Genomic DNA, 144,179 nt, shown 5'->3' on the forward strand with positions numbered 1-144,179 from the left:
GACAGAATCTGTAGGCACTTTATGCTCTGTTTCTTGGCTCACAATAAAATCCAGACTGCTGTATCTTGGAGGGTAAGAAAAAATATCCATGTTTTTGAACTGTGCTCATGTAGACTTGCAAAGACGTGCACTCCAAAATGGCATAGTCATTAACCTGTAAAACTGGAACTCCAAAGAAAAATACTAAACTTTTGTCTAAGGCAAAAGACTTGAGGTAAAATCACCTCACTCAATAAAATTTTTTCTTGTAGCTGTTCCCAGAGAAGACAGAATGAAGTATTCTGTATTTTCTGCAAATAAAGAATGGAAAGGAGAAACATATTTCCTTGTTCTTTTTGAAGTCATCTGTCCCACCACAAATTCCATTTAAGCAGGCTACAAGTACCCTAGTGTAATAATCAGGGAGAAATGGAACCTTCAATCATCTCATTTCCAATCAAACATTTTAATTTAGAAGCAGAAGACTGTAGTACAGGAATATATGGAAACTCATTCTGGTCCTGTATATCAGATAATTAATTCATAAGGGTGCCACATCTGCTGTATGCAGGGGGAAGAGGGAGTGCCATAAAGGCAGAGGAAACTGCCAACGTATTAAGTAGCAAATTTCCATGAGTGTTCTCATATTTCTATCAATCTGCATACATAGACTTCCTCTGAGCACAGCTTCTGTCATTCAGATCAAAAATAATGGTCAAGAGACGTAAATGAGGCCACTTCCATTTATTTTCATCAGCAACAAGTGGTTTTAAATTATTGCAGTGTCACTGACATGCTATGAAAACATCTGAGTCAATCAGGAAGTAACATAAAGTAATAAGTAAGTTGTGGGAGTCTAAAAAGTAAAAAACAGGACATGTTTACCAGGAAGGTCCATGAAACTTGACATGAAGAACAATTCTCCCCTCTCCTGCCCTTAGTATTGGTAAAAAATACTTTATCAAAAGTTAGTTTAATCTACTTGACTACCCTTTAGAGTAGGAACGAGGCTTTCAGACATGATTAGAGTAACCATATCAAGTAGAAAACATACAAACTGAACAAAACCATACAAACTGAATAAAACCCCATCCAAAATCCACCTCACTAATTCATTAGCACTTTACTGATAAGGATTAAGAGAAACCAGTCACCCAATAAATGTCAGAAGTAATAATTTTAGCTGAAAAAAAAAATGGCAGAACTTGCGATTATTTCATCTGAGGATTGAGATTCTTAGAACTCACAGACTGAAAAAAAACCAACCCAACAACCAAAAGAAGTTGCTGACTAAAGGAATCCAAGTTAGGATGTAAGCAACTGAAGAGTACAAAAAACCATTGCATAGCCTCTTCTATTATCTTCCATTATCATGCTAGTGCACTGGCCTTGTCTGAAGATCTAATCTTTTGGATAGGCTTTCAATTCTGACTCTTTAGCTGACCAGAATTTATGAAGACCAATCATCTGGAAGGCAGGATACTAAACTAGGGATTTGAATATATCAAAAAAATAAAGGGGAAGAGCAGGAAACTTCAAAACCTGTAGCTTCCCAGCAGTTCCTCTAAACTCATTGGCACTGATACGAGGGAAGGGTAATATCAGGTAATGACAAGCTGGCCTCATGCACTCAGAGCTATTAACATCAAACAAACCTGATGCTCAATGTAAAGACAACACATTTCTAGCAGAGCACTTCTTGGTTGATATTGATTGCACTAGAAATGAGGAACAGGGAGACTAAAATGAAAAAAATATTAAGTTCAAGGGTAGTGACAGTCAATGAATAAAGAACCAGATTCACATTTGCATGCATTTGTCCTATTTCAGCTTGATAAGTACTTACCAGGCCTGCTACATCATCAGTCCGTCACAGTGCGCTATAGTCAATATTAAAATGGTGCTTTTTTTTCTTTCATCTAGTACAGCAAAGTCCTTCACCACTCCAGCTATTCACTAAAATAGATCACATAGAATTTCATGCCCTAGAACAAGTCCTCACTTGCTTAAAAACCCAAAAGTACCTGGAAATATCAGGTTAAAATACTTTTAACAGACCTTTTCCCCACCAGTTTGTCTAATTTTCCTTTGAAATAATTTGAATTCTTTATCACTTTCTAATTGGATAACTTTTCAGGACCTTCGTATCATTTTTGTAAGACAGATATAATCTAAAGAAAACAATCCATGACCCCACGACTAACCTGGGTGTTTGCTCTTTAGAAGAACAAAAATCAGGTCTGATAATTTCCCAAGGGATTTCAACCTGAATACTTATTCTCTGCTTACACAAAGTCAATGCATTTTCCTGCAGGAATTGTTATCTTACATCAAGTAAAGCAGGAGAGTAAATACAACTACAAGGAATCTGTAAAACATAAACCCCAGATTATGCTCTGGGAATGATGTTATCATTTTCTTGTCATATGGAATATGAGTTCTCCCCTCACTCACCACTCATGCTGTATTTGTCAGGAGCACAAAAACAGCTTCCAAAAAAATAGAACTGAAGATCTAAAAACTGTCTTAATTATGGTGACTGAGTTTCAATGAACAGAAGCACCTGCCTTTTGGCAAACAGCGTGCATGGGAGCTGTATGTGTGGATACAATGCATCGCATCAGAAGGGACAAGTGTCTCAATCAGCTGTTTGCTGAGACCACTGGAGCGTTTTTACAAGATGTGCTAACACTGATAGGCTGGGCTAGGGACACTGGCACAGAACGGGCCAAATCCATGACAAGCAAACTCAATTAGGGAGCATTTAATTGTCAGGCTCTTGTTTCAGCAATGAGCACTGACTGTCTATTCTGTAGGATTGCTGGTAGGGGTTCTCCAGGGAATCAAAACTGAGAGGAAGCAAACCACAGACCCCCTCTGCCCTTTGAGATATTCCTGCCTAAAGTGTCTCTTTCTTAACTCCACCAGCCAAAAGACCCATGCCCATGGGCAGCTCTGGCCCTCTGAGATGGAGGTCTCACCTGTCCCCATCCCCACATCCCAGCCCTGCCATCCTGGGGCTGTGTTGGACATCGGTTCCCCACAGCAGGGTCTCATCCAGACTCCCCACCCTGGGCAGGTCTCAGGCAGGAGCTGTCATGAGAAGCCTGGTTTTCTGTCCAGCCCCCCCCCTGCCGAGCACAGACCTGTGGGGACAGGCCATGGCACATACCCTGCTCCCCTGAGGGGCCAGCTCACGGTTGGATTCCAGAGGAGTTGCCTGATGCTCCCCAAACGCTTGGCAGCCATGAGGGGGGAGCAGGGTCTGTGTGTGGAGCTGAGAGCAGCCCCCTGCTTTGGGACTGCTGTGGGGGCCAGGCTGCATCCCTGTCCTACAGCAGGAGCAACAAAATGCCCTCTCACTGGAGTGGCCTGAAATCCCTGCTTATACAACAGCCTTTTGACTCGGGTAAACAGTTTTGTGTTGAGTTGCAAGGAGCCAAATCCCATTTTCACCACAAACCACCGGCCACACATTCCGTGCCTGGTAGCAATGCCACTTATCCTGCCCTTACACACTCCAAAAAGGTGTTTGGAAAAAACCCTGATACATTTCCTAAAGTCTGCAGGATTGTACTGTTAAGCAAGTAGACATTTTGGTCAGTGCTACCTGAAAAAAAGAATTAATCCACACACATATGATAACATTGCTGTCTTTTATTGAATAGAAAAATATCAATATCTTAATTTTTAAATAACTTACAAACCATTTCTGGGCAAGAAAATTAATGGACTGCATGTTATTTGTACTCTCATAGTTTTTTCTTTGTAGGACATAAATTTGGTGATGATACTGCTTTTATAGGGTCAGATTTTATACTTCCTTATTGCTTTCAGCACGCTGCACCAGTCTTTCTAATAGGTGGTTAATAACTTAATATCTCCCAATGAGAAAGTGTCATCAAATGAATAGGTAATTCAAGAAATAGTGGGAAAATCACTTTGAAAGACTTGAATTTCATAAAATGTGAGTTTTGAATTATATGTTATCACAGTTGCCTATCTTTGTGAAACATTAGCATAATCCTTGATGCATAGCTTATGTACCAATTCCCAATCTGTACAAAAAGCAAATAGATGTTAAAGTAGAAAAAGATGATGGAATACAACATATAAAATGCCATCTAAAAGATTCATACATCTATATATATTAGTCATACTAGTATTCGTGTCCTCACAGGTCTTTTTCATTGTAAATGTCAGGTTACACTGTAGCCCTACTACTATACTAACTGCTGCAAGAATCAGAAATGTGGGCACCCCAGATGGCTTTGGAGAGAGCAGCCCACAGCGTCAAAGGCCAAATTGTTCTTTGGTGTAAATCTGTTAGTTCACCCCCATCTCCAAAATCTGCTCGTGTAACTGCTTCACTCTTAAACAGTTCGCACCATTTACCAATGTTGGAAATGAACTTGGTAGCTTGCATCCATTTGTAACAGACTGTTGCCTTTCTGAGCATTCATCAGCAGAGTAGAAAACCTTTAAACCTATGATATGGTTGTAATATATATAAACATATATTTTGCTTTTTCAATAAATATTCTGTTATGGGATCCATATTGCTTGTTGCACAGATATGTTGCTAAAGTAAATTACTTCGCTTGTGCATTTGAGCTTTAGTAACCCAGGAAAAATGCTTGGAAGAGCTGCAGAGGTTTATTGGTTTGGGTACAAATCCTTAAGGTCAATTTTTAAAATGAAAAACTTCATATTAAAAATTATGTTTTGCAGGAGCAAGTGATTTTTTTTTTTAAACATCATCTGGCTGGAAGAATGAAATTCAGCAGTGTTATTTTAATCAGATAACACAATTATTGTTTATGCTATTATAAAAATTCTGTTGTATTTTTTATGTGATTATTGTACTCCTTTAACTAAACATAATCTTAAAAGTGCACTCCCCCCCCTTTTATTTGCTTCTTTTTGGTCTTTTTTCCCCCCCAACTTAATCCTTTTAAATGCTTTCAATGGAGATAAACAAATATTAGATATTTATCTGCTCTGTTCCTTTTATTCTACAAGAGGTAATTTGGTTATTCTGCTGGACACCCTGGGACTTAAGTGAGACACGTGAGCCTTACTTCTGTTGCACCTGCACAGGAGGGAATAGCTGCCCTCCTGAGCACCCGGCACAGCTCCTGCTGAAGGACTGGTTTTTCTCAGTCATGCCCTCTGTTCCTTGTTTTTCCTCTTCCTTCCAGCCACAGTGTAAGCAAGACTCACACTTATTTAAAGACTCAGATTTGCAAATAGTCCTATAGTTTTTCTATGCATGTACCTTGGAAGTAAGCATTTAGGGACCTCAGATTTGGATTTTTTTAATTGCTTTTCTTTTGCCTTTATTTTTTTACTTTCATGACCATTTTTTTGTCAAGCTATTAAAATAATAACTAGGATAATGAAATATATAATATCTATATAGTACAATAACACATCTTAATGCACTATAACATGTTTTTTCTTTTTTGTTTACTTTGCATCTTGAGCAGATGTCATCATTCTGCTGCCTTTGGAAATATAGACAATAGCTTTTTTACTTGCCTCTGTAAATATAATTCAGAACCTATCTCATGCAATTTAATGTTTTCCCTTTAAAACAGGATATACTCAAGTGGCTTGTAGTATTACATTTGCTAATACCAGTGTTTCTGGAGTGCCCCAGAATTTTCTCTAGTTCCATAAATGTGAAACACTATTCTTTGTTCAGATTTTCCACTGTCCCTGAAATATTCTGATATTCTACCTTGAAATACTCTGATTCTAATTAGTTTTTAGACTATCTGTCCTGGTAGTTGGACTGAGTCAGATGCAGATTCCTTTCTCCCATCACAATACCTACTTAGTATTAGAGACGTCATGGTTGCTGCCTCCTGCTTGCAATTGTTGGTGTTAATGAGCTGGGAATGCAACTGTTTGGGCTCTTTTCAAGCATTTGAACCTCTTGGTTATTTTCAAAGACATTATATGCAGAGGTAGAAATGTGAAAGGTACTAAATTTTCACAAATTTTGTGAAGATAAGTGCATAGAAGAGAAGTGTGCCTCAAGAAAGGGAAGGACCAGCTGTTCCCTGGCCTTTTAGCAGCCTGTCCAGCCACTGCCAGCTTAGGGTGCTCTGACCAGGGGGAAGGGGCAGTGCAGGAGAAGGGCATTATTAAAAATGTGGAAAACGGGATTTCACAGTGGCCTTGCTATGGTTACAGAAAGGAGTTGAGACTATCTGAATGTTGAAAATTGGTTTAGGCTGTCATTGTGAAGAAGGGGGATGGAGTACCTGCCCCTGGAACTAGCAGGGGGTCTGGGCAACCGAACTGCTGGCTGGACAGTGAAATCTCTGCAGAGACTAGGCAGACAGACCAAGGCACAGCCTTTTCTGCTACTATGGTGCATGAACTGTGGATGGCAGGGTAGGGACCTTGAGATGTGGTACCTGGAAAGCACACAGGATGCCTAGTTGGAGAGCCCACTCCCAGGGAAAATCAGAGCTGGATAACCATAAAAACAAGTCATAAGAGTGGGGAAATTCCTTGCTACTGCAAACACAGCAGCCCTCATGGGATAGGGCTGTGCATGCCTTTGAATCCTCCAGGCATGAAGGGGCCCCAGCTGCGTGTGCGGAGAGGGAAGCGTGTGGTGACTGTGTTCATGTCAAAGAAGGCATTTGGGGTGACGTGGGCACATTGCCCACTTTCTGTGGAGCTGTGGTATAAGGGGACTATTGAAGTGGGTTGGCCTTGGAAACACAGCTGCTGGTTTAAAGTGATCAGTGGAACTTGGCTGAAAATAATTCTAATTACAAATTCAGGCAGCTAAATAATCTGGATATTTTGGAAATTTTATCTAGGAGGAACATAGACTGTTTAAGATACTTAAGTACTTTTCTTCCCTTCAGAAGAATATTCCTACAATAACAACTCATACACTTTGACTATCACATATTCTCCTGCTGCAGTTTACCATGACAATAGGATTATCATGATGCTGCGTGCATTTGCTTACACATTTCTTGAAAAATCAGCCTTAAAAATTTCCACTTTACCATCCATCTGAAAGGAGGCCAGTGCTTCCCTTTTAGAAGTCCCAACCTACAGCCAGTCTTTGACATGCAGTGTCCCTTCCTAATGAGAGTAAGAAGATGAGGAGTATGTTTAGTGAATTCTCATCACTTTCCTCTCTGTGGTCCTGTTCTACATTGTCTCTGCTTCCAGAGGCCCCATTTAGCTCTGTGCTGGAAACAGCTTACTACAGTTATTACTGTTGCCAGACAGTCACGATACAACTCCTCTCATGAGCTCATTTGAAGTTTATCAAGATCAAGAGAGTGATGGCTTTACTGTATTGACCTACTTCCTACAGAGCTGATGTTGTATATTTAATGTGTAACTCTCCAGGGTTCAGAGAGAGAGCAGCATGACTTCCCTTCAGCAAACCTTAGCTCAAGCCAGCTTCCCTGCAAGAAAGATTTGCTTATGATGGGTACCTGGTGGGAACACAAAGTACATTTAATACCTTTTTTTTTTTTCTGTCAGACAAACATTTGCTTGGACCAAAAGCCAAGATGACTTAGACAAATGAATAATGCAGTCCTTCACATTCAGCATTAAATCCACAAGATTTGTTTGGGTGTTGAAGCAAGGAAATTTCTAACATCTGCTGGTCGCATGGTTCTATTCCTGCTGTCCTCAAGGAGAAGAATGTTTCAAAAAAGATAATGAACAGGCAGACACATCAAGGGAAGAATGTTCTTGAAAAACCTTTTTATCACACACAATAAAATAGTTATTCTGTGTTTGGGTACTTTTAGCTGATTAGGTTAAATATAAATTAAAATAATATGTATAGAAAAATATTCCATGATGATGTTTCACTTTTTTAAATGTATTTTAATCTGTAGAACAGAAATACATGTTGTGGAGGAAAAAAACCAGCTCAGGTTCTTCCATATATTGCCAAAGCACTTTTATATTTTTCAGACCGAATTATTCCATGTGATCTTTCTATTAGTTTCATTGACTTCTGTAGCTCTGGGTACACAATTATTTTATAATATGTAACTGTAAAAGAAGAGAGTGACGTTTTATGTTGGAGACCTGGCAATTCAAGATTTACTTTTGTCTGATTCTAAATTTTAACCATTTTTCCTCCAACTAATCAGTTGTGCAAATTCTATCAGGATCTGAAAGTTAAATCTATTCTAGCTCATATCTGAACATCAGGAATAACAATATTGCAATTGCAGCTTACTGTCATTTACACTTGATGAAATTAACACAACATGAGAGTAAAATTGATTGGGAAACAATGTTTGGACAACAGTATGTATACAGCAGTAGTTTAGTTTCAAACTGGAAGAAGGTTTTGCAAAACTTGCTCTGGGTCCATATTTTTATTACTAACTTGGATGATAGGATAGGGAACACAGTTTCAAGTCTGCAGATGACCCCAGACAGTCAGTTATGGCAAAGATGCTGAAGGACTAGGATTCAAACAAAAATGGATACGGGAAAGGGGTCTGAAAAAATAGAAACAATTCAACAACAATACATGACATGGTACATAGGCACTAACTGGAGGCACTACAGTTTGGGTAACAATTTTGCAAGAATAGAATTTGGCATTGATGGCACATGAAAAACTGAAGATGAATTTACAGTGTTTTAAAATAGCAAGCAAGCACCAACCCAGAAACTAAAGGAACGGGATGTGTAGATAAGATATGGAAAATAATCATGCTGCTCCATGCTCTATTAACAACATATTTTCTGTGTCACTGTATCTGATTTTGAGCACCATACTTGAAAGGAAAATAAAAAGTGGACCAAGGATCAAGCACAGTCTGGAGCATGGTAGAGCAACTATTGAAAGTGTCACATATGGAAGGGTATTTTTCTAGTCTGGGATAGCAAAGACTGAGATTTGCTACTGTAAAAAATTCCCTTTCAAAAAGAAAGGGAATATTCTGTTCTCCATATTCAGCATGTCTCAAATGCAAACAATGTGCCCCAGCTGTAGCAAGGGAGAATTAAATTAAGCATCTGGGAATATGTTTAAAATTAAAATGTTCTTCAATAGGTTGACTGGGACAACTGTAAAATCTCTAACACTCGAAATTCATTAAAGCTTGACAAAGTTCTCCATTTTCTTATCATCATGGGCTGTGGTTTGGGGATTACAATTCTTGTTATTGCACAGACCTATTACATGGTGTCAAAAAAGGACCAGGTCTTCCACAAATTAGGTGAAATATTTCTGTAGTTTTGGTTATTTATGCAAATTTATTAAGCCTTAGACACCCAAGAAGGTAGAAGAGCTAAGGGCAGAGATAGAGCTGTGAATAAAGAAGTTAAAATCCTGACAGAATAAAGGGATCTTTTTTTTTTAGAGGTGCTAAAATATCACAACACTTGCTGTTTACCCTTTGGATCTATGCTGCAAGTCTGAGGAGGTGTAAGCTCTGTTTGACACCTTCTCATCTGATGGAACATTCAGAACATCAGTCTCTCTGTGTGCCTCACTTTCTTTACCTCCTGACTTGCTTTGTGTGGCTTTTCTTGTATCTAACAGCTTGGGAGCCTGCCTCTCAGACCTTTTCTTAGGTGGGGTGCCAACATTTATCAAAAGGGGTAGGATGTTGATTCTGTGTGAGATGTCCTCCCTTTTGGCAATTTTTTTGGAAACTGGCCAATGTGTAAAAGAGAGCAGAGACACATGGACACATATGTGCAGTCTGAACCCTTGCACTTTTCTTCCATAAGACATAAAAAATGCTTTAAGAACATCTTATCACTGCCTCTGATATTGGTGTAAAAAATTTCACTCAAATGCCTATGAATGAATAATAATAAAACCACATCTTTATCATTCCATTTAGTAAATGAGGTATGACTGATTTTTTTGACAAAGACCGCTTCCCAGTGCAATGTTCAGCAGAGACAAACCCCATGGTATATCTTGCTAGCAGAAGGATTTGATGAACTGAGATAAAGATAAATGGAAAGAAAAAGAGGAAGGAGAAGGATATTGCAGGTGTGGACTGAGAGAAGAAAGCTGAGGGAAAGAACGAGCTGACACAGTCAGCACAGAGCAAAATCTACCCTTGTAGAACAGAATGAATTTTCATGGAAAATGTGTTATTTGTCACAGTTTTTTCAGCTGAGGAAATGAATGACTACCAAACAATTCTTAGAGACAATAATCTGGATATTTTCAATTTTAAGCAGGTCTTCATCAGAAGTAGGTTATTATTTTGTAGACCAAATAATGGTCCCGGGGCAATAACTTAGCACAGAACATGATACTGCATGAGTAGAATTAGCATTTGCACAGCTGGTGGTAAAAGCAAAGTAAAAGGCTGTATCATTTCTTTGGATTATTTTGTGAAGTGGAATTAATTCTTGTGAAAAATGCCAAATAAAGAATCCAGAAGCAAAGTCTTCATTGATTTCAGTGGATCAGAATCCACTCCTGAGTGAGAACTCTGCACATCCAATGTGCAGAGCCAAGCCACAGTGCCGTAAGTTGCTTGCTAAAAGGGTAATGACCCTGCCTAGGAGCCTAGGGCAGACAGACTGACCTTTTCAGTCCTTATCGTCTCAATTAAGAGTGCCAACAATAACGATACCTAGGGATCAAAATACCATCTGCTATGTATTAGATTGAGAAAAGCAGCTACCTGAATGCTATTTATGAAGAAATGTGTTTAACTTAGAGCTAAGTACTTGCCTAAATGCAATAGCTCAGAGAAGGGGCTGTGACTTTCTCTTGGTACAGGGTGCTGGTCAGTATTTCACATGAGAAGGGCACTTTCAGTACACTGCGAACAGATTGCTACATGCAGAAGCAGCATTGCCCAGCAAATGACAGATATTTGCATGGAGAAGGGCAGGAACTAGCTAGGCCTGCTTTGGAAAAGGGTTTGGAGACTAGATGGCACCCACAGGCTCATTGCAGCATTTAGAACAGATGAACAAATATAACTTTAGAGTTCTTGGTTTTGAACTGTGACTATTCACTAGTAAGACCAAACCTCTTTGATGAGCTGGAGAAATTAAACTCTGATGTAAACTTCAAGTTAGGATAAAGATGAGGATTTCAGCAGCTCCAAGAGATACATGTAAAGGTTATGTAAGGTTATTTTCATTTTTCTTCATGAGCATCTGTTTCTTCTAAATATATCAAAAAGCAAGGTTAAGTTTTCTCAGATAAGACTACAAAAAGTAAGCACTGACAGTGTTCTATGGCTTTAAAAGGGGAATAGCTTTGAAAGACATTTCAGAAGATAATGTTTGAAAACTAGGCCATCTTGCCTCTCTGAGAGCTTCTGCATGTACACCTAACAGGAGATCCATTTGAATCCAGAAACTGTACTCTTGTTTGGAAAGAGTTTATTCTGCCTTTCATCAAAGTTCCCCTTTATAAAAAGCTAGGTAGCCTGAGGAAAAAAGTATTTAATTTAAAACATATCTGACTATCATACCTCTCAAAATCTTTGCAGATTTATATTATTTATTGTATTATTGCAAATAATTTCAAATAATAAAAACCGCAGGCAAATATTAGAATGAAACTGTAGAAAACCAGAATATAACTTAAGGCATCTATTCCACAAGGTTGTTCTTACATTTACTAATGCCCTTAAAAGTCTGCAGTGACAGGGTTTTTCTCTGGTTTGACATGAAACAGCTCTTTAAACACAGGTCACATCAAAAAGCTTCTGACTACTTGGACCCGAAGTGCCATTCTTTGTGTTCACACTGTGTTTCTCTTACATCTAATAAAAAATAAGACTGTGTTAGTCCACATTGATGAGCAATGGCTTTAATTTTCCTAGTGAATTGTGACCTTGTAAGCAATAAGCAGAGTATTGTGTAGGCATTGTTGCTTGTAGATGTTTGGAAAATACAGAACAGGGAAGGGATTGCATTCTTATTCCCTGGATTAAGCAAAAAACTACTCTGAACATTCTCAAATAGGCACATTGTACTTGGCAGTATTTTCTACCCAGGGGAAAGAAAACACTTGGTGATTCTCCACAGCTTGTACATGAAATTGGACAAAATAACTTCACTACTTCTTGAAGAATCTAAGAAATTACTATATCAGCCAAGTGTTAGTAACATAAATCAAAACAACAAGAGATGCCAACTGTATTACTTGAAATGCTGACCCTTCTCTCAGCTAAGGCTCACTGAGCTTCTGTTCCCAGAGTGGGGACATCAGCGGGTCACACAAACAGCTCCACTTCCACAGTTGTTGGAAAGGAGTCACCCAAACAACTTAATACCCTCCATCTCCAGAGAAACTTTATTCAGATATAATGTTAATTGAGAAGCTTTTTTCCAAACCTGACCTCTTTCTCTCGATTAATTCAGTCTGAGAAATGGAGCTGGTTTGGTTTTCATGTCCAGCCCTACCTTCTCTTTGTTCTCTCATTTATAAATGTGTCAAATATAATTAAATCTGTCAAAGGCCAAGATTAAATCAAACAAACTGTAAATATTGCTTGTGTTATTTGGTTGATGCAAAGCTTTAGCCATAAAAGGCTTTTAGATAAATGAATTCAGCTATTAGAGTGCTGCAGAACTGAAACTTTGCTCCAAGTGTTTGAACTTTTCAGGGACACTGTCAGGTCAGCTTAGAGTCAAAACCTAATATATGGCTGGGATTCTGAAATTGCCTAAAGGAATTAGGTACCTGACTTCTACTGAAAGTCAATGTGTGGTGGGAAGTGAATTGACTTTCAGCAGGAATTAAATGCCTTTAAAAAGTCTGTTCATGTCCTTGCAAAAAGATATCCATGTCCTTCATGGAGATAAATGAATGTAGCTGCTCTGACATCTACACACCCTGCAAAGCATCTGATGCACAAATGTTACAAAACCTAAACTAGGCAGAAAATCCTAAGAGCCATCTTTACTTATTTGATTGTATTTTGGTTAGCAGTAGATATTTCCTTCCAATGTGTAATAATGATATTGTTCAATAATAATATTATTACGTTGTGGCATAACTAAGGCTAACTTCCAGTAGATTACTCCTTTAAGGACTTTGAGCTTCAATCTGCCAGGCTCCAACCTGCAGATTAACACACTGATTTTAGCGGTACTCTTCAAGTGCTGACCTCTTAAGTGCAGATTCAGAGGCTCAATACATCCAAGGTTTCCACCAAAGCATTTTTGCCTTAAAACTCCACACCCATATCTCATTAGCCATCATGCAAATTCATAGCAGGCAATAGGGAAACTCATTACTTGTGAAAGCAGGTTTCTGTTGTTGACTGAGATTTTAGTGTTAAACAATATGGCATTAAAATTTACACAGCTTTGAAATAAGATCTCTTTCCTTTAATTCCTCATTGCTACTTTAAAAAGTAATGCAAGAAATGCGATGTCTGTATTTTTGCTGTAACTTATTTTTCACACAGGATGGGTATTTATGACTCCTACACTAAATTCTGCTCTTTTGGCACATTTAAGTTTATATCTCCACATGTTTTATGAATTTAATAACATGATGCTACATTATGCACAGAGCTTTTCAGGATTTCTCTGTCCAATGCCTTTAGAAAAAACCACAGTAGTAGTACCATGAGACTGGAGTTGGAAATTTCCCTCTCTGATCTTAAAAGTCTTATTATTTATCCCCAAATATTCTCTAAGAATATTGGTCTCCTTGGTAAAGCTACCTCATTTAATGTATAGTGTGGCTGCTATAAGACAAACTCAACGGCAAAATCAGAGGTCTTTTAAGGACAGGATGACATCATTATACAAGATGGCACAGGGACAGAATACGCCAGTCCTTCATCTCTGGAACAGCAATTCACATCCGAATAGAGGTGATCAGCGCAGTTATTCCCTCATTATCTTCAGTGGACATGAAATCCAACCACAAAACCAGTGCAAAGATCCTTTCAGGTGGCAGGCTTGTGTCATGAGGAAGGCACTGCTTGAGAGAGCATAAGGTCAGAACTCAATGAAAGTAGAGTTAGTGTACAACAGTGATCTCAGACAGCCTTGCCAAATCTCTTTGATCAAGACTATTTATTAGTCCCTTGCTTTTGCAACCATAGATGCTTTCAGATCTGTTGAAAATAGCTGATAAGATTCCTCTGTGGTGATGAATAACCAAGGCTTGGTACCACAAAGAATGAAACAGAGCAACACAACTGTCTCATATCTTGAGAGCAGTTGAAACCACCTGAAGACCATCTTAATGATTGCTCAAGCAATGGGTCAAGTCCTAAACTATTTCTGCTAGTTGGCAGCAAGAGGAATACATCAGTAACAACGAGATCTTAGTGTTACAGGCAGTGAACAGAGGTATTGCTGGATGAATTTGAAAAGAAGGCTTCAGAGTAGTACTTTTCTCTTTTTATATCCAAGTATTTTTATTCAGTGAGGTTGAGACAAAGAACGTCTTGGGATGAAAAAAACAGCGTAACAATGTAATGGATCTTGGGTATTATAATACCATCTAAATTAACTCTGTGCCAATTTTTGCTAATACGTAACTCCACAAAAAACCAAATAAGACTGCTTTTCTCACCAAAGTTAGGGTTTGGGAGCTGGTTCAGATTTTACATGGATGCAAATATGAAGGGATACTGCTAGGGCTATTCCACTGCTGCACAGCTGAGTTGATAAATATCAGAATTTGGACTAAGGACTTCAGCTTTAAGCTTTCCTTGTAACTAAGGACAGTAGGATGTGACTTTAAATTAGGATTTTACCTCTAATAAAGTCAAAAGAGACTGCAATTCTTTTCACTGGTTAAGTACATTTGTTGGATATCTGGGGTTAGTTTATTATATGAAAGAATTCCAAGCTTTTGTTTTCAAATTCAAATATTGCTTTAAATGCGTATCAAAATGTTATTCTACAGTATTAGAAACCTAAATAAAAGAACTTTTGGCCAGAATGAAGAAATAGGATATGTTATCAATTCCCAGTAGAAATTAAACTGAAGAGGCTATTTGCATTGTTCTGTATGAGAGAAAATGAGAACTGCATATGATGTTTTAAATTCCCTAAAATTGTAGTATTCTGAAAGTCTTTCTGGCTGTGAGGCAACATTTAGTCCTGATGCATGTGCTATTCCTTTCCAGTCCTTTGTGACCAATTCTGCTTATTTACACTCTCATATACTATTTAGCTTTAATGCATTGCATGGATAAAGGAGAATCAGGAAGTCAGCCCAGTCTGCCTTAAATTCTTTCCAGACTTTAGGTTAATTTGATCCCTTATTTCTCCAGTTACCTATTAAAAAGGATGATTTCACTGTCATTAAAGATCACCTCTTTTCCTGTTTTCATGTTCTTCTCACTGTAATTACTTTTCTCATTGAAATTTCTTTTCTAGTCATAATGAACACTCAGAACATTTCATTGAGAAAAATGAGGAGTTAAACATTTTCTACCTCCCTAATCAGGACCCTGTCATTATCATTACCAAAACCCAGAGAAAGAGGGGAAGAATTACAGAATTACATGAAAGAGAAAAAGGACACTGCCAAAGTGATTCTGTGATCACAGTCATTTATAATAATACCTGGATGCTGGCATGACAATCTAATTGCATACTAAAGCCTGTTGCGTAAACTCAGTTACTAGTTGCACTACACAATGCTGATATTCAATTGCTTCAGTCACAATTGAGCCAAATATGAACAGAAAGTTGAAATGTTGAATAATTCATACCACTCATAAATACATCAGTTTTTAATTTAATTTGATATTTTTGAAACAGAAAGCCACAGTGATTCAATTCTAGAAGAAAAAGTAGCCTTGGAAAAAAATCATGTTTTGCAAATGAAGAGAAGAAAACAAAAGTAGGATAAATTTTTATTCTATCACTTTTGACAGTATCCTCTTAAAGGAAAGACTAAATTAAATTCTAAGGGCAAAATTCTCTCCTCATTCACATCACAATAACCCCAAAATATACCTACCAACTTTCATACTATTTTTCATTAAATTAGATCTGCAATATCATAGAGAAAGGCTTATTCCTCTTTTGGTCTCAGATGAACTACTTTCAGGAAACAGGTATGATGAGAATAAGACAGAAAGCTCAAAGAAAAATCTTTGAATTAAGGATGTGTTCAGTAGACACACTTGGTTTCTTCCCATCCCACATATTTCTTATCCTGAAATCTGTGTTTCACATAAATGGAAAAGAACAGGACATGGAAATTTGATCTGGAGGCTAAATTAAATTCCTTCTGCAGTGACCTGCTTGAGAAGCAGAGGGATGGGAAATAAGGAAGGCTGGGACTGGTGCAATTCAAAAACATTAAGTGACAGCCCCAAAAAAGTGTCAGAAGGTATGCCCTTCACATTCATCCCAGCCTCTGCTGGCACTCTCTCCCTAGCTACTTCCACTCGATTCACATTGTTTCAATACTTGTTGAAATGGCTCACACTGTTTCACTGTTATTACTGTTACAATTTTACCTATCCACACTTGTCTCTGCCAGTCTGTTATTCATAATTGCCAGGGCTCCAACCCCACCAGAGAATCCGTTTTGCTTTGAATTACAGCTCATTTGCCTCGGATACCCATTAGCAGTTTCTGACAGCTGTTTCTGCATGATGGCCAATGAGACTTTATTTGAGGCCAGGAAGTCTTTCATGGAGATCATCTCTCCTGACAGACGGCGTCCGTCTGTGTCACTCTCATTGACAACATCAGTCTCGATGGAGATGTTTCTCTGGCTGCGCACATTTCCAGGCATTACCACGTTCCTCCTTGAACGAAATAATCTTCTTTGGCATCTGTGGCAGCACTTGCAGGACAACTTCTTTAATATCCAGTTTATGGATTGTTTGATCACAATAGAGATCACATTGAATAAGGAATAGATGCAGCACACCCCCATGAGTATGAAGACAAAATTGCCAAAGCGGTAAAGGCCTTGGCTTTCATACTTGATGTTCTGGCTACTGACCAGGTCACCAAAACCTATGGTGCTGAAGGCCACGAAGCAGAAGTAAAGTGAGTCAAAGTAACTCCACCCTTCGATTGGTGTATACATTGCAGAGGCACAGCAGGAAATGATGAGTGATGCTACACATAAAATCAGCATGACATAGTACACAGAGGGCTTCCAGCCCACCAGGCTGTCCACCTCAGACATCCCTGAGCCCCGTCGGCCGTTGTGAGGGAGAACGCCTTTCCTCCTCAGCTGTCTTTCGTGGCAGGACTTCATGACATAAGCTATGACTGTGATCAAGCGTTCCAGGAACAGGTTAAAGAACAAAATGGTCCCTGCACATCCTATAAGGCCGTAAAATATCAGAAAAATTTTGCCTCCAACGGTGGCTGGGGTGGTCATACCAAACCCTGGAAGACAAAGCAAAACAGTTGAAAAAAAATAAACCTATAGTTACCATGTCAGGAGTTTCATCCCATGCAAGATTGACAAACTGGCAGCAAATCCCTGTAGTACAGCTCAGCTCTGCAAAAAAGTGAGGACACTCTCCCCAGATGTAACCCACTTGTGCTTGACCTTGTCCCAGCCATAAGGGGAAGGAATGCATGCCACTATTTCCTCCAGAATCAGTATGAAACAAAAAGCAGAAGAAAACATGGGAAAGAAAAGAGAGTTTAGTGGAGAGTTTTGGTTGGGTGCTAGGTTCACTCTTTCTCTCCTTGTGCCTCAGATCGCTTCCAGGCTTTGGAGTTATCACACCTGCTTTCTTCTCTCAGGTGCTGTTCTGCACCAGGGGTCTGTCCTGGGGGTGGCTCTTGACTTCCAGGGGTCTATCCCTACCAAATCTTTGTAACACAAGGTGAAATTTTTCTGAGGTTCACCTGGCTCCTGCGGTAAGTGCAAGTGGTGCACCACCCAGCACTCAGTACCCACTGTAGCCCTGCTGTGTATGCCTAGGCTGGGGGCACACAGTAGGCGTTAAAGATGCCCTGCACATGACTCTGGTGTCTGTCACCCATTATCAGCCCCTTTTTAAATCAGCTATGCTGAATTTTTCCTATTTCTCTGTGTCCCACTCCACAGCTCAAGCCTGTATGTGAGTCTTATCAGAAATCTCCCCTGGTCTGATTCCCTGTAATGGGATTTCTCAGGCCAGAGGTGCTTCAGTCTTCTCTCAAATCCTTCCCATCCTAAAACCTGAAAATTGTAATTTTGTTTCAGTTAAAGCTGTTGATAAGACAACCTTGTTTTGATAAGATATTGCTAAAGAATGAAAAGTATGTTCAGAACACCATTGAGCAAATTGGAGTAACACTCATGACAAATCTTTGCTGCTGTTTTAATAGGATTGATAAGAGATTACATAACTGAACAACTAAGACAAAACAATCTTGCTGAGAGGACAGAAAAATCATACAGGACATGAGACATTATTTGTTTCTTTCTCTTTATAACTATGAGATGCTAATTATGAAATAAAGATATAAGGCTCTTGGAAATAAAGGAAATTGTATTTAATGTGATACACTTGCGCTTGGAAGACAAGACAAATGCAGTGTGAAAAGACCATGTTTCCATCAGTGCTGAACTATTTTCCTCTTCCCTTCACTGGAGACCTGCTACCGACACAGATTCCTTTCTAACAATGGTCCTCACACTGTTAAGTGACAGCCCTCAGCTTCACCCCTCCAGCACAATCCCTGCTAATAACAGCTCCAAATGTGGGTTCCCAAGGGTCACTGCACTTTTGCCTGATCCACAATCAAACTGAAGCATCAAGTAGTCCTACTGGAGTCTCCAGCCTCCTCAATAAATTTCCGTGCTAGAGAGAGCTGGAGCGCAGCTCTGTGTGGGTGGCACATAACAAGAGACAAACCACAAAGGCAAAATGTTCTTTGTGACAAGATGATCTTTTAGCTGTTGTTCCCCTTGGCACACAAATATTTCCTCTTGCTTTCCACCTTCTCATTCTGCTTCATGATCCGATGCCTCTATAATCCTAGCTTTGATGTTTATTTTCTGTGCAGGCTGGCTTATACGCAAGTCATGACCTCCACCCTGTGGACAGAGGCGTAAAGACCAATGGACAAGAGGAATCTCTGCAGCCTGGTGGGATCTGCCCAAAGCAGCAGTGGGAAGGGCAGCGAGGGGCTGCCACATCCCGGCCCCCCCTTTTCCTTGAAGAAGAGAAACAGACGAAGGCTGGGCAGAGATGGAAAGTTGGGTAGCCTCTGGCACAGGCTTTTGGGCTGCCTCCCACAGATTCCTCTCAGGATCCTGCCACTGGCATCATGGCCAGAGTCTGAGTTCCTCATGTTTGTTTGTTTAGTTAACTGGATTTTGTTGCTGAGTTCAGTTCTGTGTGGGTAAAAACATCACTAGCAAAGGCTTTACAAAGGAACTCAACAGGCATCGGGAAATCATGGTGAACCATGAATACCAAAAGATGCAGGACATTGATCCAGAGAAGCAGTGAGTCTCAGGGTGACTGTCCCTTGTCATCTCCTCCTCTTCAGGGGAGCACTCTTTTTAACCTTCTGGATTAAATGTAAAATTTTAATTCGTTTTTCTATTTACAGACCTCTATATGATAGCAATCGATACTAACATTTCCAAAGAAGTGCTATAATAGAAAACCTGAAAGCAGTATAAAGATAACAGTTTAACAAATTTTCCTTTAAAGATAATGAGCTGTAAACTTTTAGTCCCAGAAATTATTTCATTTCCTGAAATGCCTTGTATTTCGATGTATTGGGCCACATTATGCCTGGCTAACTTTGACCATCACCATATTACAACTGGGATTAATTTGTGATGCCATATTATAGATCAGTATTTGTTTGACAGTAAATGCATTTTTCCCCAAATGGACTTCTGAGATGTCTGAAATACATATAAATCCAAGTAAATCTAGTGAATTTCTTCAGCCAAGAAAAGCAAGAGGGAAAAACTGTAAAAGGTTGACACAGCTGAAATTAAATTAAATCTATTCTTTTGGAATTTTTATGATAAAACTTTTCATTTCAAAATATCAAAACCACAAACTCCCTACTTTTCTTATAAAATGTCTTTTTTTTCTTCTGTTGTAGAAAAGAAGAATGGAGTGTGGGGTGCCACTGAAATATTGTGGAATTTAATTTTTTTTTCCAAAATGTAATGTGAGTAAATGTCTGGCAGGTTTCTGCATAGCAGCTTAGGCTCTCTCTGACATGCCAGTTGGGATGCTGAGTACCTTACAAACTGACCCAGGGAAGAACAGGCCTTCCATGTTTCATTACAGTCAGGTTTATAGTTGACTATCCTAAGGAAATGTTGTTATGTATTTATCTCTTTTCTTATATTTTTTATGACTGTTAAAATGTGCAGTTGTCAGCAAAGAACCTCAGAGACTTTGCTGTTAATCTGCCTTCATTTTGAAAACTGACTATTGATACCTAGACTTTTCTGCTATTCTTTTTAAACAATTCTTTATCAATAGTAGAACTCCACCTTTCATCCCATTAGTTTTATTTCTTTATTTCATTAGAGGCTTTGGTGAAGACATGTGTGTAAAAGCTTTTTGAAAGTCCAGATACACTGTAATTTTTGTGAGATGTGACTTCCCTCTGCAAAAGCTGCATCACCTTTTAAATGTCCTGACCTATTATATTCTTGTTTACACTTCCTTAATGTGTCTCTATCAAAGACAGACTTACTGACCCATGGTTTCCAGGAACATCTTTGCAACCTGTTCTACAAATGGTTGTCACACTTGCTACCTTTTCTTTTCTGTGCACCAGACTTGATTTTAGGCTATAAAGCACACTCTGTTATGCAGCATTTTCATGTCTGAGTTCTTTCGAAAGTCCTTCACAAAAAGCTTTGGTCCTGGCAGTTTGAAAGAGACTACTCAAGTACATGGAATAGAAGAGAAACCAACAGTCAAAGGTATCAAAGGTAAGTGACTTAGTGAACAATGTCAGTACCAGCCTGACCCATAGAGCAAAACAGTGAAAGAGAAAGAAGTTACATTGCAGACTGGGAAGCAAATACAGAACGAAATTATGAAATTGTATAAAAGAGGAAATAAAACCAGTGGCTGACACTTGGAGACAATTTGAAAATACAAAATTGCTTCTTGTGATGAAGAAATAAAACCAGGAAGCAACTCCAGGAAAAAAATGCTGATGATTTTATGGTATGAGAGAATGCTGATCAAACTTAGTGAATTTTATTTTACAAGTTGGGTGACATTTCTTGAAAGAGTTATTTCGAGTAACAATTGAGATTATAGTTAACCAAGTGGGAATCAGATCCTTCTGAGCTGGAAAAACTGAATATTTTTAAGGTACTAAAAAGTGTTTAAATCAATTTGTTAGACATGTCTGCAGACATGGCATTGTAATACCACCACTGATAGAAATGCATGACAAATCCTAACTTTACCAGCCCAGCAATGAAGGCAGCCTTCTTAGTAAAAATTTCAGGTTCCTATTTTGAAATCAGTATGATACTGATTTGCCTGTGTCCCATGACTCATTGACCACTATAAACGGTTTTATCTTTCCTAATATTCAGCTGAAGTGAGCAAGTACATTCCTTGTAGCTTCAGTTTTCTTTCAAGTTGGAAGGAATTTATACTCCAAGTAGAGTCAGTAAAAGTTTTCTAAACACACCTCCTATGCAAAATAAATTTTCAGATTTTATTTTGGCAGCGAAATTTCTATTATGAAGTCTGTTAGTGCAAACCATTATAAAATCCACCTGTGTGTTCAGTTTATATTATGTGGACATTCCAAAAGGATACACTCATACAAAAGAAAAATTAAAAAGTGAAATCACATCGATAGTATAATATAGTCATCCTTTATGATTTCCTGAAGTTCTGAGTATAAATGAAGAAAAGCAAGCAGCTCTAATTCTTACCAATAGCCAGTTCGATAAGAAGGACTGAGGTCCAACAGGAAATTCTCCTAAAGCAGAATCCTCCAACAGAGAGCAAACAGTGAAAAATGTTAAGCAGATATTAGTCTGAATCTAACAGTAAAATGATTATATTGAAACCTAACAAGAGGAAACAGGTATCAACTTTTTATAATTAATCAATTCTAAAAAAAAAAAAAAATCTGGTTTCTCTATTTTCTTTCCTCAATACCTTGATCTACCAGTCCCTGAAAATCTAGAAAAGGTGGTAAAACACCTCCCTCCTCCAACAGCCATCCCTCTGCTATGAGGCTGTGCAGTGTTCCCATCCAGCCCTTCTCACTCTGCCCAGGTTCCCCAGATCCATCACATCCCATTACCCAGACACAGCCAGGGTGCACAGCTCAGGGGACTCAAACCACCCACATCCTGGCATGTCACACACACAGCTCTCAGCCTCAGAGAATCCAACTGCTGATTTCAGGCCAATCTTAGGTCATTTCATCTTTTCTGTTCTATAAACTGTTTCAGTGCTACCAACCACTGGTATTTTTCCTGGATCATTACCCACACTTATCTCTCTCTGCCTGGTGATACATGGTTGGACATTTTGTGTTTTAATTCGGTATGTTCTGACATTCACAGGTTGCATTAACTAAAACTTGAGTTTTCATTTCCCAGTGCACTTGGTGCCATGAAAGGGTATGAGAAACAGTTCATCAAACCTAATCCCTCATGAACGAAGCTTGGAGCACCTCATATAGTGTGTGTGTGTAGGAAGACTAGGACAGACATATAGATTTCACAGTTAATTTTAGATCACGAGATTGGGCCTTTCCATTGTTCTGCAAAATATCTCTCTTTTCTGAGAGTTTTCATTTCCTTTTTGAATGTGTGCAGTTTGCTACTCCTGCCCTTCCCACAAAGAGGAAGTGGGTAGAAAGAGGGGGCAATGCTATAGCAACAATAATGAATCATTGTGAAGTCAGAAATATAAATATCATCAGAAAACAGCATTCCAGTTTAGCCTACAATCAGAGCTCTTTGTGATATTGTGTCTGTATTCCTAATGTATTTTATGTTTATTTGTTTATCAGCTCTACTTTGGAAGTGATTCACTAGGGAAATTATGAATTTCACCAGTGGAACAGAAACACAAGAAAATGATTGAGGATCATGACAGTTGTGAACAAAACTAAACAGGATCAAGACTTTCAACTGCAGTGAAAAAATCATCAAGAAAATAGTAATTAGGAAAGAGAAATATAGGAAGTCTTAGATACCTGCAAAGATACTGATCCTCCTTCCCTCAGACACATTCTGCAGTGAACTACCTACAGAAGGATGTTTTGTGCTTCTAAAACAGGGACAGAAGAAACGACTCTAACAGAAGCTATGCTTCAAAGACTTGAGAAAATGTCCTGTACTGTGCACAGTTCTGACAGTGTGCAGACACTAATAATTTGGCAAAATTCACTTCTGCCATAATAGCCTAGTCTGATGCTCTCTGAGTAGAATAAGTTGTCCTAGCAAAACTAGTTCTACTGGAGTAATTCTCATCTGCAGAGACTCTTGAAGGAACAGCTAAAGTACTCCCAAATATTGTCACATCACTGCCCTTATGACATTGCTGTATCAGCAAGCTTGTAACAGTGTCCTGTTCCAGAAAGGAATGAGGACATTAAGTCCTTCTTTCCAGGAAGAGAAGAAAGATTCATTTCTGTGAGACTTCCACTGTGTAAGAGGACACAACCATGGAAGCAGGTGGAGTGCTGTCACAAATAACAGCAGCTAAAAGCTAACTGTTTGTTGATGACAGCAACAAACCTGCACTTGGGTCCAATTTCTGATATGAAAAAAAAAATCTCATGTCATTTATTTTGCTAAATCGATGCAGAAACACACACACACACACACACACACACACATGCACACAGACACCTCTCTGATTTCCCATCAGTGGAAGATCAGCACCTGAACTGCATGGCTGGCTGGTGAGACACATCCATACATGTTGTCACAACCATTAATTTCAACACCTTGATCCTCTCTCTGATAAGGAGGGGAGGATGAGCTAGCCATGAAACTTTCCTTTAATGCAACAATTATTTGACAAAACAATATTTTCCTGGGGACAGCCTGGTGTGTGGTAGCATTTATTTAATTGGCAATGCAATTTTTTGTGCAGATGGCTACGTGGGGAAGAAAGGCTCAGCCTGTCCAGGGAGGCAGGGATACATGGCTATAACAGCACTCCTGTGTGCTGTATGCTCTTCTGTTTCCAGATCTACCCACCTGAGTGAGCTCTGCACCTCCTGCCTGGGCATCTCCAGCGCTCCAGAGCTGTAAAAGCTGGAAATGTCTCCAGGGTTATTACAGCTGAGTCATATCTGCAAACAGATTGCTATGATGAGTGCTCAGCTGCTTGGTGACCTGGGACCTCTGCTGAGTACTGTGGCTTCCATCTCTGCCAGTCTGCACCTGCAATGTCATGCACAGGCAGGATGAGAGATGTAACCTTCTGCAGAGCTCCTAGCGGGGTTCAGTCTGTTCCTAAAGGACAATACTGATGCTGAAACTAAAGGTATAAGGTATGGATGAAACAATAAATACAGTTACCCAAATACAAGTTACACTTTCTCATATGTATTGAGATCTTTTTCACTCTCTAACTTGTTTGAAGACTTGTCACAGCTGACAGACAGCAGTCTTGCCAGTTTCAATGAGGCTGAAGGACTGGAGAGAGATAATCCTTCAAGGACTGCATGAGTCGTGTGCTCAGTCTGTGCCAGTATGGGGGTAGAGGACTTGTGTAAGAGATTGTGCGTAACAGAGGAGGTTGTGCACACCCTCTGAGTACAGGCTTTTGTAAATGCAACCCTGTGACACAAATGTAGGCTAGTGTTACACCAAGTGTGAATGGAACTTCAAGGTTAGAAATAGCAAAACCTTGGGCTTTCACTGATTTGTTGTGGAAAACATCAGAAAGCTGGTTTTGTATTAGAGTGTGTGATAACGCCTGTATTTAACACAGCAAAGTTCAGCTCACAGTGTTAAAACCTGTCTGGAGAGCTGGGTACCTGTTACTGCCCTTCTTCTCTCACTTCACATATAGAAACTGTATGTTCTGCTTTGAACAGAAACCTAGCTTAGGAAAAGCTTCCAATGTTAAGAAATCTAAAAGACTTTAGTAGAAAAAATGCTAAAGGGACAACATTAAATGAAAAATATAATAAAAAATCAATTTTAATAGATGTCTTGATGGGTCTGTTGACACCACCGTTATAATGTCTGTGTGGCCCTTAATAATACATGACTCTTTGGGAGTCTGTAATTTTCATCATTGTAAGTTTTTCACGTAAGATTATTTATGAAACCTTGTCATTCTGCTTTATATGATTAAGGTTATATTTTATTTCAGGTTCACTCCAGGTCTTCTGTAAGAGATGTACACAGCCTTGTTACAGCTCCTGTGTGATAATAAATTCAATGTATAAATGTTTTACGCCTACCTTTGGGTTTCCATTTATAATTTTTATGTAGTTTTTGATGCCAAAGGTGCTATGCCTAGTGCCTTTCCATCAGCCCTAGATAGATTTGTAAGTCTGTACATCTTTTGTGTTTCTATAGGGATAGAACAGGGCTCAGTTTTGAAGTATCTTATTGCTATTTTCAATTTCCTTGTAACAGTCATTTAAAGGTTTGTGTAGTTTTTATTTAGCCTCAAAACATAGAAACATTTGTCTAATTAAATCATATACATTTTATTAACATTTCTATTTAATATTTAACCACATCTTAATTTTAATATGTTGTATGAAAAGGTACTTGTGCCTGCATGTGTCTGAAACCAAGACAACCTGAAACCCTGTGCTGAAACATCCTTAACAGCTGCTACGTCGGTAAGGGTACAGTAATACTGATGAGTGTTAGTTCTGTGGACAAGATTCATATATATGCAAAACTGGAAAATACATATAATTACATCTGAATCAAATTGATATACATGTATAGAAACCTTTTTTTTCCTGTGGAATAGTGTACCTTACTAACAAATAACAGTAACTTCAAGCCATTATTCATTGTGGCAGGATAATAATTCATCTGAATTGTGCATGTAATTAATGCTGTTCCAAGGGTTTGTTTGCAGTCAATCAGTCTGTATAAATAAATAACTCCAACTATCAAGGCAAAGGAACATAATGGTGTGTACTAATTGAGCTATAGGTTCATCTACTCTAAAATTTTCCTTTTAAATAGAACAAAGTTGGTTGTATTTTAAGAATTTTCAAAGGTCTGTTTAAATTTGCTTATTGTGAGTTTTATTGTTGGCATATACAGCTTTTCTCTAGAGTAAAGCTTTAGCATGTCTTCTCATTTAGGGGTAAAACTATGGGAAATAATGCAGGCTTTTTGGTTCCCCTCTGATGAAAAAAACCATATGGTGTCTTTTTGAATCCTCTTCCCTGGCTTTAAATACCAACAACTTTATGCAACAATGTCCTTTGTGGTTCAGCTAAAGCAAAAAGACCTCAGCTGTGAGTGTTAAGCTCAAAAAAGTAAAGGAAAAAAATCTGCAGCACTACAGGCTGTAAGGAAGCTGGACACAGATAAGAAAATTACATTTTCAGTAGGAGAAGGAATAGTAAATGTGCAGGTGTGTTTGTGTGTGATTACATTTTCCTAATCAATTTCAAGTCTTATCTTGATGGCAGAGAGGAAGGTTGGTAGCCATCGCTACCAGAACCACCATGTGCCAAGGGCCTCAGCCTTGCTACCTCCAAGGAAATGAAAACCTCACCCAGAAAATTAGATTGGCCTAATGCTTGGATACATCAAACTGAAGGATTGATCAAAGAAGCATAGCATAAAAGACAGCACAAACACTGCTTTAGTTCCTTGGAGACTGACAGAAAGCCCCAAAAAGCTAAGAATAAAGCAATAAAGGCAAAAAAATTCACAGTTTCCAAGCAGGTGCTGCAGGAACTACAAATATAAAGCAAGGCCCACGAGCTTACACCATATAGAAAAGGCTATTGGCATGGTGTATAGTAAGGATTTAGAATATTCCATATAAAAGCAGAAGTAGATATTAATATTGTGATTAAAATTACAAAAACTGGCAGACAATGATGACAGCCAACATTATCAGAGATTTCAGTGAATATTCATCACTGAATATATATCACTGAGAACTGACAATTCTGAGAGTGCTTGCAATGAGCACATGATGATGAACTTCTGTTTGATCATCTCTGAGTTTCTTACCCATTGATCTGTGTCTCAAAAGCTAGGACTTATAAAAGGGGCAAAGGCAATTTCTCACCTTTTTGACATTTTGAAAGAAAAAACTTATGCTGAGGGCACTGATGGATGGACATGGGAGTAAAATCTGAATTTGTCAAGTAATTGTAGAACGCTCTGGTTGGGAAGGACCTTCAAAGATCATCTTGTCCAATCTCCCTGTCATGTGCAGGGACTAGAGTAGGCTGCTCAACCTGAGTAATGTCAGGCTACTCCAAAGACTATATCAGCTATTATTTTTCACATTCTGCTTATGAAAATAGTGAAACTGAGAAAGATTTGACTAAAAATGTTCATCCCAAAACTGCAGTATCACCTATTTAATTAATTACATATTCTTTCAGAGGAAGAAGAAATGCACAGATAACTCCAAATATGGTAGACTTGATTCATCTTAAAACCCTTGAAAAACTGACAAAGTAAAGTCCTGGCTTTTTCTAGAAGTTTTGAAGATGCCACCTGTTTAAATGCTTCTAACCTCATCATTCACAGTACTTATTCCCCATCTGAGCAGCACATTTTGCTCTGGAAAAGAAGCACATAACTAAATAACAGGATTTCTTAGGACTGTAAGTGTCTGGTCGCTACCTGTGTGAAAAGAAATCTGAACATTTTGAAGCTATTTATCAAGTTCTTTCTGCACTAAACCGACTCTGTGACATCTTTTGTCTCTCTATAATGTTCAAAACAGTTTGCCATACATGAAAAGGCAATAGTGCTTTGATACAGCATATAATGCACATGCTGAAAAACAGGTGCAAAATCCTGTGTCACGAAGGACTCTATTTTAAAATAAAAAGCCTGTTAGTGAAGTAGCTGAAGAGACAGAGTCTATTAAACTTCCATTAGAACCTTGTTTCCTTCTGAAAACAAGGTTTGTGAACTATATAGAAAAAAAGCATAAATTCACCCATCCAGGAGCTGAAGAAATCAATGGTTTCAAAGTCACAGAAACTTTCTTAACAAGTAGAAAAATAAGTCACATTCTGCAAAAGACAGTTTTAAACACTGTGTTTTCAAAAAATTCTCAACACATATGATGCAGAATGGTGTGGACTGAGAAAAATTAACCCTGTTTCAACAGCATACACAGATCATAACTGCCAAACTCCCACAAGGGCAAAATATAGAAGAAAAAAACAAAAACCCAACCACCACCAGGTTATTGTTAGGAGTATAGTATGACTTAAACATGTACTAATATTAAAATGTTGAATGACCAAATTTGCTGGTCCAGTGCAAAAATATTTTGTGAAATAACCAGGGGAATTGTAGACCAAAAATTGTCTAGTAATTATTCCAAAGCACTTGGCTTCATCAAGATTATAAGAGTTCCTATGGTGCTGATACTTTAATGAAAAGTACGGCTGACCTGGTGATGCCATATTTCGCTGTGTCCTAAGTGTTGCTGCCTTCCAGGATTTCTGGGAACACCAGAAAAATCTGTATCACACACACTGGATTTGACAAAACTCACCACTGTCCCTTCCTCTCTCGCCTCCTATAAAGTGAAAATTGGCTAAAGTACTTATTGAGAGATATATATACATTTTTATCTTTTATATATATTTTAAAGACGGGATTTTAAAGTTTGAATAAAATTCTGTTTTTAAAATATCACAATTTATGCTTTCTTAGAAGTGGCTAAAGAAAAACTAGCAAAAAAAAATAAAAAATAAAACAAACCAGCAGTTGTCTTGCAGTCCCAAGAGTGATGTTTTGTTTACAAACATGGCAATAATATTCTTTACCAGATGTGTGTCTGGGCTTGTTAAAACATGTTTTTATATAATCATGACATGTTTATGGCTTTATGATTTATATTTTTCAAAATGGACCACTAATAATTCTCTTAACAGAAGAACTGGAATAATAAGCTTTAAGTAATTCAAATGACCACTTGAGGGGTGGGCCTGTGTGAATCTCATGAAGTTCAACAAGGCCAAATATAAGGTCCTGCACCTGGGTCAGGGCCATTCCGAACACAAATACAGGCTGGGCAGAGAATGGATCGAGATTAATCCCGAGGAGAAAGACTTGGCAGTGTTTGTGGATGAAAAGCTCAACATGACCCAGCAATGGGTGCTTGCAGTTCTGAAGGTCACCCATATCCTGTGCTACATCAAAAGAGGCACGACCAGCAGGTGAAGGGAGTTGACTTTCCCTCTCTACTCTGCTCTTGTGACATCCCACCTGGACTACTGTGTCCAGCTCTGGGGTCCCCACACAAGAAAGATGCGGACTTTGTGGAATGAGTCCAGAGGAGAGCCATTAAGTTGATCCCAGTGCTGAAGCGCCTCTCCTATGAAGACAAGATGAGAAAGTTGGGGCTGTTCAGCCTGGAGAAACGAAGCCTCCAGCAAGAATTTAGAGCACCTTCAGTACCTAAAGGGGGCTTACAAGAAAGCTGGAGAGGGACTTTTCACAACGGCATGTAGGGATAGGACAAGGGAGGATGGCCTAAAGCTGAAGGAGGGTAGATTTAGATTAGATATTAGGAAGAAATTCTTTACTATAAGGGTGGTGAGACACTGGAACTGTTTGGTGGGCTTCCCATCCCTGGAGGTGTTCAAGACCAGGCTGGATGGGGCTCTGAGTAGCCAGAGTAACCCAGCTTAGAGAACTACCTCAAGAATTGTACTGTCAGTAACCAGTCCAGCTGCTTGACCATCTGTAAGTCATTACTGCGTACCCCATGCAGTATTTGCGAGTGCAGAAGGCCTAGCAATATCTTTACCTCCTTGTTGAATCCTGGTGTGGGTGCAGTCTGCAGGTTATCATGTTTTGTTAGATCTTCACTAACTGAGCTTATTGAAAATCTATTAATTTTTGCTTCCATGTCATTAGTAAATTTGTCTTGTAAAAGACCTGGTTGTTGCTCAGGTTACTCAGAAACTCTATTTATTCACTCTGGCAATAAGTTCTACTTATTTCTTAAATCCTGTTTCCTACTGATGTTAAGCATCAGTCTTTGCATGCAAACAGTAATGGCCACAGAAAAGTTTCAGGAAAGGAATTAGAAGAAAGCTCATTGTGAGATCCCCAGGTTTGTGGATGATACTACGTTTGTTTGGGTGATCAAATGCCACTGATAGCAGGAAGGATTTCACAGAATGGAGTGAGTTTGCAGAAAGCTAGCAGGTAAATTTCAATGTAGAAATGTAGGGAAACATAGTAAGGGAAAAATAATCTAAATAATCTAAACCATGCCTATATAATGCTGAAGTCAGACCTGGCCATTTCACCATAGGAAGATCAAGAAAGAAGGAAGAAAGGAAGGACGAAAGGAGGAGAAACAAAGAAAGGAAGGAAAAAAGGAAGGAAGGAAGGAAGGAAAAGAAAGAAAGAAAGAAAAAGAAAGAAAGAAAAGAAAGAAAGAAAGAAAGAAAGACAGAAAGAAAGACAGAAAGAAAGAAAGAGAAAAAGAAGAAAGAAAGAAAAAGAAAAAAGGGCACAAAATAGAAACAAAGGCATCATTTGGCTGCTTTGTAAGCATCCTTATGAAAACATCTTGAACTGCATTCAGCTCTGGTCTCTACAGCTCACGGAGATACTGGAGTTCAAGAAGGAACAAAGAACGATGACTGAAGTGATTAAGGGAATTGAGTAGCTTTTTAGTGAGGACAGAGCTTCTCTCTTTAGAGAGTAATGAGTTAAGGCTGCAAAATCCATGCAGCAGAAAAGTTGAGTTGGGGTATGGTATTGCCCAGACTCTGAAATACAAGAACTAGAACATCATTCAATGAAACAAATAAGAAACTGGTTTAAAACTTATGGAAAGTGGTTTTTTTTGCATAAAGAGTTTTGAATGTCTAGAATTTGCTTCCAAAGAAGATCATACAGTCAGACAATAAGAGCAAACTCAAAAAAGAATTGGACACATTCTTAGACAAAGGGTCCACACAGAGTAATGAGAATAGAGTCACAAGTTACCTTCTAACATCCACAGCCAATGATTTTGGATGCTGAGGGAGAATGGACCTGTGACTTTGACCAGGCTCTCATTCCCAAATGGCATCACTTCCTGTTGCTGTTGGAACATAACAGGGGACCAAAGGATTTGCATGTTACTCCAATTCTGCTGAAAATTCTATCCTTCCTTCCTCACATCTTCTCCTTTTGTCTCAGCTTATATGTTATATTTCTGTTGTGTTCCTTTGCAAAAGTATTAATTCAAGCTCAGAAAATCCTTTTTACCTTCATTACTTAATAAAGCATATATCTAAGAAAATACCTACTATGAAAACATCTCAGAAACATCTATTTACTACGCTTCCAGCATGACACACTTACTGACACAGTAAAAAACAAAGAGATGAGGGAGGCTGGGCTGACTGACATCATCCACAGGATTGAATTTTGGGTATCTCCTCCCCCAAAAAATTTTCAAGTGAGAACCAATATGTTCTCATAAAATTATTAAGAGATATTATCAAAGCAGGATAACTTTACTTCATGTCAATTCAAATTGGAGAACAAGATTCTATGACTAAAAATATATAGTTTGAATTGCAAATTATTGTATTATCTCCATACATTATTAGGGTACATATTTCCTTTCAACACATTATAATCATGACTACATGTATTTCAGTTTTTGTTCACAACTCATTTATGAAAACACACAGTGTGTAGATAACCTTCTACATCTCTTGCCAGAGCTGAGGTCTTGGAGCCTGTGGGGAAGAGCATGTGCAGTTCTCCCACTCTTGTCTTTCTACAGAACATGCACAATTTCAGTTGAAGACTTTGCCATTTTTCCCTTGGAACAACTGAGTCTGAGGAGATCTCAGAGTCTTTATTATGGCATCCTCTGATTAATTCTATTTTAAATAGGCTGAAATGACTCTTTTTAATCTTGGCAGTGTGAGGGCAGTGATTCAGCATTATCACAACTTAAGGATGTGAGCAGGTGTGAGGAAATGACAGATTTATTCCAGTGCTGTGCGAGTAGGAAGATGCCAATGCAGCCTGCTAAAGGATCAGGTCTTCCACAACATAATGATACCCAACTGGTATAGATGTCCTTTACTGCTTTGGCTTCTAAAATGCTAGAACATAATTTAAAAACTTCTGTATTACACATTTTACAAAACCCTTTGGTGCAGCAGTGCACTCTTTGGAGTGATGCTTACACTCCAAATCACGCAGCAAACAGCACTGTCTGTACTGATCCCCCGAGAGCTGGATCAGGCATACAATTTGACAAGTTGAACAAATTTAAAACCTTAAACCATGGGTGGACTGCTTTGAGTAGGAAGGTATCTGTGACTATTCAAAATTTTCTACCCACTGTACTGGCTAAGAAAAAAATCTAGGTTCCCACTACTGTTTCCATAAGCTCCTCTTCCAAGATTTACACACCTATTATGTATTTTCCCCCATGTCTCTAAACCCCATGCTCTACATGACAAATAGATATTCAGTTTGAAAAGCTATAATATACTTCTATTTCATCATGTTTATTAGAGATCCGACACACACACTTCTTTTCTAATTTGTAATTGGACATGAGAACAGCCATAGCTGTAAGAACAGAGATAATATAACTTCCTCCTATTAAGATAAATTAAGTGTAATGCGCACCAAATGAGAAAATGAAGGCATTACTAACAATGATGAGGGGCGGGCTCAAGGACTTTGAAGCTCCAGCACCCAGTTTTGAGCTGCACCACTCTTCTGAGTTACAACATACCAACTACAGCAGTTCTTGCTCAGAGACCTCACCACATCGAGCCTTGCTAAATACTTTGCAGTTCTGCTTGGTTAAATGGAATTTGTATAATGTGATGGGTCAAAAGCTACAGATCCATGATTTCACAGAAATGGCAAGTGATGGCATATGTTGAGGATAAAGGAAGGAAAGAAAGAGGATGCAGAAGGAGCTATGCATAATGATAAATGACCTAATGTAAAAAACTGATGTAGACCTGACTCCAAAAATCCTAACATTAATGTCAGAAAACACTGGGACTTGGACCTCCAGGAACACAGACTTGACAGATGTTGGCTCCATATCAGCAATGTGCATCTTTTACCAAATCATTTATACTTTCAGGTGATAGCAAATTTGAGTGCAGGACTCCAAATTAAGTGGATTCCACCTACTAAGTTCTGCTTGAGCCCTGTTGCTGCAATTACACCAGCAATGCCACACAAACACAGAAGTTGTCAGCTATACTGACAAAAAAAATGTAGCTTTCTCAATTTCCACTGAAATATGATAAGCATTTATCTCAGTGGCAATGGCAGCAGAAGCAGCTCTTGTGCACTTAAACCCTGGCACTGGCTTTCTTGTTGTGCCAGTGCAACTGTCTGTGGCCTCACACTGATCCAGAGGAGAGATTAAAAATCACAGAATCATAGAATGACTTAGGTTGGAAAGGACCTTAAAGATCATCTAATGCCAAGCCCTGTGACATGGGCAGGGACATCTTTCAGTAGACCAAGTTAGGGTTACTCATAGCCCTTTTCAACCTGGCCTTAAACACTTTCAGAGATGGGACATCCACAACTTCTCTGGGTAACCTGTGCCAGTGTCTCACCATCCTCAGTAAAGAATTGCTTCCTAATATCTAATCTAAACCTACACTCTTTCAATTTTAAAATAACCCTTTTGTCAGACTATTTTTAACCAGGTGAGTCTCTCGATCCAGTTAATCGCACAATCCCACAAGAAGCAGGTAGGTGGGAGAGGGGGATGCTTCTAGATGTGGAACGGGTTCAGGGCTATGGGGTGCAGCACTGCCTCTGAAGAACATCAGGGATGTGGCATTTCCACCAGACTAGCTTCTAGTGGGATTGATTCACCAAATGCTTCTGGTGTTGGATATGCTGTCCTCTCGTTCCTGGAAACTGTTGTTTTCTGGAGGTACCAGAAAACAACAGTCCCAGCTCACCAGGGGAGGCTCAGAGAGCTGAGGTCTGCAAGTGCTGCCGCTGGCTCTGGCAGAGCTCCTCTCCGGAGGACTGGGGAGATGATAGCACCCGGGGCCTTTTCAAATGGGTGTTGCTATGGGCAACTGTATGTAGGAGAATGTAGGCAGAGGCTGAGAAAGCCAGGGGGATGGAGCAGAGTAGAAACAACAGCCTAGCAGGAAAGCTCTCAGAGGGGGTACAAATGCGGATAAAGCGGCATCTCAAGCAGTCTGCTAGCAATTGCAAAAAATCACAGCCAATGTGCCAGTGGAATTGTTTCGCTTCTGGAAGCAGCTGTGAGTTTTTTTTTCCTTCTTAAAATGAGGGTGCTGAGGTGCCTGTTCCTCTGAGGACAGGGAGCAGACAGAGAGGTGCAGAGACACAGTAAAGCACCTTCCTCTCCTGTCTTCTCCCCTTCTGTGAAAGATGAGGAAAAACTGACATCTGGAGAGGTAGAGTTGTCCATCATGATTAATCTAATACCTTCCTCATTTCTAGCTGGGCACAATTTTTTGGGTTTTTTTGTTTTGGGTTTTTTTTTTTTTTTTTTTTTTTTTTTTTTTTGAACCATCATTACTCAGGTTTTTTTTGGAGAAATTCAGTTTCTCTAAAGACACTTGCAGAGTGTCTGACAGGCATTTGTACAAGCCAGTTTAACCTGAGCAGGTCAGCTGTCCAGCAAAAGAGCAGGTTAACTTCTGTGCAACACTCCATTGAAGAAAAATGTTCTTTCTATTAACACAAAAAGTAGCAGAAACAGCTATTACACACGTGCATTTAAAAGCTGACTTTCCCTTCCAGTTGTTTTGCAACTGTATTTAGGAGTGCAAGATGGACAACTCCATGTGTACCACTGTGTCTCAGCTTTGGTAACTTTCCTATGACTGTATAGCATCGAGCCAGAAAGCACTGTGAAAGCGAGATATCAGCTATGCCAATGCTACTGCTGGAAACCTGTGACAGTGTTTTTCCTCTGTGTCTTCCAGTTTGCCTTTTCCTGCTGTCCTGGTCTCTCCCTTGGATACAGGCACAGGGGAACCAGGAGTTCAATACTGCTGCTCCTATCTCAAAGGCCACATGGACAATGTAGTAATTGATTTTTCTTATTTTAATATTCCATCCCATTGCTGTTTCCTTTCTCTTCCCAGATCAAGATAAAGCATTAGCTTGTTTGCCTGCCAGTCAGTTCAGGAGGAGAGGGACGAACTGGGATGTTACACAACCAGGCTCCTTTGGGACACACTTGTCCAGATTAGATTCCAGCCACCTCTGTTTTATATGATGGCAGCTCAGCTAAATCAAGCTTTTTTTCAAGTATGGTAAATTACTCACTTTTTAACACAAACCCAAGTGAGACTAAAGACTCCTGGGATCTTTTTAAGCCAAACATTATGCATGTGCAGTTTTAACTTTCCTGCTTTATGGTATTTCTTTTTAAGGCAAGAAATTGACTGCAAAAATAAACAAGAACTTATCCTGAAATTTGCAAGGCAGTCTTTAATATAATATAATTTATTTTAGTCTTCTATTTCCCAGAGAACAGAAGCAAGCTCTCTGAAGAAGTAATAGTGAAACAGTCAATGACAGTTTATATTTCATTGCCATTTTTTCAATGAAGGATGACTTTATCCAAGCCAAACTTTAATAAATTGAACTAAGTCATGTCAGGAACTGTCACATCTTCAGATCTCCAAATATTTTCTAGCATCATTAAACAGGATCAGTAAGAGTCTGCCAGCACCTCATAGAAAAATCTGAGACATCTTCTAACTAGGGGTGGTTCTACCTAAAGACAGCATTCAGCTTTCTTGCCCATTTTACTCCTTCTCGCATTTGATACAGGCATAATCTGCTAGAAATGAACAACCTCACTTTTTAAAGATTTTAAGCTTCTCTTCCCCGCTATTATGTGCATGTAAACTCACTGGAACATTGCAAGAGAGAATTATGGCTTTATATACAAAATACAGAACAGGACAAGATTTCACTTCAAAGCAGCACATGCACATCCAGAGATGAAGCACCACTTTTAGCACACTGGATAAAATGAAATTGTTCACACCAATAATTAAGAAATAATTTCTAACATTTTCCACTGTAGAACAAGTGAACAGTTCCATCAATACAAGTTGGGTCTATTTAAAGTAACAAGATGCAGGAAATTGCCATATTTGTTCTTCCTGGAAAGTTAAGTATATCTTCATGGGCTGTGGACACTTTTGAGTCCTGTTCACACAGATTAAAACTTCTCTTTTTCTGACAAAATTTTCTCCTGCCTTCCAGGATGAATCCCACTGCGTGTCAGTGAGCAATACTGAACTGCTGTGAAGAGATTCTTCCTTTTAGCTTGACAGATAGAAATTAGAGCCTTTCAATGGAATGTGCACAGATGGTGTGGGGCATATGAAAAAAGTGAAGACATGAAACGTGACCTTCAACTCTTTCAGAAAGAAAAGCAGTTGCTGATGGCATATGCAGATAAGAAGCAAGTGTGCAATGTGTACAGCAAGGCTGAGCCTCAAACACACAGCCTTCCCCTTGAGCTTCTCACCAAAACGTGAATGACTGAAAATACTGTCACAGCTTTCAAAAACTTACACATTTCCTCAGTTTATCCTATGGTGAGAAATTACCAGCCTGAAGCCATGACAAATTGCAGTGCATGGGTACATCTCTGAGAAATGAATAAATCAATGGATGGCCATTCACTCCCACAATGCTCTTTCAATTACAATAGATGGATCTGAAATTTTCTTTCAGTGACACAAAAATCTTATTTTTAATGGTTTAAACTGATGCTGATAAAGTTACAATCAGTTCTCTCAGAGAAATTTTTTTTCTCTACAATTCAAATCAAAACCAACTCAAAAGTCAAGTTAGTTTTCTTCTTCAATGTGAATTACACAGTCACAGACTAATGAAAGTGAGAAAAACAACAACCCAAAGCATTTCATTAACTGTCATCTGTGGCCCTTCTGAGGGGTTTTTCAGTGAGTTTGGAGTTAGTGAAAACAAGTTGGAGTTCTGCTATATCTGGAAAAAAGCAAGCAGTGAAGCAGGATATTAAAGAGAGTTTGTGATTAGAAATGACTATCAGTGCCCTCACATTACTTATTCTCAAACCAGGTAAGGCACAGAATTTACAAAACGTTTCCCAGTAATTTTAAACCTGTATGGGGTGACTAAACAACCCATTTCATTGGGTTAAATGTACAAAACTCCTGCATTTGGAGTAAAATCTTGACTTGGTTGAAATCAGTGGCAAAGCATCACTTGAAAAACTGCAGAAGTTAATGAAAATGATGACTCACAAGGCTTTAACACTGGTATTTGCTTGTACTTTTCATAATTCATAAACTCAAATATTATATTCCATTATATATGTGATTAAACTGAATCTCACTGCGGTTGTATTAGATAATTAAGCATTTTGCCTAATTTGGCAGATATTTAAAACTAAGACATAGGAGAAACAAAGTCTATCAGTTAGTGGTAAAATTTCAAGTAGATGCTAAAAGCTTTTTGACTCCCACTTCTTTAATCAACCTACAGCACTAATTCCTTGACTACGCAGATGTACTATGAGTATAAAATGAGTGCTAATCAGGAAAGCATATTAAAATGCTAAACACAACAAAAAGACACTGCAACTCATAGCATGTAACTACATGATTAACCATACTGGCATAAGACAATTGCATGGCTGACCCCTAACTGACTTCCCATGGACAAGCTCCTCTACATTTGAATCCATGTACACTTCCATAGCTAAAGCTTCAGTACACTGTTGCTGTGGGGGCAGAAAGGTTGTACTGCAAAAGGCCAGGAACAGCAATCGCTTCACATCCTTCTGGTCTTTCCCACATTTCCAGCCTCCCTAACAAGGCAGTATGTTAACCCTGCAGCACAGCCAAGATTTTCACCTGTCCAGGTTTGGAGGCCAGTTTCAGTGGCTGCCCTCACCCTTGTGTGCTGTTCTCCATGTCAGCATCACCTAATTACTTCTGCACTGGTAAAAGAGACCCAGGCATTGACATTCAGATACTCTGTTTGCTACACAGTACGAGGTAATAGGCTTAGCATGGGAGCCCTGCACTGGGTTGCAGGCTGGAAAACATTGTAAATGGATTGAAACAAAGGCAAAAGCATGTTTTTAAAGTTGCGTTCATTTCACCACTGTTGTGTTAGTGTTTCATTTCCCAAGCAATATAGATATAGCATTATGGTGTCTGCATGCCCAGCATGCCTCTGAAAATAACCAGATAACTAGTCTATGTAAACAGAAAGGCTGTTGCCAGTTGCCTATATGACAATCTGTCTACGTTAGTTAGAGAGCAGTTTGACCCCGAAGCATAACTACACAGTTTATAAAAAAACTGTATCTACTTATGCATATTCTCATTAGCCATGCACAGATTTTCACAAAGGAAAATGTTACACTAGCCAAAGAGTTTGGTCTACTGCTATGTTACTTCTTTCTTATGCCTTTTTAATTCCATTACAAAAAATCTTTTTACACTGAGGAAACACAGCGATGAGTCAGACACCAAGACAGCAAATTCAGTGACATATAAATGTCCTGTAAACAACAGATGTAAAACTTTGCACAAATGACTCAGTATCTAGCAAGCAAAACAAACATTATCTGATAAGGAAGAAAAAAATTGGGGGGGAAAAACATCAAAATCCCCGAATCATTTCAATAGCCTAGTTGAGTAATAAGCTATATACAATTTCAGCTACATTACTTTTAGATTACATAGAAAAAATATGAAAAGATTTAATATTCTGAAAGCTAACATTGGGCATAGCTTTTCCATTGAAATAAAGTTACATGGTATTCCTGAATTTAAAGTAGGATCCTTATTTTTTCAAGATTTCTTACTCACTGAAGTTATTAAATTGGCTAAAATACATTGTGCACTAGGGTCTGCATAACTTCTAACCAAATATCCCTCATTGAATCATAAAATAATAAAAAATCTTTTCCTGTGCAAGAATCACATCTTACTAGAAGAGCTGTTTCATAGGTGCCTCTTCTGCTTATGACTGAGCATGTCCATTCTCTCAGCATTTGCAATTGTAGTCCATCTCATGCTCAGCTTAACACAATTAAAAACTTGTAAGGAAATAATAAGAAAATATCCACAAAAATTTTAATTGACTTGAACATAACAGATAATCCACGTAGCTAGAACACTTAAGAGCAAGCATCCTCTAGACCGCTGCTGATTCAAAACCACAATCTGAGAGCTAGTGATTAATAAAATTTCCAGTTTTTTCCTGCTATTTCTCTCAAAGTTGTTCTTGTTTAATATTAGTCCATTACTATTAATCACGCTCTTTTGCATGTTAAGTAAATCCACTCCTCCCATAAGGTTACATTTTCAAATACTTGCAGATTGTTACCACTTTATTCTGTACTATCAAATATTTATAGGCTGTTACATAACTGACTCTTACCATGTGATTACTATTTGCCTTCTTTAATTCTCTGTCATCTGAAACTCTCCCTTAGGTTCCCTCTACTCAGTAACAATTTTGCTTACAATAGAAAAAAAAGAGTCGATAAAACTATGTGTGTTTACCCAAAGATGCGAGTAAGCACTTTGGGGCCCCAAAAACCTCTACCACTTTGGCCAGGTGTGTGGAGGGACTGGTTCAAGTGGGGAGCTGCCACAGCTCATTGCCTGTCCACTGGCACCATTTGCCTCTCCTCTGCCTGGGTGTGGACAAGGACAGTGGCAGGTGACCCATTTGCTCCACTGCCAAACCCTGTGCAGCCACTGATATCCAAATGAGTTTCTAGGAGGCTTCAAGATGCATCAACTTAAAGATTTTCCTAGAGAGGCTCTGTGCTAGAGAGGCAGTACAAGAGCTGGCACTACCCTGCTACCTAAATGAGGGAGGCAGAGCTCCCGACTGCAGCCTTCTGCAGAGAAGGAGGACATTTTCCTCTAGTTCCTTGTTGGCTCCACAAAACTCAGTGAACTGACTAAGCAATAACTGAGTTTTCTGGTTTCTAGAAGTTCAATAGAAATACATAATCTGACTTGCAAAAAACAATTGTATTTTCCTTGCCACTAAAGCATTTATCATGAGGACATGCTATTAGTGCTTTTAAGTGCTTGTGACTCAGAGAGGGAAGAAAACTGTTGGGTTGTTTTTTAAAGAAAATACTTTCTTAGAAAAGTGAGAGTTTATTACAAAAAGTCTGTAAAAGTCACTTTGATTCTTCAGAGTTCTTTCAAAATTAGTAGGATGTGTGATCTATTCATACTTACAACAAACACATGAAGATATATTAGGAAACTCATGCTGTCTGCAGCCTAATACTGTTACTTGCTCTAAAACTCAATTTCCACTGATGTTCATGATCTGAACAATGACATATTACAGTTAACTCAGGGCAGCTCTAATAAGCTCTTTAAGAGAAAAGCCTGTATGTAGGTCCCTGTTAAAGCTTGTGGTGACTCTGCAAAATCCAAACACAGTTTCAGTGGTAAAATGTACAGTTAGCAGTAAATGTATGATTTCAAGTATCCTGTGTTTTAGATTGAATGGCATTTTTTCAGGATTTTTTTTCTGATGGAGATAGACTGAATTAAAGCTTGTTTTCCAAGAATCAATTCACATGTATGGGCTACTACCACCACCACCAAGGGTTACTTTAATACACTGTAGCCTTTCTGATTGCATTATATATTCTGGCCTTGGGTAAAGTTAAAAAGCATACCAAGTGCTAAAATGGCAATCATACAAAGTATACAGAGGATGAGTTAATTTTATCACTAGCAATTTTGCTGTTACTATGGCAAGTGTGAAAGCATTCCTATTATTTAAGGCAGGATTTTGCAGTGCTGCAAGTCCTCACCTCAGAGGTACTTGAACCCTTTTTTCATAAATGAATTACTTCTACATTCACCCCTGACTTTTCCCTTGTGGAAAAACATTGCAAGCCCATGGCCTCACATGATGGTCACAGCTCTGAGGTTTTCAGGACAGCTTCAACACAGCATTTGAATCTTAAACCTGTCTGAAACTGCACGCATGAACTGGCTCTCGTCCTGATTTTATCCTTGGCCAGGAAGACCACAATTGGACCCTGAATTTTGCCAAGGGAGTAGTTCAGTAAAGAATCCCCCCAAGAAACAGAAAACATCATCAGATTGTGAAAAAAAAAAAAGGAAATTATATGTAGAAGAAGTATAAACTAAAATAAGTATTTTAATGAAATAAATTAATGTAATATGAACCTGTTTAATACTAGAGAAATATGTGCCTCTGGAGAGAATGACAAAAAAGGACAGAGCCTTCCACAATAAAAAGAGATGCTGATTTGCCACACCAAACTATTTTATCATTAAAAAGACACAGAGCTGAGTAACAACCAAAACAGTTAACAAATGCTAGAACAAAAATAACAGGAGAAAAGAGTCATCTGAAATATGGTGCAGGGTAAGGTACTATATATAATTTAAAGTAAGCACTTATGTAAACTGCTAGAGTTGGGGGTCAGAGTGTGCTGCGCAGTAAAGCCCTAGTCTACTGGTGTGATCCCATCACAGTTATCTTCAGCTGTGGTTTCTCAGTGTAGGCGAAAGAGGATTAGGAATAATAAAAAAAATTATGAAAAGCACCAGAAAACTCCTGAATGTAGAGAGATTGAAAAGGCTCTGGTTGTTAAATATGAAGGGAAGATATACTATGATAAAAATAAAAAAAATACTTAATAAAGAAAGTGAACCATTCTTGCTTATATTTTCTAATCCAAGAACAAGAGGGCATTTCTTTAAACACTGTACAAATACTGAGGAAGAAGAAAATATTTTCACGCTATATAAATCACCAGAGATGGGGACTGCACTTTACCACACACTTTCACAAAGCCACCCAGAAGTGGGCATGAGAACTCTACACACTCCTGAAATTTAAATATGAATAAACTACAAAGGCCATCTCATCTATTACTCCACCCAGAGCAAGGCTAAGTGAGGTTGTCTAATTGCTTAGTAAGATCCAAAAGGCACTGAAATACAATGCTGCTAACATCTAGTCCAAAACTTTCTCCGTTCCCCTGGCACATCCTGCCCTGTTCTTCAGACAGAGAGCAAACTGCTCCCTCTGCCTTTCCAGGTTTCTTTTATGTAGTGAAAGATTCTTAACCCATTTTCCCTTCCTCTTTCTCTCTTCAGCACAACATTAAGTCTTCAGTTTTTACTAACAGATGATCCTTTAAGGCTCTGATCATTCTCAGCCATCTGCTCGGGACTCTCTTCAATGTAGTTCCATTTTTTTCTTGTGCTGCAGCGCCCAGAATTGGGGAGTGCTCCAGTAATGGCAAACAGGGGCTGAACAGACAGCAATGCTTGCTTTATGTGATTTACATGAATATTCTTGCTTATACACCACAGAGGGAGACCTTCCTTTCTTTTCCTTTCTCCTCATGTTTAGTTTGCGATCCTCCATAATGCCAGGTGTTGTTGATGAAGAATTTCTATGCAACGCGTTGTTCAGCTCCTATACTTGCCTACTTGGTCATTCTCCAATGCAGGATTTTGCATTCCCATGTATTAGATCTCACCCCCTTCTTGCAGATCTTGCCTCCAATTCGAATTCTCATTCTACCATTACAAAGGCTTGCACCCCTCCCACCATTAAGGCAGCCATGAGTTCAGTAAGGAGATCATCTCCTTTTCCATTGAAAGACTTCCAACAAAAATATTGAATAATTGTACTGGGACCAGATTACCCAGCTGAGGATCACTATCTGATCTATGTACACACACTCACGGGGATGACTTCTGTGTGCACAGAGTTCTGCAACCAGATTATACTCACTTTACAGTAAGGTACTCTGTGTTTGCATGAAAAGCCATGTGAGACAGTGTCAAAATTTATGCTGAAATGATGACTGGTATATGTTCCTACTGAAAAGGCCAAGTGCCTTGTCTAGAAATAAATTAATTCATGCAGGCCATCCCTCATACACTTTCATGGTTTTGCCCATTATTTTCTTTCTACTCATGTTTTCTCATCTTATATAGTCCCTGTAAATCCAGAGATCCAAACATCAGACTTCCCTTTTCCCTGACTTAGCAATTATATTGGGGTAGAAACTGGCAACACACATCAGTAAACTTGTTTTTTTTCTTGAAATGGTATAAAAATGGAATTATCTAAAATTAAAAATAGTGAAGTGGGACCAGGCAGGAATTTCCAGTGAGGAAAAAGTTCAGAGAAGCAAGAGACAACCATTCACAGAAAGCAAACAAAATCCCCCCCAAATGGTTAACTTGATGAATTGTTACCTAGCATGCCCAACCTCACCTGTCTGATTCTCAGACCTGTTCTTTCTTCTTCCTACTTGAGATTAATTTCTTATAAAAAAACCCCTAAACAAACAAGCAACTTTTTTCAATAGAAGAAACTTATTTTTCAAAAGAATATTTTCTAATTATTTCTATGGAACATTCCCCCCTACCCCAAATCTAATACCAGCAATAAACAGTTGTAACTTTTAAATAGCTCTGACCAAACTATTTGAATGCTCCAATTTATTCCAGATATCTTCTCAATCAATAAAAAAAGTTTCAGAAAATTTGGGATTTTAAAAAAAAATATTTCTGTTGTTATTTGGAAAATGTGCTTTTTACTTAATTTGTTTCTTTTTATTACAAAGAGATAATAAAAATTTGACGATTTTTTTCAAAAAATAATCCATATCTGGCAAAATTATCAAATATATATGAATATACATTGTTACATACAAGTTATATACTATGAAATAGTATATATTACACCATAGCATAACATAGTATATAACATCTCCTGAACTAGGTATGTAATTATTTATGTTATAAAATTATCACAATTAAATTAAGAATATTTTCTTTTCATAAATAGAAGTTGGTCAATTGACAAAACTGCATTTGTCACAGCTTAATTTGTCCAGATATTGCACAATTGTTTCCAACATTTTTTTTTTTTAGGGAAGTTACTCTCTGATCTGTGACTGGTTGCTGCATTTTAGTGCTCAGATAACAGTGACTCTCTGGCTGTCTGTTACCACAGCAGTCACTGGCCCACTTCAAATCTGGTTTTGAAGCTGTTACTAATATTTTGGCATTTTCTTTCTTTATAACTCCCACTATGTATTTACCTATTGTATGTCTACTGCTTATTGCATGTCTCTTAACTAGCTAATGATTTCTTCAGCAAACTATGCCCAGCTGTTCCCTGACAATTTAAGTCAAACTCCATCCTTCCTCTTCAGGAAAGCGATCACAAAATATTTTTCCCCTAGTTTTCTGGTGCACTTCTAAACTTCTACCTGCTCATTTTCAGTGGATAACTTCACACTTTTTTATTGTCTTTCCATCTTCTTTAGGTTCCAAGTGAGTAAGTGGTTATTTCATACACAGTAAGAAGAAAAGCCATCACAAGAGGCAATAAATATTGGTAAGTCGAAAACCTCCAAATGGTCCACTTTGTCTGCCTGCCTGTCATTTAAGCTTATACTGTGAAACAAAATGCTTCATCACTGCATGGGGAGATGTGTGATGGCAACCTCATGAAGATGAACATTTTTTCCCGACTGCCTTTTACCTTGGCAGAATATCACAAATTATTTCTTTTTGGTTAGATAGCTTTTTAGGGAAGCAGGGAAAGCTAGACCATTAACCCTACTGTTGTAAAGGCCAGGGGCTCAAATCAACAGCGTTCATGCATGTTGCAAAACAACAAGAAGAACTGATGTATAACACCAATGTTTTCACCCCTCACAAATATTTCATAAACACCATATACACACATATATCTGTACATATCTAATGTATCTCTCATATTATTTCTTAAAAGCATACAAGCATTTTTTAGTTTGCACTTGCACTGTGTACTTTGTTGATTCATAAAATATATTCTCTGACAGCCTCTGACTGCTTGGAGCAACACCTCAGGTGTGCTCAGGTCTTACCCCCACATGGAGCTGGACCTGGACCCACGGTCAGGAATCACTGCCCAGCGCAGTTCAGCTCCATCCAGATGAACTAACACAATTCCTCCAGTCCAGATGGACAGTCCATTACTGTTGGGATGGCGGACCATTATCAACACCAGAAAGACAACTACTGTCTTCATTTTTAGTGGAGATACAGGGGGGAAAAAAAAACCACAGAAAAATACCCACCAAATCCAACCAAGCAAACAAACAAACCCCAAACCAAACCAATCTGTGAATGGTTCCGCTTTTTCACTTCTAGCAAATCATCCTGTTATGTCTGCCTAAATTTCTATGTCATCTCATTTTGCCAACTCATCTTTGCCTCCCACTGACACTGGACTTGGTACTTCCTTCTCCTTAGTTTACCTAACCCTTTAAGATCCTACATTTGCCAAATTTTGCATTGAAAATTTTGGTTTTGGTGGTATTAATAAAATATAATTACCGAATGCTTTGCATCTGTCATAATTTGTATTGTTGTATTATAATTGAAGTATTATTTTATTAGCAAACTCAGATTTCTTCAGCTGCATGCCAGCCCACAAAATATGAGCTGAACTTAGCCTTTTTCTTTTCAACAATATTATTGCACAGAAGGAATTCAATCTTCTTTCCTTTTCCTGCTCACATAGGTGGGGACAGATTGCATGGTGCAACATGCAAGATCTCCATGGCATGGTCAGTTGACATTATATAGTAGTAAAGACAGCGATTTCTGAGCTTGAACAATATAACAGGCTTTTTATGTGATAGAATTAACAACAATTTCCTATTGAAATAACAACAAATACATATATTATTATTAACGAGGGCATGATCTGGCAAGCTTTAACTGAAGTAGTGATGCAAAGCACAGTGTAGTAAGGTATCTGTGACAGGGAGTACATGTTTCTCTTGCAGAATTTAATTGTTCTGTTCAGCTGACATACAGGAAGAGAAAGACATTAGAAAAATCTTGGGTTTGAGTGGCATTGGCATAAACTTTCCTACATGATGCACGTATATATGGGTCTTGGTTCTTTGCCAAGAAATCTTTATACAAACAAGAGGTGTTCTTCCAGTGAAGTCAGTCTACCTCTATTTCTGTTTCTACTTTTAATTACTCCTGCAAGGAGTAATTAAGCAGTACTTATCAATTGCCAGAAGGCAATAAATGCTTCTTGTCATGCTGAGACATTAAGCCAGTGTTCCTTCTCTTCAAGCCTGGATGCTGTGGAGGTGGGATGTAAATACCCCACATAATTTAAAAGGTATGGGGAAATCCTGCAGTCCTAGCCATACTCCCCCATTCCTGCCTGCCAAGGCATTCATCACTTTAACTCTGAGAAAGGGAAGCCCCAAATATCACTGCAGTATGAGACCAAATTTGGAAAGACAGAAAGATCTGCAGGAAAACATCACTTCAGAGCTAACAAAACACTAATTTTTAGCCCCTTGCAAATCATCCCTGACTTTATACAAATGGGAACTCTGAGGTATCTGAAGCTCAGATCATAGCATAGTCCACTTCAATTTTAATGTTCAAGACCATCTGTAACAAATTGGCAGCAATGTCTTGGCTGCCACATCTGCTCAAGTGTAAAAACTAATTTCAGGGTCTAGCCCATTGCATGAAGATAATGAAGTCCATATAGTTCAAGAGGAAAATTTTATTCTAATTTTCTACTTAAAATATGTTGTCAAGGCACCTATGCAAGATGACACTCTTTGCAGCATTGTAAATACCTCAGTCAAGTCATACCTTTGAGCACTACTTGGCAAGTGTAGCTTGCTGATTTCTTGACACATTTCCCATGCTAAAGCACTGAGTCAATCTTAAGATATTTCAGGATTAAATACAAACCACTACAATTAACACAACTGGATGTATCATCATGAAAACATTAATCCATTCCTTACAGATATTTCTTTCCTTCCAGATCACATGGTAACTTTTAAGAACAAAACATCACTTCTCAAGGAATATATACAGTAATATAGAGTTCAGAATAAAGAAAAAATATGGAATCCAAAGTTGTGTAGGTGAGAAACTGCGATATCATTTCCTTTTCTCCTTCCCTATTATGAACTGACTACCAAAAACCAAAAGCGTTGCTGAGTTTCCAAATTCAGGACTTTCTAGACTTAGGAAATGCCCACCTGGCTCTGATCTAAGGCACAAGACCTGTGGCTCAAAACACATTAAGTTCCCAGCAATAATCAATGTCACTGCCTCTATCGGTGAAAAACTAAAATCACAATTAGCAGCAAGTTTCATCTCCCAGTGCGTTAAGCAAGAACATTAGCATTGTAAAACGCACAATCACCATTTTTTTTCCTAATGGTAGAGCTATTAATTTCATTGTTATATGGCTCCTGAAGTGAGGATAAAAGTCTTAGGATGACTTGCATTTCAATATGGAAATCAGGAGAACCTGAGCGCTGCAAACTCATCTTCACACACTTATATTTTCATGGGTACAGGACCACATTAGCAGTGATATTTTCCTAGCAACTAACAAAGTTATAAGAACAGCAGACTTTCTTGGCTATGCCTGAAATACTATTCTTTCTAGCTGGTACTTTATATTGGTTCTAAATGCTGGTTCCATATTTTTAAAATTATAAATACTTGTATAAATCAGTGAATTTTTTCCATTCTTTACATTTCATGGCTGATTATTTATCCTAGATTTTCCATACTGGGTACTGAAAGCTCCGATAATTTATGAGCCCCAGGATTAAAGGGGGATGGAAGACTGAAAATCTCCTCCGCAGAATTTCCCTCAACTGTCTCAAAGGCTGCTTTCTCCAGTAAGTCTTTTCTTACAATTGCTGAAAAAAATCCATTGTGTTCTTGATTTTCATTAAATATGATCATGAGCAATGTCTAATAGCCAAAGATGATTCACTGGATTTTATCGGGAACGAAAAAATGGCTGTTCCATTTTTACCCAGCAAGTTTTTTCACAGTCCCATAACAATGAGAAGAAATGACACAGGTAACAATAATGATGTCAGATTATAGTGTCTGAAAGATGAAAGTAAAGTTTCATCTCACTCATTTTCATAAAAGATTTCAGTTTTGTCTTACCCACTTTCATTTGCTGGTCAGAAGTTGATCAAGTTTTAATTCAAGTATGCATGAATATCCACAGTCTATATTCTTCCTGCTTATCCTTTGCATTCTTGTTAATTTAGATTATAATTTACAAAGTGAACCCATTTTTAGACAAAGATCACGGTTTTCCTGCCTAATTCTGTCATGAGAAGCCCTCTACACCTCTGTTGAGCCTATCAATGTACATTTACATAAAACATGTAAATGCAAAAAACTTTTCTTGCCATGCCTAGCCAGGAACTAACAACAAAGCTATTACACCCACAAATACACTTTGAAGCTCAAGGCTTTCAGAAATCTAAAGAAAAGCTTGGCAGAGGAAAGCCCTGTAGTGATAGCAACTGGGAGGGGGAAAAAAATGTATATATATTATTAGTTGGGCTTCGCAATAAAACAGAGATAGGCACAACCTGCCTATCACTCTGATTATTGCTCAGTCATATTCAGCTTGACTAATTTTTGGAACTGGTGATCAGTCTCTGTCACATCTGAAACTGGGCTAGAAGTCTCCAAGATATTTATGACCCTACAGATTTTCTGACAATAAGAGTTTGGGTAACAGACAGAGATGCTATTTCATTTTATTCTAAAACAAGAGCAGCCTGATAAAACTTCTGTATATTATGTTTGACAGAGATCAGCATATTCACATTGCCAAGCATTTAGCAATGTAGCTCTTGACAAGGTCATGTAGCTCTTAAGTCAGCATGTGCTGACTTTTGTGAAATGAAGGGGATCAGAAGATACTCAGTGTTTCCTGGAGCAAGAGTTGGCTGAGGGAATAAAAGGAATAAATTAAAGGAAATTGAGTTCAGGTAAAAAATTAAAATTAAAAAGAAATCTGATAGAATTGATAGAATCTTAATTTTCAATAAATCCTTGGAAACATCTAGGCCATTTGGGATGTGACATACCCACAGTTCAGTTGAAAACTAAGTTACAACCTCTGCTTTGTTTCCTGAGGTTATTACCAGATATGTCAGTGCACCTGGTACAACTAGAACCATCTTCAAAAACACCCCTAAAATCAGTCCCTCTACATGGACTACCCAGTCATCACTGGTCATCATGTCCCTATGACTTTAATCAGATGCACACATTTTGGTGCTCAATACAGGAGTATTACTCCTGCCTTTTGATTACCTACCAAACACAGAAGTCAGCTAAAGGATGCATATTGCTTCTACATGAAAACCTGCTATCTGGAAACAGGAAAATCCCATATCAAAAACAATGATAAATTTCAGGAAAATTTTGCAGATTTGGTTCATTTCTATTTCCTACTTCACTTGTGTGTAGGTGTGGAAATGAATGCAGGTTGTCTGTGCTGTGGTGTGTGTCAAATGCACATTCACACAGGTGTCACAACAGCCTGGGCAGCCCTCCTCTGTAACTTCTGCAAAGGAAGGAATCTGTAAGATTAGAAATCTTCATTTCTAAGTGCTTATGCACTGAAAAAAGCAATTTCTACCCAAGTCTAAGCTAATATCACAGTCCAGCACCTGCAGATTAGTACAGCCTGCAGGCGTGATGGCCCTGGCAGCACGTCAAGGAAGTCGCTGGCAGTGCAGCCCATGAGCCAAGACCTTGTGATATAAGGGCAGGAAGCCACGCAGTTTACACTTCACACTTCAGGCACACAGTTGAATAATGACCATGAAACTGTTACTGCCATGGTTCATTATGTCATATCAAAATGGACAATGATTGTTTTTTCAACAAAATACTCTTAATTTAATGAAACTAAACTGATATCCATAACAATCCAGAAAGGTTCAAAGGAGATAATAATGTCTGAAATGCTGCACGGTTGTTGTTTTTATTGCTGATCTGTGCATGTTTTGACAGTAATCACTGAACCCTTTGATGGTTCCAGAGGTTCCCATGGTGCTGCTATGGGAAGTTTTGGCAGATTTTACAGTCCTCAGATCAACAGCAGGAGGATTTACTCAACAGCAAGTATTGGGTTTATTCTTTTACTTCACACATCAGAGCTTCAAGCCTATATATTTTTGTCATAGTACTTTAAAAAGAAAATTTTAAAAGTAAAATTAAATGGACACTAAAAACTTGAAATCTAATCAATCTAAAAAATAGCTACCTTTTTCTCCTGAGGTTGTTTGTGGTTTTACAGAATATTTCACTTGTTTCACCTCACTTTAAGAAATGACACTACCAAGAAAACTAGCTATATACTTCACTCTCCTGTAAAGAAATAAATGTAGAAAAAAAAGCAACAAAGAAGTTTCAAGTACATTTATTATATGTTTTGTGTGTCATTGCAGAAGAAAAAAATTAAAACTCATTTCTGCAGAGACATGTTTATATTTTTTGCTTGACCCTAGTAAGAAAGTAAGTAATTCTGTTACTTCAGGGTCGTTACAGAGGATGTGTAAAATTAAGCACTTGCGTAAATTTGGACTGTATTTCAGATTGTATTGCATTGTTTCTCCACAAAATATCCAAAGCACCTAAATATGAGTTGCCATGAATACCCTACAGCAATTCAGCCTGACTATCCAACCCTTGTGTTCTAGAAGTCATGCAAAGAAATCCAGAGTCACAGAATATTCTGAGTTGGAAGGGATGATGCCTAAACTCTCTTTGCGTCCTTGATTTATATTTGTTGACTTTATTAGGCACTGGCAATTATGAATTCTGTTCAGAATCACTAGTAGTGGTGCCTAATTTTATTGCATGTAGCAGGCAAGGAGTGAAGTAACCAATCATCAGAAGCTTCAACTCTAAGTCCTACTTGGCTGCGGGGAGGTTTCAAGCATTGCTTTTGTTCCCCAGAGCAGTATTTAAATCACCACCTTGAATACAAGGTTGGGACCAAGCCTTTTCGGTCCCTTTTTAGGGACCTGGGCCAAAATGCTGACTATAACAGGAAGAGGAACAGAGCGTGGACATAGAGCTGCCAGGGAAGATGATTGTGTCGCCTCTACTCTTTAATTTTACCAGTATAGCAAAGTCCTGACACCAAGTGTCACCACTTATGACTGCTGTTAAAGGAATCATTTTTCATCCCTGCGCTAGGAAAATGAGGTTCTTCACATGAATCTGCTCCTGGAAAAACCACTTCTGTTAGTTCCTTAGCTTATCCCACAGGATAGCTGGCTCAGGTAAAAGCCCCAGAGAGCTTCTGCAGAGCTCTGTTCTAGAGAAGCACTCTTCAGAGAAGCCAACACAGCCCAGTCATGCCTCTGTTGCCATCAGGGGCAAGGTAATGGTCAGGAACAAATGAACAAGTAGACAATAAGGAAAGAAAAAGGGGCAGGAAAGGAAGATTGGGTGCAAAGTCTGTGGCTGTTGAAAGCGATTACATATAAAGTGCAAAAACCATTCAGAGCAGTGCCTGTTGGACTCCTGCTGACTTTAGACCCCCCAGCTTTACTGAGTCCTGAAATAAAAAACAAGACCCAGGGAGGCTCTGAGAGGGATATTCTTCTCTGCACAAACTAGTTGCAAATACTACACTCTCCATTTTAGAAGTAAACCTCTGAAATGAAAAACCCTACAGCTACTGCTTTGATTTGATCAAAACTGAATTCATTATTTTAGAAAACAAAACCTAATCAGTTCATGGTATTTCATGGTCTGACCCAGTGCTTAATTATGCATCTACCCTGCTGAGTATTTTATTCTTCTATACTGCTTAGTTTTGTGAGATCTTGCATAGGTTTACTTTTTGGAAGTCTTCTGAAAGGGCAAGTGCTAAAGACAGTACATTGCTAGAAAATTAGTAGTCGTATTGTTCAGAAGTATTTGCCATTCTTTCAAAATGGTTGTTACTCCAAGTACTTAAAAGTTGTTTTTTATGCAGTTGAGGCTTTTGCTTCTCTGTATAGGTCTTTGATCACCGCCTAATTAAAGAAGTAATGACAATCAATTCTGTTTACATCTAACACAAAGCATATTATTAAAGTTTGTCATTACCCATTTTCCTTTCTTGCATGAACACTTTTTGCATCACTGCTGCTGCTAGCATCAACCAGTATAGTTATTCCATTTAAATATTTTTATTAAGTGGCAATTATGTATGAAGAGCTGAAATGTCTGCAGAACTCATGACTCTCAGGATGCTTCATTAAAGCGAAGTTAGCAAAATACAAAATGCACCAGGATCCTGTTGTTTTGCTCTGGATAAAGTCTCATTAAAACAATGAAAGGGAACTACACACCTCTCATGGTCTACATCCATGTTTGATCACTGGTTTGAGTGATCTGTTCTCTGAGTCAGAGCCCTGCAAGAGCACAAGCCCTAGAAATGGTGAGGAGGCCAACTTCACTTTCTTATGTTCCTGTTGATCAGCACTGTTTGGTTTTTTGCCAAGGAGAATTTGAATTTAGTTCTGTGGTTAAGGCAGAGTCTTCTGACATCCTCTATGGAACAGAAAATTTGTTTTCTCTGTATTCAAGTAAGATTCTGTTGGTCACCACAGATGAACTTCACCAGGCAGAACACACTGCCTTCTTACCAAGTCCCATAATAGTTACTTGACTTGAAGAAAAGCTCTTGTTGCCAGAGGCTTGATTAGTTTCTAATTTTAAAAAAAGGGTATCTTTTAAAAGTGAAAAACAATAGTGGAACAAAGAAAGAAAATTACTTATATTCTAATTGTTTCTGTGTAGTAGAATTAACTAGGAATTTTCTAACAAAACATTTTTTCATGGAGTATAACAAAGCTTCAAACCCAAGTGATTCATGGAAACATTTTGGTTTTGACACATTTTTCCCAAAACAGAAACAGGATTTTGACAATTGAGAAGCCATATTCCTTAGTGGTCTGCTAAAACCCCCTGTTTTCTTGTGTGTGTCTCAGAGACAGCCCTGCTCTGTGCGCTGTCTGGTGACAAGTAAAAGCCCAAGCAAGAGTTTGTTGCAGAGCCAGAGGTTCATGACAGCCCAGCTGTGCTGGCAGCTCTCAGACACACAGCACTCCTTAGGCTCCTCTTGACATGGGGAGAAACTACCCTTACTCCAGGAAAAGTGTCCAACTGTCCCAATACCAGAAACTTTCCAAAACCCACTCTTTTTCAGATTCAGCAAGTGGAGTCCTTGGGGCACTTGGCAGCATGCAAAACCCCTGACACTACATATCTGCCTGCTCCATGTCACTCTGAGAAATGATGACAAAATGAAGTATTCCTGCAGATAACTTTTGTATATGATCTGTAGAAACTTTTGGACTCCCAGTGCAAATATTATCTTGAGCCTGAACAGCTCCACTAGGTCACCTGCTCCCTGTAACTCCTTTGAACATGGTGCTAATTGCAAACTGTCCTCTTGCACTCTGAGCACCAACGCTGTGCCCCGGGACAGTTGCAGAGTTAAGGGGTTTACTGGGCCAATTAGTGACTACCAGCCAGCTCCTTTCTCAAAGAATATCTGCTTTGTAAACAGTTCTGCTAAGAAACACATTCTCATTTTATACGTTAGTCTGTATTAAGCAGTAGCATTGCAGAAATGAAGTCACAGATATTCTGCAGCCTAATTTACCATTAAAGAGCAGACAAAATGATGACCAAACGTTTGGATTTACAAGAGGAATAAGAGGAATACTCATTCGTCCAGGTCAGAAGATGAAATTCAGCTGCTGTCAGGAGGAGACTTAATACCCACTTCTGTGTAGCTGGTTATCTGGACACCATAATTTTAACATTACAGCAGAATAAAGGGCCAGAGCCCACTAGGTATTGCATGGAAAATAAGACTTACAGAATAGAACTGAAGAATGAGGAAAAAAATATTTTTGTCAGAAACAAGTCCTTCCTCAGCTACAAGAGGCATAATTCCAAGGTAGTGGGGGACTAGTGGGCTGGATACTGAGAAACAGTAAGACATATCCCCCATCCCTGGTTACAGGAGACTCTTACAGTAGCCAGTATTAGCAAAGAACTTCTACATACTGCTTTGAAGAGAGTATCTTCCTTCTCACAAATCACAGGCATCAACCATGGCATGAGGGTTCAGTTTTCCCAGTTATATAGTTTGGGCACAGCTCCTTGGGCATAGCTCCAGTTAGTAGATAGGATAAGAATCAGAACAGCAGGGAGTGGGGAGAAAAAGGGACTGTATTTTTAACCAAGATGCAATTAAGATGAAAGGTTAATAAATGATGTGATTTTAATGTTTCAGCCCAACCAGACAAGTCTCCTCTGCCGTGCATACTCATCGTTTTCCTGTAAATTCATAGCCCTTTACATTTATTTCTTTCTTCCACAGCTATTTTAACTTACAGTTTAGTCACTTGACCTTTCTAATATCATAGCAAGGCAAAATGTGGCTTCTGACACCCAGAGTCTCCTTGCTGCAGACAGCTATACCTCCGACCTGCACTTGGAGCATATGTTGGGAAGTGCTTATGGAAGTTAGAGCAGCGTTTCTGTTTATCCGTATTTCTTGCTTTCATTTCTCTCTCTGCTGACCGGGTCCTAATTCTCTGTCACCTCTAAGATACCTCAAACTAACACTTTAATGTGTTTTATGCTTTTTTTTTTTTAAATTATTCATTTTATCGTAAGTTGACATGATTTTGTCAGGATTGCAAACACTAGCCAATGCTCCTCCTTTAATCTGCTGGGGAGGTAATTCTAGGTATGAGACTGTTGTATCTCACAGCTATGGAAGCAAATAAACACGTAGAAAAATGAGTCTATATTTTTGTATGCTTTTAGATACTCATTTTCCTGCTTGACTTAGGCTACTTCCTATTACTTTGTTCTTATGAAACATGCTCTGTCATGGAAAAAATAATCCATTTGCAACTGAAAGTGATGCTGATATAATGCATTTCTTTAGGAAAAGAAAAAAAAAGAGATGAAAAAACACTACTTTTGTGAATTTATTCTAACCAGCACTACCCTAGTGTGCTCAGAATTACACCCCAGATGATCAGAGATTGCTCTACTGCAAGGGAATTTTCTCCTGAGCAACTGGGTGGGGTGCGGGTATGAGTGAGTATGGGTGCGTGTGGGTGTGTGTGAATGGATCATCCCAGGGACCCCACTGAATCAGCGCAGTTTTGAATTCCAGCTAGGATTGCACAAGAGACTCTGACAAAGGATGCCCCAAAAGTATGCAGAGTCGGTGATAGTTATTGCACTTGTTGAGCCCTTTCCTCATCAACTTTGGTGGCTGCTTAAATACCAATCTGGTTGTTTCAGAGCAGAGTGACTCCTTATGCTGGAGGAGAATTTTCTGCCATCAAGATTGGTCCTGTCAGAGGAACTCATGGTGCAGCTGCAACAACATGATCTACATCTCCATGACAAGAACTGTGCAGAAATCTGCATAATTTTTTTAATCCTTGGGAAGGTTTCCAGTATGCTTGGGACAGCCTGGGAGAAGGTTCCAAGCAGGAATGCCAGGCTGAAGCTGAGACAAGACAGAAGTGATGTATATAGAGAGGCCATTTTTACCTGAAATATGTTCACATTAGTTCCTGGTTCACGAAATTCTTAAAAAGGCCATAGGATGGGTCCCATCCCTATCCATACATGTTGAAGATGAAGTTTTAAGTTCACAGCTCTTGTTTACAAAGAAATTACGTAAATTTTAAGCCTTTGCCACAGTTAAAGAAAACACTAACTGTACCTACTCCAAGTGACAATATTTTCTACATATGCTCTAAGTGATTAAAATGTTTCCCATTGAAATGGTGAGAAGAATAGCACTTCCTGTGTGAAATAAATGGAGAGACACTGTCAATGAATGGATTCTTTCATTATATTACAGGTATTTCATCTTCAGGAACTACAGATACGCCAGTTAGCAACAAAGCCTCAAGCTGTAAGTCAATCTAAAGAAATTAAATGTTGTAGGAACAAGTACCTCTGTAATGCTCTAATTGTCATGTGTAAGGGACAAAATCTATCTTAGGACTGGTTATAGAATAATGGAATTATTTTGGTTTGAAAAGACCTTTATGATCATTGAGTCCAATTGCTAACCTGACACTGCCAAGTGCACCATTTAATGGTTCAGGAACATGCAAGCCAGAAGATTTTGGAGCACAGCATCATTGTTGAAAGGCAAGTGTCTATACTGAAAACACTCTATCCAAACCCATGCCTTCAAAATACCTGAAGTACCTGCGAATGAAGGACAAAGGCATTTAGCCTGGAAAATATTCAGTGGCACTAAAAGACAGCTGGATCACTTCAGTTTGAGCAAGGCGCAGTGAGTACCTGCACTGCTGGTGAAGCTCAGCAGGTGACTCTAAGCTTGTGATCCTCATCCTAAACCCCTGCTTGCCTCCTAGCCCATTACAAGGGGCTTTTTTTCTGAAGTTGCCTTGATCACTATTGGCCATCCCCTCCTCATTTCTGCCAGCTCGCTGCCCAGGCATCTTCTTTAAAAAGTGTGGTGATACCCAGATGACTGCAGCTCTGCCTTTAAGCATGGACAGAAGGTTAAAAGTAGGATTTCTAGGACATGTTTAGGTTAATGAGCCTCAGAGATAATGGGAAAGAACTTCGGGAAGAACAAATACATAACCTGGTATTAATGGATAATATTTGATGGGTTTTATTCAATGGAAACAAAATTTGATTTTAAAAGTGCAAGTCTGTTATGAAACATAACTGTAAAATCACCTAGTAAACAAAGCAGATCTGTTCTGTGTGTATTTTGAGGCATACCAATGTTTTCCTTAGGGAGAGAAGGCTCTGCAGCAGGTTGTATGAAACATAGTATTTATTCCTTTGAATGCTGGTAAGATTAAAAAAACCCCAACTTTAAATTATTTGCAATTTCATCAGTGCAACAGCCGTCCAAGATAAGACATAAACCTGTAGACTCAATAAAATCTTATTTCCAAAACTAGTATTTTGTCTTTGATTTGGGCAGCAAAACACTTCACTATCTATACAGAAGTACAGTGCAAAAGATGGCTTTCAAACTGATTGGAAACTCACCCATCTTGTTATTTACATGCTCAATTTTAAACACATCAGAAAAACAGTTCAAAAGTTTCTTCAATAAAATCTTATCCAGTTAATTTCTTTTCCCAGTACTCTCCTGAATTAGCTCTTGAAGGAGGAGATAATTCATTCGGGGGAGGAACAGAGAAAAGCCATCACTAATAGGAGCATTTCTCCTTATAAAAGGATAATTTGAAAAGGTTTTTTTTTTTTTTAATGCAGCTTCAGCTGCATAAATTACAAAATATTTAGTACTTTGTTATGATAAGCCTGTTACATGCTACCTCCTATTGTTCTGCTTTTTTGGATTCTAGACAAACAAATTGGAAGAAACAAATGTGGGGAACCTTGAAATTGTCATTAATGGCCCTCGAGAGTAACAAAAGGCACCCATGAGTAAATGTTTTATTTCCTTTTGCAATATTTCAATATTGTAACTTCTGAAAGTTATATCCCCATAGGATATCAGAGAACAGCCAGAATAGTGTCCTACTGAAAACATGTGGAGAATTTCTTTTCTGTACCTGTACCAGGAGCATCCAAATTAAAATATAGGCAAGGATAAAGTTTTACCCTTAAAGAGGTGCCAAGACTGTTCTAATGTTACAAGGTTTTGGTTTACATCTTGTCTGAAAGGTAGATCTCCTTCAGCACAAGCATATTTAAATTTGTGGTGAAAGAGGAGGGAATGGCCAGTAAGGCTCCCTGGAGCACATAGGACAGTCTTAAGGACTTTCTCATTAATCCACAATCCAAACTTGTATCTGCTGATTCGAGGAAATAGGAATATTGCAGCCTGAGACGGACGATGTATACTCTAGTTCTTTGATGAGAATTCCTATTTAAAGCATTATACATGAAAGATGAAAGGAAGAAGGGCAGCCTGTGTAACAAAATTAACTCCTACTTAGAAAATAAGAGAAACTGGCCATTACAAAATACTTTTCTTAGAATAAACAGCAAAACGGATTCCAGTGTACAGCATACAGGGAATGAAAAGAGATATGATGTAGAAAGACTACAAAAGGAAGTTATATTAAAAAAAGGAATTAATTTGCAATATGAAAGAAAAGTTGCCTTTAAAGAGAAGATTCTACCTTAACAGCATTATTCTATTTATATTTTACAGAAATAACTTCAGGGAGAAAAAAAGTTTCTGCTTCTAACTGGATTATAACATTTTCTTATTTTCAAAACAATTCATGGAACATGGTTTCACTCTAACCAAGCTATTTAAGATTTTTAAGCTTGACTATACAAATTACTTTATCTGTGTGCATAAGGACACAAAATTCAATATCATGCCTGTTTGGCAAGCATTGTCCTCTACCAGAGAAAATGAACAAAGCTCAGCTGTCCATACAGGCAGGCATGAATGACAGAATCACAAGCACAGATGTACACAAGGAACAGTCTATTTTAGCAAGAAGGCTGGACAGCTGTTGTTGTGAAGTTCCAACTAATTACTGCAAAAGAGTGTTGCAGAAAAGTACAAAATGGATGCAAATTTATGTTCAAAATAGAAAACTTTTTTTTAGTCTGTATCTTTAGTACTTTTAAATTCAATCTTTTGCTACTACTTGGGGTTTTTTTTACAATGTTAACAGTTTTACTCTGAAGGAATATATACTTGCCACTTCTTTTGTTTTCTAATAACTGATGACTATCAGATTATCAGCAGAACCATTTTCTATTAAAAACTATCACACTTAAAATAGGTATGATTATTTTTGTGCGAATAAAATCACACAAGGTCTTATTAACATTCTCATTGTGAGAACAAAACCACCTCAAACTCAAAATTGGTTTGAGGTTGCAAAAAGCCTGGGCTATATTTGCAATCAACAGCACCTACTGATATACTGAATTTTCACAAGTCAAGAAGACTGAAACATTTTCACAAACCATATTCTGTCTTCAGGGATGGCAGTGTGAAATCAGTGGAACACTTACGTCTCACGAATGCTATAAAAATTGCAATGTTATAATCCTAAATATATCTTCTGGCAATCTAAATTACAGAATAATATTTAAAAGATATTTCACCATTCATATACAAAATTATTTTTTTAATTTTTAATATTGAAACGATTCTGTTTCAAAGTATTTTACCACGCTGAAAAAGCTTTAATATACTAACTGTTAGTGTATCAGTCACCTGAACAAATGCTTCACTTTAACAGTTGAAATAATTCCACTGAGCAAACAGTGCTATCCATAAGTAAACATAAATAGCAACAAAGCCTTTATTTCCAGTATTTTATATCTTGACCAAATTATTCTAAATCAGTTAAGACAGTTAGTTTAATGCTGGAATTCAAGTCTGTAAACCTTTCCCCAGCATTTATGATTTAATTTAGGACAAATTTCTCCTTCTTTGTATATGTGGCTTAATCCAAGTCAAAATAATTATTTTATATTAATAACTATAATATAAATCATTTCTTGAACTGACTAGTTATTAATCACTTAAGTCAACATAGTTTCTCTCTTTTTTTTTAACTATTCAGCATACCCAGACCATCTTTATTCCTAGAATTCATTCACTGGACAAACTAAGACTGCTCCTATAACCAGCCAGTAATTTCTTTAAATTAGTGTTTTTCTTTTCTTCATCCAACTTATCCCACTTCATGGTACGTCTACTGTTCTCAGCCCTGATTCCGCTTCTGCTTTCGATTAAAAGAGCAATTTTTCCTCCAGGAAATAGGAAAACTTAGCATTGCACGTGTCACTGTTCCAGTCAGAAAACCTCACTTGCTGAGTGCTGCAGTACATAAACTATCTCCAGTTCAGCCTGCAGCATATGCTCCTCAGGGAATTTCTGGCTGGGAAAATTATAGACGCCTTAGAAGTAAGTATTAGGTAGACAAAGTAGAATTTTAGCAGCGATATCAGTTCACAATGTGCATAGGCTGAGAGCAGCCTGGCTGGAGAATGGACCCATTCTCCAGTTGGCCCATCTGGAGAAATCCAGCACCTACTGGAGCTTTCCTTGGCCCAGTGTTTGTATGCTCAGTCTGCCAGGGAGCTGCAAAGGCAGCCATGAGCACGATGCTCTCCTCATCTCCTCCCCTCTCTGCAAAGGGCTGCAGTGGAATAGCCTGGGGATGGAGACTCCTTCCAATTGTCCACCTGGTGAACTGGCAACATTTCCTTCAGGTACACAGAGCTCCTACAAAGGTCCCTGCTGCGCACCAACCGAAGGACTATGTTCCATTTTCAGCAGTGCTTTGTGCAAAAAAAGGACAATAGGAGTACTTTCCTCATGCTCTTTGTCTCCAAAACATACCACTGTATGAAACACAAGCAGAGGGAGGTACAGCTAATTACATCTGCCAAAACACAGACTTCCAGCAAAGCTCCTTGCAGGACTAAGTTCTTTAAAGTAACATTCTGTTTATTTTTAGCTGCTTTTTTGATGACTATTTTTCTATCCAGTTTTTTTTTTCCTTCCAGCAGCAGTTATTGTTATATCTGATCTCATTGCTTTAATTAAGTAAGCGCTTCTCATTCCATGATCAGTTCTATTTTGGGTTGGTTTAAAGTTTATTTAATTTGAGATGTATACTAAACAGGGCAGCATAATTGAACATTGTAATTCTTTTGGGGTGCCTGATTAACCTGAGCATAAGGGACTCTGGATAAAGTCTCTATGGCACTCCTAGGGAGACTGTACAATTGCTTCACTTCACTTAGGAAACTTTTTTTCTTATACAACCTGAATCTTCTTTGTTGCAATTTAAGCCTATTCTTTGAAAATTCCTTCCTTCCATCATCCATTTTTCAAAGACTGGCAAAATGCTTGTCATTTTAAGTCACCCAGAATTTCAGCCCCTTCCATAAGTTGCCAAGGTGCTCCTTATTGTTTTAGTAATTTCTTTGAATACTGTAGAATGCAGTTGATTTGGTCTAAATGATTTGAAAAGGTCTGACAGATTTAGGGATTCTAACCTGTTCTTTTACTTTCCTCTTTCTCACAAGTGTTAATTGTACCACACATTACTTCAGAGTTGACCTTTTCAGAAGACTGATGCAGAAAAAGCCATTAAACATTTCAGCCTCCTTGGAATCATTTGTTGAGAGCTCTTCCTCTTTTCTATACAGCAAACCAATGTTTTTCTTGGTCTTTTTCACCAGTATTGTGCTGATGAATCAGTTCACATAACCCTTGACACCCCTTGCTAATACCATCATTTTGTATTTGTTCCCTGTATTTCCATATTATGCCTTTTATTTGTCTTCACTGATCTAATTTTCTACCCATTCTCTATATGCTTCCTTCTTGTGACAGAAAACAACAACTAAGTTAAAATTTAGACACGTGTGTCTTTTATTACATCTCCTGTCCTTTTACATTTCACATTTGGATCCCGTGAGCCAGCATCATTCACATCTGTTGTCCAGAAAACTGATGGCCTGCCTTCTTTAGTTTTGGTTCCTCTGAGATTCCAAATTGCAAATTTCTCTTTATTGACAGTTTTGTTCTCAAAATCCCCTGTTTTCCTGTACTTTCTCCTTTAAAGACTAATGAACTCTGCCACTCTGTGGTCACAGAAGTTGCCTTCTACACTTCTTAGGTTAAATTCAAATCCAGAAAGCTTTTTCTAAAGTTGCTTATATGTTTCAAAAACTTGGTAGAGAACTTGTGCTCCACTCCCAGCACATACACCTGTAAACAGAGAAATGCCCTATTATGATAAAATCATGCCCTGGAGAATGCCAACTCCTCACAAAAAGAACTAATTCCAATCTTTTGAGAAGGTGTAACCACTAACATTATTTCCTTTACAGAGCACAGATCTCATTTAAGAGAGTGAGAGAACCTGTGGCAGAGACGTTAGAGTTGTGTTGTCAGCAGTGGTGTGTTGATCTGGTTCTGCTACTGCCTGGGTGCCCATCTGTAGGTTGGTAAGGTGGGATTTATTTCAACTAAATTTCAACACTAGTATAAATATCAACCTTTGTACTCGGCATATCAGTTGCTTTATTCCAGTCAGGGAAGCGGAATAGGCACATTAGAACATATTAATTCATCTGACTTACTTCAGATCATCATCATCATCATGGCTGGGCTTCGTGAACGAAGGTCTGGGGAGGGCTCTACCCACATTTGTTACAAGCATGCTGGTGGCTAAAAAGGCCAACACGAGATAGACATGTTTGATTGCAAAAGGCACAGTAGAAAGACTCCTTAGGGGGTATATTCTGCAAGAGACAAATCTTTCTGCACTGTCTTTTCTCCTCGAGAGTGATCCTGCGTGCTTTCTCAAAAGCATTAGCAGCGTTATAGATGGCGTGTCTCCAGACCTACTGATTTGAGGCCAGAGTAGACCAGTTATGTCGATCAATATGGCCAAGGCTGAGATGTTGTTTCAGGGAGTCCTTGTATCTTCTCTTTGGGGCTCCTCTCATGCGGCAGCCGGTGGCAAGTTCACCACAGAGCAAGATCTTAGAGAGGTGGTGGTCCTTCATCCTGGAGACGTGTCCTGCCCAGCACAGCTGTGTTCTCAGCAACATGGCCTCAATACTTGTGATTGCTGCTTGTTCTAGAACAGATGTATTAGTCACATAATCTGACCAGTGGATGTTTAGGATTGTGCAGAGACAGCGTTGATGGAAGCGTTCTACGAGTCGCAGGCGGTGGCAGTAGATGACCCATGATTCAGATCCGTATAAGAGAGTAGACAACACAATGGCTCTGTAAACACTGATCTTTGTACTTTTCTTCAAGTGTTTATTTCGCCAGACTCTTTCATGAAGCCTTCCAAAAGCACTATATGCCTTTGCTAACCTGTTGTCTATCTCCCCGTCAATCTTACCATCCGAGGAGATGAGGCTACCGAGGTAATTAAACTGCTGGACTGATTTGAGCTCTGATTGGCCAATGGTGATGATGGAAGACTTCCTGAGGTGCAGGTTGATGGAGAACCTCTGTCTTCTTTAAACTGACTTCCAGCCCAAAGAGTTCAGCAGCGTCTGCAAAGCAGGATGTTAAACGCTGCAGGGCTGCTTCTGTGTGGGCAACAAGGGCGGCGTCATCAACATAAAGCAGCTCCCGGACAAGATGGTTTAAGGTCTTAGTGTGGGCCTTCAGTCGCCTTAGGTTGAAAAGGCTTCCATCAGTACGATATCAAATGTAGATACCGTCCTGATCATCGAGGTCTGCCATGGCCCTTTGGAGCATCATGCTGAAAAAGACTGTGAATAGGGCAGAAGCGAGAACACAGCCTTGTTTCACGCCATTCTTTATTAGAAAGGGCTCAGAAAGTGCATTGCCATATCTGACTTAGCCGTGCTGATCCTCATGGAGTGAGATGATCATTTTAAGGAACTTGAGGGGGCAACCTAAATGTTCCAAAATCTGCCATAGATCTTTTCTGCTCACAGTATCGAAAGCCTTGGTAAGGTCAACAAAGGTTACATAGAGACCTTTGTTCTGTTCCCTACACTTCTCCTGCAGTTGTCTGAGAACAAATATCATGTCTGTGGTGCTCCTGTTGGCTCTGAAACCACACTGGCTTTCAGGTAGAATTCCTTCTGCTATAGCGGGTATTAGTCTGTTCAAGAGTATTCTTGCCAGGATTTTGCCAGCAATGGTGAGCAGAGTAATACCATGGTAATTTGAATAGTCTCATTTAATTCCTTTCTTCTTATACAAGGTGATGATGACTGCATCTCGAAGGTCTGATGGTAGTTCACCTAGTTCCCAACAGCGCACCACAAACTTGTGAAATTTGGCATGGAGTGCAAGGCCCTCACGTTTCCAGACTTCAGGTGGAATTCCATCAATCCCAGCTGCCTTGTCAATTTTTACCTCCTGTATGGCCTTGAGGGTTTCTCCTAAAGTGGGGGCAGTATCCAATTTGTATTTCACCAGTTGTTGTGTGATGGACTGAATAGTTGAGTCTTGGACTACACAGCTAGTGCTGAAGAGAGTCTGAAAGTGTTCAGACCATCGATTCAGAATGGAGGTTTTATCTGTCAGAAGCGTTTGACCACCTGCGCTGAGTAGAGGGTTTTGGACTTGGTATGTAGGCTCGTATGCTGTTTCCAGGGCTTCATAGAATCCTCTGTGATCACCTGTATTTGTGCCCCTACTTCAGATACCTTCTGTAAAACTGGATGACTTAAAGACTCTGACACAAGTAGAAGTAAGAAAATTTCTGTGTGAGAACTGACCTGGCCTTTCCCCTAACCTTGTGGGTTACAACCATGTGGTTTAACTTGTATTTTAACCAGTGTCTGAGAGAGAACATGCTAGGATATCACACCTGTACCTTTTTTAGATCTTGCTTCTAAAAGCAAGATTTCCAGGTTGATTTAGTTTTATAGTTCCTTTTTATTACATGGTTTGCTTTATTTAAGATTTCTACTCTGTTCTGCATATAGCAAAGACTGGTGACAACCCTGTCATTATAACCAACGTTCTCTTTTTCACGTTTTCCGTACATCTTCGCTTTATACAGATCTGTCATATATTACAGAAAGCTTTCAGTAAATTTAAGAGTGAACCATTGAATTAAGCTTGTCTTTCAAGGGTGGGGAATGTTCTAGTTTATTAACAGATGCAGTCCTAGGTTGATGGCAATTACAATTTGAGTTGACAACTACTTGTTAGTCTCTGTAAGGAAAGTAAATGGCCTCAGTTTACCTGTAACTTCCCTAAAAAGCCTTTTGCTCTAGAGATACCTCTCCTGAGGCACCTTCCCAAGCACAGGACCATCCCCAAGAGTCGCACCATGTGCCCGAGAGTATTGTCCCAATGCTTCTTGAACTCTGTCAGGCTTGGTGCTGTGACCACTTCTCTGGGGAGCCTGTTCAGTGCCTGACCACCCTCTGGGTAAGGAACCTTTTTCTAATATCCAACCCAAACTTTCCCCGACACAACTTCAGGCCATTTCCTTGGGTCCTGTCACCATTGATATGATGAAAGTGTGCAATGACACTGAGTGGATTAAGAAAGAATGATGCAATTCATAAAACACATTGAGAAAGTGCCACCATTGATAAGACTTTAAAAAGCAATGTCAGGTAAAAAGAAGGGAAAGAGTGTAAATTGCCAAAGGCTACAGACCATACAGAGTCTGAAGGAAAAAGGAGTCTTGAGGACTTTTCTGCAGAAACACTGATGGAGCTGTAAAATGGGGGCAATGGAAATCAGCAAGCCAGAGAAATTACCAAAAAGTGTGAGTGGATAAATGGATACTTGTGTTTGTGAGCAACTACAGTTAGTAACACCACAGATACACTTCTCTCCTTACCAATCTCATTTATAGAAGACATATATTAATGTAGAACTATTAACATCAGCTAATACATGTGAGAAACAACTGCATCACTGGAAAAGGGGGTTACAACTGTGGTTTCTGAATTGAGAGAAGACTGAAGGGACACATTGACAATGGTCTTTGAGTACCTAAGAGGTCATTCTCTGGGTATGAAGGATGGCAAGACAAAAATAATGCAAGTCACTGAACTGCAGTAAGGTAGACATCAGGAAAACCTCAGAGTAATAATGGACAAGGCTGAATTCCTTGTGGAAGTTGAGGAATTTCCAGCAGTGCAGGTATGAAATGGCAGCTTGGACAACAGCTATCACAAAAAAAGAAGTCACATATAACTGACCTCTTCTAGGAACACAGCAAAACAAGGTGGACTTTTGAGATCTGATCCTGGCTCTTTATATGATTTTATGGCTGTAGCAAAGGTCAGTATAAACATTTTATTTTGATCATACAAGAAGCATGCTTTAAGGGAGATGTTACAGTGGCAAACAAATTACAGACATTCACAAAAACGGGCTTCACAATGTTATAAGTTACTCTAATTCACCAGTTCAGCAGAACAGCGAAGCATAGTTCTTGCGTCCTATAGGTCTAAAAACACAAAACACTCAATCTTGAGGCCCTGAGGAAATATTAAACCAAATCAATGACACCTTTAACAACAGAATAACCCCAGACCTAAAAAAGTCAGTATTAGGGAGGAGTGTGCTGCAGGACAGCACAAACTCTCACACATACCACAAAAAGCAAGGCATCTCTAAACTGCTCTTCAGGAAAAAACTGTTAATAGAGATTTCCTGAAGAATTGCTGTTGGGGATTAAACATTCACACTTCAGTGTGCGTTTCACTTGTGGAGGGAGTCTAATGTGAACTGGATATACCATTACTAAGATTTAGTGACCCCATTTGTCACAGTGGTAACTGCACACAGACTGCCTGTTTTAACTAAAGCGAGCTCCATTTTAACAAGGCTTTTAGCTGTCTGCAGCTGCTTGAATGAAGCCTTTCTGTTGACACCCATGGGCTCCCTGGGGTGCTTATGTCAGTTCCTGGTGCTATCCCTTTTAATCTTAATGTACACCTGTCAGACCCCTAGGAATTTCTATTCAATATCACCTTCCTCGGAAGGCTCCTTCAGTCAGAATAAACTTGGGTTTATTTATTTATTATAAATAAATAAGCTGTGCCCACTGACTTGATGGTTCTGCCTCAGAGAGCCTGAAGAGCAAAAAACCAAGTGGTTTGAAACCCAGCCTTTCCAAGTTGCACGCTTTGCAGCTGGACACCATAAAATCTGTTTCATGGTTCTTGTTAGAACCAGATAATCCTCAGAAAGGGCCCTTCTGATCTTACAGCCTATGAAACAACCTACGTCCAGATCTAAGATTTGCTATAAGATTTCCCAGAATTTAAAGACATACAGCGATCGTTTAGAGCTTTCAGCTTTGGATGTGCTGATCTCTCTCACAAAGTCTGCCACCGCATCCCGGACAAGTTGTTCCGCGCAGGCAAGTGACGGGTGAGGGGAGTAGTGTGGTGTCCGCTGCCCCGCCCGCCCGGAGCACGACCCCCAGCGCCAGCCGGTGCTGCCCGGGGCTCCGGGGGCGCTCCCAGAGGCGAGCGCTTCCCGCAAGCGTGGTGCGACCGCGGCAGCGCCTCTTTGACAGGAGAAGGCAAAAAAGGAGCAGCGAGGAGACAGAAACATGCCCGGCACCGGCAGGAGCCTGCTGTGAGCCTGGGAGCTGGGGAGGAGGAAAGGGGCTGCGCATCCCCGGCCCCCCCGCCCTGGCCTCGACACCGCCGCCCCGGTCCCCGCCCGTCCCGCCGCTGCCGCCAGCGCGTCCCGCCGCTGCCGCCAGCGCGTCCCGCCGCTCACCGATAGTGGAAACGACGGTGCCCACGAAGTAGAAAGCGCCGGTGAAATCCCATCGGGGCCGGATGTCATCGACACGGATGCCGGCCACGTTGGCCTCCTCGTACTCCCGGAGAAAGAGCCGGAGCTCGGCGCGGCTGAGGTTGTGGCGCCGGGTAAAGTTCTCCAGCCGTTCCTCCCAGCGCTCCTTGGCCTCCCGCTCCGTGGGCAGCTCGATGGCCGAGAAGACGGCGGCGCCGCACAGCATGTAGAGCAGGATCAGCACCGCCAGCAGGAGGAACCGCGCGTTGTCCGCATTCAGGCGACCCGCGCTGGAGGAGCAGCAGCAGCCGCCGCCACACGCCATCCTCCGCCCCGCGGGACCGGGCTCCCCGCCGCCACGCTACGTCGGGGCCCCGCTGCCGCCGCCGGGCATCACGGCACCGCCCGCCCGCCGTGCGCGGGGCTGTGGGGCTCCGGGCGCCGCGGAGCCCGGCGGCGGCGAGCAGCGCTCCGGGGAGCCGGCCGGCACCTTCGCCCCGGGGGCAGGGCGCGGCGGACGCGCTTCGGGCTGCAGCGCATCCTGCGGGCGAGGGAACCGCCCGTCCCCGTCCCGTCCCGTCCCGCAGAGCCTCTCAGCCCCACCGCCCGCCGCGCCGGGCTCTCGTGCCCGCCAGTTTCATATCCCCTTCCTGCCCCCGCCCCGAGCACGTCGGAGCGGGGCGCAGGGACAGGCATCGCCAGGCGCCTCCTGCCTGGTGGCGGGGGCGAGGCGGGATCCGCGCCAGGTCGCCCAGCCGCCCTCCCCCGCCGCGGGGCTTCTCCGCCCGGGTCGCGCCCCCGCCGGTGTCCTCCGCCCCCCCCCCCCCCCCCGAGGGTCGCTGCCCACGGCAGAGGCGCGGCCGCCGTCCCCGAGGGTGTCCCCGGAGCTCCAGGAGAGCAGCTGGCAGGGCGGGCCGCCCCACTGCCTCCACCTCTCACAGGGACAAGGGGCTCCCCCTTCCCTCCCGGCCTGTCCTCAGCCCCGGCCGTGGGGCCGAGGAGCGCCCCAGGCAACGGGGCCTCTTAGAGAGATCGGGAGTAAAACCCTTGGGTCGGTGATATGCCTCTAGTATCAAAGCCATAAAAATTACCGCCCTTTGCCAAAAGAGGGCACCTCCTTCTCCACAGATCTGGTTATCCATCGCCTTCCCGACAAGGTGTTACGTCTTCATCCTCCAGCGCTGGGCAGTCAAAGGGAAGTCGTGAAGGGAAGACAGAGGCAGCTCTCCAGCTGCAATGTGGTTTAAAAAGGCGTTATTTGCAGGTTCAAAGGGCTCTTGATCCAAATCTTCTGGAAATATTCTTACTACAAGAAGAAAAAGCTAAACTCAGCAATATCTGGCAGTTAGTACAGTGCTGAATTCTACTTTAAAATAACTGGAGGCTAGAATTCAGCTCTGTTAAACATATTAGTATATAAACACTTTCCAGTGAAAGACAACCTACATATATTTTTTTAAAATCAGGTTAATGAGCTATTACTGTAACATCTACTCCCCTTCACCTCTTTTCTATTTCTATTTTCTAATTATGTTGCAGTCAAAATGCAATGGCAATGAAGGTCTTAGCAATTAGAAATCTCGCACAATGGTAGATAATGGTTGTAAGAGCCATTGATGGTCTCACAGCCTGAGATATATTTGGGTATTGGTCTAAGACCCGGGGGTGCACTGTGGGCAGTTCTCTGCCAGTGTTTGGGATAGGATCACCAGCTGCGTGGCAACAGCTGCTTGGGCGGCACAGATGGGGAAAAGCCATGTCCTTTCCTCATGTTGCACAGTAAACCAACAGCCAAGGATGAATAGGATTCATGCGTCCTCATCATTTTTGCCCTAGTTGTTATACATACGTACATCAGGTTGCAAGTTTTTATTCCCTCATCATTAGTCTTCAGTATAGACTAACATATGGCAATCAAAATTAGCAGCGATGCTGGAAAACACTAAACAGTGAAAAATAGAAAAACGAGATGCCAGTCAAATTAACCAGACTCTGTGACAAGTGCTAAAGGTAACCACATGCTTCCATAAAAAGTGCTGGTATATCTTTAAAATTATTAATAGTTCCTATTAGAGTAAAAAACCTCCAACCTATACTTCCTTGCTTTGCCAGTCTTTGCCATCCAGAAAGAAGACAGAACTCAATCAGCCAGCGTAGGCAGCAGAACTGAGTGAGCACCCTCAGTCCACACTGAAATTTCCACCCATGAAAGCTGTTCTAGAGTGGCTTGGATTAGCACAGTGGGAAAAGGAGCCTTTAACTGTTTGCAACCATGACGTCAATGTGATTGCCCAAGGGAATGTGAATAACAATCACACTATCCTAAGGATTATCCAAAGAAAATTATTCAATATTATTTTGTTAGTGTGGAATAGTTAATCTTGGGCATAGAGGGAGTTATCACATTAATGCAGGTAAAACCATCTGGCACAGTTTTGAAAGACAATGAAGTTTACTACTGTCACTGGTCATCAAAAGTTGCAAGTTCCCTTAATTTGTCAAATTTGATCTTCACCAAACAAAAACACTATGAAGGATATGCAGTGATTTAATCATCTTTCAAAAAAGTGGCTTTTTAAGCAATAGACCAAGAGCGAGTTAATATTGACTGGAATCCTGAAGAAGAAAATGAGAAGAGGCTGGCAAATATCAAAGGCGTGGCACCTTTTGTTGTTTTAAGCTCCTTTTCTTCCTTTATTCCCCTGTTTTAATTAAGGTACTTACTCTAAAGAACACTTTCTTGTAACAAAGGTCACCATTTCCATTGCTCTTGGGTAGGTACCTGGAAAAACTGGAGTGTGTGGAGAGCACAAATAGTGTAATGATGCAGTCACCCATTCAGAGTGTTTAAGCAAGGCTGAATAAAGAAATGCAATGTGTTCACTGGCATAAGCTAAAAAATAAAACTAATCTTTTAGTTTCAGGTAAAAAAAGTTGTTAAATGTGTTGCTGATATTTAAATTAACCCCAAAGCTAAGTTCGCATCTTGAGAGCCTGAGCCCTGAAAGCATTGCCATTAACCTCAATACAGCCACTTGTGGCATCATTACCAGGAAACCTGCTATGTCTGTCCTACCCCTCAGCACCACAAGCTCACTGCTCCCCGGTGTCTGTGTGTGCGGGCATTTAGTGACAACAGATTGGTGGTGGTGAATCTTAGCACCATTATAAAATAATAGGAAAAAAAAATCAATGTACTTACTCATTCTGTTGATAATATTGAATGACAACCCTGTAATTAAGAAAGCTACAGTCACTAGTAATGATTACCAACAAATGTCTGGTCAGAATAGAATTATTATTAATGCATCATCAAATTATTTGGAAGACTCATGCAGGGATTTAGTTACTCTCACTCTTTCATAGGGTCAGTACTTTTTAATTAGAGATCTCCTTTGGAAGTGATTAGCTGGTACACTTAACCAAAAATCACTAATTATCTTGGGAGGAGCTATGGGAGAGCTGAAATATACTCCTGAGCAAACTTTATACATAATGAAACATTCTGCTAGAGGAGCAGGAATATGAAATAGGGAATTATGGAATTATTTAGCTTGGAGAAGACCTTGAGATCATTTAGTCCAAGCCACAATCATTAACCTAACACTACCAAGTCCACCAGTAAACCATATCCCAAGGGCTACATCTACGCATCTTTTAATACCTCCAGGGATGTTAACTCCATCACTTCCCTGAGCAGTTTGTTCCAGTGCCTGACAACCCTCTGTGAAGATTTTTTCCTAATATCCAATCTAAACCTCACCTGGTGCAACTTAAGGCCATTTCCTCTTGTCCTGTCACTTGTTACGTGGGAAAAGAGACCAACCCCTACCTTGCTACAACCTCCTTTCAGGTAGTTGCAGACAGTGATATGTTTCCCCCTGAGCCTCCTTTTCTCCAGGCTAAACACCCCCAGCTCCCTCCCCTGCTCCTCATAAGATTTGTGCTCCAGACCCTTCACCAGCTCTGTTGTCCTTCTCTGGACATACTCCAGCACCTCAAGGTCTGTCTTGCAGTGAGGGGCCCAGAACTGGACATCAGGTTCGAGGTGTGGCCTCACCAGTGCTGAGTACAGGGGGACAATCACTGCCCTGGTCCTGCTGGCCACACTATTTCTGGTACAAGCCAGAATGCCACTGGCTCTCCGGGCCACCTGGGCACACTGCTGCTCCTTGCCTTCACAAACCAGAAGGCACTTAGCAGATAAGATGGCTGAACCTGGCTATATAAAACAGATTTTCAAAAAATGAGAAATGTGAAAACTTTTTCCATCTTTTACTTCAGTTGCTGAAAAGTGGCATTCTAGCCCTCTTGGGGAAGACAATAGTTCATTTATAGTTAGGGAACACCCTATAGGGGCACTTTTATTTGAAAGTATTTACAAATTAATTTCTACAATTGGAAAAGTGAGGCAGAGATAGACAGGGCTTAGAAGCCCCTATAAAGGGCTCTTAAAGAGCTGTCCTCAAGAACAACTTCCACTTTTGGAAGTCACTTTGCACTTGCATGCTGTTTATCTTCCATCATTTCAACAGGTAAGAAAACCACTGTGGGGCTGACAGCTTAGTTTCTCAAACTGCTGACCAACCAACCACAATTCAGAGGCAATAATTTGCAGTTAAGGGAGAACTAAGACACACAAATCAACTTGTTTAAAGACAGAACAGAGTCACAAAAAAAGTTGGCAAAAGACTTCAGGAGCCTCCAAGCATTCCTCCATCCTAAACGGTGGAAAATACTTTCAACTAAATGATGAACTTTTACGTTGATTAATACAATGGAATCACAATACCTTGAAAGCACTACGAACATATTTAGAGAGCAGTAATCAGGAATTAGTTTGAGTAGTGATAAATTTTTGATAAACAGTGAAGCAGAAAAGTATATTACAAAAAGAAGATAAGCCAAGGATAGAAAAACTGGAGATTAACATGGGAACTTAGTTCTCTGAACTTACTCAGCTCCTTTCAGTCTCCAGTACTTTCCAGTTTCTTTCTTTGCCCTTCAGGATGCCAGTTACAGTTGCTCAGATTAAAAGAAACTCAGAGGTAAGAGAGAGGGAATGGTGTGACCACTGTCAGTGTTTGGCTAAAATTCTGACATCCTGGGGCACTGATTAATTCCACAGCTGTAGAATGTCAGCAACTTTATTGATGTCAGCAGAAATATCTGTGGGATTAGGCAGCATCTAGCACCATAAAGAACATTACATCTCCATTCTAGCTTTTGTCAAACACACGCATTGGGTACCCAGAGTATGAAACAAAACATTTATTAGGGTGGTATGAAATATATAATTTAAAAATACTCTGACAAGAAAAAAAATTAAAATTTGGACAATCAAGAAGTGTTTTTAAGTGTGCTCTGGTACCCGAGAGCATGCAGGTCTAGAAAATTCTTATTAAATAACATTTTCTGGCCAAAGGTTTTCTCAAGAGCCTTCTGTCCAGCTCCAGTGCGTACTGAAGTGCAGCTCAGTTTGGGTTGCATAGGACTGGCTGCAAAAGACTGTTGCCACCTTGGAGTTTTAGTTATCTTTGGACAGGTTTTTTTCAAAACAGGTTTTCCTTGTTTTTTTGGAAGAGAATTGTTTAAACAGTTGAAACAGAACTACACACATGTCATTTTCAACCAAACTCAACCTTTATTTGAACCATTAGACTCACACCACATACTGTCCAACAAAACAAACCCCTCGCCTTCACTCTTCTTTCCCCCCTCTGCCACTCAGCACTGCCTCACTTCCAGGCTTATTCCACAGCCCAAGTTGCTTTGGGTCACGGCTCTTTGTTGGAAAAATTTCCTGAGTGTTTTCCTACTGGAACTGATCACTTGGTTTATTTGTCCCCAAAGGCAGACTTTGGAATGATCTTCTGACACTTTCATTAATCTGAGCCTTGAAGAGCTGAAGTTAAATCACACCAAGTTCCTGGACACTGACAGATTCCAGCTGGAATTTACCAGGAATGCCTCAGAGGTGGTCAAACCATTCTATGACAAAACCAGAAATACTCATGTATGTAACATTAATAAATCACATCCTTCACAAATTCAGGAAAAATGCCAACCACTTGTTAGCCAACCTTCTAGAGCTCTTAAAGCTTTCCTCATGTAAAGACATCTTCCTACTTGGAGAACTTCTCTAATTCTCACAGGATGAAAATTATTAAAATAGTAACACTGTTAAAAAGAAAGTCCAACAATGAAGTTGCTATCTCAGTTTTTAGAGCACAGCACTCCATTTCCAAGTTGCCTTCCCTGATCTCTGTCTTTTCAGGCTCATCAGGGACAGAATCAAACAGCTTCTGCATGTAGCATGAACAGTAAAGAGTCTGCATACAGAAATGAGGAAAGGTGAAAGCAAAAGCAATCTTCCTATCTGTTCCATGGACATCCCAGCAGCACTCTGATCCTCACTCAACTCACATTATTTGCAAAGTTCTCAAAACCAGATAAAGCAATAAGAATGATTACTGAGCCTCTATATTGCCAACATGAGCTAAGAAATGAGCAACCTAAATACTCACATTTCTGGTATTTGCTGTAAACAATGTATAAAATTCCTCTCTGATACAGGCAAGCCTATTTCCCTATTTAGATCCATTTACCCCTTGAATATGAGACTGTACAATAATTTCCCCAACAACAAGTCAAAGCCATAACCTTTCTGAGAGAACCTGAGTGTAACTAGAGAAGGTAGAAGAACAGGGAAAGGATCTGAAAGATGGAAAAGAAGCAGTACTTCAAAGAGTTTCTCTATGGATTGGTCTGGAATGGTATAGGAAAACAAAAGACAACTTTGCCTTGCTAGGCAGACGCCACAACAGTTTCCTAAACATGCACCTTTTCTGTAGTAATTTTTGAATAAATCAGAAACAGATATTAGACAAATATTAGAAAGTAGTGCTCTCCCAGTGTACTCCAAACCATCCTGGGGATGACACTGCAAAATGAATGCAGTAGCAATGGAACAGCTAACCAGTTAGATTATTTGAGATCCAGAGAAAAAAACTGAATTAAGTACCACACTATACGACAGGATTGCCAGGCTGCAGGACCAGTTGTTCATACATCCCACAACACTGTTTAAGACTGCTCTGCAGCTCTCAAGCCCATCCAGTGTAATTTAGTGTTTGGACAGTGTCTGAGTGTCTGCAAGGGGGAAAAAAGAAGATTAGGAAATAACTGAGAAGGCACCAAATAATGCAAGAAACAAACCAGTGAATATTAGTGCTTGCATTAGAAGTGATCACCGCAAAGCAAAATTCCAATCCAATCTAAAATGCATAGACTTAGAAGATGGAACAAGGATATGTAAACAAGATTGACTTTATTTTTATTTAAATCTTACATACATACATTTATTCCAGGTAGTGGGGTCAACTGAACAGTCTCACAAAACAGTAATTTTTAAATTCCTTACAGCTAAAAATGCAGAGGGAATCTTTGAAAATGGTTCTAATCTTGAAAAGCATATTAGGAACCACAGTAAGGAAAAAATATATAAAAAGGTATTAAAAAATGCAGGTCCCTTTACAATAATATGGTTACAGATCCTCCAAGAATCTCTCCATTATCAACATTTTAATTTTTATTTCAACTACAAATTAGCCATTATGACAAACGTTATAGCTTACAGAACAGAAATAAACAATCTTGCAAGTAGCATGGCAGGCTCAGTGTCAGCAAGTGAAATATCATGAAGTACTAGAAACATTCATGACGGAACCCACATATTTCCATGTGTATCAGGGGCATCAGTGTAAGGAATATTCCAAATCCAGGGTTGATCTGTAAACCAAAACAAAAATATACTTATGAAAAATTCATTTATTAAGTGCAAAATTTCGATCTTCTTTGTCCTTTCCCTTTGGAGGAAGAAGAAGGTCAAAATTCTCACTGATTTTCAGATAACTTCATGTGCAATTTCAGTTTACTGGAAATTTTTGTTCAGCTATTTTTTAAAACTATAAGATTTAAAGTTTTCAAAAGGCTTTGCTTTTCTCCCAAAATATAATTTTTAAGTATAGTTACCATAACCCAACATGCTCTTTACCAGCTATATAAGAATTTTATTTCAGACAGTATACAATAAACTTGGTTTGGCCCAGTGGCAGCAACTGTTGTACTGCATATCTCTTAACCCATGGGATTATAAGTAAGTGTTGTAATATATTAATATTTTTCACATGGACGGTAAGAATTCAGTACCTAAGGAATGACATTGTCTGACCTTTGAAAAGTTCATGTTCACCCCTCACTTCTTCAAACATTGCATCTTTAGATGAGCAACAGTTCTCAACATACAGTTCCCTCCCTCCCACTTCTCAGAATACTGAAGCTATTCCCACTCTTGGGAGGAGAAAAGGCAACGCAGCAGGAGCCAACTGCTAGCTCTGCAACCTGTTCTAGGCTCTTCTTCCTACATGTTACAAAAATGCAGCTGCTCTACAAAGCCAAGTTATTATTCTATTTCTCTCAGGCTACTCCTACTGAAATACAGAGAAAAATCCTTCAAACCTTTCAGTAAGTTTTCTCAATTAAGAAATTTTAAGTCTAGCCTGATTATTTTCTCCATCTACAAAATGAGCCCTGAAGGAAGACAGTGACATTAATCTGTAGAATGCATAAATTAAACCGAATTGTACCAAAGATGATGGCAGTAGCTACTGATTATGATTATTGTTGTCCAGTTTTAAGTTTACAGGATCCAATGCCAGCTCTCAGAACACCAGAAGTGAGAATTACTGTAGCAAGGAATGGAGAGTAAGGAAGTGACAGAAACAGTAATGAAGGGTTGTGTAAATTACACAACAGCACACTGTGACAAATATCACACCAATTAAACATGGGGCAGGGGGAGCATTGCTACTAAGTACTCATTATTATTATTTGCTACTACAGTGTCCTTAATTCTAGTACTGTAGTTCCGTATGTTGCAGCAAAACATATCCAAGCAATGCAAATGGTTTACCAAAGTGTCTGTTTACAGCAGGGAGAGAGTGATAGGGTAACTGGTTCCTTTTGGTTACAGTGGACAGGTGATTTCCAAGCATTAAAAAAAAAAAAAAAGGTGTGAGAAACTGGAAGAAACAATAGCACTTAATTCACAGTGCATGGCCAAAAGAGCTCCCTAGGATTCTGGCTCAACTACAGGATATCTAGACTTCAAGTGATCTCTTAAAAAGATTAAAAAAAAGTAGCACCATTATTTCCCTAAGCTTCTTTTATCAGCCTCCTGCTGAAGAGCCATGTGTACTTTCTGTATTTCAGGTGAATACCCTACCACATAGTAAACATTAACAGTTATAAAAACAGGTATGCAAATGTTGGGAAAAGCACTGAGCATTTCAAATATACATTCAGATTTGAACACTGACTTCTGGCTATGACATCAGAATAAATCCAGTCCCACTCAAGCACTGGAATTTATCACTCAGAGAACATTATGTAACTTGGACCCATCGATTTTCGCTACCATCTGCAGTTACTCTGTTAATTCAGCAAAACATGCAGGTAAAGGAAGGCTTAGATGCACAGAAATAACTTCAGCCATCCCCTTAAAGCACTCTCAGAGGCCTCGGTACCCAATTTAGTTCTTTCTAATTGTGGCCATCTAAAAGTTTTCTCAACGTAGCTATTAATGTACTTGGAACTTTGTTCCATTAGTGGAATGTTGTTGCTTTTATAAGCCACCTGATAATATTTTAATAAGTCATGTGTAGAACTATTGCTCAAATAAATTATATTTCAGTTACTTTTAAAATATCATGTCAAATTTAAAATTATTTATCACTTTTAATAGGAACTATATCAGCAGGAGAAAGAGACAATGACTGTGTAAAAATACTGTATAACTCTAGCTGCTTACTGTTGCACACTAAAATGATTGCCAAACTTCTAAAAGTTAATTCCTTTGATCTTCTGGGGGAAAAAAAACCAAACTCCATTAAATAAATTTTTAAAGTATTCTCAACGTATCTACCTTCCACACATTTCAAATTCAGTGTTTTTTTTGTCTCACCCACACCTCACAGCAGTGGGCCGGTACTGCTACTTCCCTCTGGCCTCAGGTACATGCAGCAGAACTCCAGCACTGAAGTTAGCATCCAGTAAAATGACCAGGCCATTCCAACCCCACTGCTACTTTCAGGTTATCTGAAAGCTCAGGCAAAGCACTATTTCAGTTGTACTCAGGCAGACTTTTGAACATCCTTTCACAACTGAATAGACTATCATATTTTATTTAAAGATAGAGAGGCCCTGGAGTACAAGGCAAGTTTTTTTTTTTGAGCAGCACCTGATTAATCACTCAAAGAATCCATGCTGGCAGGCCATCTCAAAACTACATATTCTCATAAATGTGACAGATGGCAGTACAGTCAAAACCAGGAACACGCAGTTGCACAGTAAAGTACAGAATACAATTAAAGCACCTTCGTGATTCTCTTCCTACAGCGTAAAATACAGGTGTCTTTTGCACTGTGAGTGGAGACCTGAGTGAGAGAATTCTTGGTTCATTTCTAAACCCAGAGAATGGATTCTTATATCAACTTAATTGAAAAATATAGCTTCAAAGTAGTAAGTATTCACATATATAGAAAGGTTATTCACAAAAAACCAGAGTTCTTCAAGTCATTCTGCATATACATTCTAACACGGCAAACTCATGCCTCCTGCATGAAGCTGGAAAATTTCCCCTTTAGAATTTGCAGAAGGTGCACACTACACTTCAGTCTCTCTTTTCCCCTCCCTTTGGACGAGCATGACATTTAAAACTGAACTAATCTTGTTCCTCTCAATGCAAAAATCATACCTGTAAGATCTTATGAAGAAGGGAAGGCAGATGGGGAATTGATGTGGAATCTATAATAATATTCACAAGGCAATGATTCCTGAGGGCCAGGACAATGACCACTTGTGGGGGGAGGATAAAGCACAACCCAGTACTGAAGTTTAAACACATGATTTGTTTTGTATCTCAAATTGCTGATGTGATGAGAAAAAAAAAAGTCCTTTGCACTTTTCTGAGGCCTCTCCCAAGTTGTTATAAAAACACCTTGATATACTTATGTATTAAAGTTTCAAGTTGCCCCCATACCACAGATGATTTCCTCAGTCAGTAAACTGTGTAATATCTAAATCACAAATTAAGTGATATTCCTTGACTACACCAAGCAGCTTGTACCATTTTCCATGCAAAGTTACAAAGAAACCCTGGGGCTGTATTCCTTCGTGTAATGTAATCTGCTGTAAGAAACTTCTCAACAGGGTGAAACAAAAGTAAGAGGGGAATCAGCCTCCAAGCACTCTAAATGAAATGCTGTGCTTTCTTCCATGAGAGGAACAGGTCAACTTGTATTGGTAAGAAAGAACAGCAATATTACAACTGAGATGTGATGCTGGAGCTCAATGAGAAGATAATGTTATACAACAAAATTGCAGTATTCATCTGAGAGATTCTACAGGGAAATAAAGATCTGAGTACTATCAAAAGACACAAAATTTTACTTATAAAGATACCTTGCCAAGTAAGATAGGTTGTTGTGTTTCCCAAATATCAGATGGGATAATTTTCAGCTTTCCTTCCAAGGCACTCTACAATTATACTGCTAGTCTACAGGTTTCATTTATGTTAGTATCATTGATGCTGTCTCAGTCTGTTGGTTAACAACAGAGGCAGAGTTCATCTGTCAAGATAAAATTTAGTACTGTTAGCTACCAGATATTGTTAATTTTAAAAAATTCTTTAAATGTTTTGCCCTAATGATGCATCTGCTGCCCACAAATGATGTTCTGCTGTTCAGCTGACTTTTGGAGGTGATCAACTGGGATTGCTCAAAACAGCAATGTGCAAAGAGTTAATAACATACACGTTACACACAACAAATGTTATCTGCTAAAAATTATTGAGGTCCTTTGTCATGTCAGAGTAAGAATGATCTTAATCTTTATTTTAAAACTAGCAGATGTAAAATACCCATGTTATTCTCTGCAGCAACGAAAGATGCAAACTATGTATATCATGCATAATATAATTGTTTTGTGTTGGTAATTTAAAGCAGTTGGGAAGAAACACTCTGAAGGAAAAATGCCCAAGTCCTCTGAGCAACCTTGACTATGACCTGTCAGGACGTCATACTCTTACATGTCCTTAGACTTCACCTACAAATTTTGCACTCTACACAAGACGGCTTAAATCACATTTAAGTTCTATAACTAGGCTGGGCATCATACAGCTATCCTGAGAAAGAATAACCAAACTAAGCTGTTTTTTAAAATTCTTGAATTGGCCAACTATTGAAGCAAAATATCAACCACCTGGTGAATCTGCCATCTTGTGACAGTGCTCTGAAGAATGTTTTGGAACATCTCCATTAGGCAAACCCAAGCTTTGAGCTCAAAGACATTGGCTAGTAACACAGGCAAAACAGATCAGACAATCTAGTGGCTCCTTCTGGTCTTCAAGTCTGCAACCCTATCAAAACATTATATAGAAGTGGTCAAACTAAATGATGACCCTCTAACTCAAGTTTCCTCTCATGCAAAGTGTTAATTTCTTCACAATCATTATAAACAGCTTCCAGGTAAACAGGTTTTCCCATCTACTCAAATGTTACACTTGGACTCTGGGAGGCTATCTGAGGAATTATCTGATGTCAAGCTGCCTTAAGAGAGCTTCAGTCTCAAACTGCAGATTTACCAGTCAATAATAATGCTTTTGGTTCTGTTGAGGAAGGAAATGGATGCCAACACAGATGAGACTGGTTCAAACCCAACTCCCTGCCCCTTGCAATGAATTACAATAACAAAATATACTTGCCGCTTGAAAAATTGAAAACTAAACTTGTAAACACACTCAGATTTATGTTCCATTGCTCTGAGTGTTAAATAAGTCAAATATTCTCTATTCAATGTATTACTATCACTAGAAACAGGACTAGCTCCTAGTTGTCATCTTCTCAGAACAAAGGGTATTCTCTTAGACTTTGTACCGTATTAAGCATACAGGATGCTACTAGTCTAGTTCTTTCAAACTCTAGGAAGTACACAGGTTTCATGTAGCTATGCAATATTAATTAGAAAAAGGAGGTTATTGAAAAATATGAATGACTTTCCCAGAAGTCTTCTTTCTTAATGTCTTAAAAAAATATCTGAATTACTAAACAGAGAAAGTGAAGAATTCTAGAACTTTGGACAAGAAACAAAAGGTGGGAAAAAGGTAGAGACCACATACAGTGACGTTTTCCCAGAACTTATTTGACCTCCTGAGGATACACCAGGTCCTTGTGAGGGAGCTCAGAGTAATGAAGAATTCCTCTAACTTAGCTGGACAAAACATCCATCTCTTCTTCTAAGCACTGTGTTACTAGGACAAGGCAGGATAAATGAAAATTATACCAACTCTTAAATAACAGGATAAACATAAATACCTAAACCTACCAGAGCTGGAGGCAAATATGCCAGTAATTTCTTTTCTTTTTACCCAACACAACAGTTTATACGTAACAAATGAGATGCAGTGTTACTAGTTCACTGAAATCACTATAAATATTTACCGAATGTAATTTGCCATACTCCCAGTTCCCACTCATTGAAAACTAGACAAAATATCAAACACTGAATATCTGAAGTTACAAGGTCAATTTGGTCTTCCACGTAAGCGTGGCTATGGAACATTGAACAATGAGCAGGGCCCTTCATAAGGGAGAGAGCTGTTCCTGTGTGACATGTTACAGATCCTTTTGTGCATCCTTAAGAACGTGAAATCATGGCTGTCAGAGGTTGAAAACTTCAGTTAGAGAACTAATTAATTGTTAAGTGGGCTGTTAATTTCTCCTCAACGCTTCAGCTTGCATTAAAGCTAATTTCCATCTCATTTCCCCTCCATTCTTCCAGCCTCTCATAGCATGAGATTTTACTCACGTTTTAGTCCCTAGTTACCAAGGGTAAAATAGATTTTCCACTGGAAAATAATGAAATACATTTTAGTACATTTTTACAAGTTGTTAGAATCATTCAGGAAAAATCCTCATCACAGAGCAAAATAACCAAAGGCTAATGTAATTCATATAATTGGCATGTAGAGAGACTAATATGTAGCTTCACTCTAACTTCAGATTAATCTTGACTGAGTTGGAACCTGTCTTATTTTATTGTATACACATGTTTTCTCTATACTATTAATCAACTAAACAATCTGTTTCTTTCCTTGATTTAAATATATACACTTAAGAGAAAATTAAATGAGAAATAACTTATCAGAATGCACTTACCCCTCTATTTTATAGGATTCTCCTCCAGAGGGTTTAAGAAGTTCCAGAGCATTTTGAACTAAGAGCTCAGAAAAAGCTTATATAAATTCCTACCTTGTAACCCAGTCAACTCAATAGTTTTTGCTGATAGATCTATTTTTAGTTCATCCCCTTTTCAGCAGTGGTGTAAAGAGAGTTCTGCAACAGGTACATGAGATAAATAAATCTAAAATCTGGCAGAATGACATCACAGAGAAATGTTTCAGAAATGTATCACCTGGTGAGGTTTCCCTAAAAGAGCAGAAAACAGCCAATCAAGTAGAAATCTAATCTTACTTAAAGGTAACTAGAAAGCTAAGTGCAACTCAATAGGAAAAAAGCCCAGATGAAGTAGCCCAAAATACTGAAGGTTAATAAAACAACCGTATGTTTTACATCGATTCAGTGACTCATTGAGCTAATTAATCACATAATCATTATTTTCTGACAATTTTTTGATTTACAAATATTTTTTTCAAGTACTTTAGTGTTTGCTTGTAGCTTTGATGGGTCGGTTTATTTGGTTTTTTGGGTTTTATTTAATCATCATATATAGTTACAATGAGCTACCTGACATGAAAATATTTCTGGTATGATTCCTCTCACAGAAAAAAATGTTACCAACTCCTCATCTGAACTTGAAGCGACAATGCTGCTACCAGCTATGGTTTGAGACTCAGTTAAATTTTATTCTTTGTTCCTTTCAGGAAGGTCAAATTACTTGGGTTGGTAGCAGCAGGTAGAGTTTACCTGTCCACATATTGTCCAACATGTCTCTGTGCAAGTCTGAAACACAGCTGAAAACTTTAATGAAAGAAATAAGAAAATTTTAACTCTGTTATGTGTCACAGAGATAATATATCATAATTTCTCTACTGGTGACATCTTAAAGCACATGAATACATCCTTCTGTGGTTACAGCCTAGTCTATGATTACATTTCAGTGATGGATAATCTATCTCTCTGGGAGAGAAAAACAGGCAAAACCAAGAAATTATCTGTCTCACAATGATCTCAATTTATATTCTAGAAATCTTTGGGAGAAGCAGAGGAAGAAAATCTTCATGATTGTTTCTCCAACAGATCCTATTTTCCTGTTTTGCCTAAAATTGATTTTTAGAATGAAACCTATTGACTAATGAGGCAAACCAGGTGGGCAAGACTTCTGTATCTTTTTCCTCCTACTATATGGGTGAGAGAAAAGTAGGACAAGGACCAAATTATCTCATTATTATTGAACTTAATGGACATTAAAAGGCCATAGATCAACCTCATGAATTATTGTGGTTGAATTTAGGCAGATTATTTACATAATTTACTGATAAGTTTATTAATGTATGTACTGAGATCTATTTTATTGCTTCTCAAGATGCATTAACTTCACTGTAACAGTTTTCATGCTCAAGTCCCATCCAATATGGTACACATCAATTAGTATGACAGAAAGCCTTTGTGACAGAATGACAAAATCTCTGCAATTAAATTAGTTCCACAAAATATGAAATTGCTTTTCTTTCCCTTTGTTACACTATATAATAGAATTCTCCAAGTATATTTGATCCATGACTAGAATTTGTACAGGAAAAAACAGTGTACTTTGGAATACCTATATTCTACTTAGAACTTTACATAACAAATACAAAGCCTTCTTCCTGACCATCTCTTCATTATTTCACCCGCTTCTCCTCCCTCCTGCTCCTAATAGGAATTTTCTGATTATATGAAAGTGATGTGTACTTTGTTTTCCCATGGTTAGAGAATCTGAGTTAATGGAAAATCCCCCAGAGCCTTTTCTCCTTCAATTACAGGGATCAGTCAATATGGTTTCTTTAGGGAAAGGATAATTACTCGCATTTCTGCTTCTCAAGACTTTATTAAAATAAATCTATTTATATCACTCTCCAGAGAGTTTGTGAGTTGACAACTGTATTGTTAAGGGCAGATTATTTTATGAGTCCATCCCACAACATGGGAATTCTTTAAACATCTTTTCCACAATGAGGCCAAGGAACTGAAATAAAATATTCAGGAAAGAGATGTGGAAGGGCACCGGCAACTGACTTTGTTTCCACTGCCAAAGCCTAGACAACCTGAATTCTGATATCTGTTCATATCACCAGAGAAAGCTGGAACATAAAACCTGAACTACAGTCAAATGAGTCCTCTACAGAAGTAAGTTTTCCATGCACAATGTGAAAAAAGTTCATTGGAAAAAAAAATTTCACATTAAGTTGAAATACGCATAAAGCTCACTGACACAGTAGGTTAAATGTTAGAACTAAACAAAGAATAATATTAACTATACAAGTACATTTTTGCACAAGGAAGACAGTACATGAAACATTTAAGATTACACACAAATTCTAATTGTTAATCTTTGTTTTAAAATTTAAAAAAATGTAAGTATGACCTTTTAGAAAAACTTTCCAAAACCATCAGTTTGAACATCAGTTCACAAGCAGACAGTGCATACATATCCTAGAGCACAACTGCTAGTTGTAGTATGTTCTTTCCCTGTAGATGGCTTGTAACCCAAACTGAAATACCACTTAGGACTTCTTCTAGGTAAGTAGTGAGCTCTTGAGAGCAGAACAATCATTTTTCCAGGCTACAGAACATGCATCATATTGAAGAGGTGAATGCCAGGCTGTGTAGCTGCTGCCATACTTAAGGTTTTGACTTCTATGATCATGGACCTACTGATGAGAAGTCAGGTTTGCTGGAAGCTGAAGGGATTCACCTGACTAAGTGGGGCAAGAGCCTCTTTGTCAACAAGCTGGCCAGAACTGTAAGCAGGGCTTTATTCTAGACTCAGTGGTAAAAAAGGATGGAGATTTGAACAACACAGAAGAGCCAAAGGCTGCTGCTGCATTAGGAACCAACAGGGAAACACCTGTGAAATGTTGCAAAGGAACTAGGGCTTGTTCCTCTAAAAAGGTGACATGATCATTAGCCCAGCTGAAGTGCCTCTACACCAACGCACACAGCACGGATGACACACAGGAGCTGTAAGCCACCGTGCAGCTGGAAAGCTGTGATCTAATTGATATCATTGAAACTTGGGGGCATAAATCACATACCAGGAGCACTGCAATCAATGGCTATCAGCTGTTCAGGAGGGACAGGCAAGGAAGAGAGACAGGGATTTCCTCTATATATAAAAAAAGTGGATTGACTGCACAGAGCTGTTCTTGAAAAGCTGCAGTGTGAGTGAAGCTTGTGGGTCAAAAAACTGGAGGTCAAGCCAACAAAGGAAACCTCATGATTGGTGTTTATTACAGGTCACCTGATGAAGAGTATGCTGGTGAAACCTTACTTCAACCACAGCAAAAAGCATCATGCTCACAGGCTCTGATCCTGCTGTGGGACTCTCATCACCCTGAAACAACGTGTCTTCACTTTTATTTACTATATAAGACTCCATTGAAGTCTACTGACTTCTTAGCTTTTAAACATTGTTTCTCCCCACATCATTTGTTAGTTCAAAAGTGTACAGAAAGATGTGAGTTTCTATAAACACTGTTACTGTTATTTCAAGCTCTGCTATAGAGGATGTCTTTTTTAGATTAAGGTTTCTCAAAAAAGAAGTTACAATCTTTTGACATTAAGAACAAAAATACAGAAATTGATTCTTACCAAGTATTTCAGGTTGTGCATCAACACTATTATCCTCAATATATTTTTAGATTTTTGAGCCATCATCACCACATAGCTGCACTTCCTTATCACTTTCCTGATTTGTATATTCTAGAGATAGTCTCAGAAACTGAGAAAGTTGAGATTTTGTAAACCTCTTTAAGTGTTATGAAATATAGCCTATGAAGTATAGAATGGATCAAAAGCAACTCTTCTGATTTGCAGCAATTCTTTCACATTTGCTCTATAGTATTTTCTTAGTACTCCACTTCCAGAGGACTGTTTTTAACTCATGCCTGCTCTCTTCCAAATATTCCCCTTTCAACACTCCTTCCTCCATTATTTCTGCAGAAAAACATTTTGATTACATAAAGAATATCTACTTTCCTAATGCTCATAAGAACTCCAGAGGAGGAATAAAAAATAGTGAAGTTGTTAATCCAAAAGTTAAACAACAATAAAGAAAAAAACTGAAACTAAAGAACTCTATAGTTGCTTTCTTTGAACTCACTAGCAGAACGTGGACTGATACCATATCAAATACAGTCATGCCACAAAAACGTTAAAATAAAGCTTTAGAACACAGTAGTATTCAACTGACTCAGAATTATTCAAATTAGTTTGCTTCATGTATAATACACCCACTTTTCTTCTGAGGACACACCTTACCTTTGCTTCCATACTGTTCTAGTGGTAGGTCATAAGGTACAGGAAAATACGTTGCTGAATCTTTCCTTTCTGGAAGCTTTGTTCCTCCTACATGAAAGTAACCTTTGTCCAGTCCCTATGAAGGTAGGGAAACATACAGAAGAAAGACTTATTAGTTTATCAGGAAAAGACAATCCTAAATCGAGAATAGATGCTTTCTCAATAAATTATTTTAATAAACAAAATGTTTTGCCTCCATTACTGAGATTAGATAATTCCTGAAGCACCTTCCTGTCTTCAGCTTCCCTTACTTCTACTATTTCAGGCTCTTCTCTAGTATATTCATTGGCTTGGCCTCACACATGGATATACTCTGTCTTCTCAGACCATTACACATATATCAATTTCCATATTCACTAGGTGAGTACCTTCGGTGTTTAATACTTAACTAAAGCAAAAAGCTTTAAAAATTCTCTTTGCTGCTTAGTTTCACCCTGATCACATTACTTAGCTAATCAGTGTTTCATGAACTGCACTAGAATTCACCCTCTGTTATAGAAACAAGTCTTCAAATCTGTGCTTTTCAGATATCTTGGGTAACATCATCCCTAGACCTTAAAAAATTTAATGAAGATTTGAAACTGCTTGCATAAAAGCTCCAAAGAATACACTCAGAATGACAGCATTACTGTCAAACAAGTTTAAGGACTACAAAAAGAAAAAAAAGCTATAATGCAATACAAGGGAAGAGAGATTTAAAGTGATTCAAATAACTTGGGCAGACATGATTGCTTAGCCACTTCTGCAGAAAAGTTGGATCCCATTCATCAACTGTAATGAGTTATACAAATGCAAGTCTGAGATTTCAAATTGCCTATTGTTAATCAAGTACAAATTGATTAGAACAGAAGTTTAAAGGCTATCAAGTTTTTATTATTTATTTTTAAGATATAACTAACAGTTTTATTTTTCTGTCTAAAATCATAGAATAGTTTGGGTTGGAAGGGACCTTCAAAGGTCATCTGAGTCCATCCCTCTGCACTGAGCAAGACATCTTTCACTAGATCAGCTTGCTCAGAGCACCATCCAACCTGACCTTGAACATTCCCTGGGATGGGGCATCTACCACCTCTCAGGGAAACCTATGCCAGCGTTTTACCATGCTCACAGTAAAGAATTTCTTCTTTGTATCTCGTCTAAATCTACCCTCTTTTAGTTTAAAACCATTACCCCTTGTCCTGTCCCTACAGGTCCTATTAAAAGTCTGTCCCCACCTTTCCTACAAGCCCTCTTCAGCTACTAAAGGCCGCAATAAGATTTCCTTGGAGCCTTCTCTTCTCCAGGTTGAACAATCCCAGCTCTCCCAGCCTTTTCTGATAGGAGAGGTGCTCCACCTCTCTGACCACTTCTGTGGCCCTCCTCTGGATTCGCTCCAACAGGTCTTTCCTGTGCTGAGGGTCCCAGATCTGGATGCAGTACTTCAGGTGGGATCCTCAAGAGCAGAGTAGAGGGGCAGAATCCCCTCCCTCGACCTGCTGCCCACGCTGCTTTCGATGCAGCCCAGGATAGAGTTGGCTTTCTGGGCTGCAAGCACACCTTGCCAGGTCATGTCCAAACATGAACTTACACTTTACCCAAGCTCCATGGTCCATCAGTCCGAGTTTTACTGCATTACTGTTTTGTGATAGCACAAGGAAGCATCTTAATTACCATTAGAAAATCCCATTGCATTCAAACATACATGCTCGCTGAATTGAGATTCCTGTCTATATACAATACCGCAAGTTTTTACTTCACTGAAGTATTACATCATCAAATGTTATCATTTTAAGTTGGAGAAGCCAACATTCGCAAGACCACACAAAGCATGGGAATCAATGCAGCTTTATACTTTTTCCTTTAATTTTCAAGAAGCATAGTAACAGAGAAAAAGGAAAGCTGCCAAAGACAATGTCAAGCTGTATTACAGCAGTTCTAGCAAGTCAGTTCAAGAATCTGCTTTAGAATATAGATGTTTCTTTTGTCTCATGACACAAAGTAACAGCAAACCACTAGTTATTATGTAAGAAACATTACATATTATTTCAAGGACTAGGCAAAAGCCACTGACTTTTAAGCGAAAGAACAGGGGAAACAAACACACGATCCATGCTAAAGGACTGTGTGAATGAAAATCCATTTTGAACTTCCCCTTCTTTTACCATTAAAGTCAGGTGAATTTTCATAAAACTTCATTAAAACCAGGACACAGCATTTTGTGGATCTTAGTCTATAAGTAACAAGCAATAGGTTTAAAACAAACCAATGTAAATATAACAAGATTACTTTTAAAAGCTCACAAACATCTAAGGGTTTGAAATTGACGGCGAAAAATCATAATTATTTATAAAAAATACAACACTCAAGTTGTATAGCTTTACTTCCAATGAACTGGAATCATTCAGAGGTTGGCAGAAATTCCATGTAAAATGCAAATAACCATACTTCTGTCTGTAGTGGAAAGAATATGAAATATGGCAGCAATTCTATAGCTCACAAACTACAGGAACTGTGTAAGTGGTGGTGGTGCCAAGAGCTTTTTTCAGAACTCAGAGTAGTCAGGCTTCATTTGGTGGAGGGTCTGGGTAGTGTGCAGTCCTAGATACCCCTCACAAGATGACATTGAAATTGTCAGCTAAATGGCATGTATGAGGTTTGATTGCCCCAAGAGCCTGTGAGCTTCTCTCTGTCTTCTACATGCAACTATGGGATAAGTGTGGAATGGCAGAGAAGGTTTCTCTGCTATATTGTGAGATGTTCTTATTCTACAATGAACTTCATATGCCTGCCTGATCAAGAGCACCAAAATTACAAAGCTGCTGCCTGGCACCATCCGAGTTTGCGATCAAAGCACAGAGTGCAGGACCTATTTCAGCCTCTACATACAAAGTAATGGCACTTTAATTCAAGTATCACGAACTGTGTTGCATGTATTCACTCTAAAGTTCACAGAAGTGTTTTCACACAACGTGAAAGGAAAAAAAGCACTAATTGTAGGACATTTTTCATTTTTTTACCCGTTATACATCCTTTTTTTCAATCTAGTAATAATTTTTATTTCTGCTTAGTTTCTTCTACACTCCATGCCTTGTTATTACTTCAGCATCTTTCTTTTCAAGCATTTTGTTTCCTTCTCTTGTTCCACACTTTGCTTTCCTCTGCCTGTTCTTCCTCAGTAGTCAGCAGTTATATTTTCCTCTCCTCTGAAAGCCTTATTTCTTCTCTGATGCTATCCTCCAATGCTGCTTGACTTCATCAGTTGATCTCTAAATTGTTTTATTCGTCTGTCAGAATTTAACCTATAGAGACCTTCCATTAAGGAAATACTAATCTAAGAAAAGATATTTAGTTTTCCTCAAAACACCCTGGAGTAAGAGTCTAGTTTATGGAATACATTCTTTACCAAGGCTCTCTGAGGAGATTCACATGCTTTTAAAAATAACTCTGTGTCTATCTTCACACAGAAACTGAACTAATTCACACACTTTGTCTGTTTTGAGCATTTCCTGAATGTTGACAGCTCTCACTGCTGTTTCCAAAAAACAAGCAGCAGGATCTTGCCTAAAATAATTCTGCCTGCCTTGTAAGTTTTCCTCAGCCATATTTTATTCTTTCAGAATTTTTCCCTCCGCAGTTTTATTTTGCTTTGCAACTGCTGCTCAAAGAATATATTTTGAAACGTTAATATTTCCCAACATTTCCTGGTTGGGAAACTAGAGAAATCCAAGAAAGGGGTACTACATTACCTTGGAAGCTAATGTTACAGTCAAAGAGCTTAACCTACTTAATTTTGGTTGAGTTATGATGGAAGGTGCCTGGTTCAGTTATATGAACTCAGCAAAAATTTAAGCAGTTCAGTTCTGATGATCTCACTGACCATGCCTGGCTGCTCTCTAATCCAGACTCAGTTCATATGCCCAGCTCCACAGTCAACTATAATTACCACAGTCAACTCATTACCAGTGAGTACTTACCATCAAATACAGCATTTCAGAATCTGAAATACTGTTGTTAGTTGTCTGGGATTGGTTATCTAAACGTAATTGTAGCATTTTATAGCCCTAGGTAGGCAATTATGGGTAAGTTTTCAGTTTAATAGCAACTGTTTTGTTTTTCTGAGCTTATATTTGCAAAAGCTGAGTGGCTAGTACCATATTCAACAAATCTTTAAAAAGATTTAAGTATTCCACCAACTTTTATATTCAAGCTCAGTTTACCTTACAATCTTATCAGACACAGAAGCTATGAGGAGGAACTATTTACTTAAAAAGCTTTCCATTAGTCACTTTCAAGATTTTTCAAACAAAGTGGTTACTAGAACATGCTTCCCAGAACTCTATGCTTTTAGATGATGGAATTCTCTCAACATGTTTTACCTGTCAAAGATGTACTTTATTTCAGCCTCTGGAAAGGAATCCCCCAGCAGCTGAAACAGCAAGTTGAAAAAGAGAGGGAGTGTAGATGTAGGAAGTACAAAATAGAAATGGAGATAGAAAGGAAAATGTAGTTCAAACACAGGACACGAATTCTATAAACAGTTTGGATCACAAGCTTCTATTGATCAAAATGTCAGCATCAGCTGATTTTCCCCTAAACACTAGAATTGTAAATGATAACAGCTGTTGCTATGTTAAGAACAACCATTCAGCATATTTCTGAGAGTCTGTATTAGCACACCAGGTCAAGACCCAATCTCAAAGCATAATTTTGAAGTATCTTAAAAAAAAAAAAAGACAAAAACTGGCAGTCAGCTGATAGCAGGTGAGGAATGATCCACTTCCAAATTTGTATTCGACAGAAAATAGAAGGCACAAGCCACAGTGCTAGAGGAGTTCTTAAGATGAGTAACATTAACTGTGTGCTACACAAGTACACCAGGGTAGCACGGCCAAACATGCCAAGGTGCAGGATTAAGGCTCCATTCTATTCTGGGACACAGGTTCAATTCCCATCACTGCCAGGGATATTTTAATGGTTGGACTCTATGATCTTAAAAGACTTTTTCCAGTCTAAGTGATTGTGTGATGCTACGATGCTAAGTCTGAACCTCTACCAGAATAAGTGTCATTAACTTGAAGATAAAACAACTTGAAAAAACAAAACTACCAGAAATTGGTAGTGTTAAATCAGCATTCCAATAGCTAGAGCATGGTGAGTCTCTCAAGGCCTAGGAATGCTCAGTTATTATTCAAAGCACTTCATCTAGTTTATATTTTGTATAACTTTAGTTGCAAACAAACTCTTCCTGTTCCTAAAAATTTTAGTCTATTCCTAGTTCTCTGTTATCTTCACCTAAGACTACTCAGCCACACAGTATGCTAAAACCACAGTGAACCAGTGTGACAACCAGACCAAGCCATCGAAGAAGCACTTTTTATGCAGAGTTAACTGCGGGGCACATACATAGGACAGATTTGCAAGCTACACAGTGCAACTTGAATATCAGATACCTGCATGTACATCAGCCAAGCATTTGTATTTGTCTCTCTGACTACTTCCTTGTGTGTCTCTGCAGGAACTTTTTAATGAAAAAAGAAAATCAGTTGCAGTTTCCCTCCCTGCTTTGCTCCCAAATGCACCATATAAAGTGACTACTGACAGGTGACAACTTCTCTTCTGGCTCTTTACAATTAAGTATCAATATGTAGGAAACTGGGATGAAAAGAATTAACTATTCTCTTCCAAAGTATGTACTGTTATTCTGAGGTCTGAGACTCAAACATAAGACTATCTCATGCACACTTGCAGATTTTACTACAATTACCTGCATAGCAGTTTTCTATAATTCACAAAAACAAAAATTGTGAGGGCTGTTCAGAGAAACCATTCTACTTCAACAATGCATCTTTACATTCCATACATTTTAATTAATTTATCTGACAACAAATTAAACCTTTTCATGATATGCAATATATCAGAATGATGTCATGCTTCTGTGAATTATACATGAACAACTCTCTCGTTCACTTGCTGAAAAACCAACAGAAGCTAACTAATTACACATCACTTTGCAAAAAATACAGCAGGCCAACAGACCCAGTGAAGAGAACCTTGAGAACAGATTTATACCTGCATCTGTTTCTCCATAATTATATTTCCATCTTAAGTGCAACCTTTGTCCCTCCACTCAGTACCCTTCAACCCAAGTGATACAGAGGAAAAAAACAGAGAACAGCAGCAAAAATGATCAAATCATCTCCACCCTAAGAACAGCTGAGCAGGCTAACAACCTTTTAGTCTAGAAACAGATAAAGGTCTATGGAAAGAGAGGCATGGAAAAGGTGATTAGGGATCACACAGTTATTTTCTCTTTCAATGCAGGGAAAGAAAACCATCAAATCAGTAATTTTCAGAACACTGCTTTGTGACATTGTCAAGTTGTGGAACTCAGCCAGAATAGACTGTCAATGTTAAAAGCTTACAGACTTCTAAGAGAAGACAAAAGATGCTCACAGAACAGAAGTCAAGAAATCTTCAGGGATAAACTACTACATACATGCCTGACCATTACACTTTTCCACAAGCAGTATCTGCTTTTGATCACAATGTTTTGAGATGTTCCTTTGATATGATAAAAAAAAAAAAAATCCTTCTTCTCCCCCAACAATGGTTAAAGTAACCAGTGTGACAAAAAGGGAGAGATCTGGGGGCTTGGCTTCACCACTTATAGAGCACAATACATACTCATTCAGATCCTAGCCATTTAGACACATTTTCCACCCAAAACTTCACTGATCAGCTTTCTCCCTAGGCGTGGGTCCAAAACCAGGCCAAATGAAGGCTACCTCAATATGATCTCATGCTCACCTTCCTGCACTCTGCCCCCTTGAACTTGCCTTTCCTACTTCTTCCTTGCATTAGCACTCATCTGATCATGTTGAGCTGGTTCACGGAAACTTGTGCAATTTGGTTTTGGCCAGTCTGAGTTGGTTTAAAGCACAAGGTGTCCACTAAGCACTGATGCCAGTACAATTAAGAGAATAAGACAGCCACGGACAGGCTACTCTCGTGGTAGGGCCAAATGATGTAGTTTCACATGTTAAGGTAAATCTATTGCTTTGACATGTTTGAGATGCCAGATTCCAACCTATCTTATCGGGTGGTTAATTATCTAATACACTTATCTGCTGAGTCAGAGAAGTAGAGCAACTTACTTGTCACCAAAACATGATCTTGAGTTGCAGCAAAGCTTCAAAATATATTATTCTCTCCAGGCTGAGAGCCTAAGCCTGTAGCAGTTGTAGGTTTTAGGAAGAGAGGCCTTGAACAAACAAAAATGATTATCACAACCGCAAGAGTGTCAGCATCCTTTCTGCAAATCTGAACTCACCCTACAACTACTCGGTGAGATCAAGATCTTGGTCAGGTTTGTGTAAATAACTTTAATTGTTGTTTTGACCCACTGTATGTATAGAAATTGGATTAATTCTATTAACTTCATAATAAGTAACTAACTGCTTCAATGTTTTATTTTTCTGTTATTGCTAGTTGTTTATGCAAGTGATGTCTGCTTTTTTTAGAGCTCAGAGATATAAAACCCAATGCTTCCTACTATAAGAAGCTACAGGATTTTTCTTGTTTCACTCTGATAAACACATTTTCTCTAAAAGTTGTCTTCCACATAAACCATGCTGGAAAATAATGTCCCTAAGGTTCACAATATCAGAAACCTCAGTACCATGCAAACTCATTATAAATGTCAAGAGTGAGATAAAGGAGTTCTTTAGCTGCATTCAGAAACTATCAATCTTAATATTGCAATCTTAGGAGATTACAATTATCCAGTTATGGTAAGCAAACATTTTTACAATGTCACAACATTAGTAAATATTCATTTGGGAGTACACTACTAATCAGCAAAAATGACAGAACATTACGTGATCATCCGCAAACATTATCTAGGAAAGAAACATTCTTTATCAGAAAAATATTTCTAAGAACTTTTAGCAAACAAACGCTGTTTCAGAGAAACTTGCAGTCTTTTCTCTGGGAAAGAAATGTCACACAGGAAGGAGTTTGAGTGGTTTCTGATCACAGACTAACTGTCGATGATAACATGTTAGTACTAACAGGTTCACCAGAGAGAAGGAGGAGTCAGCCACAGGAAGCAAAATCTCACATCTCACTATCAGGTATAGTGGATCTAAGCAAGACAAAACTCAACCTAAGCATAAAAGGGAAGCTTTTTATCTTAAATATAATGTACAACTAACTCACAGGACTCACTACCACAGGATTTTGTGGAGGGCTAAAAAACAGCAAGTATAGTTCAATAAGAAACCTGATGTTTTAAGAGAAAGTAATATGACTTTGCAAATGCATTTCAGGAACAAGCAAGAACAGCAATCAGTGCAACATTAGGAATTGTTTTTCAAGTCACGACCTCACTTCAGTGTGAATATGCACGCACAGCCTATTCTAAAAAAGTATGAAAAAGGTTTGATCATCCTTTCCAGCAACATTTAGGGTATATGTTACAATTTATAAACATTATTGCCTTTCAGTATCATGACAAAAGTCACAGCAACACCAGATCTGCTGTGTAGAAAAACAGACTATAAATGCCTCATATAAACTCCATTTCCTATTAGCCTTCTACCTAAACAGAACCCACTGATTAGATTACTCAGTCACGCTTGTATTCATAAATATTTGCAGATTTTTGTCATATTCCAGGATTTGTACTTGAACTATGAACTTACAAATGCTGAAGGCAAGAAAAGAACTCCAAGTTCATAAGAACGGATCATCAGTTGGCTGCCATTTTTCTCCAGAGCTCCCCAAGCTGCTTTAGATAGATTGGCACTATGAAGAGAAACAAAGCATCTTAGTGAAGCAGAAAATGTTTAAATAATATCTGTAGCAACGCTCTTCTAGCAGAACTTAAATTCCATCAGAATAGTCTTTTCACAAAAAGTGACTTGGGTGTTATTCCTTATTGCTATTTTTACAGCACAGTAGGAGCAGCAGAGACAATATGTAAAAGAGCATTCATACAACACATGTGAATAATTATACAAGCCTATTTGTATCATACAGATCTACAAGACAAATTCAGCTTTTTGAATCTTATCTGCACATTTCAGAAAGGAATTTCTTATTGGTAAATAGCTTCAATTTGACTCAGGAAGATTAAAGGCTAGCTCAGTTATTACTAGTTACACTTAGTACAGTGTGGCTTTGCATTTTACATTCTAGTACAGAGTGTTAAACAGTATCTTTTGCTCCTGGCATTTTGTTCTTTGATATGCTTACAAAAACAAGTATTTATCAGAGAAGTATTTTTGTTTCAATTTGTTATTCAGCACTATGCTGCAGTTAATCCTTCATTAGTATCTGCTATGAAGTATATCAAGTTGAGAGTCAAAAAATATACGCAATTCTGTTGTCATTAAAAAACTCTATTAAATATGGACAAAAATTCATATTACTATTTGCAGTATTATGAGATTACAGTAGTTAACTCACCTGGGCTTGCAGTTGACAAAAAAAGTCATATATGAAGTTCTTAAGTGAGAGGTGTATTGATTAGTTGTTTACCTTGTTACTAAGAACCATGCAATCTTCTGGAAGTCAGGAGAGAGTCTCATGTATGTCTTAATGTGAGGTATAGCACGAGTTCGACCCGAGACTTCTGCTGACCATTTGCTAGAAAAACAATAGGAATTCTTTTCATGTATGGTTTTATTTTAAGGTTTAAAAAATATCATACTACAGTGTCATGTTTCCAGTAACACTACCTATATTTCTCACATCCAGTACTTATTCCCCCAGACAAAAGTTGAAAATACCTTATTTAACAGAATTGTTAATCCTGAATTCCAATTTTACTAGTAGTCAGAAGGGCAGGATTTTTTTTTTTCCCCTTACAACCAACCCAGACAGATATTCTCCTCAGTGTGCCAAATTCTCCTAACAACTTTTTCCATTCCTCCATTCCAGCTCGCACTTAAGAAAGTAAGTGCAAACTTCTGACCAATATTTCTTCTTTGAAGGCTATCAGTGGTTATAACTTTGAGCACAAAGGTTTGGCACCAAACTAAACCTCATAAAATTCTCCAAGTTTATTACAATTTATTATCCATGACATAGAGGCAGGGAGCAACTGATAGACAGATGATACTACTCTTCCTCTTCCCTTTTCTGTACCCCTAAGATGCTGAGAAATTTGAAAGCTTAAGAAAGTAGAGATCATATCTACGTGTATATATAAAAACTAGTTTAAAACAACAAGCCATTGCTGGATTAATTCAGCATCAGTATTACAGAACTAAATGGTAAACAAGCAATAAATAAATGTATATAACTGAAGGTATGTAATCACAGCATTTAGAAGCACTTTCCACTAACAGCTGTTAGTCCTCACTCAAATTCAGGAAGAAGGCTTCTAATACACCATCTTTCACCCAGAGACTTTTCTTTCCTCAGTTTAGAATATAATAGGCTCTAGTTTTGGTTATCACAATCCTCTTTGCCTAATTTATCATTCTCTTCTAAAATGGAAATCAAAAAGAATCAATCAGCTCTGATAAACCTCTTAAGTGCACTGTGTTCATCTAAAAGCCTGAGAAGATTAACTTGGAAGGGCTGGAATTATTTACCTAAGCTGACTTTCAGGACTAACATTTACAGTTAGTGAAGCTCAAGTCAAGAGGTTTTATAGTTCATGGGTCAAGACCATGGGTCAAGACCATGAACTTTAACAATCCTATCTCCCCTGATGAAAGAAAGAAAACCCTTTCTAAGAACTGGTCCTGTATTCCTAAAGGGCAAGCACTGACACACTCCACACATTTGACACTAACTAGAAATCTTTATATTTTGATGCAAGCCACACTGAAGTCTGTTTCTGAAGAACAAACTAAGATATGATATATGATACAGAACCAGCTAACTAAACTTCTCTTCCCCTATGGAACTCCACACTTTCCATACATAGAGATTGTAAGGCTGTATCATAACTCAACCACCCTTGATAATAGCTTTTCTCTCCCAACTGACAGTTTAGGCAAACATTAAGGAACAAAAAATTAGGTACCTCTGGTAACATTGTAGAAATGAAAAATAGGAAAAACAGTAGAACTGGGAATTTAAGACAGATTTTCTCTAGATTTACCTCATTGCCTTACTCCAGGACAAGCTTTTCCCCTCAATACTAACTGCAGTAATTCTGAGATACTCTCTCAATCTACTGCCTTTTTGCCTCCTTATCATCTTTGACAGATACAGGTAAGTAGTGTGTCTTAGCAAGAGTACTACCACTTCTATTTACTAACTACAATAATCTAACTGCAGTTTGTTTTAATCACAACTGACTGAAAACGGTATTTTGGAAACTCAAAATCAAAAAGTGGAACATACATTTTGATCATGTTTTCCTTAGCAGGACAGCACAAACATGTAAGGAGAAAAAGGGGAAAGTGCTGTAGTAGTTAATTTTCTTCATACTAGCTAGTAAGGGGGTTTGTTTGGATTTGAGCTGGAAACAGTTGTTAACTCAGATGTTTTAGCTATTGCTGAGCAGTGCTTAGACAGCCTTTTCTGCCTCTCACAAGACCCCACCAGCAAAGAGGCTGGAGGTGCACAAGACGCTAGGAGGAGACACAGTTGACTCCAACTGACCGAGGGGATATTCCACACCATACACTGTCATGCTCAGCATATAAAGCTGAAGGAAGAAGGAAGGAGTGGACATTCAGAATGCTGATATTTGTCTTCCCAAGTAACCATTAGGCATGATAGAGATGACCGAACACCTGCCTGCCCGTGAAGTATGGTGAATGAACATTTTGCTTTGCTTGAATTTTGCTTTATTGTTAAGCTGTCTTTATTTCAACCCACAAGTTCTCCCACTTGACTCTTCCAATTATCTCCCCCTTTCCACTGTGGGGGTTGGGAGGACAGTGGAAGAGCACAAGTGGTTGTGTGGTGCTGAGCCGCTAGCCATGGTTAAACCATGACAAAGTCCTGAAAATTAATGTGTGCAGACATACACAACTCATAAGCAGAGTCAGGAATAACTGATTTTCTACACCACCACTTCTTCCATCATTTAGTTTTTACTTCAAGTACTGAAATGGTTTTCCATCTCAAGAGTCTGGCAACAAGGTTTGGGCAGAGTTAAAACAACTCACACCATTAGTCTCAACCATAAGAGAACAGTAGGTCCTCTGTGTAAGTGCTCTCGCAACTTTTATGATGTTAGGGGAACAACACTGGAGTTCTTTGAACTGAGATGATGTTTCTCAAAACTATGGGCCTAAAGAACACAGAAAGCTCCAATACAACATTCATTATGGACTTGTCAACAGTAAGTTAAACAAATCCTTGTCAAACCAACTTCCATTCTTTGAAAATAAAAATTTGACAAGGTAACTGCACAAATAGAAGGCATGTGATATTAAAAGTCAATTAAAATTAGCATTAGAATACAAAACTTCATCTGTTAAAGCTGATCAATTTTTTTAAAAGCAGCAATTAACAAAAATCATTAAGCATTGCAAATCTCTCCTTACCAATTAGTAATATTGAAAGGAAAAAACAGCAACCATACAAGAGAAAAAACTCTAAATTACACCATTTACACAGTAGCTAATTTATAAAGCAGTCTAGCAATTATTTGCTATGATCAGAAAAGTGAAATCAATATTAAGTTTAGTCACATTATTCTTCTGAGAAATTACATTTCGAGCTGCACTATAGGTTAGTTAAATACGCTCAACTGGCAGGAAAGAGAAAAACAGCCCATAGACATAAAAATTGCATGCCTGGGACAGAGGTTCTGCCTCTTCAGGTAGGACTATAGAACACTATTTTCCAACTCCATTAATCTCTCCCTCCTTGTAAAGCAGAGCTATTTCTTCCCCTAACCTGTAAGTATGAAAGTATTTTTTTCCTTTCTGCTCTAGTAGAATCCCTAGTTTCCTGTTGGTTTTGTACTATTTTCCAGTGAAGTAAAGAGAAATTTCTCTAATCCCTTTACTGCTCAAATTTTTATACTATGGCAAGTCTTTAAAACATCTTGTCTTCTATTTAATACTATTGAAAACCTACTATTTTCCATATGTCCCAGATTCCATGGGTAAGAAGCTGCTGTATGTCACCCATTCTATGGTAAGAGTTCACATGCAGGCTCTCCTATATTACTGGTAAGGGTCTGCATCAGGGTAGTCACTACAGAGGAGTTATGCAGGGCCACTTGTCATCTGCAACCAATTCAACAAAAACTTTGCTTCATCTGTTGCCCATCACTTTTGCCCTTTTGCTGCCAGAGCAGGACTCTGGTATGTCCAATGTGACAGGTATGTGGGCATTTTCTCACGGAACAGGAATTAATCAATTAATAATCTCATTACTAAAGTAGCATTCTGCACACTGAATAAGGGACTAATCAAAAAAAGGTTACATCTTTCTTCCAGTAAGATTCTCATGAGGTATATGACTACAGAAACTAAATTAAGACTGCACAAACACCTCCAGACTTATGAGTTCCTCACCTTTTGAATCACAACTGAACAAGCTTGAAAATTTGAAGGTGATTGTAGTTGTCCTCCTTTGCTGAATGTGCTCAGAGGGAACACTTTAAAAGCAGGAGACAAAGCCTCACATGCTTTTTGTCTTGAGTTCCATTCCTTGGATATTAACCAGCAAAGCTCACAGCAACAATCACATTCACTCCAGAATTAGGGATGCCTTCTGCAACCAGCAATTCTATTTCAGTCCCCTGAATATATTGCATCTTAGCATATTCTTTCGTAGTAAATTATCTTACCAGAGCAACTTCCACCTGGAAGAGTTAAAAGTTTCTGATGAAAGGAATGGGATGTTGTGGTCTTGTAAGAGTTTACAAGATGTATTAATATTTTTTTGATCTTTGCAAAACAACTTTTCCCCATTGTTCTCAAAACATGTTTAAGTTATTAAAGTTTCAGGCTGAGGGAGACATCTGGCATGGAATGTCAGACTGTTAGAATTTGGCAAAACTAGCAGCACATGGAAAGAAGTTCTTAATAGAAAATGTCAGGCACCTTTAACAAAAGATATTACCAGAAGGTAATGAGAATTTTTGCAGCAGGACTGCTGCACATGGAAGATTAAAAACCCCCAATAACAACAAAGAAAAGCCTTCCTAACCCTGCTGTGGCTCAGTTGAAATCCTATTAATACAGAGGCACAAGTGGGGAAAGTGAAATACAACTGTAAATTAAAAAATAAAAGAGAGAAGTATTTTATTCCAGTTCAAAGAAGAAAAACTTAAATAAAAGTTTACAAAATCCTAAATGCATTAGCAACAGTATTCTGTATAATTTTTTGTAGGTAAATAGTATGTTTTCTACTATGTTTTGGAGATAAGATCCAGCAGATAAGGAGTTAAAGGCTTTTATTTTAAGGAATTTAAAAATATCATGTTTGTAACCACTTCCACTTAATTTGCTTTTAATATTCAAACATTACAGCATTGTCAGTTTAAACAGAGTCTAAAAAAAAAAAACAACAAACAAAGAATTGAGTTCTACTTACTGAAAATAGGAATGCAACCACAGCTGTTTCTGTGCTGTCTGTATACTGTATGGAAGTGAGCCACCAGCTTAAGGAACAAAACAGAACATGTACATTTATTTTTCGAAAGACATTCTAAAACCAGAAAGCATGTTGGGGAACAAGCTATCTGTACTACCCTCATGAGTTACTTTCAGAAAGTCCTTAAATGCTCCATTAGTATAAAATGGTACATATTTTGGTTTTTGAGTAAAAGAAGCTTCACTGCATCAGAATACTACAGTACCAGTTCCTGATTCCAGTTTGCTAGGGCTATGCTTTCACAAATATATTGACTTCGTGAATATAAACATGGGAAGACTGAACAGAACAGCTGTATATTACAATATTAAAAAAATGACTAATGAGTAGTGAAACATCTTAGCCTCTGTTGTATTTGATGTGCAGAACGACACTGCAAACAAAACAGAAGAAATTGGCACACTCAAACCTGAATTTTCTGCCAAAATGAAAGTATGATTGGAGTAAGAACAGTGGGCAAGAGCTGTTGTTTTCATACACAGTGATGTATGAACATGGCTAGACAGACTTAAACATTACCTACCAATGCCCACAAAGCCTCTTCTATTCAATCACAACAAGAGAGCTGGAGCTAGAACTCCAGTAAAAGAAATTTAAAGGATTGTACTGCCACGTATTCTACCATGTTCTCAGCAAGGTGACAACTTCGTGTTCATTCAACATCAACCACTAAAGTGATTTTGCAGGATGTTACGACCAGAAAAAGCTAATAAATGGGGATTCATCTGCTTACCAGGATACCCTTCCAGACTCTGCCTCACATTGTTCACAGTAGGATAAACCTTCATGGAAAAAAAAGTAACTTTAATAACAGTTCTAAATATGCAAGCTGCCAATTTTCAAACAAAGGACACTTCAAAGAAAACCTGAGGAAAAAACACATTAAAAGCTTCACTTGTCAAAATGAATAAAATTACACCGCAGCTTAAAACTACACGCATGCCAGTAACAAAGTCTACACTTTGTTAGTCTTACAGAGCTAACCAAAATCAGCTAGCAAGACTCAACACTCCTTCAACCACTTTTAAGTGGTCAAAGCTAGCCTTAACATTATTTCATGAGATTTTAGTCTCATATCTCAAATATGAGTACCCAGGAGCAACTAGCACATGGTAAAGGCCACAAACTTCTTTCTGCTCCTCCCTTTAACTGTGCTAATAACCAAAGGTATTAATGACTAAGGGTTCAGTTACATCTCACTAGCAGAAATAGCTGCATCTACAAAACCTAACAGAAGACAAGTTATAGAGTAAGAAGACAGTTTTGATTAGATTATATATACTCTAGTGTCATGCAGATGGAAGTCATAGTACATTTTTATAGTAGACCAGACACAATTAAGTATCAGCAAGTGGCACGCTTAGGATTTCAGGATGAAAACGCCATTACTGTCTTTCAAAAGTTAAAAAACCCCCAATGACTAAGATTTCAAAACCAAATAAGTGTTAAATAAAGGTCACCAGCATCTAAAGGACATACCAAATGAATTGGGACATCACATTTAAGGAAAGGTGTCACACCGCTGCCTGCAGCCACCAGACTCTCCTGGAACTCAGAGCACAGCCATTTGGACCCATCAGCTCCCATGGAACCAATGCTTGAGAACTGTCCAACAAGAGGCCAGGATTCCTGTGCTGGTATTGACAAAGCATGTTCCTTCAGAAGCTAGTGAGGGGAATTAAAATACTGTTAGACTTCAACAGACAAAGAATACCTTTATTGGTTTGATATCACTTCTGATATAATAAATCCTCTATAATTCACTTCTGATAATGAAAGAGATTAACATTCATACTACACATTTAACTTTGCAGTAAAAAAAATTATCAGGTTTTCCAAATAACCCACTTCAAGAAAAGACTAAACATCACAAGTTTTATCTAAAAGCACCAAAGCCAACCATTAAATAACAGGTGAAAAGAATATTAGAAACTCTTTCTAGAAACATGAAACATTAGCTTCAGAAGTCACAACTTAACTAAATAAATATTTTTTATATTTGGTGGTTGTTGGTCATAAAATTCCTCTCATGTTGTAGCCCCAGCTACAATAGAAGCCTACAATAAGAAGAGAAAAAAGAACAATTGAAGACAAAATTGAAATAATCCTTTTAGTAGAGTTCTTTAGCTGAGAATGGAATTTAAAGTCACATTAATACCAGATGGATATAGTACACATTAAATTGTATGTAGTGGCTACCTTGACCCCTCTAGAGAGAACACATAAATAAATGGCTTCAGCCATGAGTGTAGTATCATCAGGTCTGTCTGCATTGGTACTTAAAATATCAACCTTTTTAAATCACAGAAACATTTGCCACAAGACCACCTTTACAGGCTTTATCTGTTTTATTTTGTTCTCATTCCGTGTTTAACTAGGCAAAAAACATGGAAGACAACATGTATTAGAAAGGACAAGCTCTTAACAAGCAATGGGAAGTCTAAAAGACTAACTTAGTGTCAAAAGCCATGCGATACATAAACATTTTGTATGTCACAGAAGTTTGCCATGGACAGGATTAGAGCTCCATGACAGTATTCAAAATAATGCCAGTTTAGCAGGAGGCGCAGGTTGAAAACTCTCCAATTATCAGAGGCCTTTAACAGATGATGTGAAATACATCATCTAATTCTAAACCACAAAAACAACCAAAAAACACAACAATAAAGAAAACCAAACCAAAACAAACAAGAAGGGTTCCTACAAGAGATATGCAATCTTGTATGAAGATTTACCATTATGGCTTATCTAAATAATCACAGAATTATTTAGGTTGGTATAGACCTCTAAGACAGTAGAGTCCAACCATTAACACAACACTGTCAAGTCCATCACTAAACCATACCCCTGAGTGCCACATCGACATGTCTGTTAAATACCTCCAAGGGGTGACACCACCACTTCCCTAGGGAGCCTGTTCCAATGCCAGCCCTTTTGGTGAAAAAACTTTTCCAAATATCTAATCTAAACCTCATCTGGTGCAACTTGAGGCTATTTCCTCTTGTCCTATTGCTTGTTATCTGGGATAAGATATGACCCCCCACCTTGCTACAACCTCGTTCCAAGTAGTTGTGGAGAGCAGAAAGGTCTTCCCTGAGCTTCCTTTTCTCAAGGCTAAACCCCCCCAGCTGCTCCTCATCAGAACCGTGCTCCAGACCTTTCACCAGCTCCATTGCCCTTCTCTAGACACACTCCATCATCTCAATGATCCCTCTTGTAGTGAGAGGCCCAGAACTGAACACAGGATTTGAGGTGTGACTTCAGTGCCAAGCACAGAGGGACTATCACTACCCTGGTTGCACTGACCACACTGTTTCTGGTAGAGGCCAGGGTGCCACTGGCCTTCTTGGCCACCTGGGCACACTGCTGGCTCATGTTCAGCTGGTTGTTGACCAGTAACCCCAGGTCCTTTTCCACCAGGCAGCTTTCCAGCCTCTGCTCCAAGCCTGCAGCACTGCATGGGGTTGTTGTGACTAAAGTGCAGGACCCAGAACTTGGCCTTGTTGAACCTCTAGACAATCAAAACTCTAACATACAGGGCTACCTGTGATGACCCGATAGCCTCTCCTTCCTTGCCTACCCTTTCTGAAGGGTTTATAGCCATCCATTGTAGCACTCCAACTGTGAGCCATCCCACCATGCTTCTGTGATGGCAGCTATGTCATAGTTTTCCTGCTGCACAATGGCTTCCTTTCCCTCCTGTTTGTTGCCCATGCTGTATGCACTGGTGCAGATGCACTTCAGTTGGGCTATTGAACCTGCCACCTTTTTGGAGAGAGAAGCCCTGATTCCTACATGACCATTCTCAGGCACTTTCATGATTTCTGACACACTAGGAAGTCTTGTGTCTTTGCTGCTAAACGGATGTCCATCCCCTACCTCCACTGAGACAGCAGACTGAAGGACCTTGTTAGCACAGTGTCCCTCAAACACTGGTGTGCTGCTCCAGGTTTATTTTTAGTGAGCCTGGTTTTATCCTTTCACCCATTCAAATCTAGTTTAAAGCTCTTTCAGTGAGCCCTGCTAAGTCCTGAGCATAGGTCCTTTTTACCTTTTGAGACAAGTATATCCACCCTGTCTCTTGCCAACAGGCTTGATGTCACGTAGACTGACATTACCAAAAAAACCCCAAATCCAGCAAAAAAACCGAAAGAGGGGACAGAATGGGTGTTAAATAAAAAAAAGTCCATGTTTCTAATTATTTAGTTGACATAAAAATGCAATGGAAAAAAAAAATCAAGATCTCAGCAATGCATTGGAACATAACTAAAATCTTGACTGAACTGATGACATTCGCTATGTATAAACTGGTTTTTTATTTGATTGGTTTATTGCCAGCTCATTAGAGAAAAAGAAACTGCAATAAACCTTAACATTCAAGTAATAAAACATGCCTACTCCCTATGTGCAGACAAGTCTCTATGTCAACAAATCTCTCCTCAGTGCTTTTGAAAAAGGCTACATTTGGATCCCAGTCACAGAAGACTGGATTTTGACAGTGTCACTTTTGCTAGAAACACTAACAGCTGACAGGAAGTCATGAGTTACACTGACTCCTCAGGTATCTGTAAGCTCAGGACAAGACCACAAGCTGACCAGGAAATAACTCCCAGGAACACAATGTGCAAAGTCTACATTGTCATAAGTTGCAAGTTTATTTATGTTATTGCTAACTTAAACTGTAACAATGTATTAAAAGACTGAAGATGACAGCTGGAAAGGAACTCAAGTGTGATCTCCAAAATTCTATTTACACTTTAAAGGATATTAACAAAAAAGGTTACAGTTTTGGTACCTTTCTGAGCCTAAGATGACCCCATTTCTCTTTATCGCTGCCTTGATACCGTCCAGGGGTAGAACCAAGAAGATACACTCTACAGAAAGAAACAAAAAATCCCGAAGTTATTTGTAGATCTGGAGTGTTTTGCTTTGATGAAGTAGCAAGGTATTACAGTAAAACCTATCAGCAAGATTAAACGTAGAAGTGCAACCAGAAATATTTAATCTTTCTGACAGAATTTACAATACAAAGAAGAGTATATTTTCAGCTGTATAATTATTATTAGCATCCTATGTGGTTGTCATGCACCACCAGGATGTTAACAGCATAGACAACAACTACACCTATTTCTTTGTATAAAAATGCAGAAGACAGACAACATTAGCAATAAACACAAACAGCTCAGTTGACACATAACTGGGCACGTAATTTTGAGAAAAGCCAGTCTACTGCTACATCCAAGTCAGCAGATTCAGGTATGAGTTGTCATTTGGGCATCATTCAGATGCTAAGTACAGCTCTTTCAACCATCTTCCTAATAATGGTTCAGTAACCTGTTTGACTTTACCCTGAAAATAGGGAAGAGATCTGCCCAAAGTTACAACAAACACAGGCTTTAAGAAGCTGTTCCCTGCTGCATCTCATGCCTAGCTTTACCCATGAATTAATGTCCCCTACATATTTCATAGGGCAAGGAGTCGATCCTTATTCTAACAAGTGACTCCTTCCTAGAGCGTGCATAAACTCACATCAGCTAGGGCACAGCTCATCTGGCTGAGCTCATGGAGATGATCAATTTAATCAGAGCAGCAGCTCAGGCTGTTAGCTCTCCTGATTATAAAGTACATATTTTTTTCTTCACCCCCCTTCAATCTTGTATGACTCCATGTAAAGAAAAAAAAGCACCTTTTCATGTATGAACTAGACAAGGTTTCAGTCTTTATTTTCACTGCAGTTTATGACCATTTTCAGCTTTACTTTTCAACAATTTTTATCAGCTTATAAAACTGCAATTAAGTCATCAAGACACACTTTCTGAACTAAGGACCCATATTTCAGTGGAACTGCAAGATGTATCTATTAGAAGTAAATTTGAGCAACCTGAATTATTTTATGTAGTATCAGCAATGTATTATTAGAGAAGACTATTTCAAGACCAAGTAGACACAACATTGCACACCAGACCCAACTCATGCCTGTTACAGGCAAAATTCTATATATATGGATGTGGATTGAACTTCGCCTTACAGTTCAGAAGCCTCTTCTTACTCTCCCCATTACAGTAACCTTTACATATATGATTGTTTTTACATGATGAACCAAAACCACACAGTGTTTTCCACTGGTAATTTCAGTGGAGTAAATATTTAAGCCAGACTGTCTTAAATGAAACCAAATCCTTATTACTTTACAGCTACCTTCTGTAAAGTTACTGCCGGTACACCTTTCTTTCTTTCTTCCTTTAAAATTCATGCTTATAAAACCAGAAGTTGGTCAATTTGACATAATCTATACAAGACATATTTAAAAAACTGTGTGAAGTTAGAGTCATATTTGAACACTGAAGTCTGAAACAAGGTAAGCTTACAAACTCAAGGTCTAATAGATCCTAACAGAGATATTCAATTTTTAGGAAAAAAACATCCACACATGTAAGTTACTAAGAACACAATATATACCTCGTCTCTGATAAGTCATGTTCTTGAATCAGATCTATCCATTCCTTGAGTATAGGAGAATTGTAAGCCATCAAGTAACTTAAAAGGTCAGATTTAAAATTAGTTTCAGATTCACCAGAAGAACCTGTTGCTCCCTTAGGTAGCCTTGGATATAAAGGGCTTATCCATATTCTAAAAAAAAAAAAAAAAAAGAAAAAGAAGAAGAAAAAGCCACATAAACAAGGACACCACACATTAACATATGGTTTTACTAAGTGACTAAAGTACATCTGAAGGTCCTAAACAAATACTAGAGAGATTTACTGTGATATTTACTATAGATGACTTGCCTTTACAGCTACAGAATCACTATCTGATACTCAAACCCAGAAAACTAACACTTTCAAATGAAAACAACCATCTCAACATTTATCCACAGTTTTCACCTCTGCTAAACAGGCCAGGATCAGACTTAGCAACCAACAGTCCTTTTATCAACATTTTCTGTAGGAATAGAACACTGCAATGCATTGTGTTAAACTCCTGGTTTGTGCAATTATAAAGAAAATCACCAACTAAAGCATGTGAAAGTTTTGCATAGTTTGAAGAGCAGCCCACAACAATAAGCTGGTTCTCCAGAACTTCCATCAGAATAAAATAAAATGGGCACTACACAGGGAAAACATTTAGCATTTCTTTCCAGTCACACACTGTTGGAGTCATGGAACCCAAAGGTTCTGCATTATCAACTTCACAATGTGTTAACACTATCCTTTGAAATTCAGAAGTCAATAAAACAGAGAAGGTAGTGAACCACCATATATAGGTGATACTGCACAATACTGCAGTATGCAAAAGCTAAAAAGAAAAATATTTTTCATGTTTGACAAGTAGGGGAACTTGTTAAGTATCCCAAGCAGGTATTTTCATGCTTTCTTAGCTTTCTAAGAAGCTAACTGCCACAAGATACTAAAGCTGCCTCTAAGATTTAAAGGAAAAAAAAAATAAATCAGTGGCTATTTTTGCCACTCGAAACCTCCATCAGAGCTTGCCTCAGACAAGCAAAAAGTCTCAAAAACCCTGCCATATTTAATGTCAGCAAAATGGATGCCAAAGCAATGGTAACTTCTGAAAAGCCATTTTCAATTAGTTTGAAGAAATTTTATACCCTAATTTACTGAGGTGATCTAACTAAAAAAATGCTCCCACAAAGCCATTCAAAAAAACAAGAGGCTGAGGAGTTTTATATTACTATATATTTATATTAACGTATATATTTATTTATTAGTCCTACTTGTAGTGCTCTAAACAAAACTATGTCCCAGGCTGGTCAGTAAGTTTAAAAACTTCTACAAAGAAAATAAAACAGGAAGAAAATTCCTTCCAAGGAAAGAATATTGGGTAGATACTAGGTTATCTACTGTATTATGGAACCAGTAGTGCCCAGTATTTATCAGGTTACATTCTGCAGAACATTTGCACATTCATAGAATTCTTGAAGTATTAAGATAATTTTTAAATAGCTGCTTCAGATCTATATAAAGAGTACTATACAGCTAAGAAGTTTTTTCATGAAAAAAACAGCATGGCATAATAAAATTTTATATCAGTCAGACCAGGTTTAAGCTAACAGTCAACTGGGTACGTAATTTTGTTTACAACAGGAAGCAAGCAGAGTCCAGGTTCAGACAGCTACCAGCACTCTAGGTTCAATTTTTTATTTTTTTTCTTTAGAACAGCTCTATCTTAGGAGTGTAAGACTTTAGCACTAGATCATCTGACCTAGTATCCCATCTTCAGCAGTAGCAAATACCTACTGAAAGTAGTAAACATACACCTGCTAGATTGTTGCTTACCCCTGAGTTTTCTGGTGCCAATCTTCAGCAATAAGATTGGATGTATGAATCACAACTCGAAGACCTTCTTCATATAACAACAACATCATTTTCCTTTAAAAAAAGATACAGAACTCTTCATCTATTTTAAGTACACAGAATAGGAGATAAATTAACAACTCACTAAAAAGCTTCAAGATAATGTTTTTTTGAAAAATTTGTTCTACACCATGCAAACATTTAGACTTCAATCCATGCACAGGCCAAGCTCACATGGCAGTCATTAGAACGTCCTGATATATTTTATTCTAGAATACAGCTAAACATTTCATGCAACACCTACAGCAAAATCAATACTTGCAGAACACTTCCTATATTTACAAAGTTCTTCAGATACACATATCCCTTTGCAGATAGTTAGAAAGAGAATTTAGGAACACTAAAAGACCTTAACTTATAGCTGAATTAACCGAAACCTAGTTCCGTACTCTTAAACTGAGAACTTTTATTTTAAAAGAAGGTGCGTAGGTAGCTAATCACTGGGATGTCAAAAAAAGCTGTTTATCTACCATAACTCTAAACTCAAGCTACTGCATAAAGAAGTTTTAAAACTAGTAACTGAGTTTAAAATAAACATCTGTATTTTTTTGTAACATAAGTGCTCAAATTTTCATATACAAGTTTTCAATAGTTGTGTAGTCAGCATATCCATATGGTCCCAAGGGACGAAATGGTTTCCACAGAAACCTATGCTCAAGAATAGAAGCCATAAGGAAAAACACTTTTATTTTTATTGCTGCCCCATGACAAGATGCAAATTGTATCAGGTTTGAACTTAAGCAAGTATTTATTCAGTAAATTCTGCTTTTCATGTCACCTGCACACACTTTCCTATGCAGTCTGCACAATATGCAAGACCCTGTAACCATAAAATAGTTCCCCACATCTGTCTTATGCCTTGATCTAAGCACAGTTGGAGATGACAGTAAAATAAGTATTTTACAGTAAAATAAAGTGTAAGATTAAGGTATATAAAAGTATAACTGACTGAAACACCACTAATCTCAAAAAAAGTCACTGAAATGTAATATAAGTTTAACATCATACAACCAGAATTACATGAATTTAATATTTTATTTTATATTTGATGGGGTGAAATCTGTTAAGTGTCTCCCTTAAAAAAGCTGTTTTATTACCCACCAGGATTCAATTTACTACTCTGTTAATCACTTGTTTTCCACCTGCAGCGGAACATACATTCAGAAACACACTACCCAGAATAACCCTTTAAAATACAGGGTTAAAGAACTGCAGCATTTATTATCCTTATCACTTATTTATGCCAAAGTGAAATTGAAGAAAAAAATCTAAAGTTGAACACACAAAGAATGAGAGTTGCTGCTTATACTGCTTAAGCGAAAATAAGCTAAAGCTTTAAAAATTATCTATTTGAAAGACAACTTCAATTCATCCTATGTCCCCCACCAAACCTGAGAGAAACAAGGCTTCTTTTTAAAAAGCTGATTTCTTCCTTTTATCTGCATGTTTTTCTCCAAACAGGTAATGAGTTTGTCAGTATGCTTTCTGTCAGAAACACTGGCATTTCAGATCAATGTTTTATGAAACATGACATTATATTAAAACAAGTTATGCAAAAGGTTAACTGATTAAAAAATACTGCAGTATTTTTTACTGAAAACCAAACCAAACCCAAAATATCTTTGCTGAGATGTAAGATTGAAAGCTACAGATAAGAACAGATTTAATCTATAAAATTCCCTTTGTGACACTTCTACAATATTAAATTCAAGTTTCTTCTTTGAGAAGACCCTCCAAATTCACTAATTTCCAGATCCTTCACATATCAACACAAATCAATGTTGTGTCTGCCCTGCCAAGAGGTAAAACTGACTGATCAAATCTGCATTACAATTTTGGCATTAAGGTGCAAAGCAAGAGCCAGGACCTGCAGTTCATCTGTCTTAGACCTGTTAGACTTCAACTGTCTAACTTGCACATCTCATATCTACCCAACAGCTGAACTGTTTCCTTAAACTAGAAGAATCCTGCCATCTCCAACCATAAAATGGTTATGGAAATTTTTCTTTAAGACTCCACAATTTCTATGAAACCCAGCTTTGTGGCAGACCTTTCTGCTTCATAGTGTTACTTACGTGTGGTGAGTTCCAAATGCAATATCCAGTTTAGCCTACAAAATTAAAAAGTTGATCATTAAGAATTCCTATTGTGCACTGCTTTCTAATTTTATTTCATTTCACTGCTCTCTAGTGGACAGATCACAAAACACATTATTTCCCCCCTCAGTATTTCTAAATGCAGTCTCCACTTTATACAAGCTAGACTTTAAATGGCAATCAACTTTTGCTGGAACTGCTCCAGCAAAATTTCTGCGTCTCTTACCAGCAGCATTTTCAGAAACAGGCAGCAGAAAAGGACCCAAGGTTCCTGCTAAACATCCAGATGAACAGGAGAAAAAGAGCAGTTCTTCTGTAAACCCTGTGACATTTTTGTGGGTAGCTGTTCTATGCACACTTTTGTGGGTGACAGCCTACCATAAGGACATACATAAGTCCAGGATCATTGTTACCATGTTCCTATAGTCCTGGTAAGTACATTCCTTAAAAATTAACAAAAAACTCTTGACTTCCCACATAAGGTGTGTCTCTTTTCATTCATAACAAGATTTTGAGTGCAGCAGATGGCTTAACTTCAACCAAAGGGTGATACAGACGTTAATTACCTGACAAAAGCTAATGTTCTCATAAGGTCGTGCTTGTGCAAGCAGTTCAGCTTTGGATTCTCTCTTTTCACCATGAACTATCAGCAATGGCTTCTTCCTTAAACACAAGGAGATTACCATTGAAACATCGAGTGAATTAGCAATCAGCATAAACCATTTCTTCACGTAGCTCTGACTTCTGGCCCCTACACTGGATAAACCCAGCAGAAAGATGGCACTGAAATTTATGTCTCCTTAACTAACTCAAAATAGCAGTAACTACAATTGAACCTCTAAGAAAAAAGACACTAGAAAATTTTAATGGGAAAAAAAAAAAAGGAAAACGGGAAGCATGGAATAAAGCAGATGCCAAAACAGAAACTATTACTACAAGATCTTAAAAGGAATTCTTATCCCTATAGCTGGAAACGGACAAATGATATTTCTCAAGAGCACTGATATACACAGTGGGGATCTAAGACAATTTAGAAACTGTCATCTTAGAGAGAAGATGGGAAGAATGATAGGGAAAAGGAGAGGGCTAGTCTATTCTAGCAGTAGTTTGGTGTTCACTCCCTAGAACTCAACTTCTGATCCTGCCAGTTGGATCCAATCCATAGGGAGGGAGTGTTGCCTCCCTGGGGCCCAGTTAAGACACATCACCAGGAAATTTCCCAGTCTGGTATGGCCCACTGATTATCACCCACTACTGGTTTTCCAGCTGCATACCGATGACAATTTTCTGACATAGGTAATTGAGGATCCCAGAAGGAATAGGGTGCTGCTCAACCTACTGTGGTCCCTTCCAAACTTACCCATTCTGTGAGCTCTGGTTCTACTGCATTTCCAGTAAAATGAAGAAGAAAAAGTATAGAAAAATGCACATTATACACTCACTTCATCTGCAGGATGTTGCAACTACCAGAAAGGAATTTCAAGCAAACAAGAACTGCTTTCACGACATTATCCATCAACTCACTATGTCATAACCACACCATCATCCTGATACCTTTCATGTAATTTTCTTCTGCCCTTCCGACAGTCTCTCCTTTCTCTTGCGCTATCTGGCTCTTAACTCAGTGAACTCTAAGGGCAAAAAGCTTCTAACTCCATCTTTATAGGTCATCTACTGCACCGTCACTGTGGCCCACAATGGAACCTCCCAAATGTTAACTAATAAAAATCGAAAACCAGCTATACTGAACTCTGACCATTTAATAGTCTTGAAAAAAAGCCAAGAAATCAATAGAGAACTACAACTGTGGAATGAGAGTAGAAAGAAAACCAAGAGTCTATGCATATACAATTGGTAACAATTTGCAACTGCAAACAAGTGCTCATCATTCACTGATAACAGGAACCTGTATGAACCGAATGATCTGGGAACTACATCATTTCATCTTCATAAAATAAACATACCTGAATTCCTGTGGATACTGTCTTACAAGCCATCCCACATCTATACAGTAGTTAAACTTGCACATAAGAAAAAGAAAACAAACTCATTAAAAAGAAAAAGCAGTTTGTTAAAACAGTGAACTACAATAAAAAACCCTCTTACGTTAAAGTCATCACACAATACTGTTTGCATCATATACAGCATGTTTTAAAACCAAGTGTATTTCACATGCTTCTTTTATTTCTCTTGACAATTTAAGAATGAACCTAAGTTTATCAAAAGCATGTGTTAGTGGTCATAATATTGAACATGCAGGAAAAAAGGAATCTATGCACATAATGTGAAAGCTTTGGTTCAAGGATCATCTCTTTGCCATGTGCTTATGCCATCGACAATAGCAAAAGCTTCTAGACAATAACAAAAAAAATCATTCCTAGATTGCAAGGCAGGTTTTTTTCTTCCTCAAAAACAGGAAAGAGAAAGTAGTCCTATAATTGCCTAAATTCTAAAGCAGAATATAGGATGATTTTTATGTTTCAAGAAACTGTTGAACAGTCGAAAACATTTAGAATTCCCTCTGTACTTTAACAAAGTTCCCTGCTAATGTCAGCTACATGACATGGATTATCAAGTTTAAGATTAATTAAGTGAAACAAGCAAGTCAAATCAGTTTGGCAATCAGGAAACTCACCTGGGCAGAAGATATGAGAGTCCCAAAAAGAGGAGACAAAATATCTATTAAAAAATATTAAAGTATAATTAAATTTAAAAAAAAAAAAAGGTTAAAGTAAACATTTTGCATCTTGAACAGCTTGATAACTACCATAGCACAAGGGCCAGATTGAACAAAGACTTAGTGTATCAGAGGCACTCACAAGCAAGATTACTTATCTGAGTATTCAAGTCACTGAATCACTTAGGGTCATATGCTTATAAAAAGCATTAATACTTTTAAAGCAGAAAACAAGTTTTTAAAATTGATTAGGAGAAAGTCCAGGATCATATTAAGAAAGGGACAAACTACTCTCTCCCCTATAGAACGGGCTTAAAGAACTGTGGCAAGGTAGTAGCAATAATGGCATAGTTAATGCTTATTTGTCTGTTGCAGACTGATTATAGGATATGTGTATCCATTGTTCATTCATGGTAACACAGGAAACTAATTCAACTGAAGATTCATAACTTCAACAACTAAAGCACAGCATCAACTTGAAAACATACCCTATAAATACTTTCTAGGATGGGTAAAATATTTCATGCCTTAGCTCTACAGAAATCTGGTTTTGCAGGTTAAACAAAAAATACCGCCTACCACCTCAACTGATCACCTAGCAGAACTCCTAAGACAGGACTAGCCAAAAGCCCCAATATATTCATAAAGCACATAAAAACATACAGTAGTAAAGCAACTTTGGTCTCTGATAGCAGCTTGCATCAATAATCAGTGCTCATAGGGAGCACATGAGATTGAGGAAAAGTTACAACCTAATTTTACAGGCCTTTAGTGATTTCTTCTCCCTCAAAGAACTATAATTTTTTTTCTGCCCCATTTTATTGCTTTTCTGTGCATAACTCTCTTATTAATGCCTGCTTCTGATTCTGTCTTGTGATAGATGAGATTTCATTTCTGAATAAGGGGATCCTTACAGGTGTACAAGACTCTTCCCCCCTAAATCAAACTACAACTACAGAGCAATCCTGAAGCATCAGTATTGTAACACCAAACACCTTGCTCCATCTTGACTTATGTTCACTCCCAATTGAATTCAAATGGACCCATAAATCCCAGATATGGATGTTCAGAAGTACTGCATCAAGTAATAGCAAATTACTAGATCCAAATCCCTCAACAGCACGAAGGCAAGTGCAAACAACTACTCAGGGAGTTAGGCATCCTAGAGAAGCATCCCTATAACTGCCACGAAGACAAGTGGTTTTCCCCATATTAACTCATAGGGAAAGCAGCAATAAAGCACATTTGAATTACCTTGGCTAAATACACATTAGATTTGTGCAGCATAACTCAGAAGTTACAACCACATGTAAGCAAATAATGCTTTATTATACTTCTAGAAGAGAAAAGTCCAGATAAGAGAACCAATTCCTATAAATCTGCATATTTAGAATACGAAACTTCAGCTACATCAAGAAATACACGTATTTAAAAATACCCACAAACCAAAATTAAGCATGCTCTTGCTTTCTCCCAAAAGCCCACTTCTGTACAAGCCACTTGTTCACCTTTTATGTGCAGGGCTCCAGAATTATAACTCTGTTCAATTCCACTGACTTTAGTGAGAAAAAACCTGAAGGGATTCCCTCCATTTAACAAATCCCAGGTATCCTGAGCTTCACTGGGTGTTTCATTATATTCCTCTGCTTTCAAATTCTCTGAGATTTTGTCATCTTTGCAAAGATTCAGAGGCTGCTCTTTGGGCACATCATATTTTTCTTCTTTCACTGTTTCTTTGGGGGCATGCTTTTGCTGATCTTCAGGCTCTTCATCACTACTAGAAAGACACCAGCCTGAGCCTTCTTGGCTAGTTCTCTGTTTTGCTGCTGGAGGTATTTCTGTAGAAAGACTTCCATCAGTGAGCTTCAGGGGAGAAGCTTTTCTCTTGTGAGCAGCTTTCCTAGCTTCAGAGCACGGATATTGTGGCTCACTTGTTCTACCACGTGCAGCATCTGATAGCGAAGACGTAGATGGTTTTTCACTATCGGAATCTTCCTCTGCACTTTCATCACTGCTGGATACTGTCCATTTACCATGTGCGCCTTCCTGAAGCATGTTTCTATGGATTAGAAAACAAAACACTAAACAAAAATAGTGCATTTTTGCTATGCTCAAGTCCGTTTCCCTTCCTGTCTCCTCTTTGTTTATTATTAAGGAAGCCCGCTTCTATATTTAGCAGAAACTCCGTGTAACTTCTGACTCGGGAAAATTTCATAGTGTACAAGGCTTACTTGTTTCTGTTCCCGGGAAACAAAGAAGCACGTGCAATGGGAGCAACAATGAAATGGGACGCACCTAACGTGAGAAGTCTGCACACGGAAGGCGGGCTAGCATAGGGCAACCTACGGGAAAGCATTCCATAAGTCAGAGCAGCGATTTGCACGATGCAGGCATTTCTCATACCAAACACAAGGCTGAGCCATCCCGCCCGCTCTGCTGGGAAGACACGGGGCCGGGCCGGGGCCGCCCTTTCCGGCTGCCTCCGCGGGAAAACATTCCGGGAGCGGAGCCCGGGAGAGCGGCCTCCCCCCGCCACCGCCGTGCCCCGGGCGGCACCACCCGGCCCCACCGCCCAGGGCCGCGCGGCCGCGGCTCCCGCCGCCGCTCCCCGGGCACGGCAGCGCCCGCCGCCACCGCCGGCTGAGGGGACGCGCGGGACACGGCGCCAAAGGGCCCCGTCGGCCCCTCCCGGCTCACCGCCCGCCCTGCCCGCCGCGCTCCACCGGGACCGCCACTCACCGCCCGCCCGGCGCCCCCGCAGCGCCCGCAGCCCGCGATGGGGAGCGAAAGCAGGCCCCGGCCCGCCTTCCCCCGCGCAGCCCCGCCCCGCCTCTGGGCCGGTGGCGCACGGGAGCTGGGGGCGGTCAGGCTGCGCAAAGAGGCTACAGCGGCAGAACGGGAACGCGTCAGTGACCTGAATTAATCTAATGAGACTTTATTTGGCTTAAATATTAGCTCAGGGCAGGTGCGGTATTTGCATAATGATTCATTCAGCGCGGTGTTAATCAGTGTGTCTGAAGTGCCCCGCTAATGAGACAACTGCGCGAGGAGTGCGGGAGGGAGCAGGTGTGACATTAATCAGAGGAGCGCGGCCTGCATCAAAGCGCGCTCTGGCTGCCGGAGCGAGCGGTGTGAGCGTTTGGTTCGCGTTACTCTAATTTAGCAAATTATGTAAGTGCCAGCAGTAAAATCGGCAAGCTACACTGAAAAAAGCATTCAATGAAATTTCAACTGCTCTGTGTAATTTTCTTGGTGCTTTTCTGCAGAGTTGTATGAAATGCTTCTTCCTGAAACCCTCCAAAGATGTACTCTTCACTACTGTAAGATTAAATACTGTATTATGAACCCTTGCTGAAGGTCTTCTGTGGGAAAATCTCTTAGGAGAGTTGCATGTTTTTGTATGTAATGTGTATAGTCTCTAAATATAGACTCTGAAAACGGTATTTGTTTTCTAGAAGTACTTAAAAAAGTTGAATGGCTTCTGATTCTGCTGGCACTCCACTCTCTCTTCACAGTTCCTGTCTACATAGTGCTGAGAATTAAAGCTGCCTGGCATTTTTAAAGAAACAGTTTAAGAGCTTGCAGAGACAAATTTAATGTAATTTGTTTTCTAGGAGTCTGTACTATGCATTCTAAGTTTGCAAAAAGCCTTTTTATTATAAGCATGTAAAACATAGAAGTAGGATAAACTTTATTTTAACTTTAAAATTGAATGGACTTGGTCCATTTTCAGCTACTGGAACAGAGTAGATAAATAGAGTTCTGACAGAGATGTGACTAATCTTCAACAGTTTATTTATAGCATAATTTATTCAGCAGGTGAGTATTTTATTTTTCCTATAACAGTTACGCAAAGTAAAAAAATATTAGTTTGCCTTTATTGTTTTTAAAGCAAATCACTTTCTTTTTTTAGCTTGCACGTGAGGAAGATAGCAAAGGCTATTTAAACAGAGAAGACGTTAAAGTTGCTCTAGTAATGTTTTTTTGTTAGAAACCCTCAAAGGTATATACTTTTTCATCTATGTTCTGAAGATCCACGTCTCACAGAATACCTACAGATTCTAAAGTAATTTTCTTATCTGCAGATATTTATTTCAGAAGAAAATAATCAAACCCCTGCTTCTCCTGCTGCAGAGGGTGATGAGGAGAAGGATGTACTCTATTTCATATGTGTACAAGACATGAAATAAATGACTCAGTGAGCTTGTTATTGATCGATTTTTGGGATTTAATAGTGGTACACTCAATTTCTTCACTCGGTAGTTTCAGTAGATGTGAAACTGACACATGTTCTGATAAGAATTATGTATTCTCAATAATGTATCTGGTTTGAGTTTCAAGTAACAGTTGGGCATTTTTTGCCTTGACTTTTCAAATGTAAACCTACGGCTCTACAAAAATGTTAACAAGAGAAAGGTTAATTGAGAGAAATAATGTGTTTACATACAGGAAAATACTGGATAAATTGTATGGCTTGATGTAGTTTTGGAAGTTATGTTTCTACTCAAGTGATTTGAAAAAGAGTGGGAAGAACACACATACAAGATTTCAGAATAAATACATTATGATTGTGAGTTTATCTTTCTGATGGCATGTCAATACAAACTATATTATATAGATAAAGTATATATAAAGTAGAAATGATCATTCATCTTTCTTTTTCAGCTTGAGAATCTTCTTCACCAAGGACCACTTGGGACTAATTATTATTTTTTTTTAATTTAAATACATATTTTACAAAAATTGTCTTAACAAGGTCATAAACAAAGTTACATCTATGACAATTTAAAGTAAAACCAACAGAAATGTTTTAATGAACTTTAATGAACTTGATACATTTCAGCTGTGGGTAAACATTTTCTCAATGAATTATGGCCAGATCTAAAAATGATAAAGACTTCTAACATGAGTCTTAACTGCTGAATTATAAATCTGAAAATACTCAGCTTCCCATTATCTCTCTTCTCCTACTTATTTTTACCTTCATCTAAAAATTAACTGTTCTGTCAAATTCCCTGGATGTTTCTTCTAGCAGGAGTGCTCAAAACATGCTTAAGGCATTTAAACAGGAGCAGGTTCTGTGCATAAGTCACTTATGGCACCTCTTTGGAAAGAGAATAGAAGTAGAGGACTCCTGGGAGAAAAGGAGTTGCAGGTTTAGTTATTTCTTCCTGAAAAAGTGCCAAGTCACACCTGCTGTGTCTCTAGGCACTGCCGTGACCACCTGGCTGTTAGACCACTTTGTCTATGCAGCTGCACAAAAATTAATTAAACATTTGTCCTAGGACTGATTCTGTCATCTCATGGTTTTGCTGGCTCCTTATGTGGGCCCAATTCCAGCAACTGTTGCTCTTTATCCAGTGACTGCTCATTGTGAAGATACCTAAAAGATCCCTGGGGAGGCAGATACTTTTTTTTGTGGCTTTTGCTAACGTGCATTAGCTATGGTTTATGGCACAGCCACAAGTTTTACTTTTACTGAAGATTAGGCCCTGTATATATTCCTTTCAAGATTTGTGTGTTTTTTAATCTAGTTCTGAGAAACACAACCCTCTATGCAGCAGAGAGGAACCAAATACAGATTTTGCAATCCTAAAAGTTGATTGTTAGGATCCAGTTCTTGAGCATGTTATTGTACATATTACTACGTTGTCAAAATTATTAAAATCCTAGATTATATTGACAGCCCTTGTATTTTTTTTGGAAGCTACTAAGAACAACCCTGGAAAGAAGGGTCCTTTCAATTGCTTTTGCAAGAAATAGAGAATAGTGTGCACACATTACTTCTTAAGGTGGAACTATTTCCTCAGCTATACTCCATAATAACATAATTTTTTCAGTAGAAACGGCAGTAACTTAGCGTCATCAACTGCAATAAAGCCACCAAACTGTTAGTAAATTGTTGCTACATATTTTTTTTGGTCATATTTGTGTTTATTCCATAAACTAAAAGTAATACTAACTTTACCCACTAGATGTCATGAACGAACTCTTTACTGGAAAACGTGGGCCCTAAGAATTTGAATCACATTCCTACTCCACTTCATTTTTCAAAATAACTTTGTTAAAACAGTTCTGTATGATTTATAAAATATTATTTTAGTGTGGTTACTCATAGAGATTTTGAACTTTACTGAACATTACTGTTCAAAATTAAGGCTTCTGAAGCAAATAACTGGAAAAGAATGAAAACAGAGATTAACCTGATTGTTGGACTGATACTGTATGTATATTTGATGTATTTGTTAGCATATGATTACCATTTCTGGAACTATCAACGTTATGGGAATCAAGTCTGTGGAACTTTTTTTTTACCTCTGACAGTTTGGTTCAGTGATCCTCTTTTCCCTGAAATTATTTGAAATGGTCTAAAATACTCTCATGTTTCAGCAGCCATTCGGCTAACTAACTGCATATTCAGGTGTTGTTTTCAAATGAAACGGAGACTGCAGGAACAGTCGTCATGAAATTATGTCATTTCCCCAGCTGAAGTTTCATTTCTCATACTGTTACATTTAGATCTAACTAAAAGTATTCTCTACCCTGTGCCTAGGAGGTCAGGCCCCTGGTGTCCAGTGTTTTTCTTGACCCAACTCTGTATCTTCACATGAGGTGCAGAGGTACAATAGGAGGTACATGAGTAGGTCAGCACCTGCTGATGAAGAAAGTGCCAACAGAAGTGCACCTTGACATACAGAGTACAGAGGGCAGTCTGAACTCAAGGCTGCCTACAACTTCCACCTGCTCTCCTGGCACATCTCACCAAAGCTTTCTAAACAGGGCTCCTTAGTCTGTTTATGCACCTGACACCATCATGGGAAAAGTGTTGCAGGCCAAGTGGAACATGTAGCCTTAGGTTAACTGGTCACGGCGTGTTTGGCTTGTGCATTCTCCAGGGTGGAGTATGCTTAGGTTGCACTAGAAGCTGCTCACATGTGGCCTCCTCTCATGTGAGTTGTCCCAGTTCTGCAACTATGTACACTCCTGTATTCTGATAATGCAAGTGCAAGAGTTTAGACTCATGAGCACTCAGTCATGTCAAAAAAACTATGTAAGTATAGCTCAAAGTGGACCTCTGTGCTTTCTTGGCTATGCACTCCCTTTCTATCCCTTACATTGTTTGAAGATGTTTTACAGGGATCTCTTGGTCACCACCTAATTCAGTTGTGAAAAGTCAATTTTTTAAAAATTTGTTCTCATCATGTAATTTAGTGTATTGCATTTCTACTATTAATCTTGGTAACATGGTAATATTAGTATTAATGAATCTTGGAAATGCGCTAATCAACGTGTAAGTGTCACTCCAAGTATGCTTATGAGGTAAAGTTGTGAGGTAAGAACCTATTGAAAGATAGTAAAGGAAATACAGAGGACGTAGGATGAAATTTGTTTCAGAATAGCTGTAGAAGCATAAATGATGCAAACATGTTTTTTTAATTTCTTTCTCATTTTTTATTCTCTATTTTTTGTTGAAGTTTTTATTTTAGACAGATTTACCAAATTAATTTTGATCCAACATGGCTTCAGTAAAAAGCTGGCCTCCAATCTGAATACTGATACAGAAATTTCTTTAGTTGTTTGAAGGAAATAACAAATTTGGGGGTTGATGCTCCAAAAGTTAGATTTGAATATTGCAGTTCCTCTGTGTATAGGGAACTCCAATTTGTCTAAAGTGTGTTGGTTTAAGCATACTGAATTTAAGATTTGGGTATTGATTTGGACTCTATTAGGACTACATATATACTTAATTTACTGAATTAAAAAGGGATGGTTTTATTTTAATTGGAATAAAGTATTTTATTACTTAAATGCCATAGATACTACTGTTGTGTAATATATATGAATCATGAAACTGGTGTGTAGGGTCTGGAGAATAAGTCCTGTGAGAAGTGGCTGAGGGGACTGGGGTGTTTAGCCTGGAGGAAAGGAGGCTCAGGGGAAACCTTATTGCTCTCAACAACTACTTGGAAGGAGTTTGTAGTGAGGTGGTGGTCGGTCTCTTCTCCCAAATAACAAGTGATAGGCCAAGAGGAAATGGCCTCAAGTTGTGCCAGGGGATTTTCAGATTGGATATTTGGAAAAATTTCTTCACCGGAAGGGCTGTCAAGCATTGAAACAGGCTGCCCATGGAAGTGGTGGAGTCAGCATCCCTGGAGGCACTTAACAGACCCATAGATGTTGTACTTAGGAACATGGTTTAGTGGTGCACATGACAGTGCTGGGTTAATGGTTGGACTAAATGATCTTAAGGATCTTTTCCAGCTTAAATGATACTGTGATTCTATAAGTGAGCTGACCGTGGCTATGAAATAGATTTCATTTAGATTGGTAGTATCTTTAGTGCTTCTGTGTTACATTTAGCTTGAACTTATTCTTGCCACTCAAAGTGGCATTTCTTAAAAGCAAGATTATATTGGTTAATGAGAGAGAAAAGTAGTTAGTAATTTTTAGTGTTCAACTTGACAAGTGATGAAAGTTTCTATCAGTTTTTTTATACTGATCCACTATTACCTTGAAAAAATATTGCAGTCTTACACCACAGTTCAATAAATATCTATTTCTGAAACAGGCTTCCCATTTATATAATTCTGCTTGGGTTTTGTTGTCCTTGACCTTACCAATTGCCCCTGAACTTCTGTATGTGGGGGTCATGTGGCAAGTCTTACTGGAGAAATGATTCATATAAAAAATGAAGTGGCAAAAAACTGTTTTTGTTTTTATCAATAAGTTTCCTCTTCCCTTTTGCCACAGTGGCTCTACAAGTATTTGTATCAATATACTGGAAAGGCATTGTGGAGACTGGTTCTGTTTATTCTAGTGTTGATGCCAAAACCCGTGCTCATAAAACCACACCCTTACTTGTAAATCTTTAATTTAGGCAACAAATACAAAATAAAGATTTTACTCAGGGTTTTTTTTTTTTTTCAACAGAAATACCACATGAATGCAGTATTTGGTGTGAACCAAAAATAGTGAACTAAGATATGAAGATAGATTAATACCTAATTGGCTTTAACAGTTTTTAAGATGACATTTTGTTTGTTGACGTAACTTTACATCCTGTTCTAGCTGCACATGAATTGCCGACTCTCAAGATCAATGAATAGGTGGGACTCTATTACAGGAGTCATTCTATAGAAGGAGAATTGTATACTATAATTTTCTGGGCTCTTATGTTACTCTGAAAGAGGAGAAATAAAAGGATAGAAGGCTTATACTGCTTTTTATCATTTCACTTCCGTTGTTATCCAATTGAATGGAAAGCTATTCATGCAGATAAGTTCAGTGTTTGGGCAACCTCTGTTATTATAGAAATGGTGCATGTACAGAACCCAGCAGTTGAAAGCAGCAAGACTGTGTAATCCTGGAAACTGAGACTGTAATGGTTCTTAATATATGATTTTCCAAGAAGAAATAAGCAAAGCATTGGAAATCTGTACACTTGGAGTTTAAGATTCGAATTGAGACAGCAGGTGGAGCTGAAGGAGTTGTGCTTTTGAACCACTGCAGAAAGAATAGGATGTGAATGAATCAAAAGAAAGAGAAGTGCAGAGCTTTTGTTATGTTATTAGATAAAGGAAAAATTCCTGCAGGATGCAGTCATGTTGCCTTCTCAGGAAAACAAATTTGTTTAACATGATCATAAGGCATATATTAGAAAGTTACGAGAAAAGAGTATTCATCTCTGTTTAAATATTGAGCTGAAGTGGGAATTTTTTCCCAAAAAAGCTATGTGTCTGCAGAATTTTTATTTCAAGATTCTTGTGTATTTTATGGAGAGGCCTGAACTTTTGAGGGTCAGATTTTTGTTTCTTAATTTTTATGCCTTACTTTGATTTTAGAAGAAAAGGTCAACTAAGAGCTTACAAACTGGATTTATGTTTCTATTTCTTTCATTTTCAGTTAATTAGAAAGATAAAATAAATGTACAAGTAAAGACTTCCATACAGTATACAGGAGGAATAACCAATCCAGTTTTACATTCAATTTTATTATGAATTTTGCAGGAATCTATAGCTGAGGTTATACATTGTTTCAGAATTCACTTCTGGGAATGATGCCAGATAGATTGTTTATGCAGCATGTATATTTATCCATAGCATGCAAATGCCATTGACTTAAAAAAGTCCATGTTTCTCTCCAGTGCAAAGAAACATGAGATGGCAGGTAACAAGAAGGAGAAAGTAGAAGTAAACAGAAGCATTATACTCAAGTGTAGCAAATATGTGAGAAAAATTAAACTATATTAAAATGTTTGCATGATCATGATCTAATTTTGAAGGCTATTATTTCAGTTTTAATTTTTATTTATATAATTAAAATAATTCATAATTAGTAGACCATATTTTTAAGGTGGAAAAATGAAACTAGCTGGTTTTGGAGGGAAATTTATTTCTGTTTTACATTTTTCTAGGTCCATTATTTGAGAAGTTTTTTAAATCTCATGAGTGCCATGAAGACTGCACAGTTATACAGTAAAGAAACAAGTCAAATGTTTACAGCTCTTGCTGTCGCTATATACAACATAAGGTTTTTTCTCCTAAATATTTGGAATATTATTTTACTTCAGAAACAATTAAGCAAAATAGAACACCTGAAGGAAATAAAAAGATGATGTCCTGGATGCTGCAAACTGAAGGGAAGCAGTATTAGACTAACACATGTGGCGATGATATTATAAATAAAGTCAGGGTCAGTGGCTGCAGCGTTCTAGACTGTAGCTCTGCCTGTTGTAGTAGGATCTCCTCCAGCTGTTAAAGGAAATCTCTAGCCATTCACCCTACCTATGAGCTGTTACTGCCTCTCGTTACATCTCTGTGACTCATATTTGTCCACTCATTTATGTCACAGGTTTTACCAATTTCTGTCCTTGGTTTTGGCCGTAGATCATTTTTACTTCTCTTGATAGACCAAAGAAGGGAAACCAAAGCAACAAGGATAGTTTCTTGTTCGTGTTGGGAGGTAGATGTGGTGATACTTTCCTATTAAACAGCAGAGGATTTCCCATCAGAAACCTCTGAGATGATGGACTTCCATATGATCCTTAGCCTTTTCTTCCTGGTCTCAGAAAGGACTGTGGTCCTTGAAAAGAAGGAAAGTGGAACATATGGCAGATCAGATGTTGGGAATCTGATAAGCACACATTCAGCTTTTTGCCGTGAACTAAAAGTAGCTTTTGAAGTGTTATTTTTAGTGAGTTACTTCAAAGGACTTAACTGTTTCAAGGACTGTGCTTTTGTTTGTTTTGCTGTCTGCTGCACACAGTTTGCGATAGCTGTGTTTGAGATGCTTTATTTTCCAGTTGGGTCTGGAAGTTAATTCATAACCTAAGTGACTGATCAGTGGATATGCTCTGATATGATGCATTCAGCAGGATTAAACTGAAGGAGAAATTTTTTTATGAAAAAAAATTTTGAAACACAATGCTAGAAGTAACTTAGTTGGCAATGGAAAGGGTAGATTTGAAATGTAATTTTGCATATTTTATAGTATTTTCAAAGTTTTACAAAACTGAAATTTTCAAATCAAAGTGTCTGCTTTTAAAATTGAAACTTAAATAAGAGAGTTTTAGAAGTTGTAGGCATATTACTTTTGAACAGGGTTCACATTGGCTAGAAAGATCTGTTTTATACTGTTTTATACTGTTCATCCATCTGTTGTAGCCCTTCTAAAATATTTTGCTAATGCAGTAACTTAGAGTGTGTAATTATTTGAGAACTAGGAATTGATCAGCTTACATGCAAACATAATTGTATTAAGTAGATTAAAAAAAATCCTTAATTTATATTTTTTTTCCATTCCTAATCTTGATTTAAAAGATAGGGGATTTTTGACTTTCAAATACTTCAAGAGAGCCTTCAATTCTTTTTCTCCTAAGTTATCTGAAAAAAATCATAGTTGAAGCCTTCAGGTAAGATTATCAAATTGATCCTTATTCCTGGATAGCAGTCTTTTTGCTCCGTGTTTTTCAGTTAATTGAAAATTCTGTAATGCAGCTGAAGATGTGAGCTTCAGCACCATTGCTGTTTCAGTGCCTTTATTAATAAAGATTATGAACACAAGTAATAGGTGTTAATAATATAATAATTAATATAAGCTGTATAGGTGGTATTTATAAAAATAATAACTGTAAATAATAAATATCACCAGATACAGAAAGTAATTTGTTGCCTCTACTGTGTCTTAAGAACTTAAAGCTTTTTCCTTTTACATTTTCGTCCTGTAATCAGGAAATCTGCATTCAAGAGCTCTCTTGAGAATATTCAGTTAGTATTGCAAAGCAGTAGTGGTGAGATCTCTTGGAAGGTGAGACTGGCTTAGAAGTGTGGATGTTGAACTTTTTGTAGGGAGACACAGGTAAGAATTTTGTCCTAAATTGAGCTGTGCGACTGGATTAAAACTGTATAACAACAAAGCCAGAGGAAATGTTTTGGACATGGATATTTGTCAGAAGCTTCATGTGTTTGTGACACAAAACCTGTATTACAATAGATTGCTGAAATAAACAGGGCATATATAATTTCTTATTTGTAGATGTGTTACTTTTCTTCCCTCTTTTTAGCACAGAGATCAAAACTAAATTTTGGGACTGAACATAATTTTAAAATATTTCTTTTATGTTAAGTAAAATAATTTACAGTATATATGCACATAAGATGTTCAGTATTTTTAGATGCAATGACTGATAAAATGTGAGTTTTAAAACTATGTCTGCATTAACAATTAGTGAGCCCATTAATTGTGCTCTTGTAGAGCAAGAAGTTTATACTGGGGAGTATATTTATTGAGAGGATTACTTGGACTAATCTAGTCTGATCAATAGACTGAATGATCACTAGAAGTTGGAGTCCTTTGGGTGCATGCCTAGCACACATCCTTCAGTTTAATTTTATTGGAAGAAATGCAGTTTGCCTGCTGTGATCACTGTTCCCCACAGTACAGTCAGTGGCAAAGACTGGGAGATTCAGCTCAAGAGAGCATTCCAAATCCAAAAGTAAAACACTATGACATTTTGAGACAAGGGGAGAAAAAGCCTTATTTGTATATTTCAGAGCTCTGTGATACTGTTGTATGAAAAGGGCTTTTTATGTTTATTTATAAAATTTTCACTTTGGTGGAAATGCTGTCTCCAAACCATGTCAGGTACTCATTGCTTTAATTTGGAATGCTTTATTGCATGCATTATTGTCTTATACTTTAAATTTTAAAGTAAAATGTAACAGAATAAACTAAGTCTGTGGTTAGTGTCACAAAGGCTTAAAGGAAAGGGAAGTAGGGAAAAAAGTTAAAGGCACATACATAATACTTAGCTTCTCTGCTTGCCATACAGAGCAGGGAATTGTTTTTTGCTCAACATATTCTTAGACATAACATTGAAAACAAGTGTATTCAAGCTAGCAGAACACAGGGAAGGAATTGCTTTATATGAAGAATGAAGGGCCCCACCAGAATCATTTAGCTTTCGGATAAAGTAGACTTTATTTGTAGGCATGCAAAGTGCTCATAATGAGGCATTACATGTTGAACTGATTTTTAACAAATATGAGGCTCAAAAATGGAATTCTTGTATTTCTCATTATTAATATCAAAATAATGTTAAAATGTTTAATATAATGTAACAGGAACCTAAAGAATAATGGATTATATAGCTACAAAGGAGACCCACCTGGTACCTAAACCCAATATTTGTTTTAACTATATACTAAAATCTCAGCAGTCTAATTAAAGAATTATTAGCAGTATTATTATTATTATTATTTAATAATTGCAAAAAACCCAAAGAAAGATAAAATAAATAATACTATGCTGCAAAATGTCTCAATGCAGTTAAATGTGTTATACACTTCCTAACATCTACCCTTATTCTGTTCTTCTACCCCTATTCAGTCTTCCACTGTCCCTCTCAGTCCTGAGGCTGACAGGTTCAAGGCAGGCATGGTAGAGTCGATTACCTTTATCCTGACTTCTTCTCTTTCACTCTAGCATCTACTTTAAGTCATTTAAATATGTTTTCCAACACACTTTATGCCGCATTTTTTCTTCATTGGTCTGCAAGCCCAACATTGCATCCCTGTTTACTATATATTGCACATATTACATACTTCAGATATCCGTCATCTGTAAAACCACTTTTGTCTAGCTCCTGTGTCTGCATTTCTTTAACTGACCATTAGAGAGTTGTTTATAGTCTTGGTCCTCCAGTGTTAGCTTCTGTCCTGTATCTTAATATCCTGTGCCTATTCTCCTCTACTCTATGCCATGTCTTTACATCGGAAGGCCTCTGTTGACAGGCCAGGTCTACATTTCTCTACATCATTACCTTTAACTTGTAAATATTTCCTTTTACATAGAAGAAATTCTTGTTACTACTGTCTTTATAAAGCTGTGTTTGTCCTGTATGAAGTTAAGAACAGATTAGATATAGCCACCTGGTCCTTGAAAGAACTACTGTTACACTTAAAGCAAGTAAAATCTCCAAGGAAGTTCAAACAAGTTCAGACAAAGTCTCAGTGCTCAGACCTTGCAAACTCAGTACAGAGTTTGTTGCCTGTTATTAGCAATGGCTGTACTGAATTTGCTAGAACACAGGGACATGAAACATACAGCTAATATCTCTGCTTTACATAAATGTTTGATACACTTTTATAAATGTGTAAAGATATAGTTAATTTGGTAATGGAGCTTAGGATAGAGTGGTGGTGTTAAATGCTCTACTTCATGAAAGAAATAGGATACCTCATTAAGTAGTCTTAAGTATAGTAAAGAGTCAGTTTGGGTTTGTGGTTTTTTTAATTCTTTGGGAATTATTTTAATCTCATACTGATAAAATACTGCTTAATGTAGATGTTCTTTTTCCTGGGAAGTTGTTTTCTTAACGAATGTCAGTAATATACTGCATACAGCTGTTGCTAAAGTTTGGAGAATGTGGGCGAACTGTCAGTTTATATTTGATTGTATTAACTGACCATAATCTTGCCTGAACAGTAACGTTTATTGTTTCTGAGCTAATATTGCAGTCACATTGAACAAAATGATCAAGGGCTTATCATGCACCTCGTGTGCACCTGATTAAAATGCTGTTGTACTCTAAAAACTCAACACTTGACACAGGAGTAGCAGAAGTGTCTGCTAAGGTCAATGGTGTGGTGGTATGTTCTTTCATGATGGGGTTCTCTGTAAGGGGTAGCACACACAAGAATTTCTTTATACTAATGCTGCTGATCTGCATGTGGCTACATGGATATGAAGCGTGTCAAGTCCTTTGCAACAATAATTTGTGATAAATGGCTGTCTATAAATGAACAGATATAGAACAGATATATCTTTTAAAGTTGGATTCAAATTCTTAAAAAAAAATTTTTCAAGTACTGTTTTCCTTTTTTGTTGTGAGTATGAATTGTCATACTGAAAGTATACAATATTATTAATTACAGATGCTGAGAAAATATATGTCTCAGCTATAACATTTTCTTGAAAAATAATTTATTTGTATGGTAAAACCTCAGAGCACGATAATGCAAACAGTGACAGAAGTAAGCTGAAAATCAATCACATGTGAATGTGAGTGAACATATAGATGATGAAAAATGTCTTACAAACCAAAAGTGGACAGAAAAGTCTCATTCAGTTTTTAAAGCTAGCAAGTGTAAATCAGATCATAAGGAAGAAAAGAAGGCTTTCGAAATCTGCTTTTTATGCTACCGGGCCTTTAGATTGATAGAATTGCACACTAGAGGTTTATTAGTACTTTTGTATGTATTGGTACTTTCCATACAAAAAATTACCTAATTGTATCATATTTCTTTCATATAATTATCTAGTAATGAGAAAATAACCTGTTTTTCAGAGCCACCCCGTGGAAGAAATCTTATACTCTTTTATGCAAGTTTGATTTATAGACATGTACTGCAGAGCACAGTGAATATGAGACATTCATCTTCCTATGTCTAGTTGCTATGGAAACATAGTACACAGTACAATGTCATTCCAGCTCTGGTGATGCCTGCAGTAGTTTATTCCTTTGTTGTGCTTGTTTCTTAAGCAACTGTCTTGCAGCCTTTCATATTATCACACTTCATCACCTATACAAGTCTTTTTCCTTATCTCTTGAGAACCATGTCCAATGGAAAAGATGCATTTTTTTTGTCTACCCATGCATATCAGTGTATGTACTTTTTTTGTTTGTTTGTTTTCAGTCCTGGGTTAAAAGCTTGTCCCATGCACACAAATAATATACCATTGCTATAGAGTTGGTAAAAGACAATTGCAAACCAAACTGAACATTAGTGTAAAGAACCTGACTCAGCATCTTTATTTAGGAAGAAAAAGGTGATCTTTATAATTAATAACAAAAAATTCTAGGGGTGTTGAGGGGAGCAAGAGTCAAATTGACTGGTTTTTATGTTCAGAAGCTGTATCCTAACACAAGTTCTTTCTCAAGGCAGTACCTTTCTCATGGTTCATTACACAGGGAAATGACACATAATGAAGGGTGTATGTGTCCCAGGTTCTGCCTAAGTGGGGTGATACTTTGCAAGAAAACATGAATTAATTCCTCAAGATAGATGTATCTTTTGGCTAGTATTAATAATGAGTTTTGTTTTGCTTTTCCTATCTATAACTATTACCAATTTTGTAATCAAATTACTTAACAACATACTTCGCTATTTGTGGGGGTTGACTGTGGCCAGTGACTCACTGACTGTCCCCACAACGGGGTGGGGGAGAGAATCAGAAGAGCAAGATCAAGAAGGCTCATGGGTTGATATAAGGGCATTTTAATGAGTGAGGGCAAAGCTACACTTGCAAGCAAAGCAGAATATGGACTTTATTCACTACTTCTCATCAGCAGGCAGATATGTAGCCACTTCCTGAAAGAAGCACACCTAATGGTTACTTGAGACAATAGACACCATAACCACAAACATCCCCTCCTTCCTTGTCCTTTCCCCAAGGTTTTATTGCTAAGCATGATGTCAAAGAACATTTGGGTTTGGAAGGGACCTTTAAAGATCGTCTAGTCCTACCCCCTGCCACAGTCAGGGACACCTTCCACTAGACCAGGTTGATCAGAGCCTTAAACATTTCCAGGGAAGGGACATCCACAAGTTCTCTGGGCAACCTGTTCCAGTGTCTCACAACCCTCACTGTAAAAATTCTTCCTTACAACCCAACTAAATCTTTTTTTTTGAAAGTATTGGCCCTGTCACTACAGGCCTTGGTGAAAATGTCTGTCTTTCTTATAAGCCCCATTTATATATTGCAAGGCTGCAAAACGCTCTCCCTGGAGCCTTCTCTTCTGCAGGCTAAATGGCCCCAACTCTCTCACCCTGTCTTTTATTGCAATAATAGGTGATAGTATAAGTCACTTTACAGCATGAGCAACAAATTTCATACGGTAGGGAACATCCCTTTGGTCTGTTTGAGTAAGTTGTCCCAGCTCTGTCCCTTCCGAACTTGTTACCCACCTCCAGCCTACTCACTCGGGGAACAGAGTGGAAAAAATTAAAACTTGGAGGATGTGCAAGCACTGCTCAGCAGTAAAAACACTGGTGTGTTATGAATACTGTTCTAGTCACAGATCCAAAGCACAGAACCATTCATGCTACTGTGAAGAAAATAAATCCATCCCAGGCAGGCCAGTACACTACTGTAAATTCAAATTATTCATTCATTCTAATTCTTGTCTAGTAAAAAACATCACTAGCTTAATCCTGCAGGACCTGGGCATACTGCTCCTATGAAGCAGCAAGCCATTATACATCTATGTCGTATCCAGTGAAAGCATAGATCTTTCACTATAAATAAATCTGACAGCAAATCATCCTAACAAAAATTTTAAATGGAGTTTCTAGCAGATATGACTCAAGTCTATCTGTTTTCCCAATCCTACAGAAAATTCATTAAAAAATCTGAACTTTTTGCATATCACTTTTTCTGAAGAGAAAGGGACTCATAAATAATTTGACATAAGCAGAGATATGAATTGTCACAGGTTTGAAAGCCAAACCTATCATGCGAGTGTTATACAATATGCCGCACACATATTTATTCCTTCTAAATAGTTCAAAATATATTTTTCTAGTTTGTGAAAAATTACTACATGAAATAAAAATTTAAATATTTTAAGTTATTAATTTAAATTTATATTTAAATTAAAAAAATTATACTTTTTCTATTTTTTAGAATACGTCCAAACAAGTATTTACAATTATGTTAGAAAATTTAAGTAAGTCACTGGTTCCGACTTCCTGGTTACCACTCCTGCATTCTGTCATTGCTCTTCACCTTGAGGTGAAGAGCAAATTGTTTTAACATAGATGATTCTTATTTCACACGAATCCTTTTTATTTTCCATTGCCATAGAATAGGGATATGCATGTGGTCAGTTGCCATAATGCATTCCTGGTGATACAATTAGAATGTGGCAGCTATAAAATAGACATCAAAGATTATTTTTTTTTTTTGAATAACATCTGTGGTAATAGCAGTGCACCTGCCAACATGCCTCAAATATGAATCAGTTCTTTTAGCAATATCTTATATTTATTCAGTTTGGTGATCTCTTTACAGGGACTACCTACACAGATGCTGATTATTTTTTAATTGCATTGGATGATAGAAATTGGAGAAAAGACTGACCCAACCAAACTAATTTCAAATAACCTATTAAACAGCCATTAGATGACAACAATTCTTTTTCTTTTTTATCCAAAGCTGAACCTCTACCCTGAAGAGAAAATTGTTCCTTAAGCTCTTTCAGAGCATACATATTATTAAAAGTAGATTTTTGTCCAGAGTTAAGAACAAAAAATTTTTTTGTAAAATAAACTGCATCTTCTATTTGAAGTGTAATCCGTGACATATGCTGATAGAATGAAAACCTGTTGTTTTACTTTTATCAGTAACATAGAATATTTCACTTGGAAGGGACTTACATTGTTCATCTACTCCAAATGCCTGACCAATTCAGGGCTGACCAAAAGGTAAAGCATATTGTTAAGAACTTTGGCCAAATGCTTTTCAAGCCCCCAACTGACGGGCTTGAGGCATTGGTCAACTCTCTAGGAAGCCTGTTGCAGGGTTTGATCACCCCCTTGGTAAAGAATTGCTTTGTAATGGCCAGTCTAAACCTCTCTGATGGAGCTTCGAATGATTCCCATGTCCTGTCACTGGATCGCAGGGAGAAGAGGTCAGCACCTCCCTCTCCACTTCTCCTCCTCAGGAAGCTGTAGAGACCAACGAGGTCATCCCTCAGCCGCTTTTTCTCCAAACTAGACAAGCCCAAAGTCCTTGGCTGCTCCTTACGGGACATTCCTTCCAGCTTTTTTGACCTCCTCTGGACACATTCAAGGACCTCCACATCCTTCTGAACTGTGGGGCTTAGAACTGCACACAATACTCAAGGTGAGGCCACACCAAAACTGTATACAGTGGGATAATCACCTGTTCTGACTGACCGGTTATACTGTGTTTGATGCACCCCAGGACGTGGTACACCCTCCTGGCTGCCCGGGCACATGGCTGACTCACACTGAGCTGCTGCCAGCCAGCATTCTCAGATCCCTTTCTGCAGGGCTGCTTTACAGCCACTCCTTTCCCAATCTGTACTTATGCCTGGCATTACTCTGTCCGAGTGCAGACTTTGTCATTTTGACCTGTTAAATTTCATCCCATTAGTCATTGTCCAGAGCTCCAATATAGGTCCCCCTGCAACGTCTCCTGTTCCTCAAGAGAACCAACAGCACCTCGCAGTTTGGTGTCATCAGCAAACCTGCTAATGGTGTGTTCCTGCATCCAGATCACTGATAAATATATTGGACAGAACTGGCCCCAGAATTGAACCCTGAGGCACAGCACTGGCGACCAGTCACCAGCCAGATGTAGCCTCATTCATTACAACCCTTTGAGCTTTGCCCTTCAACCTCTTCTTCACCCAGTACACCATAAAACTGCTCATCCCACAGTTGGACAACTTGTTTAGAAGGAAGCTGTGAGGGGCAATATCAAAAGCCTTATCAAAATCCAGTAAAACTACATCCACTGTCTCCCCATCATCCACTAGGCAGGTGATCTTATCACAGAGGGATATCAAACTGGTTAAACAGGACTTTCCCTTTGTGAACTCACACTGACTGTGTCTGATGATTGCATTATTCTTTAAATATCTTTCAGTATCACCTAGTATGATGATCTCCATAATTTTTCCAGGAACTGAGATTAGACCAACAAGTCTGTAGTTTCCTGCATCTTTCCTCATATCCTTTTTATAGATGGGAATAACACTGGCTAGCATTCAGTAAGCAGAGACCTCCCCAGACTCCCAAGATCTGTGGCAAATGATAGAGAGGGATCCTGCCTTAACATCTGCCAGTTTCTTCAGAACTCTGGGATGAATCCCATCAGTCATGGACTTGTGAACATTCAGCTGATACAGCTGGTCCCTTACAATTTCAGTGTCCACAAATGGAAAGTCACCATTCCCACACTCATGGTTGTCTGACTCAAGGGCTCGAGCAGTCCAAGGTCTATCAGTATTATTAAAGACTGAGGTAAACCCCCGCATTAAATATAGCAGAATAATATAGTATGGATAGTATGAATAATAAAAATAGCAATAACTCTTTTTCAGTAGCAAAGAAATGTTTACAAAGTCTAGGGTCCCTTTTTAGTAGGAAAAAAAAATGACAAAAATAAAAATAAGCCAGTCTATGCAATAATAAAAGAACAGTCTTTTGTCAAATTGTTAACCAGTTTTCTTTGGATTTAGATTTTGTTCTCTTTTCTTACAATCTCTGCTGCATTTTGAGAAAATGAGTCAGCATCAGAAATGCAACACAATTGAAAAGGGGATATTGTACTATTACATCCTAACAAAACCTAACAGCTAATGTAAAAAAATACATGATGACAGTGCTTGTTTTTAACATGAAAACCTGAGTTATTATTTGATTTAATAAATTTAAGTGAAGTGGCAGCACGTACTCTCATAACATAGCTGCACAGTGTCCCTTCATCTTCAGTATTCTGTTTAAATTAAAGATATTATTAATAAAATTGAAATGATGCATGTGCTCTTAGCAATCCTTATATTCCTAAGTTGGACAAAGTTTATAAAAATGTTCATATTTCAGCTTTACAAGAATTTCTGTGGGATTTTTAATTGACTTCTTTTAAAGCTTGAAGGATAATGGGTGTCTGCTCATGGATACCTTTGGAGCTTACAGGCTGGTTTCAGTGAACTGTACGAAGAGCTGAGATCAAAGAAATAATTGGATTTCTGCAAGTTTCATAAAAATAGGTGAACAAAGAAGAGAGAGATGCTATAAGTGCCCCCAACAGAGGAAAGGAATGTTATATGAGTTAATGAATCTTAACAGGCATCACAGAGTCATGGAAGCCACAACTTAGAAAGACCCAGCTGTGGAGAAGACAAAGATTCCATCCCAGACTCTCAAGTCAATCAATCATAACATGCAAATCTATAAGAAATCAGGCATTATTATTTCAGCTGTTCACAGCATTATTTGTTTAATATGATTTATAACTTTGTATTCATTTCTTGTAATATCTCCCTCAGAAGTTTGAAAAGCAGAATGCCATAAATCCTGAAAATTTAAGATGATTTCTGAGTTTTTACAATGTATCCACTGATTTTTTTCCTCCAAATCTCTTGTAACTTGTGCAAATTATCTTAAAAAAATCTATTATGTAAAGAAGATTCCCTTTTAACCATGGAATCCTAGAAAAAATAAGATTACAGATACACTTGAGCATATGTTGCATCTTCTGTTTTGGTACAGTAATGATACTACAGAAGAGGAGTTTTCAGTACACAAGGATGTACCATTACAGGAGGCACATTTTATTGGGGAAATTTCTGTGTGAATATGGGAAAAAGTCTTCATTGTTGAGGAGAATTGCCCCACTGTAGATTTCTGTCTCTCAGATGTAACCAGAAATTGTGTCTTCAGATTTCTTCACTGTGTTTGTGTACTGTAGTAGTTGTAGGAGAGGTAGTTGATTCATACTAAATTCACCTTTCCTTTGGAAAAAAGATCTTTCATGGCAATTTCTCACCATATTGATATTTGGTTTCTAGCCCCTAAAGTCTTAATATTTTAATATTTCATCCTATCTCACCCCCTCCCTATGAATTCACAGCTATTTTTTTCCATATTTACTTCTTTGTTCATGTCCTATTAACTAGGAACAGGAAAAAACTTGTTAGATAGTAAAGTGTCCATAACTATTCTTTATCTGGAACATCTGATGATGCCCATTGTGATAGGTAATGGGGGAGGAAACTACTTATTTGTCTGATGTCCTCTCATTCCTTTGTTGCTGTTGAAAACCATTCTTTTTCCATAGTTCCTCATAATTACATTTCAACCAGGAACACTCAAAAATGCATATGGAGACAAATACATTATCTTTCTTTGAAGATAACCCATCACTTCATGTTGTCAAATGGCCTGCAGAAACAGGTAAAGAAATTATTTCAAGTTCTTCATGATTCGAAGTCTTATTTTCCAAGCTGATTATGAGTCTTTGCTGAAAGCGAGCCAGATTCCATACTTAGAATGCAGTTTTGCTGTTGAGAAAGTGATCAATGATCTCTGTAATTTAACTAATAAGTACATTAACAAAGCAAAAATAACTATTTTTTGTGACTACCTTGTATTAAGGATTTTTATTTTTTATTTTTAGTGTATTTTTAGTATATTCTTAGTCAGACACACACAACTGTGTTTTATGTGTGTGTCTTTGTCCCCTGATTATAAGCTCCTAGTACTGTTAATCTCTTTTGGAATCAAATAATTTTAGGAAACGAGCAAATAAACAGCCCTTGTTTTCTTGACAGATAGTTTTGATTTCTCTTGTCTACTGCAACTGACTGTGTGTCTTGCTTAATCTAATAAATACTAAGCTGTTTGTCTTACACACCTAAATCGCAAGCTTGACAGCAAATCTCGTCTTCATTCTATTGTTTTTTATCTGCTGGGTTTTTCTCCCATGGGTAACATTAATATGGTGTATGTACTACAATACCAAATGCAATGTTAATTCTTTATCTAAGTTAGTGAATATAAATACATAGTGGCATTGTCTTCTGCTTATGCATAAATATGCATAATATTCTGTGACTAGAATTTTTGAGTATGAGTGTTATTCCAATTTAAGGACCTAATAGATTTTTCCTTATATTAACTCTATAGTGAAAAATAATAATGATTCTGAAAAAAAAATAACATTTTAGAGTAATTTGAGATAAGAAGAGTTTGGCAATTGAAACCAAATAAAATAATAATAATAATAAGAAGAAGAAGAAGAAGAAGGAGAGAGAGAGAGGAGTAACACCAGAGAGGGACAAGTGATGCACAATACCATTGCTCACCACCCACTGAGCAATGCCAAACCCATTCCCCAATAGCTTTTGGACCCTCCCAGCCAATCCTGACCCACCCCATTTATATACTTGGCATGCCATTCTGCTGTGTGAAAAATCCTTTTGGACAGTTTGGGTCAGCTGACCTGCCATGCTGCCTCATGGATTCTTGTGCATCTGTTCACTGTTAGAGCACAGGAAACTGAAAAGTACTTGACTTAGGGTAAGCCCTGCACAGGAACAACTAAAACATCAGTGTGTTATCAACATTACTCTTATGCTAAATCCAAAACACGGATCTGTACCAACTACTAGAAAAAAATTTATCACTACCAAAACCAGGACAATACAGAATCACACAGAATCACAGAATATGCTGAGTTGGAAAGGACCAACAAGGATCATTGACTCCAAATCCTGGCCCTGCACAGGACCATCCCCAAAAGTCACACCACGTGCTTGAGATTATAATCCCAATGCTCCTTGAACTCTGTCAGGCTTGTTGCTGTGACCACTTCCCTGGGGAGCCTGTTCCAGTGCCCGACCACCCTCTACGTGAAGAACCTTTTTCTAATATTCAACCTAAACCACAACTTCAGGCCATTCCCTCAGGTCCTGTCACTGGTCACCACAGAGAAGAGATTAGTGCCTGCCCCTCCTTTTCCCCTCACAAGGAAGTTGTAACTTCAATGAGGTCTCCCTTCAATCTTCTCTTCTTCAGGATGAACAGATTAAGTGACCTCAGCCACTCCTCACGCAGCTTCCCCTCAAGGCCCTTCGTCATCTTCATTGCCCTCTTTTGGACACTCTCCAATAGCTTAATATCTTTCTTATATTGTGGTGCCCAAAACTGCACACAGTATTCAAGGTGAGACCATATAAGACCTTTTAGATGTTAAAGGAACCATTATCTACTACTGCAGCTTTAATGGGAAATTGTGAAGCATTCTTAATAGTTTTTAGGTTCATTCAGATTAAATTAGTTTAACCTTCTGAAAATCCGGAAAATCCAGCATGATGGCAGATATCCAGCCACAACCAGCTGTGATTTACCTTAGGTGACCAGAGAAATATGGGATCTTTGATTTAGATGCCTTGTTTGCTGAGGCTGCTGCTGCCTAAACCATGCTCATATATGAATGATATCATATATTAGAGAAAATCTTAGATTAAATTGTTGTATTGATGGAACTTTTGATTTCTCCTCTCTCCTTACCCCTTTTAATGTTTCTTAGTCTCAGGAAGACATGTATAAAGTGGAACAAAATTTTTTGAATGAATGGAAAAACTAGGTTAAGATGAAGTTCCATGCCAAAGAATAAAGCTTTCTTCTATGCATGAAAAGAGTGATTCAAGACTGACATATCATATAACTGTAAATTTAGAAAACACACATCTTGTGCATTGGCTGTGGATGGTGCCATTTGGCATACTTTCACAGAGTGGTACAGAATACTTTTGTCAGTGCTTGAATATAGTATTGATTTAAGAAGTCTGTCTTTATTGTATAATTCAGTGAAAAGTTAAAGGCCTTTTGAAGGGACTCTGTATGTGCTGATGTGTAGAAGAATGACTTAAGAGCAGGTAGCTGGAGCACATTACAACATGCTGCCTGCTCTGGAGTGGGAGACACCTTGGCTTTTCATTCTATATGGTGAGTTTTGATCAATACTACCTCTATTTTTTGTTTTGTTATATGGAATTCTGGTTTTCTAGGGAAGTAAGTCTTATGCATTCACGCTTTCTCTCTACCCTGCCTTAATTATTGTTAACACATTGGTCTACTTAAAATTGTAGCAACATGGGTTGTTTTCCAGCTGAGGCAGAAAACATGTTATTAATTCATTCTGAGAAATAGAAGCAAGTTATCTGTTAAGCCTGTATTTACTAATTTCTTACGTATATGTAGTTTTTAAACATGCCTAAAGCTTCAATCAATTACGGCATATACTCTATCTTACTTGGCCAAAAAACAAGGTAAAAGAAAAGGATGAGAAGCATGAAAAGAAACAAAAGTATTGTAAAGTGAGAAGTCACCAAGGAATCAGGTTATTGTGGTAGGTAGATGAAGCAAATCTATGGAACGCTAGATTCATTATTTCTTTACTCATTAAACATCTTGTTTCTACTCCTGTAAGTAATTTTTTTTTCTAGACGAGAAAATTGGATTGATACTGACAGCATCTGTTATTTGGCAAGGCTAATTCCTTAGGACCTTATTAACCCCTTTCTACCCTGCTATAACCCTGATTGCGTTTTTGAAGACAATTTATTAAAATATTCCATGACTCTGAAATAATGTCGGAGAATAAAAATTAATAGAGTTAAGGGAGACTGAAGGATGATGGGTGATTGAATTTCTTTCATATTCTATAATATTTTATAACCAAACTTTTTCAATTTTTAGTGTTAAATATGAATGCTTAAAAGTAGACACCTGTGGTGTTTGTATAGTAAGTCTTAACAGTCTTTCAGAGAAAGCTTACTGAAGTTAATTTGTTTGCTATTCTATGTAGCTTTCAAGAAACATACAATACCAAAGTCTTCTGTTTCCTAATGCATGAAGTAATTGGTTTATCCAAGACATTCTGTGTTTGAAGTCCTACATTTGCTCCTGTGTCTTAACTACATCAAATTTACAGTTCTCTCTACCTCCAAGACCTCGTTATATTTATGGAACAACCTCTGTCTTGGATGCTAATTCATGTTGTCTTCTGCCCTTCCTGTGTCTATTTTTGGTTAAGCCTGTATTTACCTGTATTAGCCTGTATTTCCTGTATTCTTAACTTTATACCTCTGTCCATGTTAATAGATACATTTCTTCATGCAGAATATTTTCTGTACAGTCTTTTTTTTTTTTAATGAAAAGAGATAAAAATCAGAAAAAGGCTATCAACACTGAGTATTAAAACTATATTGGCTGTTTAGGAATTATGTAAAAAATTGTATGAATACTCTTAGGCAAGTTACTCTGAACGAGGTTTGAAAAAATGTGGAAATCAATAGCAGAATGGAATGGGGTGAAATATTGGAAAGGAATGACACAAATAGGAAGTAGAATGTGTTCACAGATAAGTGAATGTATGTACTAATGTTATGCATGTTGCTTAGCAACAGGCAGTAAAAGTGTGGATGAACAAGTAAGTACAAAAAGTAATTAAAGGAAAAAGGCATGTGCATGGCATGGTATGGATAATAACCAGGAATACAAAAAAGATGAGAAAAGCAAAGATGGAGAAAAAAACAGATTTAAAGAATGTTGAGAGAAATATTGAAACTTTTTTTGTTCTTTGTAGACTGATTTTTTTTTCCTGTAACATTAGCTAGAAAAAAATTAGGCAGCAACTTCCTCTGTAATAGTGCCTCACTGTAATATAGCTTACTCTAAGGAAAAATACATTTTGAAATGGGAATTGACTATAAAGAAAAATATAAAAACATTCCAACTAAATAATAAATGTAAAATACAATAAAAGTTTATTTGGCAACATAGGATCAACACAGATTTTTAATTACTTCAGTTACTTAGAAAATGAGCATTTGAAATAATATCATTCTTTTTTAGCAAGAATCCAATTTTCCTGCAGTTTCTGCCTCTGAATTGCTTCTTCAAAGAATGTGTTCATGTTTTTCCTCCTAAAGTTTTATTTTTCTAATACTTAGACAAAATTTCCTGTAGTTCAGTTTTTCACTTAACTGTCTTCAAGTACGGTTTGGAATTTATGAAGAATTTTTTATAAAAATCTATCAAAATAAATATCAGCCTTTTTTCTTCTCTACACCAATGAATTAGAAGTTATGTTAAGGGTGTCTAACATACACAGATCAATGAATGTGTTTAAAATTATTGTCTTGTAAGAGTAGTGAGAGGATCTGTGGTTTACATACCTGCCAAAGGATACCATGTACTCTTCTGCAAATTTCTGTACTGTCACCACAACCCAGCTGCAGCATCTTGCACTTGACCTTGTTGAAGTTCATGAGGTTTGCACAGTCCCACCTCTCAAGTCTGTCAAGGTCCCTCTGGATGGCATCCCTTCCCTCCAGTGTGTCAACTGCAGCACACAGCTTGGTGTCATTGGCAACTTGCTGAGGTTGCACTCGACCCCTCTGTCCATGTCTCCAAAAAAGATGTTAAGCAGAACCTCGTTACTGGTCTACTTTTAAGTGTTCAAAGCCAGGTTGGATGGGGCCTTGAGCAACCCAGTCTGGTGAAAGGTGTCCCTGCCTGTGGCAGTGGGGATGGAACGAGGTGATCTTTAAGGTCCCTTCCAACACAAACCTATGATTGTAGGATAGATTTCAACTCTAATCACTATTTGAATACTATTATACCTGTACTTGTTTTTTGTGTGTTTTTTTTTTTGAAAACCTGAGAAACTATGTTTACAAACTTTGTTTTAAAGTAATATTGAAGTTGCAGAATCAAGCAATCAAAGATGGATTTGCTGTATGTTTTCTTTGAGACATTTGAAGATTATGCATTTTGTAGGGGTCTCCAGTTATGTGACTATATATTGCTTTCTTTTTGTTTTTAAAGAAAGAATTCCAGTTTCTTTGTTTCATTCTGACTCATCAAGTGAAATTATTCAATTAATGAGCATCTGCTCAGTGTTATTGCTGCGTGCATGGCCTTGTGCCTCGCTTAATCCATACCATCCAAAGTTAATTCAGGTATAATTAATCAAACTGTAAAACCATTTTCAAGTTACTGTATCCTCTAGTACTGTACCACTAGTAAGTATTGAGACTTCCAGAGTCATAGCCTGTGGTTCTTAAAAGAGTAACCACCTTTAAAAAAACCCCAGCTAGATGATTGGAGCTTCTTTGGGACAGTAGAAGATAAGAGGTTAATTTTAATTTTTGAAGGTGTGTAACAGAAGTACATTCCAGTTTAAATTTTCAGGAAGATTCCAATGTTAAATGGGCCCTTTAAAACTTAGTCCCAGGTTGCGTATGGAATTTATTTACTAGATAGCTTTTGCTGGCTGTTCCAGTGTTTTCTTCAGTCCAGTGTTTGCCTTTGCCTCATCATCTGTTTTACACTTAGCTAGGTCACAGTAAATAGCCATGTACACAGTTTTCCAGAGTACCAATGTACAAGTAAGTCTTGGGACTGTTAGTATATCACAGATTTAAGTGTGAAGATGTTGATGTCCCCAAACATCAACAAAACCCCCAAATTATTCCAGTTATTTACAACACATTACCTAAACCCAAAAGAAAACCCTTTGTCAGTAGTAATACTTCCTCCTTTCCTTCCTCAGTCTGGATGCTTTTTGCATAGACATCAGTGATTCTAATTCTGTGATTAAGGGCAGTTCCTACAATCCTATTTGTAAATACTTGCAAATATCTTTGCTGTCTCTTTTCGCATGGAACACCTATTCTTAAGCGTCTAAGGGACAGGAAAAGTTTACCGACAGCAAGACTACTGTTCATCTTTTCAGCCATGAAAGCAAAAGAGTAAAGAATGGAAAACCAAGCTGAAGAAGATTTAAAACTCTCTGGTCAGTATTCACAGTTAGTTTACAGAGGGAAAAGAGACAGATTTAAATGAATGTTTAAAACTTGCTGAAGTTCTCCAATGTGTATAAGTATTCTAACAAAAGTGTTAGGAATATTACATCATTATCAACTTCTGCAAGGAGCCCAAACTAAGTAGTATCTTTCCTCTGGTATGATTTCTACTGGTCTTTTTAAAGGTGCAGTATCAGTAAAGAGATATAATATTCCTTTATAATTTATAATTGATCCCTCTGTGGAAAATCAATACTTTGTGTGGAATATGCACTAAAAGTGTAAAGTACTTATATTCTTGCAATGTAGGTCTGTCTTAATTCAGAAGCAGTGAAATAAACAAAATGAATAAGTAATCTGACTTGCAGAACACTGGAACCAATGAACTCTGTATACAAACATAGCAACAAACGTCTCCCAGAGGAGACAACAAAGACTTGTAGAAAAACTGGATGAGAATGCTTAAATAGAAAAATTAGATCCAGTAGGTTCCAAAATGCTTTTAATCCAAAAATTGTGGAATTCTGTGCTAATACTTAGTTTGCACATCCTTAATTTTATGTGAGGTTTAAATTAGAAAATTAGAAACTTATTTTCAATATGCAACTTGCCTCTAATGAAGATACTATTTAAATGTTGGTGGAAAGACAAGAAAACATTTTTTAGTGTAAGGGTTGTCACAACACTGGAACATATTGCCCAGAGATTATAGAGTCTCCATCTGTGGAGCTATTCAAGAAACAACTTGAGACAATCCTGGATAAGCTAGCTGGCAAGGGAGTTGGACCAAGTAATCTCCAGAGGTCACTTCCAACCTTAACAGTTCTGTGGTGACAATGAATTAAAAGATATGTGTGTCTGTTCTCAAGAAAGACTATGATTTCCAAGTACTCCATAAATATTAAATGAAGTCAAGCTTCCAAGATTTTTGAAGGCTTTTTAGAATAACATTTTGGACAAACTTCGATAATGTTAACTATCAGTTAAAATTTGTCATATGATAACAGGAGTGAAGCAAAGGGGTGATAATAGAACTGAATGAAAGAATTTCATTTTGCTGAAAGGATATACTTTTTGACATATGTTTTGGCTCAAATGAGAGAATAGTTGTCTAAAATATGCATTCCATGAAATATAAATCAAACTCTAAAGCTTAGCTGTATTCAAGAAGTTGAGAAAGTTATATGAATGGTAAGGAGATTTGCTGCTACCTTGACAGAAGCAGCTTCACAGCTACCAAGTAAGAATTGGCAAAAGCAGGCCTGGGGAAGAGTGACAGTAAAGCTGCCCAGCAGAGAAGGACCTGGGGATATTTGTCAAAAGCTGGCTGAACGTGAGCCAGCAGTGTGCCCAGGTGGCCAAGAAGGCCAATGGCATCCTGGCTTGTATCCGAAATAGACAGTGTGACAAGCAGGACCAGGGCAGTGATCATCCCCCTGTACCTGGCACTGGTGAGGCCACACCTCAAATCCTGTGTCCAGTTTTGTGCCCTTCACTATGACAGACATTGAGGTGCTGAAGCATGTCCAGAGAAGGGCAATGGAGCTGGTGAAGGGTATGGAGCACAAGTTTATGAGGAGCAGCTGAGGAGCTTGAGGTAGAGGTTGTAGCAAGGTGGGAATCATCTCTCTCAAGTAACAGGTGACAAGACCACAAGAAATGGCCTTAAGTTGCACCAGGGA

The 144,179-nt window shown here is 38.3% G+C and overlaps 2 protein-coding genes and 1 long non-coding RNA gene across 5 annotated transcripts; 1 reads left to right on the forward strand and 2 right to left on the reverse strand.

Moving 5' to 3' along the window:
• Nucleotides 1-15,805: 15,805 nt before the first annotated feature.
• On the reverse strand, nucleotides 15,806-67,904 carry KCNK13 (potassium two pore domain channel subfamily K member 13). Its single transcript, XM_027638133.1, has 2 exons — nucleotides 67,229-67,904; nucleotides 15,806-17,319 (listed from the first exon to the last, which is right to left on the reverse strand). Exons 1-2 carry the CDS (start codon nucleotides 67,569-67,571, stop codon nucleotides 16,427-16,429), a joined length of 1,236 nt encoding a protein of 411 aa, XP_027493934.1. The 5' UTR covers nucleotides 67,572-67,904; the 3' UTR covers nucleotides 15,806-16,426.
• A 6,653-nt stretch (nucleotides 67,905-74,557) lies between these two features.
• TDP1 (tyrosyl-DNA phosphodiesterase 1) lies at nucleotides 74,558-116,398 on the reverse strand. 3 transcript variants are annotated; one of them, XM_027638047.1, is made up of 17 exons: nucleotides 116,328-116,396; nucleotides 115,820-115,930; nucleotides 115,097-115,647; nucleotides 113,547-113,590; nucleotides 112,876-112,931; nucleotides 111,478-111,574; nucleotides 110,891-110,925; nucleotides 108,738-108,830; nucleotides 106,903-107,073; nucleotides 105,239-105,317; nucleotides 101,923-102,108; nucleotides 101,177-101,225; nucleotides 100,384-100,450; nucleotides 95,404-95,511; nucleotides 94,566-94,668; nucleotides 85,846-85,960; nucleotides 74,558-75,037 (listed from the first exon to the last, which is right to left on the reverse strand). In XM_027638047.1, the coding sequence occupies exons 3-17, from the start codon at nucleotides 115,641-115,643 to the stop codon at nucleotides 74,964-74,966; spliced, it is 1,824 nt and encodes a 607-aa protein (XP_027493848.1). In that variant the 5' UTR covers nucleotides 115,644-115,647; nucleotides 115,820-115,930; nucleotides 116,328-116,396; the 3' UTR covers nucleotides 74,558-74,963. The 3 variants fall into 3 exon arrangements, with proteins under 3 accessions (XP_027493848.1, XP_027493845.1, XP_027493846.1); XM_027638044.1 differs by lacking the exon at nucleotides 115,820-115,930 and having other exon boundaries at nucleotides 116,328-116,398; XM_027638045.1 differs by lacking the exons at nucleotides 74,558-75,037; nucleotides 85,846-85,960; nucleotides 115,820-115,930 and adding an exon at nucleotides 92,876-93,124 and having other exon boundaries at nucleotides 116,328-116,398.
• A 2-nt stretch (nucleotides 116,399-116,400) lies between these two features.
• On the forward strand, nucleotides 116,401-117,803 carry LOC113944649. Its single transcript, XR_003526742.1, has 2 exons — nucleotides 116,401-116,553; nucleotides 117,502-117,803. It is a non-coding gene; the product is annotated as an uncharacterized LOC113944649 (long non-coding RNA).
• The last annotated feature ends 26,376 nt before the right edge of the window (nucleotides 117,804-144,179 follow it).

This window comes from Corapipo altera, unplaced genomic scaffold (genome assembly GCF_003945725.1).
Source record: "Corapipo altera isolate COAL_440 unplaced genomic scaffold, ASM394572v1 23, whole genome shotgun sequence".
NCBI classification, from domain to species: Eukaryota; Metazoa; Chordata; class Aves; order Passeriformes; family Pipridae; genus Corapipo; species Corapipo altera.

Coding starts and splice junctions, on each gene's coding strand:
- KCNK13 (XM_027638133.1), bottom strand. CDS start 67,571: ATGGCGTGTGGCGGCGGCTGCTGCTGCTCCTCCAGCGCGGGTCGCCTG. Junction 17,320..67,228: donor CACCGTCGTTTCCACTATCG/GTGAGCGGCGGG, acceptor TTTGTCTTCCAG/GGTTTGGTATGACCACCCCA.
- TDP1 (XM_027638044.1), bottom strand. CDS start 115,643: ATGCTTCAGGAAGGCGCACATGGTAAATGGACAGTATCCAGCAGTGAT. Junction 111,575..112,875: donor CAGTATCCACAGGAATTCAG/GTATGTTTATTT, acceptor CTTGTGTTTAAG/GAAGAAGCCATTGCTGATAG. Junction 75,038..85,845: donor AGAACAGTATGGAAGCAAAG/GTAAGGTGTGTC, acceptor TTTGGTTTACAG/ATCAACCCTGGATTTGGAAT.